At 52.0% G+C, this 144179-nt stretch overlaps 1 protein-coding gene across 1 annotated transcript; it reads right to left on the reverse strand.

Moving 5' to 3' along the window:
• Window positions 1-38802: 38802 nt before the first annotated feature.
• On the reverse strand, window positions 38803-114172 carry LOC133353028 (transcription factor AP-2-epsilon-like). The gene is made up of 7 exons (XM_061569101.1): window positions 113574-114172; window positions 108640-109425; window positions 73382-73433; window positions 62201-62423; window positions 58690-58808; window positions 49647-49788; window positions 38803-41050 (listed from the first exon to the last, which is right to left on the reverse strand). The coding sequence occupies exons 1-7, from the start codon at window positions 113598-113600 to the stop codon at window positions 40747-40749; spliced, it is 1653 nt and encodes a 550-aa protein (XP_061425085.1). The 5' UTR covers window positions 113601-114172; the 3' UTR covers window positions 38803-40746.
• Window positions 114173-144179: the final 30007 nt, after the last annotated feature.

A 144179-nucleotide genomic window follows, 5' to 3' on the forward strand; every position in this document is an offset into this window, starting at 1 on the left:
AAAATGTGTGTGTTTCAATATTTACGTTTGTTTTTTTATTTAGGGCCCCTTTATAACATTTGCTATAGGCCCCGCACTAACTTAATCCGGCACTGGTCTCGTCAGCACAGGAAGTGTCGGGGCGGATGAGGGAAGATCTTTGGTGATGTGTTGGGGTGAGGAGGGGTGGTGAGGGAGGGGGAAGGAGTGAGGAGGAGTGAGTGTGGAGCCCAGGGCGTTTGTTTGACTCCAAACACAGCACTGTTTGGGGTCAACACCGCGCGCGCTCGTGAGCCGGCTGAATCAAAAACAAACCGGGAACAACCGCAGAGGAGTCCGCGCAGCCTCGCACAGGCAAAGGCGCCCCGTGTAGCCTCAGCACACTGCTGGGGCAAGTGCTGTTAGCGAGCGCCTACGAAGGGCCGCCAGCACGGCGCACGGCAATTAAAAAAGACATGTCGCATGAAATAATCGTGGTTCGATTGAAATAAAAAATTGTTCAACCAATCAGCGATCAAATTTCGATTTAAAGCTTTCGTGACTGCAGGGATTCATCTTCTTGGTTCTTTCGATAAAATCACGTAGAAGGGAAATAATAAAATAATAAATATAAAACATAATAAAATAATTCTCACGACGTTTCGGCCACAACGCAAGCAGCCGTCCTCAGGTGAAGACCAGGTCTGTCAGACTCTGTCTCCCCGACAGACCTGGTCTTCACCTGAGGACGGCTGCTTGCGTTGTGGCCGAAACGTCCTGAGAATTGTTTTATTATGTTTTATTTTATTATTTCCCTTCTACGTGACTTTACCGAAAGAACCAAGAAGATCAATCAGCGATCGTTTGTACGAGTGGGGAGAAACGGGATGCGTCCCTGAGAGAACCCACGCGTGCGATGGGGCAACGCTCTATATCATGCAGAAAGGGACAGGGTGACATTGCAAGCACAACCATCATGCGAGCTCCGGTCATACTCGCAGCGGCTTTTGGCTGTTCCATCGAACAAAGTCGGTCACTGCATCGCGCGCTTTCAGATGCGCTCCTGCGGCCGTCTGGAACGCTCTCGCTTCCGATATAAGAACGCCACTGGGAGCTGCGCCCTTTTAAAATCGTCCAGATCGAAAACTCATTTCATAAGAAACTGATTCTTGCGTTTAGTTTGTTGTCCTTCCACCGCACATCCAATTAGCGCGGTTTGCTACGTACGCTGCGAAAGAGGTCCCACGTACACGCGTGGAATCTCCTCCACAAACGCAGTAGGGCAAGAAAGTTTCGCAACGTGGTGTTGCGGTGGTCCACCAACGCTCGCTGCTGCCTCCACAGGGCTGGACTCCAGGGAGCCGCTGGCGGAAGCGTAGTGGCACAGCAGCCACCGTCACCCAGCTATGCACGTGGGGTGAGTGTCCGTGCTTGGGTCCCTACGACTGATGAATTTCACAAAACGCACTGAAACGTGTACAAAAATAAAAAAAGCCACTCATTACGCAATAGCCACCTACAGTTCCTGAGGAACTACACCGTGGCTCTCTCTCTCTTGTTTTAGGTGACCGTCGAGTTGAGCAATACATGTGACCGATTGGGAGGCGGGTAGGAGTGCATGCATGTAGACACGTGTGGGCCGGCTTTGTCCTCACCAGGACTCACCAGCACTCCAAAGAGACGTGATGATTGGTGGTGGTATTCGCCAGGCTGGCGGGGCCCATGGTGTAGAAGTACTGCAGAGCACTGATGAGTACTAGCCGCTCACCCAATGCTCACTGGTGAAAAGTCTGCACCTGGGACTCACACGTATTTATTCTAGATTTGAAGCTTTCGTGACTGCAAGGATTCATACTCTTAGGTTTTTTCGGTAAAGTCACGTAGGTAAACATTTAATTAAAATTAATAAAAGTAATAAAAGAAATGAAATAAAAGAATTACTTTATTTTCTTTCTATTATTACTTTTATTAATAAAATATTTTTTTTGTATATTATTACTTTTAGTAATTTTAATTGTATTTTTTATCTGCGTGACTTTACCGAATAAACCTAAGAGTACTCACACATATATATAAAACTTTGTACTCGAAGTGGAAATGTTGCGGGTTGACTCTCCAACACACCTGAAGTAGAAACTAATGGGCACGTGACATGCCTGACTAATCGGTTGGGTCGGGTGGTGGCGGGTTTAACGACACATTGATATTTACGCGATCTAACCCAGCAAACCTTTATTGTGAACATACAGTATATACATGTGTGTGTGCGTGAGTGGCACACTTACGTGTTGTGTGCCACATTTGCTTGGCTAATTCCATCGATTATGAAGTCTACACAAGACGAGAACGTCCCAACGTTGCGATGGGATGGATAATGGGATTGATCATGGGATTGGAAATGGGATTGATAATGGAATTGATGATGGGATTGATAATGGGATTGATAATGGGATTGATGATGGGATTGGTAATGGGATTGATAATAGGATTGATAATGGAATTGATAATGTGATTGGCAATGGGATTGATAATGGGATTGATAATTTGTTTGGTAATGGGATTGATGATGGGATCGATTATGTGATTGATAATGGGATTGATAATGGGATTAATAATGGGATTCATAGTGGGATTGATAATGGCCCAATGGGGAGAGTGGAGAAGCTTCGAACTTCCACTCCCATCGGCCTCGTCTCGGCTCTGGTTCGCGGCGGTGATGAATTAGCGGCCGCGTGCGTTGTAGGGGAAGGGACCTGGGGGCTGAGGGGGGGTGGGGGGGGGATGAGTGATGGGGGAGAGAGAGATGAGGTGAGGACTTTTAGGGGAGTGGTTGGTGGGGAGCGAAGGTAGAAAAGCTTTCCATCCTCTCGCGGTGATGGCATTAAACTGCCCAGGGATGCGAAGCGGTTTGTGGAATCGGGATTGAGCTGAGATTGTATGATGATGGTAATTATGATCAATTAAATCATTAATAGAATGATGATTAGTAGGAATACTGATGCGATGATTGATAGATTATTGGATGATGATATTCATAAGATTATGCACTGTTTGAATGATGATGATAATAATTATAAAAATAACTGACAGGAATGATGGTCATCATTTTTTGGATGGTGACAATGATGACGTTTAATAGGATAACGTAAAATATATGATGACAGGATCATGAATAATATAATGACGATGTTTTTCATTTTACTAAATACAATAATAGAGGTATTGAAAGGAGCATTGATTGATGGTTTTGATGATAATGATTATGAATGTAATGCATTAGATCATGATGACTTTCAATAATTTGGATGATGGTGATGATGACGAAGATTTAATTAATTGAAGTGGCTGATGATTGATGAACAGTACAAATTGGATGGCGATTGTGTTAATTGTGAATGATGATGATGATCAAGCAAGTCAATACATTCACAAAGACAAACCCCCCCCTCCATATAGTCTGCATAGGTATTAGCGAGCACCTATGAAGGCCGGCACGGCACACGAGGGGGTAGGTGGCCAGCAACACGCCGGGCCGCCTTTGTCTCCCTCGTGGTGATGTATACAAGTACCAGGTACTCATTTGAGGCTGAGTCGATCTAGTGGAGGCCAAAGTCCAGTTCATAAAACGATCACCGATGCTGGCCGTGAGCGGGTTCGCTACGCAGCGTAGCGCTAACCGCCACCCACAAGAAATAAAGATCACAAAGACAAAGATCCTCCGTACAGTCTGTAACAGACTGTCGGGGCAAGTGCTGTTAGCGAGCACCTATAAAGGCCGGCACGACACACGAGGGGGTGGGTGGCCAACACAATGCCCCGGGCCGCTTTTGTCTCCCTAGTGGAAATGTTTACACACCGCACCAGGTACTCATTTGAGGCTGAGTCGACCTAGGGGAGGCCCAGGGTTCGAACCCGGGTCAGCCGGGTTCGTAGCGCATTGTGCTAACCGCTACACTACCGCTCAGACACGTAAGCACACAGGGGAGTGAAAATACAGCAGTGGAATCGCAAAGGGCTATGAAGACATCTAATTATGGAAGATCATGATACTTCTTCTTGGTTCTTTCGGTAATAAAATAATACAAATAAATCCCTGCAGTCACGAAAACTTTAAATCGAGATGATGATGCTGTTGGTGATTTTGGGTGCGGAGAGTGGGAGCGTCGTGCTTAGCGCACTGCGCTACGAACCCCACTGAGACCCAAGTTTGATTCTCGCTCACCGCTACCAACACCGGTAAGGATTATCTGCACCAGTCCTGGACCTCTCCGAGGTCAACTCAGCATGAAATTAGTACCTGGTGCGATATGTAAACATTAGTGCTGGGGAGACAAAGGCGGTCGGACGTGGTGCTGACCAACCACCCCCTCGTGAAACCGTGCCGGCCTTCACAGGTGCTCGCTGATAGGACTTGCCCCTAGAGTCTGGTTAAGGCTACACGGGGGATCTTTATCTTGGTGATGTGGAGTGGTGTTGTTTATAGCGCGAGAAGCGTTAGAACGAGCGCGGTGCGCGCGAGTTTTTGTGTGCAGGGGCGCAGATGTTTGAATTTCACTGCGTAACAAAAAAAAAATTATAATAAAAATAAATAATTTAAAACATCTTCTGTCCATCTGGAAATATCGCAACACCCCCTCCCGCTCCTCCCCCCTCGCATCTACGAAACACACGAAAGACAAAGCTCCCCCGTGTAGACTTTACCAGGCTGTTGAGGCAAGTGCCGTTAGCGAGCACCTACGAAGGCCGACACGGCGCACGAGGTGGCCAGCACCACGCGCGGCCGCCTTTGTCTCCCCAGTGGCGATGTCCACACATCGCACCAGGTACTCATTTTAGGCTGAGTCGACCTAGGGGACGCCCAGGACCGGTTCAGATAATCGTCAATTGCGTTGGTGGACGTGAGCGGGAATCGAACTCGTGTCGCCGGGGCTCACAGCGTGGTGCGCTAATCGCTCCATTACCGCTCCCCAAAGCCTCAGACAAAGATCCCCCATGTAGGCTTGACAGGCGTGTTTGGGCAAGTGCTCTTAGCGAGCACCAACAAAGACAAAGATCCCCCGTGTAGCCTTGACAGGCGTGTTGGGGCAAGTGCTCTTAGCGAGCACCAACAAAGACAAAGACCCCCCGTGTAGCCTTGACAGGCGTGTTGGGGCAAGTGCTGTTAGCGAGCACCTACACACGCGCGCGCGTACTCAAGCGCTCCACTGCAAGCATTACCCTACACGTCCCGCACCCCTCCCTTCCTCCCCACTATGACCCCCCCCACCCCATCACATCTCCCCCCCACCAACCCCTACTCTTGGCCACCCCCCACACCCCCCACGTCCCTCCTCTATTATGCAGACGCCGCCGCTCCACGTAGAGGAGGCGATCACTTGTTCAGAATTCTGTCAATTTTCCGGCGCATATGTCCACTCGCCGCGCCGTTTGTTCTAAGAAGCCGATTCATAACCCCCCTCCCCCTCTCACCCCCCCCCGCCCCTTAGAGCTGTGGATCGACTATTGGGAGGGGGGGTTAAGGGTTGTTAGCGAGCACCTATGAAGGGTAACACGGCGCAACTTTATATGGGTATGGACTGCACGACGCCGGGTCGGCTGAGTCGCCCTAGAGGAGCTTTGAGACCGGTTCAGATATTCGCTGCGGAACGGACGGGGGCGTCCACCCCGAGCGGGAATCGAACTCGGGTTCGTAGCGCGGTGCGCTAGCCACCAACAAAGGCGAAGGTCTTCTTGGTTCTTTCGGTAAAGTCACGTAGAATTGAAATAATAAAATAATAAAAATAAAACATAATAAAATAATTCTCACGACGTTTCGGCCACAACGTAAGTAGCCGTCCTCAGGTGGAGAACAGGTCTGTCGAGGAGACAGAGTCTGTGTAGTCTTAGCCGACTGTTGGGGCAAGTGCTGTTAGCGAGTAGCGACTGTGAAGGCCGGCACGGCACACGAGGGGGTGGGTGGCCAGCACCACGCCCGTCCCCTTTTCTCTCCCCAGTTGCGATGTTCACACATCGCACCAGGTACTCATTTGAGGCTTAGTCGACCTAGGTGAGGCCCAGGACACACAAGACCTTCACCTCTCCACAGCCCATAACATAGCCACTCAAGAATATATACACACTTGGGTCGCAGCGATATGGCGGTCATCTTCACTGGTGTTGGCCGTGAGCAGGAATCGAACTCGGGTATCTATCCGTGAATCTTTGTCTGTGTGTGTTCCTCTGTCCCAGTATCTATAGCCACCACCACTCACCAAATCCACCACCATTCACCACAACCTCCACAACTACCACTCATCACAACTACCACTCATCACAGCCACCAACACCACCCATCACAACCACCACCGCTCACCAAATCCACCACCATTCATCACAAGCTCCACAACTACCACTCATCACAACCACCGCTCATCACAGCCACCACCACCCATCACAACCACCACCACTACTCATCACAGCCACCACCATCACCACCACCCATCACCACCACCACCACTCATCACCACCACCACCACTCATCACCACCACCTCCACCACTCACGTTGAGTCGGTACCGGCGCGGGTGCGACAGAGATGATGTCCGTTTTGTGTTTATGACCGGAGCACAACACCGTGAAGAGGAGGAACAGGAGGAAGAGGAAGATGAGGAGGATGAGGATAAGAACTAAGAACTAAGGAGAAGAAGAAGCGAGCGGAACAAAGGGGGTGGGACCCCGCGTCCAGCCCGTCCCGCATTGAAAGCGGCGGCGTAGCTCGATGTGCACAACGAGTTTCTGTGTTTTATTGTGCGGCGCTTTATCAGCCTGACACAAGGCGCGCCCGAGGCGGGCGGGAGGTGGGGGGGGGGGTAGAGGGTGGGAGGAGGAGAGGGAGGTGGAGGGGGTGGGGGATGAGAGGGTGGGGGTGAGGGGAGGAGAAGTAGGTGGAGGGGGTGGAGGGAAGGAGATGGTGGGGGTGGGGAGGAGGAGAGGGAGGTGGAGGGGGTGGCGGGAGGAGAGGGAGGGGGTGGGGGGAGGAGAGGAGAAGGAGGTGGGGGGGGTGGGGGGGAGGAGTGGGTGGGAGGGTGGGGGGAGGAGGAGGTGGAGGGGTGGGGAGGAGAGGGAGGTGGAGGGGGGGAGTGGGAGGAGAGGGAGGTGGAGGGGGTGGGGTGAGGAGAGGGAGGTGGAGGGGGTGGGGGGAGGAGAGGGAGGTGGAGGGGGTGGGGGGAGGAGAGGGAGGTGGAGGGGGTGGGGGGGAGGAGAGGGAGGTGGAGGGGGTGGGGGGGAGGAGAGGGAGGTGGAGGGGGTGGGGGGGAGGAGAGGGAGGTGAGGTGGGTAGGGGAGGAGAGGTGGGTGGAGGGGGTGGGGGGGAGGAGAGGGGGGTGGGGGGGGGAGGAGAGGGGGGTGTGGGGAGGAGAGGGAGGTGGAGGGGGTGGGGGGGAGGAGAGGGAGGTGAGGTGGGTAGGGGTAGAAGAGGGAGGTGGAGGGGGTGGGGGGAGGAGATGGAGGTGGAGGTTTCGTGCTGCTGACTTTTTGTGACGCCGCGTGACGACAGTGGGGGGGGGGGGGGGGTCAAAAATCGTCCAAAATCGCGTGACGTCATTTATGGTCGCGAGGAAAGTGCCGTGAGCGATGAGCTATGAAGGACAGCACGGGGAGTGCCGTGGCCAGCACCTGGACACCTTTGTCTCCCCAGTGCTGATATTTATAGACCGCACCAGGTGCTCGTTTAAGGCTGAGTCGACCTAAAGGAGGTCCACAACCGGTTCAGGTATCACTCGCCGCTGGTGTGAACCGTCGCCAGGAATCGAACTCGGGTGGCCAAGTCCGTAGCGCAGTCAAGTCAAGGCGACAGGATGGGTACACCCACCAACACAATTTGACACAAAGACAAATATCCCCCGGGTAGCCTTAACAGACTGATGGGGCAAGTGCTGTTAGCGAGCACCTATGAAGGCCGGCACGGCACACGAGGGGGTGGGTGGCCAGCAACCGCGCCCGGCCGCCTTTGCCTCCCCCAGTGGCGATGTTTACACACCGCACCAGGTACTCATTTGAGGCTGAGTCGACCTAGGGGAGGCCCAGGACCGGGTCAGATAATCGTCACCGGTGTTGGCCGCTGGGTATGTAGCGCAGCGAAGTGCTAACCGCTACACTACCGCTCCCCACAATTTGACACACACACTCACACACAATCACACACATTCACACAATCACACACATACACACATACACACAATCACACACATACACACACACTCACACACAATCACACACATCCACACAATCACACACATACACACAATAACACACACACACAATCACACACAATCACACACACCCACACAATCATACAATCACACACATACACACATCACACACATACACACAATCACACACAATCACACATACATACACACAATCACACACATACACACAATCACACACACCCACACAATCACACAATCACACACATACACACAATCACACACAATCACACACACACACGTACACACAATCACACAATCACACACAAACACACAATCGCACACATATACATAATAACACACACACACAATCACACACAATCGCACACAAACACACACAAACACAAAATCAGAATGTTTATTGACACTGGAGGAATCCAGTGAGCTGTAAAGCTCTTTTCACAGATGTTCCAGTAGGTCATGAAGTTACAACGAATCACACAGTCACACGCACACACAAAGACGCACACGATCACAAGCACACAGACACACACAATCACACTTAATCGCAAATACACAATCACGCACGCGCACACGGATGCACACACAATGACACAAACACCCAAACGCTGGGGTGGGAGGGGGTGAGGGGGGGGGGTGACACTGCCCCCCCCCAACCGCCGCCCCGCCCCCCTCCCGCAGGTGTTCGCTTCCGAAATCTCCGCGTGACGTCACAAACGTCGCCACGCGTTTCCCGTGACGGATCGACGCTTGAGTTCGTCACGGGGTCTGCGTGTGATGAGTAGAGGGAGGGGAGGGAGGCGAGGGGAGGGAGGGGAGGGGTGGGTGGGTGCCCCTGGGTGGGTGGGTGCCCTGCGTTGGCTGAGGGGAGGGAGGCGAGGGAGGCGAGGGAGGGGGGGGAGGCGAGGGGAGGGAGGGGAGGGGTGGGTGGTGGGTGTGTGCCCTGTATGAGACAGACAGACAGAGGTTAAGTCAGTGTGGTAAGGGGGGCGTCTCCAGAACGAGCGTGGGTGTGGACATGGTGAGTGAAGTGATGAGAGGTGGGAGATGTTGTGGGGGAGTGGGTGGGGGCTGGTGGGTGGGTGGGTGGGGGGAGATGAGAGGGGAGGGTGGGGGGGCTATGACTGTGAGCTCGGCTGCATGCGCTGCGCTTGATTATGTTGTGAGGGTAGGAGCGGTGGCATATGTTCGCCCGGGGCTTCGTTTGTCGGAGTGAAGATGAAATGGGGGGGTGGGTAGCTGAGCGGTGGGGCTATAGCAGGAGGAGGAGGGGGAGAGGGGGGAGGGGGCACACGGGTGGGTGAGGGGGGGAGAGAGACGGTGGGCGATGTTTTGGGTGGTGAGATGCGAGTAGCTTCTTTGTCTGTGTCTAGAACCGCAGAGCTGTCTGTCCGGCCGATTCGAACCGGTTCGATCCCGGGTACGAGACTCTTTGAAGCGGTATGGGTTGGGCATGTGGGCGGGTAGGTGAGTATGTGGTTCTAGGCTGGGTAGGTAGCTTGCTGTGTGGGTGAATGGGTTGGCGAGTAGGTTTGTAAGCGGGTCTGGTTTGCGTGTGGGTAGGTGGTTTGGTAGGCAGGCGAAGTGAATGAATAGGCGAGTAGGTGGGTAGATGGGTCGGTAGGTGTTTGCGTTGGTGGATAGGTGGTTGGGTAGGTTCGGTGTATAGGCACGGAGATCGGTAGGTGAGGAAGTAGGTCGCTGGAAATGAACAGATGGCTGGATATGTGGGTAAGTAGATCGGCAATATGGTAGGTAGATTGGGATGTGAATGAACAGATCGAAAGGGTGGGTCATCTAGATTTGAAGTTTTCGTGGCTGCAGGAATCCATACTCTTTGGTTCTTTCGGTAAAGTCACGTGGGTATAAAATAAATTAAATCACCACGTTTCGGGTGCAACACAAGTGCCCGTCATCAGGTGTAAACAACCCAGCAATAAACAGATCTCTCCTCCCTGGCTACCCCCCCCCCCCCCTCTTACGTATATATAGCCTCGTGTCACAAGCAGCCTCCTTTTGCCCATTTCAGCAATCTGTCTATTGCTGGGGTTGTTTCCCCCTGATGACGGGCACTTGTGTTGCGCCCGAAACGTCGTGATTTAATTTATTTTATACCTACGTCACTTTAGCGAAAGAACTAAAGTGTGTATAAAGGTGGGTACGAAAGGGGGTAGGTTTAGATATATGAATGAGTAGGTAATGTGGTGGGTAGGTAAGTTGGGTAAATTTGCGGGTTGGTATATAAGTGGGAAATTATATATCGATAGGTAGGTAAGTCTAGTAGTTAAGTGTATGGGTATATCGGTAAGTCAGTGTGTATAAGTAGTGATTTGGATGCGTAGTTAAGTGGGTGGGTAGGTAAGTTGGGTAGTTAAGTGGGTACGTATGTAAGTGGGTGGGTAGGTAAGTGGGTAGGTGAGTTAGGTAGTTGAGTGGATGTATGGGGAGGTAGGTGTGTGGGTATTTAGTAGGCGTGTAACAATTCACAATCATCGCCATCCCGTGCTACGATTTTTTGACGAATGATCTCGATTCAGTCACAAAGGTCACCACATCTACGCCTCTATGTAAGGAACGAAACAGGTGGACTTCTCCATAAGTCTGGCTATCGTCTGATGAAGCTGGTTGTAATTACTGGCGAAACGTCGTACTCAGATTGTAAATGTTCTGGCTTGGCTCTCCAACACACCGGTGTGCTGTACTCGTGACGAATTGGCCACGGTCTGTTTACGTGACAACCCTTACTCGTTGGCTGTGTAGGGTGGTGGCGGGTTTCACGACACATTTATATATTTACTCGATCTAACCCAAAGAAACCTCTATAATGGACGAATGTTACATCTGAAATCTCGTTTTTTTTATTCATGATGATGATGATGCCAATGCTGTCGTGAATTTTGCGCATCTTGTGGCTGCCGAGATCGCTGTAAGGAATTAAACAACAGCGTCGATCCTCACGCTCCATGCAAACCCCCAATCCGATGCCACACATCCTGAGCGTAATCATCGAGTTCCCCCATCGAGGAATCGATGGGGGAACGTCCCTCGCTGTGAATGAGCTCAGTCCATCGTGCAGAACGGAGCGCGTGGACTCATGGGCGGATTTGTAGCCACGATTGGCAGGAATGAAATGGTGGATTTAACTTGGCGCCTTTATTATTTGTTATTATTAGAGACTCGTTTTCCATGTCTCTACTTTGAACTCGAATCGCTTTTGTTGCTGTCTTGTTTGGTGTTGTAACTTGCTGACCGCGTATCTTCTACTGGACATCTGCGAGAAAAAAACAGAGCTTCGTAGCTCATCGGATTTCTCCCCCTGCAGTCTAAATAAAGATTCTGATTCGATAATTATTGATTTATGTTCGCGGACTCTTTTCGATGTCGTCTCTTCACGCCGTCGCCGTTTGTTGCTCTGATTTCGATGCCGCTTCACTGTTTGTGTTTCGCGTGGTCGGCGATTGCCATGTCAAAGGTCCGAGTCGCTGTGGCAGACGAGACCCTACCCGGCCCTCCCGAGGGACTAGCCACAACATAAACCTACAACTTGGTGACAGCGGCCCGTTTGCAGGGATGGCGATGCCCCCGGGGAAGACCTTCGTCCAGCAGTGGATAGGTCCTGGTTGATGCCGACTGATGATGTATTAATGCTAGGATTGTATCTCGGTTTAATACAGTTCTTTTCGTCAACCCCTTTAATCAATCCACTGCTGGATGAGCCCCCCCCCCCCACCACACCACACCCCCACTCCTCACTCTAACCCCTCCACGCCGCATGGATCGTGGGGTATATGTGACCATACTTCACCACGCCAGTCAGTGCGGGTTGGTGAAGGGGAGGGTGCCCAGGAGGACCGGTTCCTCATATAACTCGCGCCACCCATGTGGGCCGTGGCCGGGAGTTGAACTTCACTGGGTGGGTTCATAGCGCAGTGTGCTAACCACTGCGCCACCGCTCTCCCCCCCCCCCCCCAACAATGCAATTATTTCATGAATGAAACCGTTCGTCTATGGAGCCGCGGACGACTGAGCGACGAGTTAAATTCGGGGTGAGAAACAGCGCAGAGTGAAGAACATCGGGGAGAGGGTGTTGGGGCGAACGAGCGGAAGGAGAGGTGGGGGGGTACAACTGAGGGTGCTGGAGAGACGGGTTAGAGTTCGCACCCCCATCGAGCCCCCCCCCCCCCCACACACACCCCCAAAAACTTCTCAATGAATTCATCATCATCGACTCCCGCTTAACACGTGGCGGCGCACGGCAGCGCCAAGCCTCAAGTGCTCAGGGCGACGAATCACGGGGGTCTTCTCTTGTGCGGGCACCCACCGAAGCGGAGACTCTCTTGCCGATCTCGTTCAAGGAGCAGGAACCATCATCACGTGATCTCCGGTCATCCTTGCGCCGGTCATCCTTGCATCTTGAATCCTTGCCTCACTTGATGCAGCAAATCTGGCTGTGACGGTCCCACCTGATGACGGAGACTTGTGTTGCCTCCGAAACGTCGTGATTTTATTGTTTTATTTTATTAATTTTAATTAAATTTTTTACCTACGTGACTTTACCGAAAGAACTAAGAGTATGAATCCTTGCAGTCACGAAAGCTTCAAATCTAGAACTTGCGGCAGCTTTTGGCTGACCGTCGGACAAATACGATCACCGCATCGCGCGCTTTGAAATGCGCTTCTGCGGCCGTCTGGAACGCGCTTCCTTCCCAGATTGTGATGCCACTGGAGTTATGCACTTCTAAATCGAGATTGAAAACTCATTTCTTCAGAACAGTTTTGTGTGTGTGTGTTTAGTTTGCTGTCCTTCCCCCGCATCTCCGATCAACGCGGATGGCAACGTACGGTGCTAAACATACAGTAGCTATATATCGCTACCTGACCACAAATGATAGCCCAATGAAGTGGCTTTATGGTGCAGAGAAATTGTAAACCAGCCAAATACTCTAAACGCATGATTCTAAACGTGGAGGGGAAAACCGGAAGAGCCGTAGAAAAATTCACGCGACCACGGAGAGAGAGACACGCAAACTCCAAATATACAGCAGGCGCCAGGGTAGGTGATCGAACCGATGACCTCCCGTATACAAGGCTACCATCTCGCCACCAAAGATCCCCCGTATAGCCTTAACAGACTGTTGGGGCAAGTGCTGTTAGCGAGCACCTATGAAGGTCGGAACGACACACGACGGGGTGGGTGGCCAACACCACGCCCGGCCGCCTTTGTCTCCCTAGTGGCGATGTTTACACACCGCACCAGGTACTCATTTGAGGTTGAGGCCCAGGAACGGACCGGTTCAGATAATCGTCACTGGTGTTGGCCGTGAGCGAGAATCGAACTCGGGTTCGCCGGGTTCGTAGCGCAGCGTAGCTCTAACCGCTACACTACCGCTTCCCACCTATCTCGCCACCGAGGACACACACACACACACAGAGACGATGTCCATCTCAGTTGAGAAGTGCGATGCGGCGAAGGCAGATGGCCAGACATCCCAACGCCGTTGGGGGCGGTCGACCAAACCAGGATCCTTTGTGACGAGGCTCCAACGAGGCGATCTTCAGCGTCCCTTCAATGTCCTCGTTCGGTCGCCGTGCGGCACTCCTTGAGGTCTCTGCTCTGCTCGTTCGCCGCGATATCGACTTCTTAGGCCCTTTTTTTCTTTCTTGGTCGCTGTTTGTTGCTGGCCGGTGCTGCTGTTGCCTCCGTGAACGCGGCGTCACGGATCTGCCGTGGAAGACAGTCGGGAAAATTGCACCTATGCATGACACTCGCACGTGTCACAAATAACAAAAAAAAACTCAACTCGCGAAACTTCATCATGGGGCCTCCTTTGCCAGTACCAAAATATACTAATAGGGGGTTTTTCCCCCCCTTTTTTCTGGCAACAAAACTGACACCTTTTGCAAGGAATCATGTTTACATTAACCACAATACTTGCAGTCAAATGCAATAAAAAAAGGACAAGGACAATGCATAAATTATCAGAGTATTGTTTTTTGTTTGCATTTGACTGCAAGTATTGTGGTTAATGTAAATGATTCCTTGCAAAAGGTGTCAGTTTTGTTGCCAGAAAAAAGGGGGGGGGGGAAAACCCTATTAGCGAAACTTCCTTAAATTCCCGTGCAAATAATTCAAAGATATATTTTGCATGAAAAAAATATTAAAATATATTTCCAACTCACGTTCCGTCGTTTTCTTATTTCGGAACGCGCGTTCGCAAGTCACTGGGGCTTTGAGTTAATTATTTTCGGTCTCATCTGGAGTCTTTATCCAATTCGCATTATCTACGCGCTACACACGCGCGCACACACACAACCTCATGGCCCAGTTAGTGCCCTACGGCGATGATCGCCAACAGGAGGAGGAGCCAGTGTCCCGTCACTAATTCCGCACAGATTTTTCCTTCACAACCGAGCGGAGCAACCACCCACAGAAGCCCGTCCCCGCGATGCTGGAATACGTTGCAGATACTTTGCAGATACGGGTGTTCCGGATTATCCTGCTTACAAGACGCTCCCAGACAGACGCATTAACGTATCCTTCATATATCGGTCTGGTTTGTTTTTTTCTCCTGTCGATCCACAGATATATGTATATATCAAGGCCGTAATTATTATATATATTGGGGGGGACACATTAATCACACATCTTCCCCCAATTTCAAATATGCTCAAAATGTCCCCCCCCCCCCAATATATTGCTATAAAAATATTTGCTATGCTATGTAAATAAAAACAACAATTTGCTAAACCTTGGCCACAATATCTGGACTTGTATTCATATAAATCAATGCGTAGATTTTTTTTATATGATTGTGGTTATGGTTGTACTTTATTCATCCTTAATCTCTGCCATTACATACAATAAAACAAGAAATGGTAAAAAAGTAAAAACAGAGCAATGTAATACAATACACTATTAGATATTATTGTAGAAAAATGAATGAAAAGTCCATCCCATGTGTTAGTGAATTTTTTCACATTTTAGGCAGAAAATTAGTTTTCAAATTTAAAATATTTTTCTGGGTTGGGACCCCCCAGACACCCTGGAAGATTTGGTCCCCCCCAATGTTGACTCCATGGCTACGGCCTTGGTATATATAGATGACCAAGCTGCAGCGTGTACAATATTATCTGGTAAGTGTCGCGACGGGTACTACGAGATCCGACCGTGTCCGTCCACTGCTCGCTCAGCCGCCTTGGCTTCCGGTTGCTGAACGATTTACATTATAACGAGGTCGCAAGTCATTACACACGCACACGCACAAAGTTACTTGCTACAGATGAACCACAATACCTCGCCGATCTCGTCAAGGAACGTAAACCATCATCACCATCACGCGAATGCCGGTCATCCTCGAAACAACAGCAGCGGCTTTTGGCTGAGCCATCGAACAAAGGCAACGGTGGTCACCGCATGGCGCGTGCTTTGCGACGCGCTTCTGTGGCCGTCTGGAACGTTCTTTCCTATCCGATATTGGGAAGCCACTGGGAGCTGTGGCACTTTTAAATTAAGATAAAACATCTATTTCGTTAGAACTGATTTTTGTGTTTAGTTTGCTGCCCTTCCCACGCACCTCCGATTAGCGCAATTATCTACGTACGGTGCAAAAGAAGTTTAACACACATTCCCAGACAGACACATGCATAGTGTATCCTTCATATATATTTGTTATGCTACACGACAGATATAAATATATATATAATATATGTGTATGCTCGGTCCCCCACGGATCTTCGGAGAGCGCGTAATTCCAGTCGCGTTGATTCGATTCAAGCAAAACTCTGGACCGGTTCCGATATATTAGGGTTCATTTTTGACGAATAAATACATTGCAAAGTGTTTTTTTTTTTATAATGGTGTGCTACCTAGTTTGTTATCTGTGTAATATTCCTTAAGGATCCTGCTGTACCCGTTTTTTGCAATATAAATTTCTTAACCCTATGAAGGCCGGCACGGTACACGAGAGGGTCGGTGGCCAGCACCACGCCCGGCCGCCTTTGTCTCCCCAGTGGTGATAATTTCACACACCGCACCAGGTACTCATTTGAGGCTGAGTCGACCTAGGGAAAGCACAGGTCCGTCACTGTTGTTGGCCGGGAGCGGGAATTGAACTCGGGTCCGTGGGGTTCGTAGCGCAGTGCGCTAACCGTTACACCACCGCTCCCCACACAAAGACAAAGATCCCCCGTATAGCCTTAACAGACTGTAGGGGCAAGTGCTGTTAGCGAGCACCTACGAAGGCCAGAACGGTACACGAGGAAATGGGTGGCCAGCACCACGCCCGACCGTCTTTGTCTCCCCAGTGGCGATGTTTACACACCGCACCAGGTACTCATTTCAGGCTGAGTCACTGGTTCTAGATTTGAAGCTTTCGTGACTGCAAGGATTCATATTCTTAGGTTTTTTCGGTAAAGTCACGTGACTTTACCAAAAAAACCTAAGAATATGAGTCACTGGTGTTGGCCGTGAGCGGGAATCGAACCCGGGTCGCCAGCTTCATAGCGCAGCGTAGCGCTAACCGCTCCACCACCGCTCCCCACAACACACACACACGTACAGGTGTTCGACTTACAATCGCTTTGAGGCTGAGAGGTTATCCCACCACCACCACCACCACCTCCTCCCCAAAGTATCTCTCCCCGCCATCCCCCCACCCCACCCCACCGCCAATCCCTTCCCCCGCAATTCGCGTAAACCATTAACCCCACGGGCCTTCCAGAGGGACCCCCTTGACCGAATCAATGACCTCTGGAGTTGAGCTCATTCACTCCACACCCACGTCTTGTGTTTCTCTTACCTGCGCTGGGCCACTGTATGAGCCTGGATCGGTGCCGTGGCGGCGAGCTGTTAGCTACCTCGCCCGGTAGGCAGGAGGTCGTGGGTTCGATCACCGACCATGACGCCTGCTGCTGCTGTATATTTGGAGTTTGCGCGTCTCTCTCTCTCTCTCTCTCCCCGTGGTCGCGTGGATTTTTGTCTTAGGGGCCTTCCATAAATGACGTCACGCGGTTTTGGACGATTTTTGACCCCACACGGCGTCACAAAAATTCAGACCCCCCCTCAAATATGACGTCACAAAGCTCTGCCCCCCCCCCCCAAATAAAAACATTCTTTAAACGTATTGTCATTGTAATGCGTATTTAATGTCTGATTTATTAAAAAGTATATTTCATTAAGTAGAACGTGTTGTCTATATTTATTGAAAGTTGCGCATTTTGATGTGACGTCACATTTCTCAAACCCCCCCTCCCCCTCGTCACACATCGTCACAAATGTCAACCCCCCCCTCCCCCCAGGTGCGTGGCGTCATTTATGGACGGCCCCTTAGGTCCTCCGAGGTGTTCCCCTCCACATTTAGAATCAACGCGCGTTTCGAGCACTTGGGCTGCCGTCAATTTGCACGCGGTAAGCCGTTTCGCTGGGGCTGTGGCCTAAACCTGTTCAAAAATTAAAAAAAGTGTTGGAGTGGGTTCTTGTATGGTGGTCGTGTCGTATCGTATCGGCTGCAACGGGGGTAGCTGGTGGTCGTGGTGGGGCAGTCGGGGGGGTGAGGACGTGGTGGGGGGGGGGGGGGGTTCTACATTTATCAGCAGAGGGCACTGCTGCAACAATCAATTGTTGCACTGTACTGTTGCATGTCACTCAATATCATCACGAAGCGCCGTCGCGGATGGAGCACGTGGATCAGAGGTACGATGTTTGCTTGACGCGTGCACTGGAATGCCCCCCCCCCCATCATCCTCCTCCCGCATCATAAGGGAAGCGTGTCCGTCTGCCAAGGTGCTGGCACAACACCAGCATTGATCCGAGCAAGGAACACGACTCTGACGATGAGACCGCTGAACGTCGAAACCGGTGCAGAGTTTGATTGACTCGTCTGATTGACCTTCTGACTTGACCATTCGTCTTCACGAACCCCTTCTCTGCATGGCTGTCTCGCTGTATATCTGTCTGTCTGTCTGACGCTCTGTCCGTCTGTTCCTCCGTCCGACTGATCTTCTGTCGACCGTCTCTTCGTCTGCCTGTCTGTTTGACGAATCGCTTGTCTGCCTGTTTGACCTCTGTCCGATTTACCCGCATGTCCATCTGGTTGACCCCGTCCGCCGGTCTATTCAGCCACCAAAGATGCGTCTTGCACGAGCCGCTCAGGGCCGATTCAGGGTAAGATGGAGATCTCAGTGCGCGTGTGCCACGTGGTACACACGCGTGACGCGGACACCGTCGATGGCTCGGCGCGTCACGTGGTGACGTGTTTAACAATCATCGGGCTCGTGCAGCGGGCAACGAGTTCGTGTCTATTTGAACGTGGGAGGAGTAAGTTGGGTACACGCGGGAAGACGGAGAGTGGTGGTGGTGGTGGTAGTGTTTTGTTAGAGTAAGGTTTATTTACAACAGAAATTGTGCCAAGGGAAAAATAAATGTTAGGGGTCAATTAATTGAGGGTGGGGGGGGGGGTTACAAGACATCTGGGCCACCCTTATTATAAAAAAGACGCACGCAAATATATGACTTTAATAAATATGTTACCTATTTACATGAATACTAATGAGCTGTGTTCTGCAATATAATTTCAGCACCCCCCCCCCCCGTTGCCCCCCCATTTCCCCCCCCCCCACAGCCATGCCCCAATGCCCCCGGTACCCCCCCCCCCCTCGAGTCCCTGCCCTCACGCATCCCTTACCCCCCCCCCCCCACCGTGGCGTTTCCCAACGTTTCCAGAACGTTAAATGCCCTGCGACCTGCTCGCTCGCTCGCTCTCTCTCTCTCTCTCTAATCGTTTTCGGATGTCTCTCATCCCCACCGGTAATTACACGCGGGGGGGGGGCGGGGGGGTTGCAGGAAAACGTTTTTTGGGGAACAAAAATGCCCATTATGGGTAGCGGAGAGACACGGAGAGAGTGGGGGGGGGGGTAAGGGAGAGTCGTGGAGTATTGGGGATGGGAGGTTACAGAGTGGAGAGCGAGGAGAGAGATCAAGAGAGTGGTAGGGGTGAGGAGAGCACAAGGGAGAGTCGGGGCGAGTCAAGGAGTATTGGGGATGAGAGGTTACAGAGTGGAGAGCGAGGAGAGAGATCAAGAGAGTGGTAGGGGTGAGGAGAGCGCAAGAGAGAGTGAGGGAGAGGCAGGGAGAGTCGGGGAGTATTTGAGATGAGAGGTTATAGAGTGGAGAGCGAGGAGAGAGATCAAGAGAGTGGTAGGGGTGAGGAGAGTGCAAGGGAGAGTGAGGGAGAGGCAGGGAGAGTCGGGGAGTATTTGAGATGAGAGGTTATAGAGTGGAGAGCGAGGAGAGAGATCAAGAGAGTGGTAGGGGTGAGGAGAGTGCAAGGGAGAGTGAGGGAGAGGCAGGGAGAGTCGTGGAGTATTTGAGATGAGAGGTTATAGAGTGGAGAGCGAGGAGAGAGATCAAGAGAGTGGTAGGGGTGAGGAGAGCACAAGGGAGAGTCGGGGCGAGTCAAGGAGTATTGGGGATGAGAGGTTACAGAGTGGAGAGCGAGGAGAGAGATCAAGAGAGTGGTAGGGGTGAGGAGAGCGCAAGAGAGAGTGAGGGAGAGGCAGGGAGAGTCGGGGAGTATTTGAGATGAGAGGTTATAGAGTGGAGAGCGAGGAGAGAGATCAAGAGAGTGGTAGGGGTGAGGAGAGTACAAGGGAGAGTGAGGGAGAGGCAGGGAGAGTCGGGGAGTATTTGAGATGAGAGGTTATAAAGTGGAGAGCGAGGAGAGAGATCAAGAGAGTGGTAGGGGTGAGGAGAGTGCAAGGGAGAGTGAGGGAGAGGCAGGGAGAGTCGTGGAGTATTTGAGATGAGAGGTTATAGAGTGGAGAGCGAGGAGAGAGATCAAGAGAGTGGTAGGGGTGAGGAGAGCACAAGGGAGAGTCGGGGCGAGTCAAGGAGTATTGGGGATGAGAGGTTACAGAGTGGAGAGCGAGGAGAGAGATCAAGAGAGTGGTAGGGGTGTGGAGAGTGCAAGGGAGAGTGAGGGAGAGGCAGGGAGAGTCGGGGAGTATTGGGGATGAGAGGTTATAGAGTGGAGAGCGAGGAGAGAGATCAAGAGAGTGGTAGGGGTGAGGAGAGCACAAGGGAGAGTCGGGGCGAGTCAAGGAGTATTGGAGATGAGAGGTTATAGAGTGGAGAGCGAGGAGAGAGATCAAGAGAGTGGTAGGGGTGAGCAGAGTGCAATGCAGAGTCGGGTTTTTTGGGGGTGGGGGCTAGTAGTGATGATGGATCGTAAGGATTGACAGAGAAGGGGAAGAGGTCAGTAGAGTGCAAGGGAGGGTAACGGGGGCAGGGCCTGGGTTGTCGAGAGAGTGGAGAGTCAGGATGAGGAGGGGTGGGAGAGAAGTGACATCCAAAGTTTGAGTTGACCACGGGAGCGAGCCGGGCTCTCGACCTCTGTGAGGTCGGCAGCATCGGACAGCAGCGCCCGTGATTCTACACACGCGCACGCAAAGACAAAGGTCCCCCGCATAGTCTCTAACAGATCATGGGAGCAAGTGCTGCCAGCGAGCAGGACCCACGAAGGCCGGCACGGCACACGGGGAGGGTTGGGTGGCTAACACCGAGCCCGGCCGTCTTTGTCTCCCCCCCCCAAAGCTGACGCTCTTACACATCGCAAGGGCTGCTCGTTTGAGGTTGAGTCGACCAAGCGGAGACCCAGGACCGATTCGGATAATCGTCGCCGATGTTGGCCGTGAGCGGCAATCGAACTCGGGTTGGCCGGGATCGAGGGCGCACAGCGTAGCGCTAACCGCTGCGCCACCCATCCCCACCACACCAGCACACGTGACTCGTCTCAACGCTTCCACGTCCACTGTGGAGGTGCCCCTCGGACGCATTTAAGTCGTCGGCTGCCACTCTTGCCGCAATGTACCCTTAGCCATTGGCCGGAGTAACGTTAGCGCCAGACGGAGAGGCAGACTAACAGACAGATGGCCGGACATACAGGCAGAGAGACAGGCAGGGAGACAGGCAGAGAGACACGCAGAGAGACTAACACGCTAGAGAGTTAAAGGGACAAAGAAAAAGACAGCGACATGGTCAGATGCACGGGCACACGAGCAGACAAATGGACAAACGCACACACACACAGACAGACGGACACACGCACACACGCACACACAAAGACAGAGACAGACGGTTACGCGCACAGAGACAGACGGACACACACAGAGAGACGGACACACACACATAGACAGACAGACGGACACACACAGACGGACACAAAGACAAAGATAAAGATCCCCCGTATAGACTTAACAGACTGTAGGGGCAAGTGCTGTTAGCGAGCACCTATGAAGGCCGCAACGGTACACGGAGGGGATGGGTGGGCCAGCATCACACGCCCGACCGCTTTTGTCTCCCCAGCGGCGATGTTTACACATCGCACCAGCTACTCATTTGAGGCTGAGTCGACCTAGGGGAGGCTCAGTACCGGTTCAGATAATCGTCACTGGTGTTGGCCGTGAGCGGGAATCGAACGCGGGTCGCCAGGTTCATAGCGCAGCGCGATAAACGCTGCACCACCGCTCCCCAACAGACGGACACAAGCACACAGACGGACCCACACACACAGACCGACAGAGACAGACGGACACACAGGCAGACAGACGGACCCACGAGCACACGCGTGCGCGCATTTACAAACTTGTGCACAGAGATGCGCCGTGCCCCTGGGGACGCAGATGTTAGTGACCACAATAGCGTCCCCCCCCCCCACAGCGCCTTCACCCTCCACCCCTCTCCTCCCCTCCTCGCCTCCTTGTCACGGAGAAAATGAATGCGACGAGGAGGAGGTTAAGTGCCTTGTTAAGGGGGATTATGGGGGCTGCGTGTGTGTGTGTTAACAGAGCCGGGTGTGTGTGTGTTAACAGAGCTGTGTATATGTGTTAACATAGAGTGGGGTGTGTGTGTGTGTTAGCAGAGAGGAGTGTGTGTGTGTTAACAGAGAGGAGTGTGTGTGTGTGTGTTAACAGAGAGGAGTGTGTGTGTTAACAGAGAGGAGTGTGTGTGTGTTAACAGAGAGGAGTGTGTGTGTGTTAACAGAGAGGAGTGTGTGTGTGTGTGTTAACAGAGAGGAGTGTGTGTGTGTGTGTTAACAGAGAGGAGTGTGTGTGTGTGTTAACAGAGAGGAGTGTGTGTGTGTTAACAGAGAGGAGTGTGTGTGTTAACAGAGTGGAGTGTGTGTGTGTGTGTGTTAACAGAGAGGAGTGTGTGTGTTAACAGAGTGGAGTGTGTGTGTGTTAACAGAGAGGAGTGTGTGTGTGTTAACAGAGCGGTGTGTGTGTGTGTTAACAGAGAGGAGTGTGTGTGTGTGTTAACAGAGAGGAGTGTGTGTGTGTGTTAACAGAGAGGAGTGTGTGTGTTAACAGAGAGGAGTGTGTGTGTGTGTTAACAGAGTGGAGTGTGTGTGTGTGTTAACAGAGAGGAGTGTGTGTGTGTGTGTTAACAGAGAGGAGTGTGTGTGTGTGTTAACAGAGAGGTGTGTGTGTGTGTGTTAACAGAGAGGAGTGTGTGTGTGTGTGTTAACAGAGAGGAGTGTGTGTGTGTGTGTGTTAACAGAGAGGAGTGTGTGTGTGTGTGTTAACAGAGAGGAGTGTGTGTGTGTGTGTTAACAGAGAGGAGTGTTTGTGTGTGTGTTAACAGAGCGGGGTGTGTGTGTTAACAGAGCGGTGTGTGTGTGTGTGTTAACAGAGAGGAGTGTGTGTGTGTGTTAACAGAGCGGTGTGTGTGTGTTAACAGAGAGGAGTGTGTGTGTGTTAACAGAGAGGAGTGTGTGTGTTAACAGAGAGGAGTGTGTGTGTGTTAACAGAGCAGGGAGTGTGTGTGTGTGTGTTAACAGAGAGGAGTGTGTGTGTGTGTGTTAACAGAGCGGTGTGTGTGTGAGCTCACCAATCTGGGACTCCCCTAGGTCGACTCGGCCATAAATGTGTGAGCGTGTACTGGAGTTGCTGCTGCTGCTGAAGCATCGTGCAAGGCGTGGGTTCGGTGATAGACTGGTATGGGTCTCCCCTAGGTTAGCTTGGCATTAAGGTGGGAGAGCACACGTGGGTGTAAGTGTGGTAGGGGGTGGGGGCATTTTGGAGTTTACTTGTGTTTTGTTCAGGAAAAGTCTCGCAGAGTGTCAAGAGACACGTGCAACCCACACGCACACCACGCACAAAGACAAAGATCCCCCCCGTATAGCCTTAAACAGACTATTGGGGCAAGTGCTGTCAGCGGACACCTACTAAGGTCGACGTAGCACACGGAAAGGGGCGGGTGCTGATGTTCACACGACCGCAAAAGGCACTCATTTAAGGCTGAGTCGACCTAGGGGAGGTCCAGGACTGGATGAAACTCACACGCGCACACACACACACAAATACACACTGTGAAACACATACACACCGACTCCCCAACACGCGAACGTACTTACGCACGGACTGAGTCGCATGTACAAGTCCACCAAAGTACAAAGGCAAATACAAAGATCCCCCGTGTAGCCTGTAACAGACGGTTGGGACAAGTGCTGTGAGCGAGCACCTATGAAGGCCGGCACGACACACGAGGGGGGTGGGCGGCCAGCACCACGCCCGGCCGCCTTTGTCTCCCCTAGTGGCGCTGTTTACACACCGCACCAGGTACTCATTTGAGGCTGAGTCAACCTAGGGGATGACCGTCACCGGTGTTTGCCGCGAGCTGGAGTCGAACTCGGGTAGCCGCCGGGTTCGTAGCGACAGCGCAGCTCCAACCACTGCACTACCGCTTCTCACAACACAAACTTACACCCCCCCCACACACACACTCGCCACTATCTGGGTCTCTATCCATCGAACTCGCGCGCACGCGCACGCATTCAGCTCCCTCTGTCACCACTCGACCCCCCCCTCCTCCCCCTCCCCAACCTCTTTCCCCTCTTAAATCGCCGCGGGCACCCGCTTTGTCCTTCCCCAGAAGGCGACTGCGAGGCGATTAGGGACATTATGTTCGGTCATGAATAGAAGGCACTTCATTAAATCGCTAAGGTTGGGGAGAGGGGTGGGGGGTAGGGGGGGGGGCGAGGTGGGGGTATGTATGTTGAACTTCGTTCGCACCGTACGTAGTGCAGGATGATGATGGTGATGATGAGATGGGGAGATTTTGGTCGAGCTTAGTAGGGTTCAGTGTTGGCCAAAGTTTTCATTTCAACCGGAACGGCTGGGAACTTATTGCTGCAGTCCGGTTTCATCGTATTCCATAGTCCTATGCACGTGTTCACAACATTGTGTAGGGCGCGATACATATAGGGTACACCTGATATAGGGTACGCTAATATGACATCGTTATGGATAGGCGTGCCTCGTCCATGTACTCTAGTGGTAGTGCCTTGTGCCAAAAAAACGTACTCCAATATAAGTTATTAAATGTACTGTATAATGCGCAATGAGTGTTTACAAACTCTGCATCGTACAAACAAACATACAAACTCTACAACACAAAGGCCGTTAAGTCAAGTACTGTTAGCGAGCGCCTATGAAGTCGATCACCACGCCCGGCCGCCTTTGTCTCCCTTAATGGCGATGTTTACACACCACACCAGGTACTCCTTGGAAGTTGAGTCGACTAAGAGGAGGCCTTGGAACCGAATCCCCAATACAAAGACAATTAATTGAACCGATCCCGGGCCTCCTCTAGGTCTACTCGGCCTCAAATGTGTATCTGGCGCAAACATCGCCACTAGGGAGACAAAGGCGGCCGGGCGTGGCGCTGGCCACCCACCCCCTCGCGTGCCATGCCGGCCTTCATGGGTTGCTACTCGCTAACAGCACTTGCCCCAACACCGATCTGTTAAGGAGCAGAGAATAGAGACCTATACCCCCCCCCATCGCTCCCCCCCTGTTTTAGTGACTCCGATGCCTTTCAACTAAGCCCCCAGCCCCCCCCCCACACTTCCCCCGCTATAGAACTCCACCTTCTCTAGACACGCGCGTGTCTGTGTCCGAGGGCGCGCCCTTTATAATGGACGCGCGTGCGTGCGCGCGTGCGTGCGTGCGCACGTGCAGAGATCATCACTAACAGCACTTGCTCCCAACAGTCTGTTGAGGCTAGAAACGGGGGGGGGGGTGGAGGGGGATCTTCTTCCGTGTCTTTTGTATGCAGAAGAGCGACGCTCACAACAACGAGCAGAAGCGCCGGGCGATTAAAGCGCAAGACAGTTTGCGCAGTGGGGAGCACGGTGCATCTGCCAGTCATCTCAGTCAGTCAACCCACGGCACCTGCGTCTGTTCGGTGACCTCCTGCCAGCGAGCCTTCGATACTTCACGTGGCCTCAAAGTGCACCTGGCATGGTGAACGGCGATCATTGTTGTTGTCTGTATGTGTGTCTATGTGTGTGTGTATTGGGGAGCGGTAGTGTAGTGGTTAGAGCGCTGCACTACGAACCCCGCATCTTCCGACGTGCCAATACCACGAGGCTTGCAATGTTCTTATGTTGCACTTCTTTCGCACCGTACGTAGCCAAACCGCGCTCATCGGAGTTGCGTGGGGAAGGACAACAAACTAAACACGAAAAAAAGCCGTTCTAAGGAAATTAGTTTAAAAATCGAGATGATTTTAAAGTGCACATCTCCAGTGGCTGCCGTGTGGTGACCGTCTTTGTTCGATGGCTCAGCCAAAAGCCGCCGGTGCGAAGATGACCCGAAGTTCGCGTGATGGCTTGCAATGTTTTGCTGATGAGTCAATGATGATGGATGGGGAGGCGCGTGAGCTGTGGCCAACACTGATGATGACGCTGCTGCTGATGATGATGGTGATGATGCTGACATTGCTACCGCCGGTTGTCCATTGCTAAACTTTCATCCTTTCTTATATTAAACCGCTCCTTCTGTTGTTAAGCCAACACAAGACTCATCGATTAACCCTCGTAGAATAATCGTCATCATCATCATCAGCAGCAGCCATGGTCAATCCACTGCTGGATGAAAGCCTTCCCAATTCGCCGTCGCCACCACCGTAAATTGCCATCCTCCAAATGTGATGATCCACCTCCAAGATCCGCACACGCACCAGCTGATTTAATCGCTCCATCTCCTGCGTGCATGTGACCCTCGGACGCGTTTCCATCCCCCGCCCCCTCCTGTATTCACATTAATTATTATAATAACAACAATAATAGTACATTATAAACATGGACCCCTATAATTATTCAAGCGCATTAGCAGCGCGAGAAAGGCAGCATACTGTGAGGCGTGGCGTGTATAATGTGAGAGGGCCCGGTAGGGATGGGTGGGTGCGTGACAGGGTGGGTGGGTGGGTGAATGGGTGGGGGCGTGGCTGGGTGGGGGATTGTTTTGGTGTTTGAATGAGTGCGTGAGTGGAAGCGTCGTTGAGCAGATTGGTGAATGCGTGGATAGAAGTGTGAGTAGATGAGTGGGTGAATAGATGGGTAAGTGAGTAGATTGGTGGGTATGTGGATGGGTCGTCGAGTAGATTAGTGGATGGGGAGGATGGGTAAGTAGGTGAGTAGGTGAGTGTGTAGGCGGGTGGGTGAGTGAATGGGTGAGCCGATGGGTGGATGGGTGAGTGGATGGGTGAGTGGATGAGTGAGTGGATGAGTGGATAAGTGGGTGGCTGAGTGGATGGGTGAGTAAATGGGCGAGCGGATGGATGGGTGAGTGGATGGGTGAGTGGATGGGTGAGTCGGTGGATGGGTGAGCAGATGGGTGAGTGGATGGATGAGTGGACGGGTGGGTGGATGGCTGAGTGAATGGGTGTGTGGATGGGTCAGCGGATGGGTGGATGGGTGGGTGAGTGGATAGATGGGTGAGTAAGAGGATGAGTGGAGGAGGCCATTGCAGGCGGAGCACCCAGGTCGTGTGTGAATGGAGGCAGTTTTTCTTGCCATTGTGTTACAGCCACGGGGTGCTTTGGAAATGAGGGGATGGGGGGGGGGGTCCGTCTGTGTTAAAGAGATGGGAGGATAGGGAGGGGGGCTTGAATATTCTTAGGGACGTCGCTTACACGTGCAGGGTGTTGGTGACACATGGACGCGATTAGATATGCACACATGGTCAGAATATTTCTGCATCTCTCTGTGTGTGTCTGTTAAGCGTTTTGTGATCAATAGATTATTGTATTTGTGGGGGGGGGGGGGGCAAAATCTATTGTTATGCTCACGACACAAGCGTCGAATGGGGGCGAGTAATAATCAATTATAAGTTACGTTTTGTGGGGTTATTGTTGTTGTTGTTGGGGGTTTGTGTTTTTGTTACTTTGCCTGGAACAATCGAGGCAGAACCGATGAGGCCGAAAGAGACGGACAGAAAAACCTTGACAAAGAGAAACTCAGAAAAAGCGCGGAGGCGCAGATGTTGTGCACCATGGACACGAGGACGTGTGCGTGTCGGACTTCTTTCGCACCGTACGTAACCAACGGTGCTCATTGGAGTTGCGGCGATGAAGAGACATGACACGAGGATTGGATCAAATTTCGATTTAAAGCTTTCGTGACTGCAGGGATTCATCTTCTTGGTTCTTTCGGTGAAGTCACGTAGAAGGGAAATAATAAAATAATAAAAATGAAACATAATACAATACAATTCTCACGACGTTTCGGCCACAATGCAAGCAGCCGTCCTCAGGTGAAGAACAGGGCTGTAGGAAAGACAGCGTCTTTTCTTCACCTGAGGACGGCTGCTTGCATTGTGGCCGAAACGTCGTGAGAATTGTATTGTATTATGTTAAATTTTTATTATTTTATTATGTTTTATTTTTATTATTTTATTATTTCCCTTCTACGTGACTTTACCGAAAGAACCAAGACGATGAATCCCTGCAGTCACGAAAGCCTTAAAGGGGAATATTTATTACACAAACGGCTCACAATTTATTTTGTGGGTGTAAGCCACGGAACGATCTGACCCAAGTTGTGTCGTTAATATCCACGACCACCCTACACAGCCAACCAGATGGTGATAAGAAATGATGAGAAATTAAAAATGGGACGAAACAAACCGGACGAAACTCAGACGCCAATACAGACGAACCAGCGAGTACAAAGCGACAGAGGAGACACGAGCGCAGCAGAGGAATAGACAACCAGGCTACACACGATATGAACTTCACAAAGGGGAGAGTATAAACGAAACCAAAGAAAAAGATCCCCCGTGTAGCCTTAACAGACTGTTGGGGCAAGTGCTGTTAAGCGAGTAGCACCTATGAAGGCCGGCACGGCACACGAGGGGGTGGGTGGCCAGCACCACGCCCGGCCGCTTTTTTCTCCCCAATGCCGATGTTTACACACCGCACCAGATACTTATTTTAGGTTGAGTCGACCTAGGGAAGGCCCAGGACGAGTTCAGATATTCGCCACACCGATGTTGACGGTGAGCGAGAATCGAACTCGGGTCACCGGGTTCTTAGCGCAGCGCGCTAACCGCTGCACAACCGCTACCCCCCCACACACACACAGAGGGGGGACGCGACGGGGCAGTGAGTAATTCAGGGTGAGACGGGACAGAGGAGACACGCAGTGCACACGAAACAATACGGACGAGACGCAACGACCATCTGTTGTCTGCGCGCAGAGAGGCAGCATAGACGACACGTGCCCTGAGTCGAGGCTCGTGCACGAGACAGATCCGCGCCGCGGATTGGGACGGAGCCAACGCCGCTGAGAAGAAGCTGCTGAACATTGGGACTCAAACTACGCAATCGTCGGAGTTGTTTGGGCACAAGCTGGACGGTGTATCATCGATGATCCGAGCGTGTGTGTGCATGCCGACACTCAGGACTCGTTGACTGATCACGTTGTGGTTGTTGTGTTAGTTTGTAGATGGCAGTTCATGCAAAGGCGAGGTCCTGAAATCGTTTGCCTAAATGTTATTGGCAAGTACTCTTAGGTTTTTTCGGTAAAGTCACGTAGGTAAAAATAAATAATCAATAATCAATAATAAAAATAAATAAAAATAAAAATAGAAATAATAAAAGAAATAAAATAATAAATCACGACGTTTCGGAGGCAACACAAGTCTCAGTCATCAGGTGGGACCGTCACAGCAAAAATTTACTGATGACGGAGACTTGTGTTGCCTCCGAAACGTCGTGATTTATTATTTTATTTCTATTATTATTTCTATTTTACCTACGTAATAACTCTGCCTCTGATTCCGATGCTGGTTCTGATGACGGTTTGCTACCTCTGTTGTCTGCTGGCCGAATCGCCCTTGAAGATTAACAGAACTGTATCGTACATTTTGATTTAAAGCTTTCGTGACTGCATGGATTCATATTCTTTGTTCTTTCGGTAAAGTCACGTAGAATGGAAATAATAAAATAATACAATTATAAAACAATAAAAATTCTCACGACGTTTCGACTGCAACACAAGCAAACATCATCAGGTGTGAATTTTTATTGTTTTATATATTTTTTATTTTATTATTTCCCTTCTACGTGACTTTACCGAAAGAACCAAGAATATGATTGTATCGCTCAAAGTGATTTGCTCGCACACATTTACTTTGAATTCTGATTCTTCTGCTTATATACATGTAAATAAAACCCTCACGGAGCGTAGAGTGGCAAGTAATTCTTGGGGGAATATCTACAAATCTCATCCACATCATGCCTCCCGCAAATCACGTGACTTCTCCGTGACCCCCCACCCCCAACTCTGAATCCCTCCCCTCTCTCCGCCGCCCACTGTGAAAACAGACACCCTCCCGTGCAGCCTCTTCCTCCTCCCTCTCCTCATCTCTCCCGACCCCCTTGGCTCCCGATTCTCCGTTCCTTTTTTTTGTCTTTCCCGCAAATGTCTTCTTATTTCCCATTCCATCTCTCCTCCTCTCTTCCCTCTCCAGTTCCCGTCTCGTTCCTCCACCCTCGAACTCGCCACCGAATTGACGCGATTGCTTTTCTTTTTACGCGAACTTGAGCGCCGGCGGAGGCGCGCGGGTCAAGCGCAAGAACGGAGATTATCGAGGTGGCGGCTTTAAAATAAAATAATGAAAACCACAAACCTGCGGAATGTTTTGTTAAACTAATATAAGCGTGAGAGACGGAGGACGGCGAGTGAGGAGGGGGCTCTGTCTAAGATTGAAAAGTAAATTGCGAAGCGGGGATGTTTTGCATTTAAATTGCGACTCGGAGCATTTGATATTTTCCACCTGATAAGGAGGAGGAGGGGGGGAGACGTGGCAAGTGCAGTGCACGAGTAAATGTGAGCTGTGTGTGCGTGCGTGTCTTCGTGGGGAGCGGTGGTGCAGCGGTTAGGGCGCTGCGCAGCGAACCCGGCGACCCGGGTTCGATTCACGTGCACGACCAACAACACCAGTAACGATTAGCTGAACCGGTCGCGTTCCTCCCCTACGTCGACTCAGCCTAAAATAACGACCTTTAGCCACCCCTACAGGACATCTATGAAAAAGAGCTTCATAGCTCATCGGATTTCTCGAGGATAAATAAATATTCTGATTCTGACATGATACGATGTGTGAAACATCTCCACTGGGGAGGCAAAGGCGGCCGGGCATGGTGCTGGCCACCCGCCCCCTCGTGTGCCGTGTCATCCTTCATAGGTCCATAACAGAGGTTTGGTTTGGGTTCATATGTGCTATTCGCGAACAGCACTTGCTCCAAACATTCTGTTAATGGCTATACAGGGGATCTTTGTCTTTGTATTAGCGTCTTTGTGGGGAGCGGTGGCTACGAAACCCGACGACCCGAGTTCGATTCCGGCTCAGGGCCAACGCCCAGTGATATTGATCTAAACCGGTCTTGTACCTGGTGCAATGTGCGTCAACATCGCCACTGCGGAGACAAAGGCGTGGGGTTGGCCACCCACCCCCTCGTGTGCTGTACCGGCGTTCATAGGCGCTCGCTAACAGCACTTGCCTCAACAGTCTGTTCAGGCTATACGGGGGATCTTTGCCTTTGTCTTTGTTGTCGAAACGGGTGGTTGCAGTGGTTCGATTCCCGCTCACGAACAAACCCCTGGACGAATATATTTTCACCAGTCTCTTGGGTCTCTCCCAGGTCGACTCAGCCTTGAATAAGCAGCCGAGGCGATGTGTAAAATAATCATAAGCCTCCTTACCACGGCTCAACACCGGTGTCCAGTGATACCAACCGCACAACACACTGACCAGCATGGTGAAGTATGGTCAAACATGTGCGGTGGATTGTAAAAGGGGCCGTATAATATTGCTATTTTGCCTGCACGTGATGTCGGGGTTACATTGCCGCTTGTGCTGATTGCGAAATCTTCATTTGTATTCGCGAATCGCGAGAGAACAGCATCACAACAGCCTACAGCGGTTCGTCTCTCGCCCGTTATCTCTCGCATTAGGGACTAAAACAAAGACACAAAGACCCCCCGTCTGGCCTCAACAGACTGTTGGGGCAAGTGCTGTTGTTAGCGAGCAGCACCTGTTATGAAGGCCGGAAAACGGCACACGAGGGGGCTGGTGTTTGCCTGAACGCCTCGGTCACCTTTGTCTCCCCAGTGCTGATGGTCACCCGCACCGCATCAAGGTGCACAATTTGAGGCTGAGTCAACCTTGGGGAAGTCCAGGAGCGGTTCAGTTATTCGTCAGTGGTGGATGATCGTGAGTGTCAATCGAACGGACACCAATACGCACGAACACGCGTCATACGGATACACACATGCACAGTTCAACATGCACGCACACATATGTATCACGTGTCGGCTCTGCACAAAAGATAAAAATCCATATTCTTAGCTTTTTTCGGTAAAGTCACGTAGGTAAAAAATTTAAATTAATAAAAGTAAAAAAAAAAATCACGACGTTTCGGAGGCAACACAAGCTTCCGTCTTCAGGTGGAACCGTCACAGCACGATAGCTGTTTCAAGTGAGAGATCTGAATAGAGGTGGAGTGTGCGAACAGCACTTGCCCCAAAAGTGCCTTACTTGATACAGCAATCGTGCTGTGACGGTTCCACCTGAAGACGGAAGCTTGTGTTGCCTCCGAAACGTCGTGATTTTTATTTTATTTTTATTTTACTTTTACTAATTTAATTTTTTTACCTACGTGACTTTAGCGAAAAAACCTAAGAATATGAATCCTTGCAGTCACGAAAGCTTCAAATCTAGATAAAGATCCCCCGTATAACCAACGTAGATTTTTTTTAGGGCAAGTGCCACGTGCGATCATTTATTAAGGCGTTCCAAAACAGTGGTGTGGTCAACACCTCGCCCGATCGCCTTTGTCTCCCCAGTGCTGATATTCACCCCCCCCCCCCCACACACACACACACTGAGTGAGAGACAGGTCCTCATTCTGAGACTGCGATTGAAGTCATAAAAGAGTTCAACAATGAAGAGACGAAAACTCCACCACGGTGTAGCAATCATTCGCCGCGTGCGGCTCAGTTTCGTTTTTTTTATTCAACAGTGCAACACGACAAAGGGTTTTTTTTGGGGGGTTATTTTCAATGTACAATATATGCAACGAAAGTTTTGTATATTATTTATCGATTTTTTTTCGCTTGTATTTTGTACGGGTTTTGTTGTTGTTGTTAGTTTTTCACGTACGAATGTCACTCAAGTTTTTTGCCCCCCCCCACCCCATCGCCGATTAGAAACAATTTATTTAAAAAATACTTTTAGCGTACAATTAAATGAGCAGGCGATAGGATTTCTTTTTTTGTGTCTGGGTTTTCTCAGTGGCGGCGAGCGGTCGAAAGAGTTCGACTCAAACGCAGTCGGTCCACGCGGCGTCGCGAAATGAAGCCAATCGGAAATCTAACACGGCAAAAAGCAACGACACAACATTCCCAACATATATTGTATATGTGCACCTATCAACAATGACGTTAAATGATATTCATAATAGCAACAGCGACGAACTGAGGTATAGAATAAATCGCGTTAAATACACACAGTGATAAGCGAAAATGCAGCCTATGTACACTTTGATTAAATTACTCATAAATAAGTGTGTGTTTATATACAGCTAACATACCTCGCTTCCAGTAGTACCGTACATCATCATCATTAACAAAGTTCCCCCCACCCCCCGATACCCCCACCCCTCTCCCCTATCCCCCCCCTCCCCCCCCGGACCTCACTTTTCCAAGTCGCCACGAACGCGCCGGGGATGAACCCATGCTACTTATTCGTGTCGCTCTCTCATCTCGTAGCGAGCAGAAAGTTGACGGCACCGACTCCGCTCGTGACCGAGGAGATTCGTGAAAGGGTCCTCGAGTGATGACGTCACAAGTCGTTTACCGGGGCCTTGCAAGCGCCCCAGTGACGTCACCGCGGCGCGAACTTCAGTACCAGGGACCTCCTCTACTTGCGAACACTCGACTTACGAACTTTCAGAGATACGAACAAAGCTCCTCGTCCGTGTGTCCAATTGCCTGTTCGGACCGAGAGTCGTAAGTTTAACCGCCGCGCAAGAGATGGCGGTGGTGGTGGCATCTACATCTGCAGAACTGAAGAACGAGGGGCATCTACATCTGCAGAACATAAAGAACCAGTGTCATCTACATCTGCAGAACATGAGGAACCAGTGGCATCTACATCTGCAGAACATGAAGCACCAGTGGCATCTATAGAACATGAATAACCAGTGGCATCTATAGAACATGAAGGACCAGTGGCATCTACAGAACATGAAGAACCAGTGGCATCTACATCTGCAGAACATGAAGCACCAGTGGCATCTACATCTATAGAACATGAAGAACCAGTGGCGTCTACATCTATAGAACATGAAGCACCAGTGGCATCAACATCTATAGAACATGAAGAAACAGTGGCATCTAATCTGCAGAACATGAAGAACCAGTGGCATCTCCATCTATAGAACATGAAGAACCAGTGGCATCAACATCTATAGAACATGAAGAAACAGTGACATCTAATCTGCAGAACATGAAGAACCAGTGGCATCTATATGCCACATGTTTAGTGTACACGCCGTACAACACGTTTGGAATTGACAGGAGTAAAGTTGGACTTGCGAAAAAATCTACTTACGAATAGTCATCGGGAACCTAACTGGTTCGTAAGTAGAGGAGTCCCTGTACCATGAGCTGCTCATAGCTAATGCAGCGCACGTTAAAGTCACGCACGTGAGCGTCTGTGATATGGATCTCCGTGGGGTTCTATGATGGGTCTCTGTGTAAGTCTATGGGTCTCTGTGTGAGTCTATGGTGGGTCTCTGTGTGAGTCTATGGGTCTCTGTGTGAGTCTATGGGTCTCTGTGTGAGTCTATGGGTCTCTGTGTGAATATATGGGTCTCTGTGTGTGTCTATGGGTGTCTGTGTGAGTATATGGGTCTCTGTGTGAGTCTATGGGTCTCTGTGTGAGTCTATGGGTCTCTGTGTGATGAGTCTATGGGTCTCTGTGTGAGTCTATGGGTCTCTGCGTAAGTCTATGGTGGGTCTCTGTGTGAGTCTATGGATCTCTGTGTGAGTCTATGGGTCTCTGTGTGAGTATATGGGTCTCTGTGTGTGTCTATGGGTCTCTCTGTGAGTCTATGGGTCTCTGTGTGTGTATATGGGTCTTTCTGTGAGTCTATGGGTCTCTGTGTGTATCTATGGGTCTCTGTCTGAGTCTATGGGTACTGTGTGAGTCTATGGGTCTCTGTGTGTGTCTATGGGTCTCTGTGTGTGTCTATAATGGGTATCTGTGTGTGTCTCTGATGGGACCTCCGTGTGAGTCTCGATTCACCGAGTACCATCCATGAGCCCGGAAGTTTCACAACGAGCTGCTTTTGTTCAAACGTTTCCTGTTGTCGACGCGGTCGATAATATTCCCGTGACGATTTGCCTACCCCCCCCCCCCCCCCCCCCCACTTATCGATTCAAATAACCGCCTCGATAATCGACCGTTCTTTAATTATTTATTAATTAGAAGGGCCACCGCTTTTTTTTGTTTTGCTGCGAATATTTTCGGTGTGTCAAGTGGCGACGCAGATTTTTTTTTTAGTTTGTTTGTTTGTTTGCTCCGATTTCGAATTGGCTTTCGTTGCTTCGCCTCATTGCGGTGCTCATACCCCGTCCGCTTTGTCCGGCCCCTTAGAAGGTCGCCTCTAACAAATGAGACTTCGATCCTTCAGGTATCCTGAGCTGTCAGCTGGTTGAACGAATAAACTTTGCACGTATCTACGGGTCCACTTTTTCATTGCAACAATAACTGGTGGTGGGTTTTTTTTTACATCTTAACACCGGATGTATTATAACGCCATTTCGAATGGTTTCTTTTCGTTATCTTAAACTGGCAAAAACTGGCAGCACAAAAAAAAGAGGCCCCGTAGATGAAACTGCTGAAACGCGAGCTGTGAACGCTTTGGAGTTTGCATTGTCCTTGTACTGTCCACCCTTTGGTGTCCTTTGGTCTGTGGCACCAGTGAGACAAGGCCATGAATGGAGCTGCAGTGCCGGACTATCCTAGTAGCAAACGCAGCATAATGCTACGGGCCCCGCACTGTCAAGGGCCCCGCGCTAAATGCTTTCAAGTTATCAATTCCGCTTCAGTGATTCTGCACTTGCTCTATTACCATAGTACTATACCGCCTTCAACTTTTATGAACGACTGGGTGTTTAAGGTTAGCGATTTGTCGTATCATAGCAAATGAAAAGATACAATTACTTTACTATGCAAGTTAAAAAAACGTTGTGTTTTAATATTTACGTGTTGTTTTAACATTTAGGGCCCCTTTATAACAGAAGCTACAGGTCCCGCACTAGCTTCATCCGGCACTGGGAAGCTGTAGCTCGGGTATAGGCCAATCAGTATCAAGGACAATGCATCCATCATCGAAGGGCATTTGTTTGCACGTTTTACCACAGACGTGGTGTGTGGCCAATGCAGACTTGACGGTGCCCTGCAATGGGCGTGTCTATTTGGTGTGTGGACATCTTAACACTTCCTGCATTAAATTTCGATTTAAAGCTTTCGTGACTGCAGGGATTTCAGACTCTGTCTTCTCGACAGACCTGTTCTCCACCTGAGGACGGCTTCTTGCGTTGTGGCCGAAACGTCGTGAGAATTATTTAATTATGTTTTATTTTTATTATTTTATTATTTCCATTCTACGTGACTTTACCGAAAGAACCTAGAAGATGAACCTCCTGCATTATTTCTATTCGTTTTTTTTTCTCGAATCAAACATGAAACTTGAACGTGTAGCCTCGCGTGATCCACAAGGTCCAATATTCGCAACGTATAACTGATCGCAAATGATCGATTCCGAAATGCACGACACTGACCGCGTGACTTTTCGATTTAAAGCTTTCGTGACTGCAGGGATTCATCTTCTTGGTTTTTTCGGTAAAGTCACGTAGAAGGGAAGTAATAAAATAATAAAAATAAAACATAATAAAATAAAATTATTTTATATTATTATATTATTTTATTGTGTTTTATTTTTATTATTTTATTACTTCCCTTCTACGTGACTTTACCGAAATTGCCAAGAAGATGACCGCGTGACGGTAGCCAAATCGGTTGTGAACTGACGCAGATTACTGTTTGAGCCACGGCGAGGAGAGAAATGTCAACGGCCGGGTTGGGTGAGCATCGTTCGAGTTGATTTCGTTGAACCGAGGTGAGACCAGGACGCGTCCCCATTGCGAGAGAGACCCCGTGCCTCTTAGTGTGTCAGTAAGCGGGGAGGCGGTGCTTGCATCTGTGTAATCCCAGTTGAGTAAATCTGCGGCATCGTCACGAAACCTACATCGGCGAGAGGGCCGCCACACATTAGAAACCATTGCGGTTTGACATCACGATGGGGGATGGTGTTTGAACGAGTTCTGTATCGTCGGGGGCAGCACTAAAGCACCACCATGGGCCTTGCAATCAACGACCCTTGCTCTGCAGGGAATGAAACTTGTTGGTATCGTGACTGCCACCGTTGCCGTGGTCGCCGCTTCTATCTACGCGCGTTGAACTTCGTTCGCGCCGTACGTGGCCAACCGTGCCAATCGGAGGCGCTGCGGGGAACCGATCACGTTGACGCCTTCCGAATGCAACCACGTGGCACTTCACGAAGTCCGCGCAATTAGTCGAGGCGGGGCGGGGGGAGCGAGTCACACGAATTGAAGGCGAACCGTCGATAACGGAGCGCCGACACAGGGACGTGATGTGTTGCCAGCGACCCGCGTCGCATCTCGCATCACGTCCGCACCACCTCTGAATGAACAAACCGCACAGCAATCAATTGGCTCAATTAATACCCCCCCCCCACGCACCCCCCCCCCCTTCCACGCACCTCCCTTCCCTACGCACCCCCCCCCCCCCCAGCAACTACATGATCCCCACATCTCAACCCCTAATTTCTTGCCAAGTTCCCAATGCGTGGTGGACATCACCACATCACCACACAGGTTGGCACAAAGGTTGGCAGGTCGTCCACAGCTCCACCCCCCTCCTCTCCCCCCACTCACCCCTCCCCCCGCGCCCCGCCCCGCTCCCCATTGTGCAAATAAAAAAATAGTGTCGTCGTGTTGCTGTGTGGGTGTTTACGCTTTCTGCCCAGTCGCACATCTCCACCACTCACGCCGATTCCAAAGACAAAAGATCCCGCCCCCCGGTGTAGCCTTAACAGACTGTCGGGGCAAGTGCTGTTAGCGAGTGCCGGCACGGCACGCGAGCGGGTTGGGTGGCCAGAACCACGCGCCCCCGACCGACCGCCTTTGTCTCACCCGCACCACGTGCTCACTTGGGGCTGTGTAGACGTGGGAGGGGGGACGCAGGACCGTTTCAGACAATCATCGCTGCCGGAGTTGGTGGCGGCCGTGATGCGAGAATCGAATTCGGATCGCCGGGGGTTCGTAGCGCAACGCGCTAACCGCTGCGCCACCGCTCCCCACCACCGCCGCCGCCTCCACCACCAACCCACCGCTCAGTCTTGCGACATCAGTGGGGGGAGGAGGAGGGAGGGACTCGCAGCGTGGTGAGTGGCGTTGTGTGGGGGTCGTTCCAGGAGTGCTGGTTGCTGCTGGTTGGTGGCTTTTGCTAAACGTCGAGCCGCTCTCATGCTGGAACCTATTCTTTACTTGTAGAGCGCATTCGCTTAAGGCGCTTAACGTCGTTTTTAAAGTGGGGGGGGGGGGGGGGAACGGTATCAAACGAGGATGATTTAGATGGCGGGAGGCGTGCAGCAGTAGGTAGAACGAGGGGTGGGTCGCCGCGCTCGAGGGGTCGGTGAGGGGTAGGGGAGGGACGGGAAAGAAGTGGAGGGGAGAGGGGAGGGGAGAGGGGAGGGGAGAGGGAGCTGAAAGAGAGGAACGGAAGGAGGTTAAGGAGGGGGGGGGGCGCTCAATGTACAGGAGAAGTGTTGAGTCTATGGGCAGTGTTGAGTCTATGGTGCAGTGTTGAGTCTATGGGTAGTGTTGAGTCTATGGTGCAGCGTTGAGTCTATAGTGCAGTGTTGAGTCTATGGTGCAGTGTTGAGTCTATGGGTAGTGTTGAGTCTATGGTGCAGTGTTGAGTCTATGATGCAGTGTTGAGTCTATGATGCAGTGTTGAGTCTATAGTGCAGTGTTGAGTCTATGGGTAGTGTTGAGTCTATGGGTAGTGTTGAGTCTATGATGCAGTGTTGAGTCTATGGTGCAGCGTTGAGTCTATAGTGCAGTGTTGAGTCTATGGGTAGTGTTGAGTCTATGGGTAGTGTTGAGTCTATAGTGCAGTGTTGAGTCTATGGTGCAGTGTTGAGTCTATGATGCAGTGTTGAGTCTATGGGGCAGTGTTGAGTCTATGGGCAGTATTGAGTCTATGGGCAGTGTTGAGTCTATGGTGCAGTGTTGAGTCTATGGTGCAGTGTTGAGTCTATGGGCAGTGTTGAGTCTATGGGCAGTATTGAGTCTATGGGCAGTGTTGAGTCTATGGTGCAGTGTTGAGTCTATGGTGCAGTGTTGAGTCTATGGTGCAGTGTTGAGTCTATGGGCAGTGTTGAGTCTATGGGCAGTGTTGAGTCTATGGGCAGTGTTGAGTCTACGGGCAGTGTTGAGTCTATGGTGCAGTGTTGAGTCTATGGTGCAGTGTTGAGTCTATGGGCAGTGTTGAGTCTATGGGTAGTGTTGAGTCTATGGTGCAGCGTTGAGTCTATAGTGCAGTGTTGAGTCTATGGTGCAGTGTTGAGTCTATGGGTAGTGTTGAGTCTATGGTGCAGTGTTGAGTCTATGGTGCAGTGTTGAGTCTATAGTGCAGTGTTGAGTCTATGGTGCAGTGTTGAGTCTATGGGTAGTGTTGAGTCTATGGTGCAGTGTTGAGTCTATGGTGCAGTGTTGAGTCTATGATGCAGTGTTGAGTCTATGGGCAGTATTGAGTCTATGGGCAGTGTTGAGTCTATGGTGCAGTGTTGAGTCTATGGTGCAGTGTTGAGTCTATGGGCAGTGTTGAGTCTATGGGCAGTGTTGAGTCTATGGTGCAGTGTTGAGTCTATGGGTAGTGTTGAGTCTATGGTGCAGTGTTGAGTCGATAGGCAGTGTTGAGTCTATGGTGCAGTGTTGAGTCTATGGTGCAGTGTTGAGTCTATGGGCAGTGTTGAGTCTATGGGCAGTGCTGAGTCTATGGGTAGTGTTGAGTCTATGGTGCAGTGTTGAGTCTACGGGCAGTGTTGAGTCTACAGCCAGTGTTGAGTCTATGGTGCAGTGGTAAGTCTATGGGCAGTGTTGAGTCTATGGGCAGTGTTGAGTCTATTATGGGCAGTGTTGAGTCTATTATGGGTAGTGTTGGGTCTATAGGTAGTGTTGAGTCTATGGTGCAGTGTGATTCTGTCGTGCACTGCTGCTTAATGTACAGATGCAAGTTGATTCCAGTGGAGGGGTGCAAGAGGGGGGGGGGGGGTGGGCGAGAAGGGCAGCATCGAAATTGGCTCAAGAGAGAGAGAGATCTTGGCGAGGCAAGGCTGAGAATCGCGCGGGCAAGGCTGGCGGAGGGACGCGCGCCTGGCCGCCAAAAACTCCACACGCAGAACGCCGGAAGCGTCGTGCCGCCGGTGATGGGGGTGGGGGGACGTTAGCGAGGGGGCCCTGGCGCGGACGAAGTGATGCGGACACCAAGGAATCGCCGGTCTCGTCGAGGAGCAGGAACCATCATCACGCGAACTCCGGTCGCCCCTGCAGCAACAGCAGCCGCGGCGGCGGCTTTTGGCTGACCATCGAACGAAAACTGCGGTCACCGCGTGGCGCGCTTTAGGATGCGCTTCTGATGGCCGTCTGGAACGCTCTTCCTTCCTGGAGCAGTGCACTTTTCAGGAAAGCTTCTTTTTTGCGTGTTAGTTTGTTGTCCCTCCCCCTTTCCCCCGCCCCTCTCACCCATCCCCCCCCCCCCCCCGAGAGACGACAGCCGTCACCGCCGCACAAAGACGGGAGGAGCGGTGAGACTCCTCTCACGAGCGCGAACGCCGCCTGGGTTTGCAGGTCCACGAGAGATGGCGGCGGTTGTGGTGATGGCACGGTCAGGTAGGGGAGGGGGGGGGTGGGGAGGCTTTCATCCAGCAGTAGGTAGAACGTGACTCTCACTAACAACAACAACGTCAGAGGAGGAGGAGACGAGGACGAGGATGATTTTAACAATGAGAGAAAATTTTGACAATAAAATGAAGGTGAATGTTCGCGAAAACCAGCGAACGAATTCGCACCGAGATGCAGTCACTTCCGCCGCTTCTCCTCCTTGTCTCCGTTCCCGATCTTGCTCTGCGGGCTCCCTCCACCCTGCTGCTGCTGCTGCGGGCTGTTCAGGTACAGCTTGTCCGTGGCTTTGAGGGCCTCCGTGAGGTAGTTCTGGAAGGCCGTGAGCGCCGCACAGATGGCGGGTCCGCCGAAGCCGTGCGTGATGAGGCTGAAGTGGGACAGGGCGGCTTGCACGCCGGGCTCCAGGATCGGCGGGGGCCTCGCGTTGCCCAGCGGCGTCCGGTCCTGGGACATCAGCTCCGTAAACTCCTTGCAGATTTGTCTAGGGGGTTAAGGGTGGAGGGTGCGGGTGGCAGGGTCACGGTTAAAAGAAGGATTTCCCAAGCGAAAGTATTCAGAATCAGAAGTTTGTTTTGCAGGTAAATAATAACACTGGTCAACAACAAATTTTTTTTTTCTGGCCTGGACTTTTGCAGCTGTTTTAGACTAATTTCAGGGTGCTGAATCCAAATCTGATCTCAGATTTGCTCTATCACATCTCATTTTTATGCTATCGGCATACCCCATTTTCATTGATTTTACCCGAAATTAACTCTGTCACTTATGATTGCAAGTTGTTGCGAGTCAGTGACTGCTTTAGTGTTAAAATATGGTGCTGTATTTTTAGGATAGTGTGTTTATAATATAATTTTATGTAGATATCCACATTTATTTAATATTTTTCTTCCGCAGTTTTTATTGAAAATGCAATATTTGATATCTCAAAAACCTGATGTGATGGACAAAAACTGATGCCAGATTTGGAATCAGCACCCCAAAATTACCTTAAAACCGTTGGAATACCTTCTGCCAGAAAAAGTGTGTTGACCAGTGTAATAGATGATGTTGATGATTGATAGCAAATATTGTTAATCCGCTGCTTGGATGAAATGTCTTTGGAGACTTATCTCGGCTGTGGGGGGTTGTTTGACCAACCCGTGGGGACGGCCACGGTGGTGAGATGTTAACCACCTCGCCTGGTATACAGGAGGTCGTGGGTTAAATCCCGACCCTGACGCCTGCTGCTGTATATTTAGAGTTTGCGCGCCTCTCTCCCCGTGGTCACGTGGATTTTTCTCCGGGTCCTCCGGTTTTTTTCCCTCCACATTTAGAATCAACGTCACCGTGTGTTTAGAGTATTGGGCTGGGATAAACTTCCACGTGGTAATCCACTTCCTTGAGCTATCATTAATAATAGCCAGGTCGCTTCTAGAATAGAGCTACATATCTTCTTGGTTCTTTCGGTAAAGTCACGTAATAATAAAATATATATTTTTTTATTTCCCTTCTACGTGACTTTACCGAAAGAACCAAGAAGATGAATCCCTGCAGTCACGAAAGCTTTAAATCGAAAAATAGAGCTACATAGTTCAGTGGGCTTCACCTGATAAAATAAAATACAAATTTTATTAGTTAGTTACACCATACTGTACTGATATAATTTAATATGTTTATATATTTATAGAGCACCTATTTCACGTAGTTAAAATACGATGACATAATGGGATGATTTAGATGGCAGGGGAGTGCAAGGGTTGAGGAATGAGTGACCGTGGGCTAATGTGGGATTATGAAAGAGCTGTCGGGGAGGGATGGGAGGGAGTGGAGGGGCGGGAAGAGAATGGCGACATGGGGCGATCGCTGTTAGCGAGCACCTATTAAGGGCTGCTCGCTAACAACGGAGTGGAGAGGCCAGTATGCTAAGCCCGGCCGCCTTTGTCTCCCCAGTGCTGATGCTCATACACTAGCAACAGGCACTCGTGTAAGGCGGTCTAGTGGGGGTTGTGGACTGGTTCAGGCATCACTCGCTACAGATGTTGGCCGTGGCCGGGATTCGAACTCAGATATTCGGATGCATAGGAGGGTTTGCTAACCACTGTGCCCCCGCTCGACCCAATACACACGTACTGTGTACACAGAGGCACGTGCATACATACGCACACATAAACACCACAATTACATGTACACACATAGAGTAGACACAAATTACAGAGACAAAGATTCCCAATATAGCCTCAAATCGTCCACACACTCAGTCCGACACTCACTCAACCTATTTAACTATTATATTTTGTAACTGTTTTTTTTTTACCAGGTAAGGCTCACTGAGTGATACAGCTCTTTTTCAGAAGCGACCTGGCCACAGATGAAAGCTCAGGAAAGTGGCTTAAGTGGAAATTTATAGCAGCCAAACACTCTAAAGGCATGTTTCTAAATACTTCTAAATATGTCTATAAACTACAAGGTCATTCACTCAACCACCCACTCACTCATCCACCCACCGACTCACTCAACCACCACTCACTCACTAAACCACCCAGTCACTTAACAACCCACCGACTCACTCACTCATCCGCCCACCCACTCACTCAACCACCCACTCACTCAGTCATCCACCCACTCACTCATCCACCCACTCACTCACTCATCCACCCACCCACCCACTCACTCAACCACCCACTCATTCACTCATCCACCCAACCACTCACTCAACCACCCACTCACTCACTCACTCAACCACCCACTCACTCACTCAACCACCGACTCACTCACTCATCCACCCACCCACTCACTCATCCACCCACTCACTCACTCATCCACCCACCCATCCACTCACACAACCACCCACCCACTCACTCACTCAACCACCCACCCACTCACTCAACCACCGACTCACTCACTCATCCACCCATCCACCCACTCACTCAACCACCCACTCACTCATCCACCCATCCACCCACTCAGTCAACCACCCACTCACTCACTCAACCACCCACTCACTCCCTCAACCACCCAATCACCACGTTGCAAATCACACCGCGTCTCTTTCTACTTCTTCACGAATCAAGTTTACATTTCCTCTTATTATCGTCTCTCTCCCACCCCCCAATCTCTCACGAAAAATATGCGGCCCCAATTCAGGACACGCGTATTAACCCTTACCCATTACGAACGCTGATAATACGGCTAGTGCTGGTTGTTGCTGGCTGTTTGACAATGCTGGGCCACTGGGACCTGCGTTTAGTAACTGTGCTTTAAACAACAACAACAACATAATAAGGAAACAAACACATTCAACAGATAAATAAGTAAATGAATCATTGTTAATTGCATAACACAAAAGAAGTGATGACAAGAGAAGCGAGGATGGTGTTAATCGTACAGATCCCAAGAACGTGACCCCTGGGATGGGAGGGGGGGGGGGGCAAGAGGTGTGGGTCTGGTGCAGACATTTTTATACACTCATTTGAAAACAAATCCATTCACACGTACAGCATAGAATCATAATAATACATCAACAATACATTACCCAAAAGACGAGGCAGGCTGAGACACAATGACACAGATCCCCCGTATAACCAGGACAGGCCGTTGGGGCAAGTGCCGTTAGCGAGTAGCACCTCGGGTGTGGACCAATCAACTTCAAGGACAGTGCATACATTATCAGAGTTATGTTTTTTGTTTGCATTATGACTGCAGGTATTGTGGTCTATGCAAACATGACTCCTTGTAAAAAAAGGTGTCAGTTTTGTTGCCAGATAGAAGGGTAAAAAAACAATTATCATATTTTTTACTGCCAAATGAGGTTCCAATGATGAGGTTCCAATGGAGTAGCGCCTATTAAGGCCGGCACGGCACACGAGAGGGTGGGTGGGTTTCCAGCACCACGCCCAGCCACATTTGTCTCCAATAGTAACGCTGTTTATACACACTACACCAGGTACTCATTTGTGGCTGAGCCAACCTAGGGGAGGCCCAGGACCTGTTCAGATAATCGTCGCCGGCGTTGGTGGTGGCCGTGAGCGGGAATTTAACTCGAGATGCAGCACTCGCCGCTACGCTACCGCTCCCCAACATACTCTGAAGCAGACAAAACCAAAGACAAAGATCCCCCGTATAGCTCTGCCAGACTTTCGGGGCAAGTGATGTTCGGGAAGAGCACCTATGAAGGCACGCACGTCACGCAAGAGGGTGGGTGGTCAGCACCACGCTCGCCCGACCATCTTCTGTGTGACGATATTTCCACATCGCACCAGGTATTCATTTTAGGCTGAGTCGACCTAGGACTGGAGGCCCAGGAACGGTTCAGATAATCGTCACTGCTGGTGTTGGTGGTGGCCGTGAGCGGGAATTGAACTCGGGTTGCCGCACTCGCCACTACGCTACCGCTCCCCAAGACACACCGAGGCAGACACACACAAACAACAACAACAGCCATTCGCCACTAAGTGGCGGTGACCTCGCCACGGCGCTTGTACCAGGCTAGGTGCACGTTGAGGCCACGTGAAGTGTCGAACGCCCGCCGGTGGCAGGAGGTCACGGGGCAGACCAGGCAGGTGCCACGGGTCGACTGACCGAGATGACTGACCCGATGCACCACCTGTGCCCCCCCCTACTGTGCCAACTTGCTGTGCTTTAGCCACCCGGCGCTCCGCGCACACACGCAATGGCATTCTCGTCTCGAGCCGCCCACGGCAAGCAATACGTTTGAGGGGCTAAATGCCAAACACACTGAAATTAAATAATTCAATTCGCAGTTTGTCTAAATCAGGCTAAATTGTAGACTCAATGCCACCCGGAGTGAGAGCGAGAGGGCGAGAGAGCGAGAGAAGAGTGGGTGGTGGGATGGAGAGATATGGCGGGGGAGTATTTCCACACACAAAAAAAGCAGCAGCAGCATCATCATCATCGCAGTTTTTTTGGCACGAACAACAAGTCAGGCAAGGTGCCGCTGTCAGCGATAATATATGCGGCGATAGCTCACAAGCATGCAGCCAGCAATGGCATGAGACGGGTGTGCGTTTGCGTGTTTGTTGAGCCGGGGGGAGCGGTGGTGCAGCGGTTAGCGTGCTGCGCTACGAAACCTGCCCACCCGAGTTCGACTCACGCTCACGGGCCACCAACCCGTGACGATTATCTGAACCGGTCCTCGGCCACCCCCCCACCTCCCCACCGCTTCTAGGTCGACTCAGCCTCAAATGAGTACCTGTTGCGGTGTGTAAACCTCACCACAGGGCGTGGTGCTGGCCACCCACACTTCCATGTGCCGTGCCAGGCCTCCATAGGCGCTCGCTAATAGTACTTGTCCCAAGAGTCTGTTAAGGCTATACGTGGGATCTCAGTCTTGTGTTGAGCGTGCCACGCGGGAGACAAAGACGGCCGGGCATGATGATGGCCACTCACGCCCTTGGGGTGCCATGGCGGTCCTCATACTTGCTGCTCGCTAACAGCTGTCTGTTCAGGCTATTCGGGGGATCGTTGCTGCTCGCTAACAGCTGTCTGTTCAGGCTATTCGGGGGAACTTTGCCTCTGTCTTGGTGGATACAAACACGCCACGTTACTGCGACTGCGCTGCTCTTTAAGAAACTCATTCACAGCCCCCCCCCCCCCCATCCAGCCAATTTGCAAGGCCATTAGCTCTACCGGCGATATGTGCGAGTTTGAGTGCACTGCAGGAGGGGGGGGGGCGGTAGTGTCGAGGTTAGCGCGATGCGCTATGAACCCGGCCACCCGAGTTCGATTCCCGCTCACGGTCAACACCGGTGACGAGCATCTGAACCGCTTCTGTGTCTCGCCTAGATCGACTCGGCCTCAAATGAGTACCTGGTGGCGGTGTGTAAAACATCGCCACTGGAGAGACAAAGGCGGCCGGGCGTGGTTGCTGGCCACCCACCCCCTCGTGTGCCGTGCCGGCCTTCATAGGTCCTCGCTAACACCACTTGCCCCAAAAGTCTGTTAAGGCTACACGGAGGATCTTTGTTTTAATGTTTTATTGTGGGGGGGGGGGGGGGGGCGGTAGAGTAGTGGTTAGCTTTGAACTGCCCCACGAACGCGGCGACGCAAGTTCGATTCCAGTCTACGAATCAATAAACAGTGGCGCATATTGTAACCGCTCCCGGGGGCAGGTGATGGGTTCGGTGGCTCCCCTAGGTCCACTCAGCCTCAAATGTCGCGGTGTGTTATAACACATCAGCGTTGTGGAGACAGAGGCGGTCGGGCATTGTTCGAGCCACACCACACCATCGTGTGCCGAATCTGCCCTAACAGCACTTGCCCCAACAGTATGTCAAAGGCTGTACGGGGGATCTTTGTCTTTGGAGTTGGGGGACGAGGGGGGGGGTATCTGGGAGAGAGAGGGGGAGGGTTAAATGGGAGCACTGGATGGCGGTTGTGGTTGATCGCAAGAAACGTCGCGGGATGTCAGATTAAACTAGATACACGCAACGCGTTCAAACCTACACACACGTGGGTTTGAAACGCTACACGAGGGGGTGGGTGGCCAACACCACACCCAGCCGCCTTTGTCTCCCTAGTGGCGACGTTTATACACCGCAGCAGCTACTCAATTGAGAACGAGTCGATCTATGGGGGAACCCTTTTCAAGTTGATTAGACCCAGCGGAGGTCCAAGACCGGTTCAGATAACCGTCACTGGTGGTGACCATGAACGGGAATCGAACTCAGGTTCGCCGGGTTCCTAGCGAAGCGCGCTAACCGATGCGCCACCGCTCCCGCTATTAACACACAACACGCACACGCACACACACGCGCGCAGGCGTACGAAATGGCGTGCCCTTTAAGAAACACTCACAGGCTCCCTCCCAGCCAATTTGCAAGGTCATTAACTTAGCGCTTACTTGGGAGTTTGACTGCCTGTGGGTGGTGGGGGGGGTTGGGTTTAAAAAGAGAGGTGGTGGGGCTATAGGTGGTGGGGGGAGGGGAGGTGATGGGAGCGGAATGGGGTGGCTGTTGTGGCCCTGGTGGTTGTGGGAGTGGTGGCCGGCGAGAGTCGATCGCGAGCGATGCTGAGGTCAACAGAGGGCGAACAATGGGGAGTGGTGTCACCAGGAGGGTACACAAAGACAAAGATCCCCCGCGTAGCCTTTAACAGGCGGCTGAGGGCAAGTGCAGCACCACCGCCGGCCACCTTTTGTCTCCCGAGTGGCGGTGGTTTGGCATCGCACCAGGCACTCATTTGAGGCTGAGTCGACGTAGGGGAGGCCCAGGATCGGTTCAGTCAGATAAACCTCACTGGTGCTGTTGGTAGTGAGCGGGAATCGAACTCGGGGCGACCCGATTCGGTGCGCGGTGCGCTAACCACTGCTCCACCGCTACCCACACAAACACACACAAACGACAAAGATCCCCCGTATAGCCTGAACAGACTGTTAGGGCAAGTGCTGTCTGCGAGCATCTATAAAGGCCAGCACGGCACACGAGGGGGTGGGTGGCCAACACCACGCCCGGCCGCCTTTGTCTCCCCAGTGGCGATGTTTACACACCGCACCGGGTACTCATTTGAAGCTGAGTCGACCTAGGGGAGGCCCAGGACCGGTTGAGATAATCGTCAATGGTGTTGTCCGTGAGCGGGAATCAAACTCGGGTCGCCAGTTTCGTAGCGCAGCGCAGCGCTAACCGCTACACATAAACACATACACACACAAACACACATACACACACAAACACACATACACACCTACACACACAAACACACATACACACATACACATACATACACACACAAACACACATACACACATACACACACATACACACATACACACACATACACACACAAACACACATACACACCTACACACACAAACACACATACACACATACACACACAAACACACATACACACATACACATACATACACACACAAACACACATACACACATACACACACAACACACATACACACATACACACACAAACACACATACACACATACACACACAAACACACAAACACACATACACACACATACACAAACACACATACACACATACACACACAAACACACAAACACACACGTACACAAACATACACACACATACACACACACACGTACACTAACCACGCGTCCCGATGTGACGAGCCCGCTGTGTAATCTAATGGGACCCTCCTAACGCCGCCTGTTAATGAGGGCTTTGCGTTAACATCACGTGCATTTAAAAAACACACACAACGACGTGACGACGTGTTAGATTTGTAAACAAATCATTCCCAGGTCTTTCACCCACACCCCCTCTCCCCCCGTATTTGCAGCGTGTTTGCTTATTTACTTATTTATCCACAAATGTGTTAATTTACTTACTTGCGCACATGCTAATTAGGCGGGGGTCGGGGGGGTTAGCGTGTGGATGGGTTAAGGCATTCGGGTTATAGTGCCGGATTAAGCTGAGTACGGGGCCTGCAGCATATGTTATAAGGGGGCCCTAAATTTATAACAACACTTAAATATTAAAACACCATTTTTTTTACTGGCATAGTAAAGTAATTGTATTTTTGCATTTGCTATACAGCCAGATAATACGACAAATCGTTAACCTTAAACACCCAGTCGTTCGTAAAAGTTGAAGGCGGTATAGTACTATAGTAATAAAGCGAGTGCAGAATCACTGAACCGTAATTGATAGCTTGACAGCATTTAGCGCGGGGCCCTTGAAAGTGCGGAGCCCGTAGCTACTACATATGTGTAGTAGCTACTACACATATGTAGTAGCTACTACACACATGTAGTAGCAAGGTGGGGGGGGAGTCCAGATGGGGTAGGGGGGGGTCCGGGGGGGGTGGAGGGGTCCGGGGGGGTAAAGGGAGAGTCCGGGGGGGGTAAGGGGGGAGTCCGGGTGGGGTGGGGGGGTCTGGGGGGGAGTCCGGGTGAGGTTGGGGGGGGGGTCCGGGGGGGGAGTCCGGGTGAAGTTGGGGGGGGGGTCCGGGGGGGGGTAAGGGGGGAGTCCGGGTGGGGTGGGGGGGGTCCGGGGGGGGAGTCCGGGTGGGGTGGGGGGGGGTCCGGGGGGGGAGTCCGGGTGGGGTTGGGGGGGTCCGGGGTGGTGGGGGGGGGTCCGGGTGGGGGTGGGGGCCTCAGCACCCACTTGGTGGCGAGCAGCATGCTCTTCCGCCCGTGGAGGTCTCCGGGGTCCGTGTTCTGCCGCGTGAGATACTCGGCGGCCGCCTTGGCGGGGAACTCCGTCTCGCTCACGTAGCCGAAGTCTCGCGCCAGGTGGATCGCCTCGCCTGCCGCGCCACACGCGGACGACGATGACGACGATGATGATGATGGTGACAATGATGATGACGACGATGATGATGACGACAATGATGATGACGACGATGATGATGACGATGATGATGACGATTATGATGATGATGATGATGACGATGGTGATGACGACCATGATAATGATGATGATGACGATGGTGATGACGACCATGATAATGATGATGACGACGATGATGATGATTATGACGATGATGACGATGATGACGACGACAATGATGATGACGATGATGATGACGATGATGACGACGACGCGTATTTGTGTGCGTGTAACAAAATTCGGGGGGGAGGGGGTGGGAGAGACAAAGATGGTCCGGGGGTCAGGTCCAGCAGCTTCGGCAAATTGGGGAGACGGAGGTGGCCGTGATGGTAACATCACCACCACCATCACCACCACCATCAACAACAACAACAACAACCGCCATTCGCTACTAAGTGGCGGTGACGTCACCACGATGCTTGTGCCAGGCCAAGTGCACCTTGAGGCCACGTGAAGTGTCGAAAGCCCGCTGGCAGGAGGTCACGGGGCAGACCCAGGTGCCACTGGTCGACTGACCGAGATGACCGAGATGACTGGCTGATGCACCACCTGTGCCCCCTACTGTGCCAACTTGCTGTGCTTTAGCCACCCGGCGCTCCGCTCGTTGTTGTGAGCGTCGCTCCTCCGCCCTCCGTTGTTGTTGGAGGGCGACTGCCTCCAACTGCCCAGTAGCGTCCTTCACGAGCCTCCTCCACTGAGGCCGATCTTGACACCGCTGGTACCAGTCATCGGCAAGTCCACTCAGCTCCACGTCCTCCTGTACCACATCACTCCATCTCTTCTCCAGCCCGTGCCGCGCCCGTCTAGCCCCCTCGATCCGGCCGAACAAAAGCTGTTTAGGCATGCGGTGGCTGGGCATGCGGGCTACATGACCCAGCCAACGCAGCCTTGCCTGCCGGAGGAGCTCACTGATGGGACTTTGCCCAGATCTTTCAAGGATTTGTGAGCTCCTCACACAATCCAGCCTGGTTAAACCCAGGATGGATCGTAGGCAGGCCAGCCTAAATGTTTCCAACCGGCGAAGATGCTCCACCAGGGGGGTCCACGTCTCGCAAGCGTAGAGAAGGGAGGGAATGACCGTGGCCGAGAAGACCTGAAGCTTCGTGCGGAGCGACAGACCAGGTAGCTTCCACACAGCGTTACGCAACCGATGAAAAGATATTGCCGCTCGACTGATTCGGAGTGAGACCTCTGCTGATAGACTGGAGCCGGTCATAAGCATACTGCCCAGGTATGGGAAACTCTCCACTCTCTCCACAACTGCCCCATCACCAATTGGGAGTTGTGGGGGTGGAGTGTCCGATGGTACAAAATACCCAGGCAGGTGCTTGGTTTTGGTGGGGCTGATGGTAAGGCCCCACCTCTTAGTGGCACGCTCCAGTCTCAGCAGCAGCGCCTCCAACTCCTCTTCTGAATGAGCAGCTATTACCAAATCATCGGCATACATAACGTGGTTGACCAATAGGGAGCCACCCCTTGATCGCACCCGGGCGTCGATCAGCCTCCCATTATATCTGTACCAAACCACCATCACCACCACCATCACCACCAACACCACCATCACCACCAACACCACCATCACTACCACCATCACCACCAACACCACCATCACCACTACCATCACCACCACCAACACCACCATCACCACCACCATCACCACCACCATCATCACCACCATCACCACCATCACGACCACAGTGTTTGACGATGTGGCCCACAGTTCGTGTCGCGTGGCTACAGTCGCATTACTGTGGCTCGCCTTGAATGCATCTCCCGGTGTCTCCTCGTGCGCCTACGGGTCTCAGTGTCACTCTGCGGGCCTCTCTCTCTCTCTCTGCGTCTCCAGGGGGGGTTTAGCATACGGTCCACAGTGCTGGCTTGCGTGGCCTCAATCGCGACACGTACTGCGGCTTGTGCATTTGACTCACTAACCTACCACACGCACCCTCACTCCCAGGTACACTCACCTACCACACACACCGAGCGCGATCACCAACCACACCAAAACTCGTTTGTTCTTGTAACGTTCTGAGCCGTTCCTACTGGGACGTCTGTGATTTAAAAACCAAAAAGCTTCATAGCTCATCGGATTCCTCCAGGATTAATAGATATTCTGATTTTGAACTTATAACGGAGGCAGCAGCAGCAGCAATATCAGTAGCAGCAACAGCAGCAGCAACAGCAGCAGCAGCATCATCAGCAGCAGCAACATCAGCAGCAGCAACAGCAGCAGCAACATCAGCATCAGCAGCATCAACAGCAGCATCATCATCAGCAGCATCGTCATCAGCAGCAGAAGCAACATCAGCAGCAGCAACATCAGCAGCATCATCATCATCTGCAGCAGCAGCAACATCATCATCAGCAACATCAGCAGCAGCATCATCATCATCAGCAGCAACAGCGAAGGTCGTAAGCGACTGTAGACCCAGGCACGGCATCATCGTGCGCTTGATGCGTCAGGGAAAGCAACGGGGAGAGAGGGAGAGAGGGAGAGATGTTGCAGAAGTAGGGAAGGAGAATGATGTGAAACGGTGGCTGGAGCTCGGAGGCAAGGGAGGGGGGGGATAGGAGGGGAGAGGGGCTAGGGGGATATGGGGGGGGGGGGTGTTGGAGAGTGGTGGTGGTGGGGGTGTTGGCGGCGGCGGCGGTGGTGGTGGTGGTGATCAAAATCGTTGCCCAAACACATTCGGTAAACGGCTCGCCCGAGACTCGTTCGCTCCTCCAAAACTCCTTTAATATTTAAACTGGATCCGTCCGCTCGTGGCTTCTCCCACTCGCGCCCGGCGCAGCCACTTAAGGACGCATCTGTTGCTGGGCACAGATCCAAAGAACACGCGCGCGCGCCACACACCACACGCCACACAAAGACAAAGATTCCCCGTGTAGCCTCAACGGAGCGTTGAAACAAGTGCTGGCGACGAGAAGCGCGTGTGAAGGTTGCGGCGCTGCACGGGCGGCACACGACGCCCGCATTTTGTATCCCCGTGGCTGGTTTTGTTTTAATCGACGCCACAGCAGGTATTGCATCTTTTTTAAGGCTGAGTCGACCCAGAGGAGATTCCGGCACCGGTTAATATTCGTCACTAGCGCGGGCCGTGAGCGGGAAGCGAACTGGGATCGTTGCCGGGTTCGTAGCGGAATGCGTTAACCATTAACACAACAAAACAAAGATCTTCCGTATAGCCTGCCAGGAGGTTTGGGGCAAGTGCTGGGAAGGCCGGCACAAAACACGAGGGGGTTGGTGGCCAGCACCATCCCTGTGTCCACACTGCACCGGGTACTCAATAAAGGCTGAGTCGACCTAGGGGAGGCCCAAGACTCGGTCAGATAATTATATGATCGTCGCTGGTGTGGGTGGCCGTGAGCCGGAATCGACCACGGGTTAGTAGCGCAGCGCGCTAACCACTGCGCCACCGCTCCCCCACACACACGCGCACTGACACACACACAGGCGCGCGCGTGCGTGTCTGCGATGTTAATACGCAAATGCGGGTCCCACGCGACTCGCAGACAAACAAAAACCCCCCAAACAAGTAAACAAAACACGCGCACCAACCTAAACAACACAATCACAAAGACCCCCCGTATAGCCTTAACCGACTGTAGGGGCAAGTGCTGTTAGCAAACATCTATAAAGGTCGGCACGCCACACGAAGAGGTGGCTGGCCAACACCACGCCCGGCCGTCTTTGTCTCCCCAGCCGCGATGTTTACATATCGCACCAGCTACTCATTTGAGACTGTGTCGACCTAGGGGAGGCCCAAGTACCGGTTCAGGTAATCGTCACCGGTGTTGGCCGCGAGCGGAAATCGAACTCGGGTCGCCGGGTTCGTAGCGCAGCGTTTAACCGTTACTACACTACCGCTCCCCACACACCCACGCGTACAGACACACACACAAACACGTGCGTGTGTCTGTGTTTGCGAGCGGTGGCGCAAGTGGTTAGCGCAGGAGGATAGGCAAGCGGCGGCTCTTCAACGACTGCCTCGTGGCGTGATTAGCCACGAGGCATTGCGGCTCTTGAAATGCGGTGTGTTATTATACTTATTTTTAAAATCACCAAATTAGAAAAACAAGTTGGCATCTGCTTGTTCTCTTGGGTTCTGCCGAACCGCTGGGTTGTAACGCAGTGCGCCACGAACCCGGCGACTCGAATTCGATTCTCGGTGACGGGTTTAACACGTGGCAGGCTTTCGCGACCCTATATAACCCATAATAGAAGGTTTTTTTTGGGGGTTAGATCGCGTAAATATATGAATGTGTCGTTCAAACCCGCCACCACCCGACACAGCCAACTGGTAAGGGTTGTCACGTGAACAGAACGCGTCGAATTGCGAATTGTATCGAGCGGGTGTCTTTCGTTCCGTGACGAATTGGCCACGTTCTGTTGACGTGACAACCCCTTACTAGTTGGGCCGTGTCGGGTGGTGGCGGGTTTGAACGACACACTTATACATTGACACGATCTAACCCTATAGAAAACCTTTATTATGGATCGGCGACGTTTTATTATTATTTTGTATTATCTAAACTCGGCCCGGGAACCTCTCTGTAGATCGACTCGGCCTTAAAACGGGCAACTTCCACGCGGTCGTTACCGACGGAACGCAACTGGCACCCGCTCGTGCCGCCAGTTCGCAGAACGAGGTCTCTGCTGCCAAACCGGAGCTGGCCACGTGCGTAATGTCCCCCGAGGGTTTTGGGGCACAAACTTCACTCTCTACACGACTGCCACATTACATCCGTGGGGGTGGTAGTTGAGGGGGTGGAGTGTTTGACGACGTAGAATATCCACCTCACCCCCCCAGGCAGGTGCGATGTTTAAATGGGGACGGTGAAATGGCAACACACGCGAACACAAACACCACCTGTGTCGTCTAGAGGAGCGTTTGGAGGCAAGTACTGTTAGCGATCACCTATGAAGGCCGGTACGGCACGCAGGGGGTGGGTGGCCAGCACCACGCCCGACGGCCTTTGGCTCCCCAGTGGCGATGTTTACACATCGCACCAGGTACTCATTTCAGACTGAATCCACCTAGGGGAGGCCCAGGACCGGTTCAGATAATCGTCACTGGTGTTGGCCGTGAGCGTGAATCGAACCCGGTTAGCCGGGTTCATAGCGCAGCGCGCTAACCGCGACACTACTGCTCCCCACAACTCTCCCACACGCACTCACTCTCCCACTCCCCACTCACTCCCCCACACACACTCTCCCCCACACACACACCCCCACACACTCACTCCCCCACACACTCACTCCCCCACACACACACTCTCCCACTCCCCACTCACTCTCCCACTCCACACACACTCACTCCCCCACACACTCTCCCACATACACACTCTCCCACTCCCTACTCACTCTCCCACACACTCACTCTCCCACTCTCCCACACACTCACTCTCCCACTCCACACACACACACTCTCCCACTCCCCACACACACACTCCCACACTCTCCCACTCCCCACACACACCTCCCCACTCACTCGCACCGACCCGGCAGCGCGCGCCGCAGTAATCGTCTCGAACGGAGTCGCTGTTCCCCTCGCTCGCCTCATTATTACCGCATGCAAATTGCACGACTCTCCCTCCCCTCTGTCCCCCCTCTCTCTCTACCGTCACCCCCCTTCTAAGCCCCCCCCCCACCCACATCTCGCACCCCCCCCCCCTCATCTTCCACCCGACTCTTCTCGGTTGTAATATTAACGTACATTTCATTTTCGGGGCGTTTGAAATGTTCGTTCAAAGACCGCGCAGCGATGGAAATGGCCATGCGTCGTTTCACAGCGGCATCTAATTAAGTGCGGCTGATGCCGGTTCGTGCGGTGGACGGGGGGGGTACCCTCCCCCAACTTATAGCCTCCCCCCCACCACAGCCAGCCTCCCTCCTACGCCTCGGCAAGGTAAGGTAAAAGTGTAAAAACAACGAGCCTACCTTTACCTTACCACAATACAATCACTCTACCCTACCCTTTACCCTTTAGCAGGTAAGGTAAAAAGCAACGAGCCTACCTTTTACCCTACCCTTTACCCTTACCCCTTGGCATGTCGACATCTTTACCCTTTAGCTTTACCATTTTACCCGGTAAAAAGGGTACAATTACCTTACCTTGCCGAGGCCTACTCCCTCCCATCCATCCCCAGCACCCTGCCCGCGTCTGGCGCGCCCTACCTGAACTCGCGGTTTCATTCCTTCGCTTCACGCGGCCCGCGACTTCACTTCACAATAAACCCGCTCGCACGAAGCCCCGTAACATATTTATCCATCACTGCAATAATCTTAGCCGCACTAATCGGGCACTATTTTCGACCTGGTCAACAACATTGTGCTGTGTACGTTTAGGACTCGCCTAGTGTGGGCACAAGACCGGTGCAGATTAGTTGGCACCTATGCTACACGGTGGCTCTTCCCCCACCACGCTACGTACAGATGATAGACGTAGACCCCCCTTACAGCCTTAACATACTTTTTGAGCAAGTGCTGTTAGCGAGCACCTATGAAGGTCAGCACTGCACACGAGGGGGTGGGTGGCCAACGAGCCAACACCACTCCCGGCCGCTTTTGTCTCTCCCCAATGCCGACGTTTACAGCTTGGCACCAGTAACTCATTTGAGGCTGAGTCGATCTAGGGGCGACCCAGGACCGGTTCAGATAATCGTCGAACTCTGGTCGCTGGGTCCGTTGCGGAACGCGCTAACCGCTACACTACCGCTCACCCACGGATGCACACACACACACACACAGACAATAACACACACAGACACACACACTCGCGAGCAGACACACACACACAGTCACACACCTGGTGACACCACAATCGCTTAACGCTGCACGCCTCTCCGTGCTGCGTGAACCCCGTCTAGGTTTGCTCGCCGCTTCATTTGCTAATTGGGGCGCTTGCGATCGCTTCTCGAAGTGTATGTGGCTCTATGTGTGTGGCTGTGTGTGTGTAGGTGGCTGTGTGTGTCTGTGTGTGTGTATGTGGATGTGTGTGTGTGGCTGTGTGTGTGTAGGTGGCTGTGTGTGTAGGTGGCTGTGTGTGTATGTGTGTGGCTGTGTGTGTGTGGCAATGTGTGTTTGGCTGTGTGTGTGGCTGTGTGTGTGGCTGTGTGTGTGTGTGGCTGTGTGTGTGGCTGTGTGTGTGGCTGTGCGTGTGTGCGGCTGTGTGTGTGGCTGTGTGTGTGTGTGTGGCTGTGTGTACGTGTGTGTGTGTGTGTCTGTGTGTGTGTGGGAGGTGTAGTGGATCTTTGTCTTTGTTAAGTCGGCTGCGCTCCCCGCTGTGGCCGTGTGGAAGCGATAATCAGTGCCAACTTTCACTCCTCGTCGCCAAACGCCTTCGCGCCTCGGTCAGCCAGGGCGACACGCACAGACACACAAACAATACCATCCACTTCGCTTCTTTATCGCAGCGGTATTTATATAATTACGAAAGCTCCAAGTCGAGATTCATTGCCTCGTAGTCGTCGTCGTGAGCAGCTGCGGCGTCCGTGGCCCTTGCGAGTGTCAAACACACGGGGCCCTGCGTGTCACAAGTTGTGCCAAGCTGTGTCAGTGTGTCAGTGTGTCAGTGTGTCAAGCTGTGTCAGTGTGTGTCAGTGTGTGTCAGTGTGTCAAGTTGTGTCAAGTTGTGTCAGTGGCACTTGCCCCAACAGTCTGTTGCAGGCTACGCGGGGTGATCTTTGCGCGTCTCAGAATGTGTGTTTAGAATGTGCAAGCGTGTGTTTGTATCGACGTGTGTATTGCTTCAAGGTGCACCTAGTCTGGCACGCGCGCCGCGGTGACGTAGGATAGGGGCACGGTGCGGCTTCGCCATCACATCTGCGGACGTGGTGTGATCAGCGCAGAAGCTTGGGTGATGTTTTGATGAGGGAGATCATACAAGGCAGATGATACGATGGAGTGATGGGACGATGTGTTCATGGTGGTGTTTGGGTGATGTGTTGATGGGATGATGGGTTCATTAGATGATAAGGTTATGGGATGATGGAGTGATGATGATGATGGTATGATGATGGGTTAATGAGATGGTCAGGTCATGTGTTGATGGGATGATGGGTCCACGGAATGATGAGATGGTGAGGTGATGTGTTGATGATGCAGCGATGTGTCGATGCTGTGGTGGTGATGTCGTGATCGGATGATGTGATGATAATGTGGAGATGAGACGATGGGGGTGATGTGGAGATGAGGTGATGATGTGGTGATGATAATGTGGAGATAATTGATGATGATGTGGAAGCGCTGATGATGATGATGTGGATATTGATGATGATGCGGAGGCGATGATAATGATGGTGTGGAGGCGATGATGATGATGATGATGGTGTGGAGGCGATGATGGTGATGATGGTGTGAAGGCGATGATGGTGATGATAGTGTGGAGGCGATGATGATGTTGATGATGATGATGGTGATGATGATGGTGATGATGGTGTGGAGGCGATGATGATGAAGGTGATGATGATGATGGTGATGATGATGGTGTGGAGGCGATGATGGTGATGATGATGGTGTGGAGGCGATGATAATGATGGTGATGATGGTGATGATGGTGGTGATGATGGTGTGGAGGCGATGATAGATGATGATGATGATGGTGATGATGTGGAAGCGAAGATGATGATGTGGAGGCGATGGTGGTGATGATGATGATGGTGGTATCGTGGTGAGACGATGGTGATGATGGTGATGATGGTGATGATGATGGTGATGATGTGGAGGCGATGATGACGATGATGATGATGGTGATGATGATGATGGTGATGACGATGTTGGTATCGTGGTGAGACGATGTAGCTGCTGGGCTCTCACCCTCCACAAGTGACGTCAGCAGCGTCACGTTGGCCGCCTTGCGCCGCCCGGCCGGGAGGTTCAGGCCGATCTTGTCGAGTTTCTCTCGCAGGGAGCGGCCCCCGTTTTTTGACTTGGCTCTGCGAGCGTAACAATCGTCATCAACAACAACACATCGATAACATCATCATTGTCAGCATCACCATCGTTAATATCATTATCAGCATCATCATTATCAGCATCATCATTATCAGCACGTCATTGTCAGCATCATCGTTGTCAGCATCACCGTCAGTATCAGAATCGTAAGCACCGTCATCATTATCAGCATCATTATCAGCGTCATCATTATCAGTATAATCGTTATCAGCATTATCAGTAACATCGTCAGTATCAGCATCATCGTTATCAGCATCATCGTTATCAGCATCATAATCATCAGCATTATCAGCATCATGGTCAGCATCATCATCGTCAGCATCATCATCGTCAGCATCAGCATCAACCGTCAGCATCAGACTCATCAGCATCAACAGCATCACTCTCAGCGGCAGCGTTAAAATGATCAGCATCGGCAATGCGTAAACATCACCGCTGTCCATCCCACAATGCACCAGGTACTGATTTATGGCTGAGTCGACCTCGGGGGAGGCCCGGGACAGATTCACTCCCCTCAGGTTCATCCCCCCCCCCCGCTTGCTCCATCCCTCACCACTCGCTCCACCCCTCACCACTCGCTCAATCCCTCACCACTCGCTCCATCTCTCACCACTCGCTCCATCCCTCACCACTCGCTCCATCTCTCACCACTCGCTCCATCTCTCACCACTCGCTCTACTCCTCACCACTCGCTCCACCCCTCACCACTCGTTCCACCCCTCACCACTCGCTCCACCCCTCACCACTCGCTCCATCACTCACCACTCGCTCCACCCCTCACCACTCGCTCCACCCCTCACCACTCGCTCCACCCCTCATCACTCGCTCCACCCCTCACCACTCGCTCCATCCCTCACCACTCGCTCCATCTCTCACCACTCGCTCCCTCACCACTCGCTCCACCCCTCACCACTCGCTCCACCACTCACCACTCGCTCCACCCCTCACCACTCGCTCCACCACTCACCACTCGCTCCACCCCTCACCACTCGCTCCACCACTCACCACTCGCTCCACCCCTCACCACTCGCTCCACCCCTCACCACTCGCTCCACCCCTCACCACTCGCTCCACCCCTCACCACTCGCTCAATCCCTCACAACTCGCTCCACCCCTCACCACTCGCTCCACCCCTCACCACTCGCTCCACCCCTCACCACTCGCTCCATCCCTCACCACTCGCTCCATCTCTCACCACTCGCTCCACCCCTCACCACTCGCTCCCTCACCACTCGCTCCACCCCTCACCACTCGCTCCATCCCTCACCACTCGCTCCACCCCTCACGACTCGCTCCACCCCTCACCACTCGCTCCCTCCCTCACCACTCGCTCCACCCCTCACCACTCGCTCCGTCCCTCACCACTCGCTCCGTCCCGCACCACTCGCTCCGTCCCTCACCACTCGCTCCATCCCGCACCACTCGCTCCACCCCTCACCACTCGCTCCGTCCCTCACCACTCGCTCCATCCCGCACCACTCGCTCCGTCCCTCACCACTCGCTCCATCCCGCACCACTCGCTCCACCCCTCACCACTCGCTCCACCCCTCACCACTCGCTCCATCCCTCACCACTCGCTCCATCTCTCACCACTCGCTCCACCCCTCACCACTCGCTCCCTCACCACTCGCTCCACCCCTCACCACTCGCTCCCTCCCTCACCACTCGCTCCACCCCTCACCACTCGCTCCACCCCTCACCACTCGCTCCATCTCTCACCACTCGCTCCATCCCTCACCACTCGCTCCATCTCTCACCACTCGCTCCATCCCTCACCACTCGCTCCATCTCTCACCACTCGCTCCACCCCTCACCACTCGCTCCATCTCTCACCACTCGCTCCACCCCTCACCACTCGCTCCCTCCCTCACCACTCGCTCCCTCCCTCACAACTCGCTCCATCTCTCACCACTCGCTCCACCCCTCACCACTCGCTCCATCTCTCACCACTCGCTCCATCCCTCACCACTCGCTCCATCTCTCACCACTCGCTCCATCCCTCACCACTCGCTACCACTGCTCCATCTCACCACTCGCTCCACCCCTCACCACTCGCTCCATCTCTCACCACTCGCTCCACCCCTCACCACTCGCTCCCTCCCTCACCACTCGCTCCCTCCCTCACCACTCGCTCCATCTCTCACCACTCGCTCCATCCCTCACCACTCGCTCCATCCCTCACCACTCGCTCCACCCCTCACCACTCGCTCCATCTCTCACCACTCGCTCCACCCCTCACCACTCGCTCCCTCCCTCACCACTCGCTCCATCCCTCACCACTCGCTCCACCCCTCACCACTCGCTCCATTCCTCACCACTCGCTCCCTCCCTCACCACTCGCTCCACCCCTCACCACTCGCTCCATTCCTCACCACTCGCTCCCTCCCTCACCACTCGTTCCATCCCTCACCACTCGCTCCACCCCTCACCACTCGCTCCATTCCTCACCACTCGCTCCACCCCTCACCACTCGCTCCATCCCTCACCACTCGCTCCACCCCTCACCACTCGCTCCACCCCTCACCACTCGCTCCACCCCTCACCACTCACTCCACCCCTCACCACTCGCTCCATCACTCATCACTCGCTCCATCTCTCACCACTTGCTCCACCCCTCACCACTCGCTCCATCCCTCACCACTCGCTCCACCCCTCACCACTCGCTCCACCCTCACCACTCGCTCTCACCACTCGCTCCATCCCTCACCACTCGCTCCCTCCCTCATCACTCGCTCCACCCCTCACCACTCGCTCCATTCCTCACCACTCGCTCCACCCCTCACCACTCGCTCCACCCCTCACCACTCGCTCAATCCCTCACCACTCGCTCCATCACTCACCACTCGCTCCACCCCTCACCACTCGCTCCACCCCTCACCACTCGCTCCACCCCTCACCACTCGCTCCACCCCTCACCACTCACTCCACCCCTCACCACTCGCTCCATCACTCATCACTCGCTCCATCTCTCACCACTTCGCTCCACCCCTCACCACTCGCTCCACCCCTCACCACTCGCTCCACCCCTCACCACTTGCTCCAACCATCACCACTCGCTCCACCCCTCACCACTCGCTCCATCCCTCACCACTCGCTCCACCCCTCACCACTCGCTCCATCTCTAACTCCCTATCGCCTTTTGCATTTCGTTTCTTGATGACGACACTGGCTGACCCCGTGCGCCCCACTCCTGGACACGTGCGTGCACGATAAGAAAAAGAGCTTCACAGCTCATCGGATTTCTCCTCCTCCTGTCAACGTCCCCCCCTCCTCCCATTTGCATCGTTAACGTGAGCCCACGGCGAGGAGAGAGAGGGATGGGGGGTAGGGATGGAGAAGGGGGGTCGGTGGCGGTGACGACCTCCAAACTCACCGGCGCAGCACGCCGCCCAGCAACGAGGCGTTGAGACACTCCGGCGGCGAGAGGCGCCTCTGCACCTCGCCCACGGTCACCTTGTACTTGGACGTCGAGCTGAGCAGCGAGAGGCGGCCCGGCACGGAGCAGAACACCTCCGACGGGTTCCCGTGCATGGCGCTCATCAGGCCGTCTTTGCCCAGGGACAGCGCTCCGGCCGACTTGCCGCCTGACAGCGCCGCTGCAACGGACACACCGCGGTGGCCAAATGTCACGTCGGTTGGCACGAGTGGCAGAGTCGTCTCTGTGACGCGACACGCGCGCGGCTTCTTCTTCCGTCGGAGGAAAGCTCTTGGCGCGACGCGGAACGCGCGCCGTTGGAACGCGCTTAGTTAGAACGCGCGGAATGTGCGCCGTTGGAACGCGCGCCGTTGAAAAATGGAAAACGCGCCCCATTATAACGCGGAACGCTTATCCTGTTATAACGCGGAACGCTCGCACCGTTATAACGTGGAACGTGCACACCGTTATAACGCGGAACGCTTATCCTGTTATAACGCGGAACGCTCGCACCGTTATAACGCGGAATGCTCGCACCGTTAAACGGAATTACACAGCGACCTGGAATGATACAGGAACGCGGCGGCCGCAGCTCAGTTATGTGTCCCGTCATCTCGCGGTGTGTGCGTAGGAGCACAGGAAAACCGCGTCTCGCCAAACTTCATCGTCACATTAGTTACCGGGTAAATCGCTTTCGCTCGACTCTTTTGTCGCTTGACGCAGAACTCTTTTTTAGAAACACACCTGCTCCAGCAACAGCAACAACAACAAAAAGGTTACCTAGGTTCGATTCCCGATACAGGCGCCCCTCTCTGTCGACTTTGTACGTTCTCCCCGCCTTCCCTGAACTCAGTGGTTTCTTCACCTGGGGTGCACCCACCCCCTGGCAGTGCGAGAGGCCCGTTCTGCGTTTTGCGAGACGCGGACAGATTTTGCTTTAGAAGGTAAATCAACGTCGTGAGACTTATTTTATTATGTTTATTTTTATTATTTTATTATTTCCCTTCTACGTGACTTTACAGAAAGAACCAAGAAGAAAAGGTAAATCATCGATATACAAATTAAGCACGAGTACGTAAAGTCCAACTGTTTTGTTGTTTCATTAAACCCCACGTGCTTGTTAACATTGTACATCGTTTCTTTTGTTTACAATTGAGAATGCTGCAGTAAGCGTTAAGAACCACCGCCTTCACGAGACGGCAACAGATCAAGACGCAGGTCATCCACTAGAGGCCGCTGTAGCGAGCCCCTCTGGAGGGAAAGTTGGCCTCGTATTCAGACGTCTTGGTGGTGGGGGGGAGCAGTACCCACCACACTTTACCTCGCCCCACGCGAATGTTTTTTGTTGCAGTTTGAGCGAACAAAACTTGCTTGATAGAAATGTACAAGTTGGGTTTACGTGTGGACAATGTTGAACTTCTTTCGCGCCGTGCGTAGCCAACCGTGGTGATTGGAGGTTCGGGGAATATTGACTTATTTAATCATTATCATCATTATAATCATCATCATCAATCAGCTGGTGACGGCTTATGGAAGTCTCCATCCAGCAGTGGATTGAACACGGTTGATGATGATGATTGTTGTTATTTTTGTTGTCGTGCTGTGAGAAGTTGATGCAACGCCAATAGACGCCGATTGAACCCTACAACCCGTTCAGTGGCCCTGTCACTAATAATTCACTGTGTCACAATAAAATACAAGAAAATTTGTTCCCGGGTAGTAAGTGTAATTTTCAAATTGCTTATGTCTCAAAAGAATAGACGACGTCTATTATTCCCCACAAACTTTGCTTTTGTGACCAGGACATTGATATTCTTGGTTCTTTCCAGATAGAAAAAATGAAAAAGAAGAAAAAAAACAAGTAAAAAAAAACAATTATTGAAAATAATAAAAAGCAAAATAACACTATAAAAAAATAAGTCAAAATCTAGGACAGTGATATTTTGAAATGTATCTATTTTCAATGAGAAAACGAGCAAATTTGTGTCATTCCTTCACGTAAAGTCCTGGTCACAAAAGCAACATTTGTGAGGCATAATAGCCATTTTCTGGACTTTGAAGGCATAAGAAATAAGAAAATAACACTTACTAGCCAGGTACAAAAATCGTGTTACATCGTGATATACAATTCCTCCACGCCGCCCTTCCTCTCTCCTCCTCCTCCTTCTTCCACATGACCCCCCCCCCCCACGTCACACCACCACCCCCCACGTCACACCACCACCCCCCACGTCACACCACCACCCCCCACGTCACACCACCACCCCCCCACGGCAGTGAGTGGCCGGCTAATCGACCCTGAGCGATAAACGGACGGGCAATGCGCGGCGGAGATTATTCCGGGATTACGCGGAGTGTGTTTTTTTTCTCTCTCTCCTGGTTTAAGATTAAACACGGGGGCCCGCTCAAACAAAGCGGCCCTTTCATAATTCCCGGCGAACCCCTCTCGCTCGCTCACTGTGTGTGCGCGCGTGTCTTTGTTAAGTGAGCGAGGTGTGCAGAGGGGGGTTCGCTAACACGGCTGGCCCCAACAGTTGTTTGAGAGCAATAACGCACGCGGGTCATTGTGTGCTTCGTTATCGAGGGGAGCGGTAGCGTCGCCGGTTAGCGCAGCGGCGAAACCGGGTTCGATTCCCGCTCCACGGCACACCAACGCCGGTGACGATTATCCGAACCAGTCCAGGGCCCTCCCCTAGGTCGACTCAGCCTCGTACGAGTACCCGGTGCGGTGTGCTAACATCGCCACTGGGGAGACAAAGGCGGCCGGGGAGAGGCGCTGATCACCCGCCCCCTCGTGCGCCGTGCCGGCCATCGTAGTAGCACTTGCCCCGACAGTCTGTTAAGGCTATATGGGGGGTCTTTGTCTTTGTTGTCATCGTGCGGAGCGGTGGCGCGGTGGTTGGCTTTTCGCAACTTGCGCCACGAACCCGGAGACGCCGAGTAAAATTCGAACCGGTTTCTGGGCCTTACCTAGGTCGACTCGGCCTCAAACGAGTACCTCGTGCGATATGTAGATAGAGTGGCGTGGTTTTATTGTGCCCGGCCACACCACTCCGTCGCGAGCAGCACTCGGCGCGACAGTCTGATGCAGGCGATGCGCGCGCGGGGATTTTTTTGTCGTCGCATGAACGCATCTTTGCGTGTGCGTCCAGACTCCACATCCCCCCCCCCCCTACAACAAGGAACGCACCCACCCCCCTCGCCATAGCCTCCGGGTGCTGGGGCAATTCCTGTTCGCAGCGCAGCAACACGCCCGACCGCCTTCGTTTCCCGAGTGGCGAGGGATGTTTTTCCACATTTAAGGCTGAGTCGACCTCGCGGAGACCCAGGTCGACTCAGCCGGTTGAGATAATCGTCGGTGGGGTTGACCGGAATCGAACTCGGGTCGCCGTGTTCCTAGCGCGGCGCGCTAACCACTGCGCTACCGCTTCCTAACACACACACACAAAAGACAAAGAACCCCCGTGTAGCCTTAACAGACTCTAGGGGCAAGTGCTGTTAGCGAGCACCTATGAAGGCCAGAACGGCACACGAGGGGGTGGGTGGCCAGCAACCACGCCCGGCCGCCTTTATCTCCCTAGTGGCGATGTTTTTACGCACGGCACCAGGTACACATTCGAGGCTGAGTCGAGCTAGGGGAGACCCAGAACCGGTTCAGATAATCGTCACCGGCATTGTCCGTGAGCGCGAATCGAACCCCGGGTCGCCAGGTTCGTAGCGCTAACCGCTGCACCACCGCTCCCCAGCGCAGACGCACACAGGCGGCAGGGACAAAGCGTGACTGACGCGAGTGTACACATACTTGCGGGAGTCTTTGAGAGTCAGATTACAGCACCCCCGAGGCTCCATTGAGCCGAAACTAAGCCAACCCCAAAACATAAATAACCACGGCGGCGGAGCAGATGTGTACCGTTTTGAGACGCCGCTGCGCTTGGCGAATGATGCGCGATTGACACCGATTCGAGGCACGGAGGAGCCGCATTCGAACTCTGAATATCAATGTCCGCGCGCGCGGGCACATGTCACACATCGGGCGACGCTTAAACTCGGGGGGGTCTCCCCCCCCCCAACTGCAACGCCGGGTAGGACTCCTTGCCTCGGGCACGGAGTTTTCCGAGCCGTGCCGGATCGGCACGGTTTCCCATTGGTCGTGGACACGCGCTGTACACAGTGATGGGTCTTCGAGACCGCGAACACGCGGTGGTCTCAGCGGCACCGCACGCGCTGTCGACCGTGCGACGAGCCGAGTTCGATTCACGGACAACATCGGTGGCAAGCGATCATCTGATTCGAGCCTCGCTAACGCTACCCCGCCACCACCACCACCGCCACTGCCACCCCGTCGTTGCCCCAAAACGTCGCCTTATATACACAGTACTCGTACGCCACAGCGCCTCGCCAGGTGAGAACTTGAAGAGGTGAGAGTCTGAACCAGGTGAGGGCCTGGCCAGGTGAGAGCCTTGACAAATGAGAGACTGACCAGGTGACAGCTTGAAGAGGTGAGAGCCTGAACCAGGTGAGAGTGCGACCAGGTGAGAGATGGAACAGTGGGTTTACTGTGCGTAGTCCGGATTTGCAAGGCCATATTTGCACGACTGTGGTTTGCCTTTAATATCTCTCTCGGGTTTCGATGTATCTCTAGGGGTCTCTGTGTATCTCCATGCGCCTCTATGGGTTGAGTAGACGCTCCGTAGTTTGGGTTGCATGGACACAATCGCACCGCTGCGGCTCGCGTCTTTCATGTTCCACTCACGAAGGCGCTGCGGTGCCCATCGGCCTGGTGTTGATGTTCCGACGTTGCGGTTGATGGTTCCAGGAGGAGGAGGAAAGTTCAAGGCATGGAGGAGGTGCGGTGATGTTTGGGTCTTGCACGAGGTGTTCATCTTGGACGTACGCGTCGTTCCACTCTGTCCGCCGTGATGGCGACGATATCGTTCAATTTTATGGTTCTCGTTACCCCTCCCTCCCTCCCTGCCTCCCTCCCCGCCTCCATCTCTCCCTCGCTGTGGCACGAGCCACTGCTAACCGTCGAGTGTCGCGACCCGTTCGCGACTCCCCGTCGCGAACACGCTGTAGGTTGTGTACACGAGCAGTAAGTAAGCGCGCCCGGTCTCCGATCAGTCGCTAATGTCCACAGCGTCGCGCCTCTCACGGATTTGCATAATTGTTGCCTACGTTTGCCTGCGCAGAATGTTTCCAGTGGCGTGTGTTTGTGTGTGTGTGACTGTGCGTGTGACTGTGTGTGTCTGTGTGTGTGTAACTGTGGGTGTGTAACTTTGTGTGTCTGTGTGTGTGCGTGTGTCTGTGTGTGTCTAACTGTGTGTCTGTGTGTGGGGAGCGGTAGTGTAGCGGTTAGCGCGCCGCGCTATGAACCTGGCGACCCGGGTTCGATTCTCGCTCACGGCTAACACCAGTGACGAATATCTGAACCGGTCCTGGGCCTCCCCTAGGTCGACTCAGCCTTAAATGAGTACCTGGTGCGGTGTGTAAACATCGCCACTAGGGAGACAAAGGCGGTCGGGCATGGTACTGGCCACCCACCCCCTCGTGTGCCGTTCTGGCCTTCATAGGTGCTCGCTAACAGCACTTGCCCCTACAGTCTGTTAAGGCTATACGGGGGATCTTTATCTATGTTTGTGTGTTTATGTTTGTGTGTGTGTCTATGTTTGTGTGTGTGTCTGTATGTGTGTAACTGTGTGTAGCTGTGTGTGTGTGTGTGCCTATGTTTGTGTGTGTGCGTGTGTCTGTGTGTGTGTCTATGTTTGTGTGTGTCTATATGTGTCTCTGTGTGTGTCTATGTTTGTGTGTCTAAGTTTGTGTGTGTGTGTGTGGTGGCGTAGCGGTTAGCGCGCTGCGCTACGAACCTGGTGACCCAGGGACGAACCGGTCCCGGGCCTCCCGTAGGTCGACTCAGCCTCAACTGAGTACCTGGTGCGGTGTGTATAAAATATCAGCTTTAGGGAAACAAAGACGGCCAGGCATGGAGTGGCGACCACCCATCCCGTCGTGTGCCGTGCCTGCCTTCATTAGGTGCCACTCGCGAACAGCACTTGCCCCAACAGTCTGTTAAAGGCTACACGGGGGATCTTCATCTTTATGGCTGTAGGCCTATGCAATTCATCTTACCAAGCGGCCCAGTATGCACGCATGGATAATGTTTTCTAAACACGTACGAACGTAGTTTATTCGTAATACAATCGCAGCCCCTTTGTCAATCGATCCACTGCTGGACCGTGTCGGTCATGGGATTCGTTTGACCATACTTCACCAGGCAGGTCAGTGCGGGTTGGCGAAGAGCGTTGCCTAGGTCCATGTTGAGATATTGCTTCGCCAATTCTTCTTAAATTTCGATTTAAAGCTTTCGTGACTGCAGGGATTCATCTTGTTGGTGAGAATTATATTATATTATTTTATTATGTTTTGTTTTTATTATTTTATTACTTCCCTTTTACGTGACTTTACCGAAAGAACCAAGAAGATCTTCTTCTTCTCCATCTTCTTGTTTCGCACGGCTGCTGATGTAGACGCAGATCAACGACTCTCACCTTCACATTGGGGTTGGTCGGCGCGACCAGTGGCGGAGTTGTGATCGCTACTGCGATGTCTCCTTTTTTTATTTTACGATCAGTGGAAACAAGAAGATGCTCGGTTTAGTCGGCACTTTGCTTCGTTCATCATTTCGTAATTTTTTTTTTGTTATTTTACATTTTTAAACTTAGCTTTTTTTGGTAAAGTCACGTAGGTAAAAAATAGATAACAAAAATAAAATTTATAGAAATAATAATAGAAGTAAAATTATAAATCACGACGTTTCGGAGGCAACACAAGCTTCAAATCTAGAATGTCTCCTTCCTGTCTGTACGGGGGTCCGGGGCATCGCGCCGTGCGTCGGACGTCGAGCACCGTCTCCGTTCAGGATGACCACCACAGTTGTACACCGCCGGAGAGTTTCTGTTTTTATTTCACATTTGTGCATCGGGCTGTCATCCGCAATCTGCTGCCACGGCTCGTGCAGTGCAGGCGGTTTGGGGTGGACCACGAGCAGATTCGCGGGAGATCAAACATTGGGTTCTTTCACTGAAGTCACTGAAGTGACGTCAACACTGAAGTCACTGAAGTGACGTCACTTCACTGAAGTCGCTGAAGTGACGTCACCACTGAAGTGACTTCACCACTAAAGTCAATGAAGTGACGTCACCACTGAAGTCAATGAAGTGACGTCACCACTGAAGTCACTGAAGTGACGTCACCACTGAAGTTAATGAAGTGACGTCACCACTGACGTCACTGAAGTAACGTCACCACTGAAGTCAATGAAGTGATGTCACCACTGAAATCGCTGAAGTGACCTGTATCTGTACGTCAAGTGACGCGTTTACTTTCCCAATGCTTTGCACTGCTGTCATGTTGTGTTGCGTTGTTTGTTGTTGTAGCGTTCTGACCTGGTCATCTGCAAAAATAAAAATAGATTCATAGCTCATCGGATTCCTCCACTCTCAATAAATATTCTGATTCTGACGTTTAACTGGACAGCGGTCAAAGGTCGAGGCGCATGCCCTGGAGACGGCGTCCACGCACCTGCACACACCTCCACGCACCTCCACGCCCCTCCACACACCTCCACGCACCTCCACACACCTCCACTCCCCTCCACACCCCCCACGCACCTCCACGTACCTCCACACACCTCCACTCCCCTCCACACACCTTCACTCCTCTTCACACCCCCCACGCACCCCCACGCACCTCCACACACCTCCACACACCTCCACACCCCCCACACACCTCCACGCACCTCCACACACCTACACTCCCCTCCACACACCTACACTCCCCTCCACACCCCCCACGCACCTCCACGAACCTCCACACACCTCCACGCACCTCCACACCCCTCCACACACCTCCACTCCCCTCAACGCACCTCCACACACCTCCACTCCCCCCCACACCCCTACACTCCCCTCCACGCCCCTCCACTCACCTGCACACACATCCACTCACCTGCACACACATCCACTCCCCTCCACACACCTACACTCCCCTCCACGCCCCTCCACTCACCTCCACACACCTCCACTCACCTCCACACACCTCCACTCCCCTCCACACACCTCCACTCCCCTCCACGCCCCTCCACTCACCTCCACACCCCTCCACGCACCTCCACACCCCTCCACACACCTCCACTCCCCTCCACACCCCTCCACACACCTACACACCCCTCCACACCCCTCCACACACCTCCACTCCCCTCCACACACCTACACTCCCCTCCACGCCCCTCCACTCACCTCCACACCCCTCCACACCCCTCCACACACCTCCACTCCCCTCCACACACCTCCACTCCCCTCCACACACCTACACTCCCCTCCACGCCCCTCCACTCACCTCCACACCCCTCCACGCACCTCCACACCCCTCCACACCCCTCCACACACCTCCACTCCCCTCCACACACCTACACTCCCCTCCACGCCCCTCCACTCACCTCCACACCCCTCCACGCACCTCCACACCCCTCCACACACCTCCACACACCTCCACGCACCTACACACACCTCCACACACCTCCACGCACCTCCACACACCTCCACACACCTCCACTCCCCTCCACACACCTCGTCGGATTTTAAAGCCGAACGCAACTGCATGGGCAGGCAGATGGAGAGTAGGAGGAAGGGGTTTGTTGGGGGTTGGGTGGGTGGAGGTAGGGGGGGAGTAAGTGGGTGGGGGATACTTAGAAGGAACGAGGGGCAATTGTAAGCAGGAAGGAAGGAAATGCGGCGGTTAGTCAGAGCCCTCTCTCCGGCTCCCTCTCTCTCGCCTCATCCTCCATTCCTCCAGCCCCCCTCACTCCCCTCCCTCCCCACCCCACCCCTCCCACTCCACTCCCTCCCCACCCCTCCCACTCTCCTCCCCTCCCCACCTCTCCCCTCCCTCCCCATCCCTCCCCTCCCTACCCTTCCCTCTCCCCTCCCTCACCACCCCTCCCCTCCCCCCACCCCTCCCCACCCCTCCCACTCCCCCTGCCTCCCCACCCCTCCCACCCCTCCCCACCCCTCCCACTCCCCCTGCCTTCCCACCCCTCCCACTCATTCATCTCGCGTCTCCGCGGGTCACGGCCTGCCGATTGGCTGTGAAGGCGCCGCCACGCGCTGCTCTTAAAGGGACACGAGGCACTGGCGGTCGACGCGTGGCTCATTTAAAGCGGGAGTCCTCATCCCAGCAACTTGTCACTACCCGAGCGATCGATTGCGTTGCACGAGCTGGTTGCATGCAATCTAATGGCTTAAGTCGATTCCACAAAATGTCGATTTAAAGCTTTCGTGACTTGCAGGGATTCATCTTCTTGGTTCTTTCGGTAAAGTCACGTAGAAGGGAAATAATAAAATAATAAAAATTTAACATAATAAAATACATCTTCTTGGTTCTTTCGGTAAAGTCACGTAGGAGGGAAATAATAAAATAATCAAAATGAAACATAATAAAATACAATTCTCACGACGTTTCGGCCACAACGCAAGCAGCCGTCCTCAGGTGAAGAACAGGTCTGTCGGAAAGACAGCGTCTACTACCCGAGTGATCGATTGCGTTGGACGAGTTTGTTGTCTGCAACTTAATGGCTTAAGCCGATTTAATTACCCGAGCGATCGGTTGTATTGCAACTTGGTTGCATGCAACTGAATGGCTTAAGTCGACTGTACTCCCGGAGACATCAGTTGTGAGGCAACTCCGCTGCGTGCAATTGAAAGGTGTCTTTGTGGACGTCTCTGCAAAACGAGTTGCGAGCAGTTGCGCAATCGGTGGCTCAACGCAGTCGAGGCGGACCTGGCTGTCTAGAATGAAGGGTCAACGAAAGTGGCTTGTCACGTGGACATTCGTGGCAGCCAAATAGTCTAAATGCGTGATTCTCAACACAGGGAGAGAGAGAGACGCGCAGACTCCAAATATACAGCAGCAGGCGTCAGGGTCGCGGATCGAACCCACGACCTCCCGTGCCCCAGGCGATGTAGTTAACATCTCGCCACTGTGATGGCCCCCTTTATTATTCCGGACGACCGCGTTGTCCCACTCGGTTGTTAGAGAACAGCAGCATCAGCAGCGTTCCTCCGAATCTGTGTTGACACTCTACGATGGGTGCCAATAACAGCAGCCGGATCCCAGCATGGAGGAGGAGGAGGGGGGTCGGAACGACGACCACGTGAATCGCGAGACGCACCGGTCGACTGGCGAAGGGGGCGCTTGCAAGCAGCCGTCACGTTCATGGAAGCAAGTGGCATTGAGAGCGAACGAGTGAAACGGGGGAGAGACATTTCACCGGGTCGATTTGATGAGCCTGCGATTGGGCGTGAACCCCCCCCCCCCCCCCCGCTAATCGCGTGCAATTTTAGGTGGACGCTGGAGAGAAAAACTAAATAAACTCCACCCCGCAAGCTATGACGGTTCGGGTACAACCATCAATGAGGTTGCGGCGTGACTGACGCACACAAAGACAGAGACCCCACGCGTACCCCCCCCCCCCCTCTCGCCGTCCTACAGCCTACGCAGGTTGTTGGGGCAAGTGCTGTTAGCGAACAGCTGTAGAAGTCCACAAAGACAAAGATCTCCCGGATAGCCTTAACAGACGGGTGCGGCAAGTGCTGTCAGAGAGCAGCTATTAAAATAATCGACGGGGCACACGAGGGAGTGAGCGGCCAATACCACGTCCGGTTGTGCTGGCCGCCTTTCCGCAATGCTTACGTTAGCACACCGCTCCGGGTACTCGTTTAAGGCTAAGTCAACCTAGGAGAGGCCCAGCACCCGTACTTAGATATTCGTCACTGATATTATCCGTCAGCGGAATTGGAACTTTCTCTCGCCCGGGTCCGTAGCGCAGTGCGCTAACCACTGCGCCACCGCTCGACACACACAACGACAAAGATCTCCCAGAGAGCATTGGCAGACTGTTGGGGCAAGTGCTGCTTGGGCGAGCACCTATGAAGGCCGGCACGGGTGGGTGGCCAGCACCACGCCCGACCGCCTTTGTCTCCCCCAGTAGCGATGTTTACTACACACCGCACCGGGCACTCATTTGAGGCTGAGTCGACCTAGAGAGCACACACACACACACACAAAACACAGCAGCGCCCTCACCTTTTTTGATGACCGATTGATCCACAAGATTCAAGTTGACGGCATCTTCCACCTAGAGAGAGAGAGAGGGGGGTGGAGGGAGGGAGAGAGACCGGTTGACACGTGAACACAACGAGAACGATTGCCTGTTGTGTTTAACGATACGCGCACACGCTCACACATTGAGACAAATACCACCACACCCCCCATATCCACCACCTATAAAGCCTTGAAGATTGCTGATCACACGCTCACCCATGCTGACACACACACACTACACATGCTGATCACACACACACTCACCCATGCTGATCACACACACACACTCACCCATGCTGACACGCACACACACACACATGCTGATCACACACACACACTGACCCATGCTGACACACACACACACTCACCCATGCTGATCACACACACACTTACCCATGCTGATCACACACACACACTCACCCATGCTGATCACACACACCCATGCTGATCACACACACACACTAACCCATGCTAACACACACACACACTCACCCATGCTGACACACACACACACACATGCTGACACACACACACACCCATGCTGACACACACACACAAAACATAATCTCCGTATACAGCCTTCGCAGACTTTTTGGAGGCGGGTGGTCAATACCACGCCCGGCCGCCTTTGTCTCCCCTAGTGACCATGTTTACTCATTTTGAGGCCGAATTGACCTAGGAGGAGGCCCTGGACCACACAAAGACAATAGAACAGACTGTCGGCAAGTGTTGTTGGCTAGCAGCACCTGCGAAGGCCGTCACGGCACACGAGGGAGTGGGGTTGGCTGTGCCGGCCTTCGTAGGTGCTGCTCGCCAACAGCACTTGCCCCAGCAGTCTGTCAAAGGCTTTACGGGGGGGGAAGGGGGCCTTTGTCTTTGTCTCGTTGTATCCTCTGCCGCCAACACGAAGGCGGTGGTGTCGCATGAGTCCCAACCCCGCGATCAGACGACGACGAATATTAAACATTTAACAAAGGTGGAGTTGTCTGTCAAGAGGTCTGTCCGTCTCATGCGTGTCTCCGTCTGCTGTCATCATGATCACCCTCCACCTCAATGTGTAGCTGCTTGAAAATACGTACACCACTTGAACCGGTCCTGGGTCTCCCCTAGGTCGGCTCAGCCTCAAGCGGTTACTTGATGCAAAGTGTAAAACAGAGCCACTGGGAGGGGGGAGACAAAGGCGGCCGGGCGTGGTTGCTGGCCACTCACCCCCTCGTGTGCCGTGCCGACGTTCATAGGTGCTACTCGCTAACAGCACTTGCCCCAGCAGCATGTTAAGGCTATACGGAGGGACCTTTATCTTTGTACACCACTGGTCATTGCGGTCATGGGGACTGTTTGACCATACTTCACCGCGCCGGTCAGTAGTTGGTTGGTGAAAGGGTTGACCGCGCCCGGCTAAGATTAAATGACTCGCCAGCTGACGTTATCCGTCTCCGGGAATTGAACTCGGACAGCCAAATCCACAGCCCGGTGCGCTCACCGCTGCGCCACCGCTCCTCAACAAAAAATCAACACGTGCGTTGTAAATACGTTGACGTACTGATCCGCTACGGCTCCTGGTACTCGCTTTGTGTGTGTGTGTGTACTAGGGATCGAACTCAGCTCAACGCGGGTGGGTTTCCGTGGCGCAGTGCGCTCACCGCTGCGCCACCGCTCCCCCTGCCCATATGAAACACGTTTTTATTTTATACCGCTCCCATTTTCCACTTACCCCCTCCATCTCCCTGCCCCCCACCCACCCCTTCCACCCACCCCCACCAGCCCCCCCACATTCCCACGCTAGCGAGGGTTACGAAGCAACCTCCCCAATGCACTATTAATAAAAACGATCACCCACCACGGGTGTATATCGTGAGCGCGAAATCGTCCATCACACTCGTGGGGTAATAGGCCCGACAGCCTTTATATATATACACACACACACACGTGCACGCGCGCACACGTGTGTGTGTGTAGAAGGGTAGGGTAGATAGGTACACTGTATAGGTGTGTGTGTGTGTGCGCGCCTGCCAATGTGTGTGGCCGATATAGTGGGAAGCGGTGGTGCAGCGGTTAGCGCTACACTGCGCTACGAACCCGGCGGCCCGAGTTCGATTCCCGCTCACGGCCAGCAATCAGTGACGATTATCTGAACCGGATCTGGGCCTCGCATAGGTCGACTCAGCCTCAAATGAGTCCCTGGTGCGGTGTGTAAACATCGCCACTAGGGAGACAAAGGCGGTCGGGCGTTGTGCTGGCCACCTACCCCTTCGTGTGCCGTTCCGGTCTTCGTAGGTGCTCGCTAACAGCACTTGCCCCAACAGTCTGTTAAGGCTATACGGGGGATCTTTGTCTTTTTTGGTCCATATAGTGGGGAGCGGTAGCGTAGCGATTAGCGCTACGCTGCGCTACGAACCCGGCGACTCGAGTTGGATTCCGGCTAACGGCCAGCAACACCCAGTGGCGATTATCTGAACCGGTTCTGGGCCTCACCAAGGTCGACTCAGCCTGAAATGAGTACCTGGTGTGGAGAGACAAAGGCGGTCGCGCCTGATGTTAACCGTGGCCGTGAATCGAAATCTAACCGCGGGGATACCGCTCAACCCCGTATAATCATTTCAGCATAATCAGACAACAGGCAGAGATGACATGCTTCAAAATGTCATCAGCCACGGGTCAATTCACTGCTGGATGAAGTCCGCCCCAAGCCTCCACCATCATCATGATCACCAAGGTCAATTCAGGCGTGACGCACGCGACAAGATTCGCGTGTCTGTGTGTGTTTAAGTCCTCTCTCGCTTTGGTCTCGGTCAACACTAACACAGACAAAGATCCCCCGTATAGCATTTAACAGACTGTTGAGAAGAGTGCTGTTATCGAGCACCGATGAAGACCGACACGGTACGCGAGGAGGGATGGGTAGCCTGCACCACGCCCGGCCGCCTTTGTCTTCCCAATGGCGATGTTTACGCATCGCACGAGGTGCTCATTTGATGGCTGACGAACTATCACCTTCATTTGGCCTTCATTCCGCCGCTTGCGGGTGAGCTTAATCCAGCAGTGGATAGATCATGGCTTGTGATTATGAAGATGATGATGATGATCAAATGTGTGTGTGTGTTTGGAGGGTTTCTCCACCACCGGCTCTTGCAAGGGCAGACAACCAGGAGGGTTGAGACGACTCTGACCCCCAGAAGCAACGACGGCCCTTTGGCTCCGTGTCCCATCGGCTTTGGCGTCACGCTCCACCAGCGGCGAATTACTCGGTTCACCGACGATAAGGAGGAGAGCGTTGGGTCATTTGTACGTCATCGTGTTGCGGGAGATCCTGAAAGCAATCTGGAACGTCGGGCTGTAGGTTTATTTTTGTTTTGCCCGCTTGAGGTTTCGAGGCCCGAAATATTGAAAATTAAAAGGGTGTTTTTTTGTTGTTGTGTGTATTTGTTTTCGCTCTCGAAGCAAAGACGCCACGGTGTTTTTTTGCGCGACGTGTCCTCTCTCCAGCCCTGCTGGGACGCCGCGACTACGAGTTGCTAACCGAGGCGAGTGCGCCCGTCGCGATGAGATCGATGCGCAGCACGTCGCCCGCGCGTCCGTTTGATTTCGATGATTGCGATCGAAGCAAGATAATTGATCAAAGTGATTTGGCGACGCTTGCTACTGCTGTGGCGTTGGCAGTGGCTCACAAACAGAAATAACAACAATACTCAACAGACAGCCCTTCTTCATATGAAAAAGGACCATTGCCCAAAACGTCGAAGGTTTTATATGTATTTCAATGTCACAGTGTCCTTGACGAATGTGTTGAATTGCGATAAATAGTCGAATCGTCGGGCGGGTAGAAGGATGGTATCAACGTGACATTTCACCCAACTCGTCACTCAACCCGTCCATTAGCACTCCCTTCCACCCCCACCTACCTCCTCCCCACCCCCTCCACCTACCCTCCGTCCACCTACCCCCGCCCCACAACCCCCACCTACCACTCCCCACCACCCCCACCTACCCCTCCCCACCAATCCCACCTACCCCTCCCCACATCCCCATGTACCCCCGCGCCTCCACCTATCCTCCGTCCACCCCCCCACCACCTCCACCTACCCCCTCCCCCACCACCCGCCCACTGCCCCACCGCCACCACCTCTACCTACCCTCCTTCCAACTACCTCCCACCACCACCTACCTCACCCCCATCACCAAAAGTCTCCCCCCCTCCCCGCATCATACCCCATTGACCACCCCCTCCCCCACACCCACACAGCCACCCGATCACGCCCGCCCCCACCCCCCCCCCCCTCGGCAGCAGCAGCCATAGATTACCGCTAATCTCCGCCTCGACCTCCGAGAGAGGGAGAGAGGGAGGGAGAGGAAAAACAGCGACGGAGAGGAAATTGACGTGGAATTAAAAGTGTGGAACGCAATCTGTTAGCGGGCGACGGGGGCAGCGGCGATGTTGATGCAATGCGGGGCTCTGGAGAGCGGATGCCTCCATCTCGGAAACACGCTTCCGATTGCGGGCTCCTCGTGATGGGAACCCCCGAAACTATAAAACTCAACAACATTTTTGTTCGTTAGTAAACTTTTACCAGGTGGATAGCTCTTTCTCTTTTTTTTTGGTTGCAGAAGCGAAGCTGCCCGTCACAAATGACAGCTCAACCGAAGTGGATTATCGTAGCCTGGGAAAATAATCGCTGTCAAATACTCTGAACGCGTGACGTCGATTGTGAACGTGGAGGGGAGGGGGGGGATACCGGACGACCTGGAGAAAAATCCACGTGGCCGCGAGACTAGAGAGACACTCCAAATATACAGCAGGCGCCAGGGTTGGGATCGAACCCACGACCTATAAACGATACACGATTGATATTTTATCAGATAAACGCACTGCAGCTACATATCTTTTTTTAATTCAGAAGCGACCTGGCGATCACCAATGATAGCTCAACCGAAGTGGATCATCACCACGTGGAAATCCATATACTCGAAACGCGTGGTGACGTTGATTCTAAATGTGGAGAGGGGAACAAAAACCGGACGACACGGAGACAAATCCACGCGACCACGGAGAGAGAGAGACACGCAGACTCCAAATATACAGCAGCAGGCGTCAGCGTTGGGATCGAACCCACGACCTCCTGCATACCAGGCGAGGGAGTTAACATCTCGCCACCGCGGGATGTTGCCTTCCGAACTTGGAGGTTCAGAAGGCAACGAGACAATGTGCTATAAAGAAGGACCATTGCCTGAAACGTCGCATCTAATTAATATATATTCTTTACCCTTTTAAGGCCACGGTGTTGTTATTGACGAATGTTTTAAGCTGTTGTTAACTATGCTTGGACTCACGTTGCAAGCAAAGAGAAAGACAACGATCTCCATATACTCTGACGAGACATTTGCGACAAGTGCTGTTGGAGAGCACCTATGAAGGCCGGCACGGCACACGAGGGGGTGGTTGACAAGCACCACGCCCGGCCGCCTTTGTCTCCCTCGTGGCGATGTTTACACACCACACCAGGTACACCTTTTCAGATAATCGTCACTCGCGTTGGCGGTCGTGAGCGGGAAACAAACTCTGGTCGCCGGGTTCGTAGCGCACGCAGCTCGCTAACCACTGCACCACCGCTCCCACACGCACACGGGCGCACTGCCTGCTAGGACATTTGGTTCAGAGAACTCCGCGGCAAATTACGGAAAATAATTGAAATGAAACTGAAACGCGCGCAGAGAAGCGGGTTCCACTTTCCGTCTCACATCGATAGATGAAAAGAGGAACACGTGGTTTAAAAAGAGCACGCAGGACGAATGCATTGCTAAAATCATTCAATACGTGCTTGGGCAAGAGGCGTCACGGCTAGAAGGGATGATGGTGGTGGTGATGATGATGATGATGGGCGGCCAAGGAATGGCACACGTTTGAGAGGAACGTTCGGAGAGGAGATGGAGCGATGCAGTCAGCTCGCGTGTCAAGGTGCGAGGTGGAGTATGAATGAGATCGCCGGGATCGTTAGAGGTCGCGGCTGCTTGGGAGAGATGCCTTCATCCAGTTGTGGATCGAGCATAGCTGATGATGACGATGACGACTACACGGTAGACGAGCTTCAGTTGGTGACAAGTGCTCGTGTTGGAATGTGTGGGCCGATGGTCGTGTGTTTGGTTGAGGCGAATGCGCTGGACGACAACGACATTTTTCACGCGGGCGCACGAGTGATTACCGCGTGCGGGAAGAAATGAACAAAAATGAGCAAGTGTACAGATATTGCTGAGTGCGCGTGTTCGATTGAATTGTGTGTGCGCGCGTGTGCGTGGGGTGGGGGGTGTAACGTTTAGAACCCGGCGACACGAGTTCGATTCCCACTGACGGCCAACACCAGTGACGATTATCTTGGCCTCCCCTAGGTCGACTCAGCCTCAAATGAGTAACCTGGTGCGGTGTGAAGTAAACATCGCCACTGGAGGAGAGACAAAGGCGGCCGGGCGTGGTGTTGGCCACCCTTGGCCTAGTTTTCGGTGCTCGCTAACAGCACTTGCCCCAACAGTCTGTTAAGGCTACACGGGGGATCTTTGTCTTTATTCATCGTGGGGAGCAGTAGCGCAGTGGTTAGCGTGCTGCGATAGAAAGCCGGTGACCTGAGTTCGATTACCGCTCAGCAGCAATAAGGGAGGTTGATTATAATTAAACTGCTCCTGACTACCTGGTGCGGTGTGTAAACATCGCTCATTAACAGCACTTGCCCCAACAGTCTGTTAAAGACTATACGGGGGACCTTTGTCTTGTTCTTTGCGTCTGCGTGTCTCGGTGGATGTTCGTGTGATTAACCGGAGCACACTTCGACGGGACACCAACACTTATCTCGTAACACTTAGCTCATAAATAATAGAGAGAGATTAGGGTTAGCACGATTCACGGACAACTCGATTCCTGTGAATAATTAAACGCAACAGCGCTAAGTTAGAATTAAAGGGTTGAGTCGTTGTAAAAGTCCGTTTTTAAAATCGTAGACGGGACATTTGACTGTGTTATACTGCACCAGCGACTCGAATCGGTTCCCGCACACGGCCACCAGCACCATTGACGATTATCTGAACCAGTCCTGGGCCTCCCCTAAGTCGACTCAACCTCAAATGAGTGCCCGGTGCGGTGTGTAAACATCGCTGCTGGGGGAAAGACAAAGGCGGCCGGGCGTGGTGCTGACCACCCACCCCCTCGTGTGCTCTGCCTGTCTTCGTCAGTGCTTGCTAACAGCACTTGCCACATCTGCTCAGGCTATACGGGGGAACCTTTGTCTTTGTTTGATTCTGCAATGAAAGTGCACCTGGCCTGGCACGAGCGCCGCGTGGTGACGTCACCGTCACTGAGTGGGGAACGGCGGTTGTTGTTGTAGTTGTTGTGTTTGCTTATGGTGCTGGCTAACAACACTTGCAGTGACGGATTATCGTAGGGGCAAAAGTAGCTGCATATGTAGCTTCGGGCCCCGCACTTTCAAAGGCCCCGCGCTAAATGCTTTCAATCTATCAATTCCGCTTCAATGATTCTGCACTCGCTCTATTGCTATAGTACTATACCGCCTTCAACTTTTATTAACGACCGGGTGTTTAAGGTTAGCGATTTGTCGCATTATCTGGCTGTATAGCAAGTGAAAAAATACAATTACTTTACTATGCAAGTTAAAATGTTATTTTATTTACGTGTTTTTATTTTATTTACGGCCCCTTTATAACATATGCTAAAGGCCCAGCACTAGCCTCATCCGGCACTGCCCGACAGTCGATGTGGTCTACACGTAGGGGGGTATGTGTCGCCACTGGTGGCGAGATGTTTACTACCTCGCCCGGTACACAGCGGGTTCGTAAGTTCGAACCCGACTCTGACGCCTGCATATTTGGAGTTTGCATCTTCTCCCCATGGTCGCGTGGATTGTACATCCACATTTAGAATCAACGTCACGCGTTTAGAGTACGTGGCTGCCAGAACTCTCCACGTGATACGCCGTTTCACTGATCTATTATTAATATTATTTCGTGATCGCCAGGTGGCTTCTGAATATGAGCCCCATTGCTCAAGTGGGCCTTACCTGGCGAAATAATAATTAAATAGTTCCTCCTGGTACAATATAGCGCACACCACAACCAACACAATCTGCCGTCTTTATCAGCTTGCTTGGCGCATCAAACCTGGGGGTGGTTTGCGACCTTCATTTTCGAGCTCGTGTTTATCACGAGTCACACCCCCCCTCTGCCCCCCCCCCTCCCCCGTTACTCTCTGCAATTATTTACCCGGCTTCAATCCCCCCCCGCTCCCCAAACCCAAAACCGCTTTCGTCAAAGTATATATCGTGGGCGACGTTTCGGGCGAAGGCCCTTCTTCATGAAATAATCACACGCATGCCGTATTTATCCGAGAAATCCCCATTGCGTGAAGGTATTGGTGTCGTAATTTGCTGTGGATATTTCGTCTTTTTTTTTATTTCGCCTGGAGTCCGTGTCGAACTTATGCGGTCGTGATCAGCGGTCGTGGCTACCGTGACGCGCTATTGCCGAGCCGTAGTACGTGTTGATCCATTTATAGATACCCATATTGAAGTATGACTTTATTAAAGTATTTATTTGAAATAACAAATTATTCAGTGTTGTTGCTGCTGCGTTGGCAGTGGCGCACAAGTACAACTAACAACAACACTCAACTCGTCAGTCAATAACACTGTGGCATTAAAGGGACATGACATATATTTAAAACATGCGACGTTTCGAGCAATGGCTATTCTTCATAGCACACCGATTGTTTCTGAAGTTGTTTTAGTTTTGTTGACATGTGCCTGTGAACCACTGCCAATGCGACAGCGGCGGTATCACCACCGCCAAATAATGTGTTTCATTTTGAGGAATAAATAAACAAACGATTGCTCATTTAGAAGCCAGTGGGGTATCTACAAATGGATCGCCATGGACATTTCCCAAAACGTAACCCTCGCTTTACATTCCGCTGATTTCTTTTTTTCAATTTTAAGTTCTCGTTTTCCGAACGCCGAATGAACGAGTATGATGATGATCATGATAACAACAACAATATTAATTATAAGTATGATCGTCCAAGGATACCAGCGGCGAGCCAGAGTAAAATTACTCACATTCCAAGCAGAGTGTGACGCCAAAGCTGACAGAAAGCGACCACAGCCAGCGAGCGGGTTAATAGTGGGGGGCATCGCCTTGAGTTTAAAACATTTTTCGGGGGGGGGGGGGTGGAAAGGTAATGCAAATTGCCAAAATTTCCACTGCGCAACCACTCCCCAAATCAATACACACACAAAGACAAAGAGCCCCCCGTATAGCCTTAACAGACTGTCGGGGCAAGTGCTGTTAGCGAGCACCTATGAAGGAAAAAAAACGGCACACGAAACGGTGGGTGGCCAACACCACGCCCGGCCGCCTTTGTCTCCCCAGTGGCAGTGGCGATGTTTACACACCGCACCAGGTACTCATTTGAGGCTGAGTCGACCTAGATGAGGCCCAGGACCGGTTCAGATAATCGTCACTGGGTGTTGGCCGTGAGCGGGAATCGAACCCGGGTCGCCGGGTTCGTAGCGCACCGCGCTAACCGCTACACTACCGCTCCCCACAAAGATCCCCCGTATAGCCTGAACAGACTGTAGGGGCAAGTGCTGTTTAGCGAGTAGCACCTACGAAGGTCGGCACAGCACACGAGGGGGTGGGTGGCCAGCACCACGCCCGACCGCCTTTGTCTCCCTAGTGGCGATGTTTACACACCGCACCAGGTACTCATTTAAGGCTGAGTCGACCTCGGAGAGGCCCAAGACAGGCTCGTTGTAATCGTCGCTGACGTTGGCCTCGAGCAGGAATTGAACTCGGGTCGCCACCGCTCCCCAAACACACACTCACAGTCCCGTACAAATACAGACAAACATCACCCGTATCGCCTTGACAGACAGACACACACACACACATCCACACACGTGCGAACTCACAGTTCTGTACACAAGCGAACACATCTGCCCGGGGTAATTGGCAGTTAACCCGGATCAGTAACCCCCCCCCCCTTTCCCCACACCCCCGTTGGCTCAGTGCGTCTGCAAAACCTCAGCGCGCAGGCCAGCACACACCTCCGCTCGAGGTACTGCGACCGCGCGTTGCGTGGCTGTACATCGTGAATCCGATGGCGGGGGGGGGGGGGGTGGATCTGTCGCGTCCAAGAAAACCTCGCGACTTAAATCGCCTGCAACCCGCTTTGTCCCACGTCGGAGCTGAGCAGTTGCGCAGCAGTCCACGCTGCTGGTTAGCGTCTCCTCCCACACCCACACATTTCACCACTGGAACAACCAATGATGTCCAGGGACTCTTCTACTTACGAACATTCGACTAAGGCACTTTCAGAGATGCGAACAAACCTCTCCGTACGCCCAGTTTGGCCATTCGGATCGAGAGTCGTAAGTTCGACTACCGCGAAATAGATGGCGGTGGTAGCATCTACATCTGCAAAACGTGAAGAACCAGTGGCATCTACATCTGCAGAACATGAAGAACCAGTGGCATCTACATCTGCAGAAAGAGAGGAGCCAGTGGCATCTACATCTGCAGAACGTGAAGAACCAGTGGCATCTACATCTGCAGAAGATGAAAAACCAGTGGCATCTACATCTGCAGAACGTGAAGAACCAGTGGCATCTACATCTGCAGAATGTGAGGAACCAGTGGCATCTACTTTTACAGAACATGAAAAACCACTGGCATCTACGTCTGCAGAAGATGAAAAACCAGTGCCATCTACATCTTGCAGAACATGAAGAACCAGTGGCATCTACATATATAGAACGTGAAGAACCAGTGGCATCTACATCCACAGAACATGAAGAACCAGTGGCATCTACATCTGCAGAACATGAAGAACCAGTGGCCTCTACATCCACAAAACAGGAAGAACCAGTGGCATCTACATCTACATGAGATGATACAACTTTTAAAGCCATTCCCCGTGTTTAGTGTACATGCCGTACAACATGTTTGGAATCGACAGGAGTGAAGTTGGACTTACGCACAAATCGACTTACGAACAGACCTCTGGAACCAAACGCGTTCATAAGTAGAGGTGTCCCTGTAGTTTTCTGTTTACGTACTGCACTCATGAAGTAGGGGCACTGCCTGAAACGTCACCTACTGCAGTTGATATATATGTTTTCCCCTTGGTGAATGTGTTGAGTTTGCAATCAGGCTCAGCAGATGTGGCCACGTGATGGAACACGTCGCTATAAATTGCACTGCGCAACTGCTCGCAACCGGTTGGCAGGCACGTCCACCACATGTATTACACGCAATTGAGTTGCATGCAACCGGTTGGAACCCATATCCACTACGTACATTACAAGCGATTGAGTTGCACACAACCGTTTGGCAGGCACGTCCAACAAGTACATTGCACGCGATTGAGTTGCACGCAACCGGTTGCATGCAAATGATATCGACCCCCTCCTCCTGCTCCCTACGCGGTTGCATTCTTTAGTCATCCTCACCTGGTTAAACCAAAATAAACTTGAAAGTTAAACAAATAAACGTGAGCACTTAGGTGTGAACCCCTTCCTTTAAAAAAAAAACCCAAAACACATTCCGATACATCCACAGCGTCTGCTTTCATCATCAAGCGGTGGATCTATCCACCGCGAAGGCAGAAATGCGTCTCGATCACCCCAGCCACGATGGCGGTGATCTGTCCTCGCTCCATCTCCTGCGGTGGGTGTACCCAAATGATAACCAGCGCGTGAACGGGATTCCACTATTTCCGCAGTAAAAACAATGCGGAGTTCTAATTCCGTTCGCTCAATTGTCTCTCCTGCACAATATTCTCCCTCTCCCTATTCTCTCTTTTCTTTATTCTTTCCCTATTCTCTCGCTCTCCATATTTTCTCTATTCTCTATTCTCTCCCTATTCTCTCTCCCTATTCTCTCCCTATACTCTCTCCCGCACACGTGTGTTAAGTTTAACTATTGATAGCATCCAGCACGCCCATTGGACGGCACCGTCCGTCCATCCCTCTAGCCAGCCAGCCAGCCAGTGAGCAAAACTTTTTGTACGTTCTCATTTAGTATGCTATTTGAAGCCTTGAGTGCATTTGGTGGGAATACTTTTGATTATTGAAGGTTTTGCCCGGTACTCAATAGTCACTATTGGGTAACTAACTATTCATTTCACTAATAAAACGCAGACCCATAAAGGTGGTACTCGTACTGCTAGCCTCATCGAGCTGCATCCAAATATATGAGTGTTTAAGCTGCGCGAAGTGAAATCGACGAGCGACCACTTAGCACTATGTCCTATGGGGGGGAATGGCATTGTTAGTCGTAGCAAAAGTCATCCAGCAGTGGAATTGACACGGGGGCCGTGTATTGGCGGTGTCTATTTTGTTGTTGTTGTCGTTGTTGTTCAAACAATGTTCGAAGCTAATTGGTAAATTAAGTGCGTCGCTCTATTTAATTTACACGTTAATATTTCACCGGTAATCGCTAACACGTGCCGCACATTCTGACAGCGCTTTAGCGGCGGTGATGATGGTGGTGGTGATTACAGGGGTGTTAGGCTATGCTCCCACCCCTTGGCGAATTAATGAGTTATATAGTTCAAAATGCACACAGACACATTATATCGAGATGACACACTGCCGAATATAGCAGCCTCTAGTGTTTTCAGAGGCGAGTATGATGGCCCGCCCACCACACGTTAGAAGCCATTGGGGCAGTAGTTCTTAACCTGGGTTCGATCGAACCCCAGGGGTTCGGTGAGTCAGTCTCAGGGGTTCGGCGGAGGTTAAGACACACACCCGACTCGTATGATTGTGCACCAGTGAAACATATACCTATGTTTTAAATTTGAAAAAATCATATTTTATTTTTCCAATTAAGAAAGGTTCGGTGAATGCGCATTTGAAACTGGTGGGGTTCAGTACCTCCAACACGGTTAAGAACCACTACATTGGGGGGTTTGACAGCACGTCGACAGTTCGCACACTTACACGACCCGACGTGAGCTTAGAATCAATGACCACGAGCGATCAATAATCGTTAGCGCGGAAATAACGCACGCTTAATAGTCGCGATGACCGAATGTGTGTGTAGAAATGGGACCTTTTTTTGCCAGAATCAAAGTATAAAAGAAAATAAGAATATATATAGCACCATTTATGGCGAAATAAAACAGGTTATTAAGGTTTCGATTTAAAGCTTTCGTGACTGCAGGGATTCATCTTCTTGGTTCTTTCGGTAAAGTCACGTAGAAGGGAAATAATAAAATAACATAAATATATTTTTTATGTTTTATTTTTATTATTTTATTATTGCCCTTCTACGTGACTTTACCGAAAGAACCAAGAAGAGGTTATTAAGATGTTCAAACACCAAATAGAAACCTTTCGCAAGGAGTCAAGTCTGCATTAACCACACGTGTCTATGGTGAACATGCAAAACAAACATGCGCTCATAATCTATATGGGCATTGTATTTGAAACTGATTTTTCCTACACCAGACACAGCAACTTTATTTAGGGCCTAGTCTCAACCAGTGTTAGACCAGAGAACCCCCAAAGGCGAGCAGCACAAAGACAACGCACTATCGGGGCATTGCTAGCTCGCTTTTTGCCATCACTCGTATGCATATACGTTGAACTTCTTTCGCACCGTACGTCGCCAACCCGCTAATGGGAGGTGCTTGCGGGGGAGAAGACAACAAACTAAACACAAAAAGGCAGTTCTAATAGAAAATGCGTTTGTCAACGTAGATTTGAAAGCGCATTGCTCCTGTCGGAAGGAAGAGCGATCCAGACGGCCTCAGAAGCGCATCTGAAGGCGCATTCGACCGAATTACCGAATCACGCGGAGCTAAGCAGGATCGCGCCTGGACAGGAGCTCGGTTGGTGCGACCACAGTCGCAAAAATAAATAAAAATTGCCATCGGGATTTGGGGAGGGGGGGTAGGGGGGTACGGGTGGGGCTGTGGGAGGTAATAGGGGGGGGGTTGGACTCCGCCGCGAGAAACTGGAGTAAAATCCACAATCCACTCTTGTACCGCACTTCTATGCTCCCACATCTTACTGTATTCGAAAAAAAGTTTGGCCGGCTGGCTGGACGGCTGGAGGGAGGGAGAGACGGACGGTCACGGCCAAATGTGGACGAGCGTGTTGCTCGTATTTATAATAACCGACTGGATATACTCTCCGGCTAAACCACCTCGTGGTGATCAGCGTAACCGGCGAAGTTCGCTTCACGTAAGCCACGCGACCGGCACGACGCAGGAGGAGGCACCTCGCTCATCCAGCAGTGGAGCGATCAGATGTGCAGTGGGGTGCGGAGGCGAGGGTGAATGTTCATGTTCATCACATAAGCTTTTTATTTATTTAAAATATCTCTCGCTCTGTATGTGAGCGTGCGCGAGTGTGAATTCGCGTGAGCGTGTGTTTGACGCGCCACGTGTACGCACACCGTTTTTTAAAGAGCAATTATCACTCCGAGTGGAGCGCAGCTTGTGGTCTAATGTAGGTGTTCGTGCTGTACCAAACACTCGAAGGCCCTCGTGGGTACGAGGAGGCCACTTAGCCACTCAGCCAACGACACTCAGCCGAGAAATCCAGCCGGGACCACTCGGTCAGATCACTCACTCAGCCAGCCAGACAGACACCCAGCCAGATGTATGAATGTACGTTGAGCATCTTTCGCACCGTACGTAGCAAACCGTGCCAATGAGACGTTCAATTCAGTCAGCCAGTTAGCCAACCACTCAGCCAGCAACGCAGACATAAACAGCAACTCGGGTCGCGTTGCCAAACTCTCAGCCAGCCAGCAAGTCAGCCATTCAGTCAGCCAATCGATCAGATGTCTAATCAGACAGACACTCAGTCACTCAGCCACTCCAGCCAGCCATCCATTCAGTCAGCCACTCCTTCAATGATGGTTGCCATTCTAGATTTGAAGCTTCATTCATTGGCTACCGCATTCAGATAAGCCCCTCCCCCTTCCTCCCCCCCCCCCCCTTAACTTGTATTTAAGAGCTTGTCTCTTGGAATTTTGCCTCACTTGATACAGTCAATTTGGCTGTGACGGTCCCACCTGATGACGGAGACTTGTGCTGCCTCCGAAACGTCGTGATTTATAATTGTATTTCTATTATTATTAATATTATTTTTATTATTTATTTTTACCTACGTGACTTTACCGAAAAAAACTAAGAGGATGGTTGCAATGTCAATGTGTTTGTACAGCGAATACTGCCTTGTACACACACACACGCAATTGCACCGTTCCAAACTAACCATTGGTATTATTATTATTATTGCTGCGCTGTCTGACCCTGCTGATGAGTCTCAGCGACTCGATACGGTTACCGGTTTTTACCGGTTACCGTTGTTGTACGTACAACCCTAGCGGTGTGTGTCTGTGTGTGTTCGCCGGGGGACCGCGCGTTGCGTGTGTACGTGCGTACGTTGAACTTCTTTCGCGCCGTACGTAGCCAACCGTGCTTAGCGGAGGTGAGTGGAAAGTACATGAAGTTCGCTCTACAGTTTGGCATTGTGCATTGCCTCATAGTCCAATAATTATTCAGAGTTTGATAGTAACATACGGTATGCAATTTGGTTTAACACGTAGGCTTTCGCGACCAGTATCATCCATAATAGAGGGTTTTTTTTATGTTAGATTAGCGTGAATACAATTTCACGTCCAACTAGGACATAACATCGTAGGAGTTACATCATTGCCAGCAAGTATCTGGCAGTTCACCACCATTGATTCGAACCATCCTGACTCTGCTGCTGCTGCCGCGGTGTGTCGAAACCCCTCCAGAGTTGTGCTTGTCTTGACTCAATGCTGCTGGACTTCTGCACTCCCAGTAGGAAGGCCGTAGCGGCTGATTCGTTATTGTAATATATATGTGTGTGCATTTATATCTTTATTTATTCCGTAGAGAGATGGACGTGTGAAGGAGATATCTTGTCTGCTCATGTATATATATTTTTTCTTTCCTATTCACGGAACAGTGCGTTTGAGTTGCGCGCAAAGTTTATTATTTTTTTGAAAAAAAGTACACGAACATGTGCCGAAGACGTGAAAGCAGATGTTGATAAAAAAAAAAGATATCTGTGCACATGGCAAACTTAGGATCGTTGTACCCTTGGCACAACCACCACGGGAAGGAGGAGGAGGGGGGGGGGGTAGAGGCAAGGATGCAATGCGTAGGGGGGTGGGGAGGTGAAAGGAACGGGAGAGCGAAGAGAAAAAGAGGAACGGATGAGGAATGAAGAGGGAAAGAGTGGAGAAGGGGATGGAGAATCGGGAGCCCAGTGGTCAGGAGAGATGAGGAGAGGGACGGAGGAAGAGGCTGCGTCAGGGTCTCGAGGAGCGGGCGTCTGTTTCCACAGGGGGCGGGGCGAGGGGAGGTGGGGGTGGTGGCAAAGAAGTCACGTGATTTACAGGAGGCTTGAGCTGCTTGAGACGCGAGAGGTCTAACGATGGGTGAAGGCCTCCCCAAAGCCATCGCCAGCGTTGAGCTGCGATAGTAATGATCTCTGTAAATGTTACAGGCAAATTAAGGCTATTAGCTGTGCAACGACTCATTGATTAATCAATCAATCATTTAAGCTGACGATAAATGCCGCGAATTTTGCGTGAAAATCCATGCGGTTCGATTTCGTGGACGCTGTGTTATGCGTTCACGTGAGCCCCCTCCAGCCACTAGAGGCCGCTAATTTGCAACATTGTTGAAAATGATCGGCTCCTCCCCAGTTCAATGTATCGGTAGGATTCTTTATTGTTAACGGCTCGACTGAATCTGCGCATGAACGCACGCATGCACACGTCACACAACAAAGGCAAGTGTGCCCCATATAGCCTTGCTATATGGTTGGGGCAAGTTCTTCTCGCAAGCCCGCGACGGGAGTGGTGTGGCCAGCTCAGTGCCCTGCCGTCCGTTCAGGTAATCGCCACTGATGTTAGCCGTGAGCAGGAATCGAACTCGGGTTGATGAAGTTCGTGGCGCAGTGGGCTAACGACTCCACCACCGCTCCCTATAAGCACAAATACGTGCGTGCCCCTACTACTACACACACACACTTGATATCATAATCAAAGATAAAGATCCCCCTAAAGCCTTAAACAGGCCTGTTGGGGCAAGTGCCGTTAACGAGCACTTATGAAGACCGGAATGGCACACGACAGGATGGGTGGCCAACACCACGCCCGGCCGCCTTTGTCTCCCCAGTGGCGATGTTTACACACCGCACCAGGTAGTCAGGAGCAGTTTAATTCTAATTAGCCTCCCTTATTGCTACTGAGCGGTAATCGAACTCGGGTCACCGGCTTTCTATCGCAGCACGCTAACCACTGCGCTACTGCTCCCCACGATGAACAAAGACAAAGATCCCCCGTGTAGCCTTGACATGCTGTTGGGGCAAGTGCTGTTAGCGAGCACCTATGAAGGCCGGCAAGGCACACAAGGGGGTGGGTGGCCAGCACCACGCCCGGCCGCCTTTGTCTCCCCAGTGACGATGTTTACACACCGCACCAAGTACTCATTTGAGGATGAGTCGTAACTGATGTTGGCCGTGAGCGGGAATCGAACTCGGGTGGCCAGGTTCGTAGCGCAGCTCGCTAAGTGCTACACTACCGCTCCCCACATACGAACACACACACACGCGCACATGCACACACGGACACACATCAATGTAGGGCATGTGCAAATGGATTATATATATATAATATGTATACGCCTACAATGCAATCTACAATACTCTGCTTGATATACAAGAACATATTGTACGCTATTTATATATACACGCACATACACTGGAAGTCATATATAAAATATATACTCACAAAAATAAACGCGATAATTTTATACGCAATTTACTTTAAATGACATCATAATAATAATTTCCAGAACGTTGTTAATCCACTACTGTGTGTGTGTGTGTGGGGGGGTGTTTGACCATACTTCACCACGCTGGCTAAAGCGAGTTTGGGTTAAGGAAGGCGGGCGAGGCGCCAAAAACCAGTTCTGATGTCACTTAACAGTGCGCAAACCACTGCGCCACCGCTCCCAACAGACATGAACCGGTTATTTTATTATCGTGTCTTTATTAACCGTCTCGTTTGTATTATTTCTCGACGGTTTTTTTCTTTCTTGCCCGCGCTGTTAGCGTTTAAAGAAAAACAAAGATAAATATTTCCCGTATAGTCTCCACAGGCTGTCGGGGCAAGTGCTGTAAGCGAGCAACTATTAAAGCCGGCACAGCACACACGAAGGGGTGGGTGGCCAACGCCACGCCCGGCCGCCTTTGTCTCCCTCGTGATGATGTTAACACATCGCACCCAGGTAGCCATTTGAGGCTGAGTCGACCTAGGGGAGGCCCAGGGCCGGTTCAAATAATCGTCACCGGTGTAGGCCGTGAGCGGCAATCGAACCCGGGTCGCCAGGTTCGTAGCGCAGCGTAGCGCTAATCGCTACACCACCGCTCCCCACACCGCGGGCACACACACGCACACACACACACGCGCACACACACGCGCACACACTCACACACACTCAAACACACGCACGCGCGCAGAGACCAATGCACGCACCCGAACGCTGTAATGAATTGGCACAGTTGTCGTAATGCCTGGGCTGCAAGCCACGCGCATTATGTTTAATGCCTCTTGGAGCCGTTAATGCAGGGGGGCGAGATGAGCGGCTAGGTGCCTTGGTCATTTGCGGTCGTTTCGCAGGAAAGGATGGCGGTGCAGAGAGGAGTCGAAGTGCCAGAGTGGGGGGGTGGGGGGTGGGGGGGGGGGTGGGGGGGGTGGGGGTGGGGGGTGCAACGGTGAGCGCGCTGCGCTACGAAACCCGGCGATCCTGAGTTCGATTTCCGCTCACTGCCAAATATAACAGCGGTGACGAGTATCTGAATCTTTTACTGCACCTTCCCCTCGGTCGATTCAGCCTCAAATGAGTGCGATGCGGATATATCGCGACTGGGGAGACAAAGGCGGCCGGGCGTGGTGCGTGGCGACCCACCCGTATCGCGTACCGTGCCGGCCTTGATTGGTGTTCTGGCAAGTGCTGCTAGCAAGTGCACTTGCCCCCACAGTCTGTTAACGATGTGCAGGAAAATTTGGTATTTGGCGCAGAGAGAATGGGCGATCTTAAGCTATTCCAGTGAGGGAGTCGTTCACTCATTGACTTATTCACTCACTCATCCAGTCACTCATCCATTCACTTTATCGCAGGTTCTCTTCTGAAGCCCTCTCGTGGCTAGCAGCAGACCTCGACTTTGGCACTTAGCTGCTGAATTGAACACATTGATGATCTAGGAAAGACTAGAATCGCAAGCTCACATGAACACACACACATATATTCAATCGTGCGCACACAGACACACACTAACTCACTCACAGATTCGCACACACGCTGCTACTGACTGACTTCCGCCCACACAGTCACTCAGGCAATCTCATGTTCGTACACACAAGACAAAGATACTCCGCATAGCCTTAACAAACTTTTGTGGCAAGTGCTTAGCGAACACCTGTGAAGGCTGACACGGCACACGAGGGGGTGGGTGACCAGCACCACGCCCGGCCGCCTTTGTCTCCCCAGTTGCGATGTTTAGCCACCGCACCGGGCACTCATTTAAGGCTGAATCGACCGAGAAGAAACCCATTACCTGTTCACATATTTGTCACTGGCGTTGGCCGTGGGTGGGAATCTAACTCTGGTTGCCGGGTTCGTTGTGAATGTTTCTAACCACTGCGTAAAGTGCAGAGTCTGTCCACTGGATGAACGACCACAATGCCCCGTCCATTACGTATGACGGCGAGTTAAGTTACGTAATGATCGATGTGAAGACGTCAGCCTTTCGCGACCAAAATTATCCAGAATAAAGTTTGTTTTTTTGGGTCAGATCGCTTAGATATGAATGTGTCGTGAAGCCCGCCACCACCCAGCCAGTAAGGTTTGTCGCGCAAACAAAACGCGCCAATTCGTCTCGGCTTCATCACCCACGGCGTGTTGGAGAGTAAACCCACCACAACATTTACAATTCTTCGAGTACCGTGACGTCTCGCTGGAGATCGCCCGATGAAGCTACTTTTTTTTATCCTCCCCCCCCACATGAGCAAGTTGAACAGCTGGATGCAACCGGGAGGAGTATCTGAAGCGACGTTCTTGAGTAAAACGTATCATGGAGAGAGCTCGAAGGAAAGCACGGCCATGTTCGCCGACGTCATTGGTAGTACGATGAACACCCTGGGTTGCTTTGTGACGTCTTTGTGACGTCATTGGTAGTACGATGAACACCTCGGTTGCTTTGTGACATCTTTGTGACGTCATTGGTAGTACGATGAACACCTCGGTTGCTTTGTGACGTCTTTGTGACGTCATTGGTAGTACGATGAACACCCTGGGTTGCTTTGTGACGTCTTTGTGACGTCATTGGTAGTACGATGAACACCCTGGGTTGCTTTGTGACGTCTTTATGACGTCATTGGTAGTATGATGAACACCTGGGTTGCTTTGTGACGTCTTTGTGACGTCATTGGTAGTACGATGAACACCTCGGTTGCTTTGTGACATCTTTGTGACGTCATTGGTAGTACGATGAACACCTAGGTTGCTTTGTGACGTCTTTGTGACGTCATTGGTAGTACGATTATTATTACCACGTTGCTTTGTGACGTCTTTGTGACGTCATTGGTAGTACGATGAACACCTCGGTTGCTTTGTGACGTCTTTGTGACGTAATTGTTAGTACGATGAACACCTGGGTTGCTTTGTGACGTCTTTGTGACGTCATTGGTAGTACGATGAACACATCGGTTACAGATGTACATCGTCAAGGGTCTCCTGTTGCTATCGAATGGATTGCCGGACTCAACGTATGGCGACAGGGGATGAGGTGCCTCCAGCCTCCTGTTGGACTGTGATCAATGGATTTGAATCATCGGAAGGTTCATGATTCAGTCTTCTAAGACGTCACAAAGCTAGCGAGGTGTTCATTGTACTACCGATGACGTCACAAAGACGTCACAAAGCTACCGAGGTGTTCATCGTACTACCAATGACGTCACAAAGACGTCACAAAGCAACCCAGGGTGTTCATCGTACTACCAATGACGTCACAAAGACGTCACAAAGCTACCGAGGTGTTCATCGAACTTCCAATGACGTCACAAATTGTCACAAAGCAACCCAGGTGTTCATCGTACTAACAATGACGTCACAAAGCCGTCACAAAGCAACTGAGATGTTAATCGTACTACCAATTACGTCACTGAGACGTCACAAGACGTCACAAAGCAACCGAGGTGTTCATCGTACTACCAAATGACGACACAAAGACGTTACAAAGCAACTTAGGTGTTAATCATACTATCAATGACGTCACAAAGCCGTCACAAGACGTCACAAAGCAACCGAGGTGATCATCGTCCTAACAATGACGTCACAAAGATGTCACAAAGCAACCCAGGGTCTTCATCGTACTACCAATAACGTCGCAAAGACGTCACAAATCAACCCAGGGTGTTCATATTACTACCAATGACGTCACAAAGCCGTCATAAGACGGCACAAAGCAACCGATGTGTTCATCGTACTACCAATGACGTCACAAAGACGTCACAAAGCAACCCAGGGTGTTCATCGTACTACCAATGACGTCACAAAGACGTCACAAAGCAACCGAGGTTGTCACAGTACTACCAATGCAAATGATCCAAGCCTCGAGTTTCCTGGCTCGCTGCTGGCTGGGCTCCTCAGCACGCCGCTGTTAGCGACTGCCGCTGTTAGCGACTGCCGCTGTTAGCGACTGCCGCTGTTAGCGACTGCCGCTGTTAGCGACTGCCGCTGTTAGCGACTGCCGCTGTTAGCGACTGCCGCTGTTAGCGACTGCCGCTGTTAGCGACTGCCGCGGTTAGCGACTGCCGCGGTTAGCGACTGCCGCTGTTAGCGACTGCCGCTGTTAGCGACTGCCGCTGTTAGCGACTGCCGCGGTTAGCGACTGCCGCTGTTAGCGACTGCCGCTGTTAGCGACTGCCGTTGTTAGCGACTGCCGCGGTTAGCGACTGCCGCTGTTAGCGACTGCCGCTGTTAGCGACTGCCGCTGTTAGCGACTGCCGCGGTTAGCGACTGCCGCGGTTAGCGACTGCCGCTGTTAGCGACTGCCGCTGTTAGCGGCTGCCGCTGTTAGCGACCGCCGCTGTTAGCGACCTGCCGCTGTTAGCGACCGCCGCTGTTAGCGACCGCCGCTGTTAGCGACCGCCGCTGTTAGCGACCGCCGCGGTTAGCGACCGCCGCTGTTAGCGACTGCCGCTGTTAGCGACTGCCACGGGCCGTTCGAAACTAGCTGGGTAACTGGCTGCACGGGATTTTTCGTGCTTCTAAGTACAACGTAGAATTGAACTGAAACGGCGGAATAGAAAGTTCATAGCAACAGAACCCTGGCCACACGGTTCATCTAAAATAGCTCTAACGTTTGAATCTATGCTCATATTCATGCACTTATTCCGCTAGCATGTTATTTATAGCCTAGAGAATACAATTTGTTTAAACTTCCCCGTATATAAATTATCTTGGCATGTTATTATTGGTACTCAAAAACACACAAGTAAATTTTAGCACCCCGAGTACAGGAGGATTGTGAGAAGACTCCGAACATAACAGCTGTCTCTTAATTATCATTGCAGCCGCAACGGGTCCTATACACACACACACATCTACAAATATAAATCAAGACATTGAAATCGATGAAATAGCTACACCGAGTGGCATTATACGAATCCGTGAAGAGTCGGGCGAGGAGATATGCTCCCACCGCAGGCATCGACAGTGACATTAAAGTACAGTAGACACAATGGAACATTCGAGAGGAAGAAATGCGAATCGAGGTTTTTGTTGTGTTAGATCTCGTAAATATATAACTGTGTCGTTAAACCCGCCACCACCCGACACAGCCAACTAGTAAGGTTCGTCACGTGAACAGAACGTGGCCGGTTCGTTCCGAGTACAGCCACATCGGTGTGTTGGAGAGTAAACCCACGACATTTACAACAAACCCGCCCACATTTACAATACTCAAATTGTAAATGCTGTGGGTTTACTCTACAACACACTACCGGCGTGCTGTACGAGTAACGAATTGGCCACGTTCTGTTAACGTGACAAGCCCTACTAAATTGTTTGTGTCGGGTGGTGAAGGGTTTAACGACACATTCATATCTACGAGAGAAAACCCCCCAAAAAACCCTTTACTGTGGAAAACATTGGTCGCGAAAGCCCTACTGCTTGGTTCAACTGGAGGAAATGCTCTTGGAGAGAGGTTATGGCTGGATGCACGACGTTTCAGGGTGAGGTTCATTAACGGGTCTCAGATCAGCTGACGACGCTCACACGGCTAATCCGTCGTCTGCGTGGCCACGTTGCAAGAACGAAGGGAGAGGACGCCTCCCTGCTGTTGGCCCTGAGCGCGAAACGAACTCGGCTAGGCCATGTGTTATTACACGAGACAAAGACAAAGATTCCCCGTATAGCCTTTAACGGAGTGTTTGGGGCGAGTGCTGTTAGCGAGGAGCGATTATGTGAAGGCCGGTACGGCACACGATGGGGATGGGTGGTTAGCACCCCGCCCAACCGCCTTTGTCTCCCTCGTGGCGACGTTAAGACACCGCACCAAGGTACGCATTTTTAAGGCTGAGTCGACCTGGGGGAGGCCTAGGGCCGATTTCGATATTCGTCACTGTTACATTTGTCTTGAGCTCGAATGGAACTCGGGTGGCCGGGTTACCTGACGCTTTTCACACACAGACACGTGCACAATGAACGGAGATCTCCCCTATAGCCGTTAACAAACTGTTGGGGCAAGTGCGATTAGCGAGCGCACACGAACAAGCACTAACAACACACACACAGGCATAACCCCGTAAACACACGCAACAACAAACGGCACACACACACATCTCTGTATACAATGTTGTTCGTGCCCCGCTGGTTGAAGGCCTCCCTAAGTTTCGGGCCGTCACGGCTCCCCGGATCCACTGGGGCCGTCCAGAGGGCCTCGTGGTTGAGCTCACGACTTTGAAGGCGACGATGATGATGATGCCGCTGATACTTTAGCAGTCGTACACAAGCCCAATGGACAAATAAATAAAATAAATCAACACACTGCTCAGCAACACTGTGTGCGTGGCCTTAGATATATATAATCGGTGACGTTTCGGGCAATGACCCTTCTTAATAGCACCGTGGAATTCGTGTGTTCGTCCGAACTAGATTTGTGTGTGTGGGGAGCGGTAGTGTAGCGGTTAGCGCGCTGCGCTACGAACCTAGCGACCCGGGATCGATTCCCGCTCACGGCCAACATCAGTGACGATTATCTGAACCGGCCCTAGGTTGACTCAGCCACAAATGAGTACCTGGTGCGATGTGCAAACGTAGCTACTTGGGGGAGACAAAGGCGACCGGGCGTGGCGCTGTCCACCCACCCCCCTCGTGTGCCGTGCCGGCCTTTTTCGGTGCTCGCTAACAGCAATTGTCCCCACAGTCTGTTAAGGCTATATGGGGGATATTTGTCTTTGTAACGTATTGCGCAGAGTACGTAGCCAAATCGTATTAATCAGAGGTACGGGGGAAGGACAACGAACTAAACGCAAAAAAAAATCGATTTCAGATTTTATTTATTTCAGCAGCAATTGCGGGATGAAGCTGTTCTGCTCTCCGTCGCTACTGCACGGAACAGATCTCAGCTTCAGATCTGCCCAGTTATTGATTTTATAGACGCCGATCTGACCTTGCAACGCGAAGGAACGTGTACGGACACTGAGGTTGGCGCAGCATGGAAACTTCGTCAGCTATATGCGCGTCCCTGATGGCGATAGCGCTGGTGGTGTTGGTAGTGATGATGATGGTCATCATTTGCGGTAGAAATAAGCTTTGAACGTAATAATCCAGGTGGGCAAAGTTGGGACACAAAAGATGAACAGAAGCAAACACTAATCACAGCTCCTCTCAACAACAGAGAATCCTCGTTTGGATGCAGGGATGCAACTGGATAACAGACACATAAATTCAAATCTTATATATTTAGCGCGGACCGGGATCTAAATCAATGAAATGCAGATATGAGCAACCATTGATTTGTGTAGCGTACTTCCAGTTGTATAGGACACCACGGTAGCAAGATGTCATCTCCCTCGCCTGGTATACAGGAGGTCGTGGGTTCGATCCCGACCCTGGTGCCTGCTGTATATTTTGGAGTTTTCGTGTTTCCTCTCCCCGTGGTCGCGTGGATTTTTCTTCGGCTCCTCCGGTTTTTTCCCTCCACATTTAGAAACGTGCGTTTGGAGTATTTGGCTGCTATACATTTCCACGTGATAAGCCACTTCGTTGTGCTATCACGTGTGGATGAAAAGGAGCTCAATTGCTCAGTGGGTCTTGCCTCGTAAAATAAAATGGGAAAAAAGTTCCGCTAAACGGAACTCAAAATGAGAAATGCTAACGTGAGAATGGTCAGCACCGCGGGACACTGACAACGTTTAATGCTTCGGAACGAAGACCCGAAGATCGTACGGGAGGGACATTGGGAGGCAGACAGAGGGGCACGTGGTTCAGAGAACAACAACAACAAAAACAGACCGCGCCTAATGATAGACGGCGTCTAAATTCTTCAACGCAATCTTCAACCGTCGTTCCATTAAACTTCCTCAGTGCTCCCGTTAGTTCTTTGCCGCTAATTAAATGATAATCATCATCGCGGGCGGGATTTACACGGCGCTTTTAAACTTGCGAGGCGAAATACAAAGACAATAATTCCTCCCCCGCCCCGCCGCCGCCGCCCGTATAGACAAATCTATGTTTGGGGCAAGTGCTGCTCGCGAGCCACCTATGACGGGGGTCACGTGACAGAGCACCACGTGTCAGCCGCCTCTTGTCTCTCCGGGTGCACGTGTTTACTCGCCGCACCAGGTAGTGTGCTCGCTTAGGGCCCAGTCGACCTAACTGCAGTACTGTATACAGTACTACAGTACTGCAGTATGTACACGTATTACACGAAGCTATCTCGTTCAAGCCTCACGGTGCATAACCGGTGCAGATATTCGCCGCACTGATGCGAGCCGTGAGTCGGAGCACGAACGCGGGTCGCCAGGTTCGTAGCGCAGTGCGCTCACCACTTCGCCACCACCACCACCACCGCAATATTAAGGCCATGCACATATATACAACAACAAAGACACGTGTCCCCCCCCCCGTATAGCCGTGACAGACTGTTGGGGCAAGTGCTGTTTGCAAGTAGCACCTATGAAGGCCGGCACGGCACACGAGGGGGTGGGTGGTCAGCACCACGCACATGTATGCACACACTCGCACACATGTCACGTTCACATGTACGAGATACGTAGATGTAGTGTACATGCTCATGTATGGACATAAACACAGGCACACACACTCGCTAAAACAAATCAGACCGATGACCTGATCATACTTCAGTCAATTCGGGGACAATTTTTTGTTACCTCTGTTTGACTGCCTGGACATTGCGAACGACTTTCCGTTTGTCACGTAGACCGGATGGATAATCTGACAGCATCGATTCACTAATACGTGGGAATTCATGCAAGACGCCTTAATGAAATTACGTCATGGGCAGGAGGCCTTGGTCCATCCAGCAGTGGAGTAAAGAAGAGAGCTGTGGACATTATACGCACATAAGACATGAACTAATCGTGTTACCTATACTATACACATATATGTATGTATAACAGTTAGCCGATAGAATATGTGTGTATATATGGGGAACGGTGGTGCAGCAGTTAGCACGCTGCCCTACGAATCCGGCGACCCGAGTTCGATTCGGGCTCACTGCCCTAACAAAAGTGACGATTATCTGAACCAGTCTGGGCCTCCCCTCGGTCGACTCAGCCTCAAATGAGTACCTGGTGCGGTGCGTAAACATCGTCACTAGAGAGACAAAGCCGGCCGGGCGTGGTGTTGGCCATCCAAACCCTCTGTGTACCGTGCCGACCTTTATAGGTGCTCGCTAACAGCACTTGCCCCAACAGTCTGTTGAGGCTATACGGGGGATCTTTGTCTTTGCATATATATCTCAACACATTCGTCAATTTAATAGTCGACGTTTCGGGCAACGGACCCTCCTTTATATGGCAGTGTCATTGATGAATGTGAGTTGGTTGTTAATTGTAATCGTGCCAACGCAGCAGCACCACAATAACGCGTACACACACATATATATACACCGTCATACATTATATTAAGTATACTATATGATCAGCATGCAATGGACATGTACATACTCTATGCATATGAAGCCACGCATGCTGACTGCAGTATATAGTAAGTGCATCAGCAGCATGCAATGGACATGTACATATTCTATTCATATGAAGCCACCCATGCTGACTGCAGTATATAGTAAGTGCTTTATACATAGAGTGTACAACACACATCGCATGCGTGTATTCTTTTGCTGTCCAGAGCACATCGAGAAAACGTGCAGGCGATCGGGTCTCGAGAGATAGAGCGATGTATGTGCGTTGAACTTCTTTCGCACCATACGCAACCAACCGTGCTGATCGGAGATGCAAATTCTAGGACGATGCTCCAGAAGGGCTAGAGAGCTGAAATTTGGCACGGGTGTAGCCAAGACTCGGCCGAGCACGAGACACATTTCCAAACTCGGAGATTTTGTTGCACATTGCTCCACGTCCCGCTGGGAGAGCTTCCGCGTGTCGTGCGTACACAGGACGCGAGCCCCATCAACAGTGCGCCGATATGAAGAGGGAATAGTCCCGCTACTTTTCGATTTAAATATGCTAAATTCCTCTTGATATGCACATTCTTTTTGTTAAGGCGCTCTTTTTCCACCTCCAACCCAGCTTATATATAAGCTCCTAGCTTGGCAGTGTCTCATTCTTCACCTGAAGACGGCTGCTTGCGTTGTAGCCGAAACGTCGTGAGAATTATTTTATTTTATTATGTTCTATTTTTTTATTTTATTACTTCCCTTCTACGTGACTTTACCGAAAGAACCAAGAAGATGAGTCCCGCTACTGTTTACAAGTACAACGTGTGTACATGTATAAAAGAGAAAAGTTCCCCATATAGCATCAACAGAGTGTCGGGGCAAGTGCTGTTAGAGGTCATCTATGAATGCCGGCACGGCACACGAGGGAGTGGGTGGACAGCGCCACGCCCGGCCGCCTTTGTCTCCCCAAAATGGCTACGTTTACACATCGCACCAGGTGCTCATTTGGGGCTGAGTCGATCTAGGGGAGGCCCAGGAGAGGTTCAGATAATCGTCATCGGTGTTGGTGGCCGTGAGCGGGAATCGAACTCGGGTATAGGGGCTCTAAGCGCAGCGCGTTCACCACTGCATCACATGCACACTCAGACCACGTTAACCGCGTATCATATACAGAGGCAAGTGAATGCTATATGATAACAAATATAATATGATAGACGGGCACATGTAGGAGTATTGGCTATAAACAGTATATGTGTGCGTATATATATTCCGACATCAAATCGGATCTGTTAGTATATTTAGCATACAGGCGAACAGACACAAATGCGCGTACACAATATGTACGTTGAACTTTTTTCGCACCGCACAGAGCCAACCGTGCCAATCGGAGGTGCACACACACACACACAGATAGAGATACAGATCCCCCGTATAGCCTACAGAGGCCGGAGGGGTAAGTGAGCGATTGTGGTGTGGTCAGTGCGTCCTCTACAACGTCACCCACACACACTCACAAATGCACACCCGCGAACACAAGACAAAGACCCCCCCATGTAGCCTTCACGTCGTGTTAGCGAGCACCTATCAAGGCCACCACGGCACACACGCACACACACACAAAGACAACGATTCCCCGTATATCCTCAACAGACTGTTAGGGCAAGTGCTGTTAGCGAGCACCTATGAAGGTCAACACGGCACACACACACAGACACACAAAGACAACGATCCCCCGTATATCCTCAACAGACTGTTAGGGCAAGTGCTGTTAGCGAGCACATATGAAGGTCAACACGGCACAAAGACAAAGATCCCCCATGCAGCCTTTAACAGACTGTTAAGGCAAGTGCTGTGAGCGAGCACTTATATGAACGCCAACACGGCACACGCAGGCACACAAAGACAAAGATCCCCCGTATATTCTCAACAGACTATGTGCGGCAAGTGCTGTTAGCGTGCACCTATATGAATGCCAACAAGGCGCGCGCACACACACGCGCACGCGCGTACGTAATGCGGCGTGAAGGCAAACAGCGCGACACATCGAGCCGAGAGAGAGAGAGACACACAAATTTCAGGCTCCCAGATATCGCCGGGAGAAAGAAAGCGAGAGGAGAGAGAGGGGAGAGGCGATGTTGCCTGGCCCAGGCGGGAGGGGTGGGTGATGGTGGTTGGTTGGGACCACGTGCTCGGCCATTCGGGATGCACGGCGCGAGTAGACCACGAAGACCAATAAACCGGCGTCTGAGCCGAAACTCAACGCGGATTCAAGAACAGATGTCGGCGAGACCGCGGTTCTTCAGACTAAACAAGATCGAGAACAGGCGGGGAGCGGGGGGGGCTCGGAAACCAATATAACAAGGCGAGACGGGGTTTTTGTTCTTTTGCGAAATTCCGCAAAAAAATACAATAAACCTCCCCCCCAGCACCCTTCAATATTTCAAGGCACCGTGATGGTCGTGGTGGTGAATACGAGACGGTGGTGGGTGGGTGGGGGGGTTCCCTTAATAAATATCGGCCACGAAGCGGCAATCCCTTAAAGAGCCACCGCACGCGGCTACGCAGCCGCAGCTTGCCGAGCGGCTGATCTCGAACAACATCAATAATAATCAACAGACTATTGTTTGTATTTGCTGATAGCGTATGCATAACAACAACAACCACAGGAACAACAGCATACATTTTAACAGACGCGTAGAGAGTGAGTGACGGGCTGATGACCCCCCCTCAACCAGTATATATACGGAGTGGTATCTCTTGTAATCTCTCATTCACTTGATACAGCTGTCGTGCTGTGACGGTTCCACCTGAAGACGGAAGCTTGTGTTGCCTCCGAAACGTCGTGATTTTTATTTAATTTTTATTTTTTATTTTACTTTTATTAATTTTAATTTTTTACCTACGTGACTTTACCGGAAAAAACCTAAGAATATGAATCCTTGCAGTCACGAAAGCTTCAAATCTAGAAGTGACGAAAGAGGTTCGACATGGCACGCGCAGAGAGACCGAGAGACGGACAGAGGTTCGCGTGGAGATGAGAGAGAACGCACGCAGGGCGCAGGGTTTCTCATCTCACGTTCCAACAGCAGAGGAAAGCAAATTGGCCTAAGTAGCTCAAGGGGGCGACAGCTGGAGCAACAGTGATGTATGCATGCAGCGTCCCAGCCAATGGATCGGTAACACAGCAGCAGCAGCAACAATGTCAACGCATGCGCTTAGTAAATGTAACAACGCACACGGTTAAAACGCAAACGCACGAGCAACGTGAAATTATACAGCGTGAACATAAACAACAACAACAACAACCAACATCCCAAGACGCAACAGCAACAGCAAATATAAAAAAACACTTAGCAATTATAATTAGCATAATATGCAAATCAATATATCTATCAATACGCACCGCCAACCATCACAACACCAGCTGCTACGCTCTACGTTTAGGGTCTGAATGCAACAACTATGAATGCAACAACAGTTTCCATTGACGATCGTGGCAGCAGCAACAACCAAGGCAACAACAGCCGTATCACGTGCAGGGCCGAAGAGCTCTGTAGCGAATCGGGGGTCCTAAGGGGGTCGCGCTAAGCGAGACCTGCCAGTTGCGTTGCATCTACGGATGCGACAGTATATATAGACTGTCTACAGATGCACAACTCGAAGCGAGTTCTCGTTGTGCGAACAGCGACCGCGAGGCCACGGTCGCATCAACAGTCGCGGTGAGAGCTGAAGCGACACGACTAACTGAAAACACAATAACACGAGTAAACTGTGAGTTCGCCAGCATTTAATATATCGTCGCATTTACATTTTGACGAGTGCCTTAGCTTCGCTCAAGGCGCTCTATAACATAGCTTACAAAGCGGTAACGAAACTAGAGGAGAGTGATTTGGATGGCATTGGGCAGTGCTAAGTGGCCGAAGAACGCGTGACCGTCACAGAGGGCACGCGTTGAGGGATGGGCCACGCAAGGACCTCTACAGGGGAGGGACGGGACGGAGTGGAGGGGCGAGAGGGGAGGAATGGAGCAGAGGTGGAGCTCTTCCCGACCCGTGCGCGAATCGCCTCCGATTCAGCACGAATGACCAACATACGTACAGACGCCGTGTTTGTTTGATTGGCAGTCACCTCCGTCCAAATGAGGTTCACCATATTTGCGGACTTTGCAGCAGCGGCAGCAGCAGCAGCGCATTTGGCGACTGACTGTGCTCTGCTGAAGAGTCGCAATTGGAACAAAACCCACCCGCGGTGTTTATCCCCCCATCACTGTTTCCGATGTCAGTCGGTCACATTGGCTCCGATTAATTTTGACGGTGGGCTGAGAAGACGAGAGGAAGACCAAGACTGTTGATGGGTTATTTTTATATTACGATTGCATAACACACAGACGTATGCGTGATTCGTACACGTGTCTCAGTGGGTTTCTTTTTAACATGTAATTTTAACCGTACATTAATATTGCAGAGGTACAGCCGTTCTGCACGCTTAAAATGTATATTACATTCGTTGTTTATCGTGAATTATCTGGACATGTTGTTTATACGGAATTGTACAGCATTATCTGTGTACAGATGTAGGGTCATTGCCCGAAACGTCCCTTATTGCATATCTCTCTGCTGTAGATGTAATTGGCTGGTTCAGTAGATACCGTTGACACATATATATATATGTGTATTATTGCGTGTGTGTGCGTATACGCAAAAAAAAAAACCCACGTTGTAAATTGTAATTGTGATGATTATTGATGTCCCGATGTCAATCCACGGCTGGATAAAAGCCTTCAATCCCCACGCCGTCTTAAGGGGGAGGGGCGCAGTGGTTTAACTTGACCATACTTCACCACGCTGGTGAGTCTGTGGGTTGGCGAAGGGACAACGCCCGCTGCACATCACGACGTTAGGCCCTGGCTGGAAATCGACAGTCGGGTGTCCGCTCGCTAACCACTGCGCCACCGCTCGCTCTCCGTGTTCATGCACGACCACGTTGAGATGCTGATGTCGCATTATATGATTACGTTCGCTGTGCCTTTCCATACATCACGAACCGTTGGTGAACAACTATCTGGACAATCGTGCAATGTAAGTCGCGGGCCCGTGCGTGTGTGTGTATGTGTACACACGCGTGTGTACGCGTATACACACGCGTATGTACACGCGTGTGTGTGTGTGAATATGTATATGTGTGGGGAGCGGTTGTGTAGGAATTCGCGCGCTGCGCTACGAACCCGGCGACCCGGGTTCGATTCCCGCTCACGGCCAACACCAGCGACGATTATATAAACCGGTCCTGGGCCTCCCCCTAGATTGACTCAGCCTCAATTGAGTGCCTGGTGCGATGTGTAAACATCGTCACTCGGGAGACAAAGGCGGCCGGGCGTGGTGTTGCCCACCCACCCCCTCGTGTGCCGTGCCGTCCTTCATAGGTGCTATTCGCTTAAAGCGCTTGCTCCAAAAAGTACGTTCAGGTCTACAGGATACAACACACGTGCAACCTGCACGAGCGTTTGCGTCATACTCCACGCGAGGAACATCGCTTGGTCCACTGATTGTTGCGGATCGTATGTTCGTAACAAATCACGAGGTATATGCAGTGATGCCATGTTAAAACATAAATCTTATCAGTCTGTAGTCTCCAACTGGCATTACCCACCGTCTCTCTCTTTCTATGGCCTCTCTATGTGCTATGAAGAAGGGACCATTGCCCGAAACGTCGTCTACTATTATTATCACACATGTTGTTCCCTTTAAGGCCACGCACACACACAGTGTTGCTGAGAAGCGTGTTGGCCTAGCTGTCTATTCCTAAGCGTTGATTAGCACGAGACTTTGCGCGAGCGACGAGTTTCATCTTTGAGGCTCATCCTGCGTGCCGTGCCGTGTGAAACCTCTCAGGCGCCTCTCTGCAATTCATTTATTGGAGGGGGGGGCAGGGGCTGTGGCCCAGTTTGGAAAATTGTGGCATTTAGAATGTGTCCACGTTACAAGCGCAGCCTGGGCTATGCTTGTACCACATTTCAACTCTCTGGCCTCTCTGCAACGCCATTAGAGTTGACATGGCCCAGCGGCACGATCGTTTCCACGAATTAGGTAGAACGATACCGTGGAGTGCGCGCGTGTGTGTGGGGGGGGGAGCGGTGGCGCAGCGGTTAGCGCGCTGCGCTACGAACCTGGCCGACCTGAGTTCGATTCCCGCTCACGGACAACACCAGTGACGATTATCTGAACGCGTCCTGGGCCTCCGCCTAGATTGACTCGGCTTCAAATGAGTACCTGGTGCGGTGTGTAAACATCGCCACTGAGGAAGACAAAGGCGGGCGGGCGTGGTGCTGCCTACTCACCCCCTCGTGTGCCGTGCCGGCCTTCATAGGTGCTACTCGCTCACAGCACTTGCCCCAGCAGTCTGTTAAGGCTCTTTGTCCTAATGTAGATATATATACTGCAGGCGCGTGAAATTTGAATTAATTTCACGCTCCTTAAGGAATTGCATTTGCCCCAAAATATCAATGTGACAGGTCCCTCTGTAAAATTAGTCTTGAGACTCAGTGAGTCATATGACATCATCACGACTATCAGCTAACAACAACCAGCATCAACATAACCCTCGAGATGTGTACATATATACATACAAATACGATACAAACGAAAGACTCTTTGGTCTATCGACTGCTAGATGAATCGCAGATGTGTGACCGTAGATATCCCTAGGTCGACTTCGGTTTGGTGTGTAAGACATCAAGACTTGGGAGACAAAGGCGGTCGGGCGCGCGCGTGGTGCTGACCAGACCGCAACCACTCACCGTGCTTAATAGGTACGAATGTATGTATGGCGTAGGGATCTTTGTTAGCGTGAGTGGTGTGTAAACATCGCTGTTAAGGCCATAGGAAAGGGTCTTTGTCTTTGTGTGTGTGCGTGTGTGTATGCACGAAGCGAGTAAGTTGGTATATTAGTGAGTGTGTGAGTGGGGCTGTTTGTGTCTGCGTGCGAACGAGTGAATGAGCGGTCGACTGAGAGAGTGTGAGCGAGTGAGTGGAGATAAGTGATTAAGTTCGTGCCGAGTGAGTGAGTGCGTGAACGAGTGTGTATATATGTGAGTGTGTGACTAAGTGTGCGTGTGTTGAGGGGAGCGGTGGTGGAGCGGTTAGCGCGCTGCGCTACGAACCAACAACGGTGACGATTATCTGAACCGGTCCTGGGCCTCCCCTAGGTCGACTCAGCCTCAAATGAGTACCCGGTGCGATTCATAAACATCGCCACTAGGGAGACAAAGGCGACCGGGCGTGGTTTTGGCCACCCACCCAATCGTGTGCCGTACCGGCTTTTATAGGTGCTCGCAAACAGCACTTGCCCCTACACCCTGTTAAGGCTATACGGGGGATCTTTGTCTTCATGTTGTGTGAGTGAGTAACGCGGTTCTCTCACTCACTCACCATCTCTCTCACTCGCCGGCTCACTCACTCGCTCACTGACAAAGACCCCCGATAAAACCTCCATAGCAGACTGTTTGGGGCAAGTGTTGTTTGGGGCAAGTGTTGTTTGGGGCAAGTGTTGTTTAGCGAGCAGCACCTACGCCTTGAGCAGCTTCGTCTCCCCGGTTGCTGATCTTTACGAGGTACTCATTAAAGGCCGAGTCGCTCTAGGAGAGGCCCAGCTGTTGAGTCACTGATGTTGATGGTGAGCGGGTATCAAACTCGGTTCGCCCGGGTTCGTATCGCAGTGCGCTAACCACCACCACCACCGTCACAGCACTACCGCTTCGCACAACATCCCACTCACTGACTTATTCACCCACCCACTCACCTACTCACTCACATACTCATCCACTCACTCACCCACTCAACCACACTCTCACTCTTTCACCCACCCACCCACTCACTCACATACTCATCCACTGACTCACCCACTCACTCACATATTCATCCACTGACTCACCCACTCAACCACTCTTTCACCCACCCACCCACCCACCCTCTCACCCACCTGCATGTCGTCCATGTGCTGATGAACGAGTCCCGCGAGCGTGAGTCCGTCCGCGAGCGACGCGTCGAGCCCCCCCCCGGGCGGCCCCCCACCGGAGCCGTGCAGGAGAATGTCCGGGCGCCGCGGGGTGCCGTAGTCTCTCCTCGACTCCAGTCCGCCGCCCGACAGCTGCGTGACCAAGGCTCGGGTCGACGCCGCGGAGTGAGCGGGCAATATCGCGTGCTGCGCGCCCGCTCCGCCGCTCACCGCCCCGTGGTGGTGGTGGTGGTGCGATGGGCCCGTGTGGCCGTGTCCGTGGCCTCCTCCTCCTCCTCCACCACCGCCACCACCGCCGCCGCCACCACCTCCATGAGCGTGGCCGTGCGCATTGGCCGCCTCTGGTGTGGCCTGTCTCTGAGCCGCGCTCGATTGCTGCTGCTGCTGCCACGCCGCCTGTTGGCTCTGGTGCGCGTGGTGGTGGTGGTTGTTGTGGTGGTGGTGGTGATGGTGGTGCAAGGCGTTGTGCTGGTGCAGGGGATTTAACGCTCCGAACGGGTCGTGGGGGGTGGCGCCGTAGGGGTCCTGGGACTGCGCGTAGGCGAGCGGCTGGTACGGTGGGGGGAAGTACGGCGGCTGGAAGTCGGCGGCCGCGGCGGCGGCGGCAGCAGCGGCCGCGGCTGCCGCTGCCGCCGCCGCCGAGTGAGAGTGGGAGAGCGGTGGGGCCCCGCTCGAGTAGGGCCCACCGGCCTGACCCAGCTGAGCGGCCAGGCGGCCGGCTCCGTGGGACCCCACCATGTCGGCTCGCTCCTGCCCACGGCGGAGTGGAGAAGGATCGGGAGGATAAAGAGAGCGGGGAGAGAGAGAGAGGGGAGGGGGGGCAGAGAGGCAAAGGCGGTCGTGAGCGATTTGAGAGAGGTCCGATGAAGGTTTCGCGACGCAAGCCTCGCGCGTTGGCCAATTAGACGCGGCGCGTCGCTCGTGCCGACGCCGCGACTCTCATCCATCGGCGCGTGAGAGTCGCGCGGGGAGTGCGTAGCGGGGCACGGGGGGGGGGAGTCTCTCGGGCAGATGCCGGAGTCTCGGGAGGCGCGCGAGCGGGGTGGGGAGCACGCGCGGACACCCGGGCGCAGACACCGAGGAACGGACGCCGCGGACAGACGGGCAGACGGACACGCACGGGCGGCGGTCGAACGGCGAAGAATCGCGATTCGGAACTTGAAAGTTGAACGCGCGGACGGACGGACGCGCGGACCGATGGAGAGGCGATGTTCTCCTTAGCGGACAGGTCACGCGAGTAACGAGGCCGGACGTGACTCAGACGCGGGCGGAGAGGCGGACGAGACAATGCGTCGAGACGAACTCGGTGCGTAAAGGGCAGCGACGTGGCCCCAGTTTGTGGAGAGGGACACACGGAGACACGAGCATTGCCTTCACAGACGGCTGCTGCTGCCTTTGTATCCCCGTTGTTGATGTTTACACATCGCACGAGGTTGCCCGTTTGAGGCTGAGTCGACCTAGGGGGAGGCCCGGGACCGGTTCAGAAAATCGTCACCGGGTGTTGTTCCTGAGCGGGAATCGAACTCGGGTTCGCCGGGTTCGGAGCGCAGCGCGCTAGCAGCTACACCACCGCCCCCCCCCACCCCCCAATTCAGATACACACATACACACACACACGCAGATGCAGACACAAAGACACGCGGATACAAATGACAAAAAGATGCACCTACACACATACACACACACATATAGATACAGAAAAACGCAGATACACAGACAAACACAGAAGACCTATACAGATACAGAGACGCGTATATGCACAAAGACAAACAAAGGCACATACATATACACAATCATAATCTTTAGACTGGAGGAATCCGATGAGCTATGAAGCTTTTTTTTTACTTATGTCAAAAAAAGATATCCCCCATATAGCCTTAATGGACTGTTGGGGCAAGTTCTGCCAGCGAGCACATATGAAGGCCGGTACGGCACACGAGGGGGTGGGTGGCCAGCACCACGCCCGGCCGCCTTTGTCTCCCGTGTAGCGATGTTTTACACACCGCACCAGGTACTCTCTGGTGTTGGCCGTGAGCGAGCAATCGAACTCGGCTCGCCAGGTTCGTAGCGCAGCGCGCACACACACACACGAACACACACACACACACACGAACACACACACACGAACACACACACACGAACACACACACACGAACACAGGGACACACACACACACGAACACACACACACACACGAATACACACGAACACACACACGCGAACACATAGACACACACACACATACACACGAACACACACACACGAACACATAGACACACACACACGAACACAGACACACGAACACACACACACGGACACACACGAACACACACGAACACACGAACACAGACACACGAACGCACACACGAACACATACACACAAACACACACACACGAACACACACACACACAAAACACACACACACGAACACACAGTCACGGACACACACACACGGACACACACACACGAACACACACACGAACACACACACACGAACACACGAACACAGACACACGAACGCACACACGAACACATACACACGAACACACACACACACGAACACACACACACACACGAACACACACACACGGACACACACACACACGAACACACACACACGAACACATAGACACACACACACATACACACGAACACACACACACGAACACACACACACAAACACACGAACACACAAACACACGAACACACGCACACACGAACACACACACGGACACACACACACACGAACACACACAAACACGAACACACACACACGCAGCTGTGAGCGATGCAACAGCGCGCGTGATTCGCGGTGGGGCGACGGGCGTGCGAATGAAAGCGCGGAGCGCACTGGAGTCGGCCGAGATCTCCGTGCCCTGGGGGCAATTGTCGCTCCGAGATCCCCTAACCCCCCTGCCCCCCGAAACATGCCCTGCAGGCGTCTCGCTTTGCGCGAAGACACCCCCCCCCCGCCAGCCAGAACCCCACCCGCATCACTCACTCACTCGCACAGCGAGAGAGAGAGAGATAGGAAACAAGTTGCATTCGACACGTCGCTTGATGCTGCTGATGATGCGGCGGTGGTGGCGGTGGAAAGTCGCACGCGATATCTCAGTCGACAATGTGGAGTTGATTCACTTCGTACGCGCTTGTGTGTGTGTGTTTGTTGTCTCTCTGTATCGCTCGCAGTGGGTAGTGCAGCGGGTAGTGTAGTGGGTAGTGTAGTGGGTAGTGTAGTGGGTGGTGTAGTAGGTAGTGTAGTGAGTAGCGTAGTGGGTAGCGTAGTGGGTAGTGTAGTGGGTAGTGTAGTGGGTAGTGCAATGGGTAGCGTATTGGGTAGTGTAGTGAGTAGTGTAGTGGGTAGCGTAGTGGGTAGTGCAGTAGGTAGTGTAATGGGTAACGTAGTGGGTAGTGCAGTAGGTAGTGTAGAGGGTAGTGTAGTGGGTAGTGCAGTAGGTAGTGTAGTGGGTAGTGTAGTGGGTAGTGTAGTAGGTAGTGTAGTGGGTAGTGTAGTGGGTAGCGTAGTGGGTAGCGCAGTGGGTTGAGCGCGCGACACTGCCGAACTCGGCGAGCTGAGTTCGGTTCCCGCTCCAGTGACGATTATATGAACCCGGTCCTAGGTCCACTCAGCCTGAAATGAGTGTCTGGTTCGTTGCGTAAGCATCGCTACTCGGGAGACAAAGGCGGCCGGGCGTGGTGCTGGCCACCGATGCTCGCAAACAGAACTTGTGTCAGAAATCAGTGAAGGATGAACGGGAGATCTTTCATAATCAACGATTTTTGGGTTTAGATCGCGTTTATTTATAAATGTGTCGTAACCCTCCACCACCCGACACGGCCAATCAGTAAAAATGTGTCACGTTGACAAAGACAAATAGTTCACTGCTTTAGCCCACCGGTGTGTTGAAGCAACAACATTTACAATTTGAGTACGACGCAATTACCAGCGAAACGTCGTACTCAAATTGTAAATGTTGTTGCTTCAACACACCGGTGGGCTAAAGCAGTGAACTATTTGTCTTTGTCAACGTGACACATTTTTACTGATTGGCCGTGTCGGGTGGTGGAGGGTTACGACACATTTATAAATAAACGCGATCTAAACCCAAAAATCGTTGATTATGAATAACATTGGTCGCGAAAGCCTACGTGTTAAACGGGAGATCTTTGTCTGTCGCTTTCTAAACGTCAAATCGCATCACGATTAAAAGACTGAGAAATTGACATTCATAACTTGTAAAAAAAAAAACTACGAAGATCACACAAAGATCCCCCGTATAGCCTCAACAAACTGTCGGGTGCCCATTGCTGTTCGCGAGAATCTACGAAGGCCGACACAAACTGTCGTGTGATTGGTGTTGCCGGAAAAAAAACACGCCTTCACCCGCCTTTGTCTCCCCAGTGCTGATGTGTACACACCGCGCCAGGATCTCATTGGAGGCTGAGTTCGACCTAGGCGATTCCAAGGATCAGTTCAGATAATCGCTATCACTGCAGTTGGCCGTCGTGGCCGTGAGCGGGAATCGAACTCGGCTCTCTGTCGGATTTCGTAGTCGCAGCGCGCTAACCACTGCACTACAGCTCCCCCAATATATGTATACATACACCACATATATATACGTGTGTGTATATACTACAAAAGATCCCCCCGGGTAAAGCCTTTAACAGACTGTTGGGGCGAGTGCAGTCAGCGAGCCCCTGTGAAGGTTCGTCACAACACGACGAGCCGGTGTGTGTGGCCAGCACCACGTCCGGACCGCCTTTGTCTCCCTCGCGCTAACGTTTACACACATGCACGAGATTCTCAGCCGAGGCTGAGTCGACCCATATAATACAACACACACAGCGCGCGCAGAGAGAGATAAGAACGAGATAAGATCGCGACGCGGCAAACTCACCATGGCCGCGTACGTGTGGACCAGCATTTGGGACGAATGCAGTCAGATGCTCTCAGATTAAAAAAAAGCGATCAAATCCCCCCCCCCCCCGCCGTTGCCACTCTAAAAGAAATATCTTATATATATAAAATTACAAAAGTCACGGGGATATTGGCACGCGTTAGCTGTGCACCGCTACGAGACGACTCTTGTCATCGACAAGTTTGTATTTACGCACTCAGCTCCTCCGTACAATTGCAATAATAGTATTGCGGTTGTTGCTGCTACTGCTGTTGTTGTTGCTGCTGAGTTGCTGCTGGGTTGTTGTTGCTGCTGTTGCTGCTGAGTTGCTGCTGCTGAGTTGTTGCTGCTGCTGCTGCTGAATGGTTGTTGTTGCAGCTTGGTTGTTGCTGCTGAGTTGTTGTTACTGTTGAGTTTCTGCTGCTGAATTGTTGCTGCTGAGTTGCTGCTGCTGAATTGTTGCTGCTGAGTGGTTGTTGCTGCAGTTGTTGCTGCTTGACGCGAGCGAGGAGCGAGCTCCCGCTCGGAGCCACGGACGCGACTCGTCTGGGCAGAATCGGCTGAACGCGGGCGAAACGCCACGCCACCGCAACACACACACACACACGTACACACACACACGACTACCACCACCCATGTCACTCCCTCCGTCTGCCCCCCCCCCTCTCTCAATCGCTCACTCTTACGCCTCCCCCACTCCCCCCGCGAGCCCCCCCCCCCATCCACCCCGCCCACCCCCCCCTTGCCCCCACAACCAAACCCTTACTCCTTCCCCCACCCTCTCTCTCATCCACCCTCAATGCTCTCTCTCTCTCTCGCCGGATCCAAACATTACTTTCGTATACTCCTCCCACAACGCGACACACGCACACACGCAACACAGACAAAGATCACCCCGGTAGCCTCAACACACTTTTGGGGCAAGTGCTGTTCGCGAGCCGAGTGGCGATGTTTGTTTACTACACCGAACCAGGTACTCATTTGAGGCTGAGTCGACCTAGGGGAGGCCCAGTACCGGTTCAGATAACAATCGTCACTGGTGCTTGCCGTGAGCGGGGATCGAACTCCTCTCGATTTCTCGAGGATACAAAACAAAGATTCGGAACTTGGGTACGTGACACACAGAACAAAGATCCCCCGTGTAGCCTTAACAGACTGTTGGGGCAAGTGCTGTTAGCGGAGCACCTATGAAGGCCGGCACAGCACACGATGGGGTGGGAGGCCAACACCACGCCCGGCCGCCTTTGTATTCCTCGTGGTGATGTTTACACACCACACCAGGTACTTATTTGAGGCTGAGTCGACCTAGGGGAGGCCCAGAACCGGTTCAGATAATCGTCACCGCTGTTGTGCCGTGAGAGGGAATCGAACTGGGATCGCCGGGTTCGTAGGGCAGCGTATCGCTAACCACTACACTCGCCCCTGTGTGTATATATATAAAACACAAAGACAAAGATCCCCGTATAGCCTGCAATAGACTGCTAGGGCAAGTGCCGTAAGCGAGCACCTATGAAGGCCGGCACGGCTCACGAGGGGGTGGGTGGCCAACACAACGCCCGGCCGCCTTTGTCTCCCCAGTGGCGATGTTTACACACCGCACCAGGTACTCATTTGAGGCTGAGTCGACCTAGGGGAGGCCCTAGACCGGTTCAGATCATCGCCACTGGTGTTGGCCGTGAGCGGGAATCGAACCCGGGTCGCCGGGTTCATAGCGCAGCGCGCTAACCGCTCGACCACCGCTCCCCACACACATATATACACAAAGACACACACACACAAAGACGCACACACACACACACACAGGGTGTGTGTGTGTGCGTCTCTCCTTCAGCCCCCTCCTGTGCGGGTGTCTCTCTCCCTCTGTTACGACCCCCCCGCCCGCACCCCCCCCCCCCCGCATCCATCCCCTCCCCTGCCTCCCACCCATCACCCGCTCATGGTTATTCATTGAAGGCATGCGAGCAGAAAAATGCGCTCTCTCTCTCTGCACACGCGTCACAACGACAGACACACCGAGGAGGGGGGGGGTGGCACTGGGGGGGGGGGGCATCGGAGTGGGGGGTGGGGGAGTTGATGGGGGAGGGGGTAGGAGGAGGAGGAGGGGGGCTAAGATAGAAGCGAGCGAGCGATCGAGCGAGTTCTACGATTGTGTCGTTTAATTCCCGAGACGCCAGCCACATCATCATCGTCATGAACATCGCGCGAACACTTACGGGCAGTAGAATTTAAACTTTCATCGTTCCTCGTCCGGTCACCGAAGACAAATACCCCCCGGGTAGCCCGCTGGTGCAAAGGGCTCTCAGCCAGCGCCTACGTTAGCCAACATGGGTGGGTGCAGATCAACTCGCCCGCCCGCTTTTGTCTCCCTCGTGGCGACGTTATACACACCGCACCAGGTACTGACTGGAGGCTGAGTCGACCTAGGGGAGGCCCAGGGCCGGTGCAGATAATAATCGTCCCTGGGTGTTGGTGACCGCGAGCGGGAATCGAACTCGGGTCGCCGGGTTCGTAGCGCAGCGTAGCGCTAACCGCTGCACCACCGCTCCCCGCCATCATCACGAAAGACAAAGATCACCCGTGTAGCCTTCAGCAGACTGTTGGGGCAAGTGCTGTTCGCGGGCACCACCGTCGCAAATCAACGCCACCGCCTCGACCATGGATACATTAACTCGTCTTATTGACGATATAATCATCATCATCATCATCGCCACCACCGTCTCAACTCGATACCTTGAAACATGTAGTGGTATAGAATTTGATCACGTGTTTTGTACGTGTGAATATCATCGTGGTCACTGGGCACTCGTTGGTAACACAGACCCCCTCCTGCCGGCGATTCGTAAGCGATTGGCGAGAGATGCGGGATGCTGGAAAGACGACGCTTAATGTTAAATGTAAGCATTATTATTCATATTATAATTCATATTATCATCACCGACGCCGCCACTTGAGCTCAAGATCGTGCAAGGTTCCATCATGAACAACTATAGAATCATCAGCATCACCACTATCATAAAAATACAACAATATCATGAAGACCACCACCACCACCGAAACTCGATATCACTAAATATTTCATGTTATGGAAAATATAATCATAGAATCATCATCAGCGCCGCTGGTAAAGAAAATATATAATTTTTAAATATCCTCCGAATAAATCATCATCTTCGCACCAAATATGTCATATATATGCAACTTGTCACAGTATTTACGCGATATACAAACATTATTACTAATTAGTGTAATTTCTGGGACGAGCTAAGTCGAAGTAACGATTGAAAATTATAAAGGACGCCGATTTGTTATAATCAATTATTTAAATATCGCGATGTCCCTCCCCGCCCAGCGTCAAATTCATCGAAACGATCATCTACATCATAATAATAATCGATTCTTCTTATAATCGGATGGTCTGGTTCAAGTTGCTGTTGTACTATAATTGGGGACTCCCATTGGCCAGTGGTTCGTATTCATCATCATGAGCGTCATCATCAGCCATGCCCGATCCACTGCTGGATCAATGCTTCTTCCAGCCGACGCCACCTCTCACGATAGGCACAGCCAGCTGCTGACGAACCGATTCGTGCGATTCGTTTCGTGCGGGTTCGCTTTGTGCGGTTTTGTGTCCATGCGGCTAACCCTGGTTCTTAGCCTAAATCCGCTACGTGCGGTTTCAATTCACTCAAATGAGGCTATGCGGTCGAATGTGGGGAAACATTGTGTGTGTACTGTGTGTGTACTGTGTGTGTACTGTGTGTGTGTACTGTACGTGTGTACTGTGTGTGTGTACTGTGCGTGTGTACTGTGTGTGTATATACTGTGCGTGTGTACTGTGCGTGTGTACTGTGTGTGTACTGTCTGCGTACTGTGTGTGTACTGTGCGTGTGTACTGTGTGTGTACTGTCTGTGTACTGTGTATGTACTGTGCGTGTATTGTATGTGTACTGTGTGTGTACTGTGTGTGTGTAATGTGTGTACTGTGTGTGTACTGTCTGTGTACTGTGTGTGTACTGTGTGTGTACTGAGTGTGTACTGTATGTGTACTGTGTGTGTATGTACTGTCTGTGTACTGTGTGTGTACTGTGTGTACGGTGTGTGTGCTGTGTGTACTGTGTGTTCTGTGTGTATATTGTGTGTAATGTCTGTGTACTATGTGTATTGTCTGTGTACTGTGTGTATGTACTTTGTGTGTACTGTGTGTGTTTTGTGTGTGTATATTGTGTGTAATGTCTGTGTACTATGTGTGCTGTCTGTGTACTGTGTGTATGTACTTTGTGTGTATTGTGTGTGTACTGTCTGTGTAGTGTGTGTGTGTGTACTGTGTGTGTGTACTGTGTGTGTACTGGGTGTGTGTACTGGGTGTGTGTACTGGGTGTGTACTGTGTGTATGTACTGGGTGTGTACTGTGTCTCAGCAGGCAGCTGTCTCTCCTCGTGTGGTTTCGCATTGTGCGTCCCTTTTTTAGATCGCATCTACTACTACCGCATAGAACAGGGTGGGGAACGTCCGGCCCGCGGGACGTATACGGCCCGCAAAATCATTTGGTGTGGCCCTGCCAAGGCAACCGCAGGCGGAACTCGAAATTCAATAAATCTAGGAGCAAACCTGGCAAAGCAGTTGCGAGTAGCAACATCATCAATACCAGCTAACATCACACGCCTCACCAAAGAGAAGCAGTTCCAGCCATCGCATTAGGGGTGAGTTAATTAAATGTTTGACCAAATGTAACGGGCTAATTTTTAAGTTGATAATTTTGTATGGCCCGCGAATGATGTTATAAATATCCAAATGGCCCTTGGCAGGAAAAAAGGTTCCCCACCCCTGGCATAGAGCATGGGAAACCTGTGCACTAACGGTATTAAAATGCCATCGAAATTGAACGTAAATGCGTCGTCGATTCTTTTACATTTTTTTTCCGCGAAGAACTTGGTGCAAACGCGACGAATATCCGCTTTAGCAATAGCGGCACGTGACGCTCGCCTGTGACGCAGCGCTTGAGAAAGTCAGGAATTGGTGGGTCACGTAGAGATGTGTGAGTCATACTCCTAAGAATGCGAATCTTTATTTATCCTGGAAGAATCTGATGACCTATGAAGTTCTTTTTTTTCAAAGATGTCCAGAACAAGTTGGCCGTCTCTCTACATAGCGGACCGTTTGGAGCGATGTTCCATCGACCACCCTGTACAATATATAAACTATGTATATCTTCTGGTTATTTCGGTAAAGTCACGTAGAAGGGAAGTAATCTCAAATTTCTCCATGAAGATGTTGGCTACAACCGGAGATAGGGGGGAGCCCATTGGGGTGCCCTCAGTTAAATCGAAACTATGTATATATTTTTTTATTTTACCAAGTAAGGCCCACTGAGCTATATAGCTATTTTTCAGAAGCGACCTGGTTGCAAAATGATAGCTGAACGAAGTGGCTCACCACGTGGAAATTCATAACAGCCAAATACTCTAAACACGTGGTGATGTTAATTCTAAAAATGTGGAGGGAAAAACCGGAGGACCCGGAGAAAAATCTACGCGACCACGGGGAGATAGAGAGACACGCAAACTCCAAATATACAGCAAGCGTCAGGATCGGGATCGAACCCACGGACCTCCTGTGTACCAGGCGAGGTAGTTAACATCTCTCCACCGCGGCGCCCTCGCACACATTGCAGGATTATCGAAGCAAGAATTTCCAACCGGATAAAGGAATTGGCCAAACATCCTAACTGAGCGACACCATCCAGAAAAGTCGTGAGACTCGGCGACTCTCTCTCTCTCTCGAGTCGAACTTGGACTTACAGGACACCTGTGAAGACGAGCTTTCTAGCTCAGTGGAATTCCTCCAAGGATGAATAAATATTCCGACCTTGAGTCGAAGCGAAGTCGCTCTCGGATATCTCTCCGGGCGGTGGAGAGGGGAACGAGCCGGCCACAAAAACAACATGAACGCAATGCACTGTGGTGGTGGTGGTGAACGCGAGACGGCGGTTCGTCGTAAATTGCGTCTCGAAGGAGTCCTTAAAGAGCCACCGCATGCGGCTCCCGGAGCCGCAGCTTTGCCGACCCCTAGGGGGTCTTCGGCACGGAGGGAAGGAGCGAGCGAGCGAGCGAGGATGTGGACAGAGTCTGCCCCCTTGAGGCAATAACCGTAGCAGCCCAAGGGGTGCAGATGGGGGAGGGGAGAATTTGGGGGTAGGTGGGTGTGGGGGGAGGGTGAATGATTTGGGGGAGGGGGGTAGGTTAGGTGGGGGTTGGTTGTGAATTCTACCTTGCCTCCGGCTGCTGCTATCCGGTCTCTCTCTCAGCCCATGTTCCCCGAGTCTCACTGTCTGACTCCCTGTCTCGCTCTCTCTCGCCCCACCTCTCTCCTCGTGTGTCTCTCTGTGCGATCACCCCCCCCCCCCACCCCCCATGTTCCCCGAGTCTCCGTCTTGTGCTGCCTTACTCACATTCCCGCATGTTTGCTTCCCTGTCTGCCGCTCTCCGTGTCTTCGTCAGTTGCGTATCGTCCTCTCGGACAAATCCCGTCCGTCTCTTTATCCGTGTCCATCGCCCCGTCTCTCTACGCGTCTCCACCGCGGGCTCCGTTGTCGCTCGACATCGCGGCGGGGTTCGAGAAGCAGGTCTTGGTTCAGCGCCCGCGTGGTTCCACACCCGCGACTCGCATTCATTCGCAGAACGCCGCTTTGAGTTGAGGTTTTCCCCGACTTAAGACACTACGACTAGGTGGCATCACGAGGGCACAGCATCCAGTAAACATCCATTATAGTGTCTTGAGCGGTATAACCTCAGAGTTAGTCGTATTATTATTGAACCCTATATTCCTGTAATCCGACGAACAGGTTTTTTTTTTATGATGCAGGCAAAACAAGGCGATAACGCCGTTGCGTGGCAGCGTTATCCAGCCGGACTGTTCCGGCTGGAGTTGAGCGATGCTGAGACAAAGCATAGCCACAAACAGTACGTCTACAGTGATGTGGACGTCTTCCTATAGTCCGTGCCGGACATTCGATTAATACATTCGCTGTCGTACGACGAGGATGGAGCGGTGGCGCAGCAGTGAGCACGTTACGCAAACTGAACCTGGTCATCCCCTGAGTTTGGTGCCAGGCAAACGTTGTATCAACTCACGTCAGTTGCGAGTGATGTTTCAGCCATACGCCTGGGATAATTGTTTTGAACCTCTCCCTTCGTCAAAGCCACCTGGTGAAGCATGGGCATGTCGTGGTAAGAATAAGAATATTCCACAATACCAGAACAGGGAGTGTCTTGAGTGGTGTAACTTCAGAATGATTATTACATAACAGGGACAAAAAAAAACACTACCACTAGACGTAATGTGGCACAGCGGGCTGAATCACTCAACAAGGGCACGGTCCGCAGAAAACCAGGACAGGTGGCAACGCGACCGAGACGGCGTGGAGCGGATCATCATCCAGAAGTGTGTTGAGAAAAGGGTTGAAAATGAATGAGGATGACGATAACAATGGTGATGATGGAGATGATGATGACGATGACGATGGTGATGACGATGATGGCGATGATGATGATGGCTATGGAGATAATGATGATGATAATGACGATGGAGATGACAATGACGATGACAATGATCACGATGATCACGATAATGATGACGATGATCACGATGATGACGACGATGATCACGATGATGACGATGATGATGACGATGATCACGATGATGACGATGATGACGATGATGACGATGATGATCACGATGATGACGATGATGACGATGATGATGACGATGATGATGACGATGATCACGATGATGACGATGATGATCACGATGATGACGATGATGATGACGATGATCACGATGATGACGATGACGATGATCACGATGATGACGATGATGATCACGATGATGACGATGATGACGATGATGATCACGATGATGACGATGATGACGATGATGATGACGATGATCACGATGATGACGATGATGATCACGATGATGACGATGATGACGATGATGATGACGATGATCACGACGATGACGATGATGATCACGATGATGACGATGATCATGATGATGATGACGATGATGACGATGATGATGACGATGATCACGATGATGACGATGACGATGATCACAATGATGACGATGATGATGACGATGATGACGATGATGATGACGATGATCACGATGATCACGATGATGATCACGATGATGATGACGATGATGATCACGATGATGACGACGACGATTACGATGATGACGATGATGATCACGATGATGATGGTTCAACAGCTTCTCGCTCGCACGAAACCGCCCGCGAACGTCGCGTCCGAGCGTTGCGCACGACGCGGACACGTGCTCGCCTACCTGTACCTGCCTGCCTGTGTACCTGCTTACCTGCCTGCCTGTACCTGCCTTCCTGTGTACCTGTTTACCTGCCTGCCTGTACCTGCCTGCCTGTGTACCTGCTTACCTACCTGCCTGTGTACCTGCTTACCTACCTGCCTGTACCTGCCTGCCTGTGTACCTGTTTACCTGCCTGCCTGTACCTGCCTGCCTGTGTACCTGCTTACCTACCTACCTGTACCTGCCTGCCTGTGTACCTGCTTACCTACCTACCTGTACCTGCCTGCCTGTGTACCTGCTTACCTACCTGCCTGTGTACCTGCTTACCTACCTGCATGTACCTGCCTGCCTGTGTACCTGCTTACCTACCTACCTGTACCTACCTGCCTGTGTACCTGCTTACCTACCTGCCTGTGTACCTGCTTACCTACCTGCCTGTACCTGCCTGCCTGTGTACCTGCTTACCTACCTGCCTGTACCTACCTGCCTGTCTGTACCTACCTGCCTGTGTACCTGCTTACCTACCTACCTGTACCTCCCTGCCTGTGTGTACCTACCTGCCTGCCTGTGTACCTGCTTACCTACCTACCTGTACCTCCCTGCCTGTGTGTACCTACATGCATGCCTGTGTACCTGCTTATCTACCTACCTGCCTGCCCGTACCTACCTGCCTGCGTGTAATTGCCTACCTTCCCGTCAAGGCTATTCGGCAAAGTTCCCAAGGTTACTCATTCAGTCGCTTCGTTAATTGGTTCGGCGAAGGATACGGCCAAATGTAAGCACACTCATCATCATCATCATCAGTACCACCATCAGCACCGGCATCGATGATGACATACCGATGATTTACCTTTCTCCTCTCACGACGATGTGTAGACACACATCAAGATCATCCCCTGTGGCCTCCAAACAGAGACTGCCGGGGGGCGAGTTGCTGTTTGGCGAGCACCCAACAACGACACACACGCGTCGATGTTTTTCTTTTTATCGCACCGCACCGGGTACTCGGGTTAAGGCTGAGTCGACCCAGGGGAGGAACAGGACCTGGCTCAGATATTCCTTACTGCTATTTGGTCCTGAGCGAGATTCGAACTCGGGTCACCGTAACAACAACAACGCAACAACAACAACAACCACCACCATTCGCCACTATAGTGGCGGTGACGCCACCACGGCGCTTGTACCAGGCTAGGTGCACGTTACAGCCGCGTGAAGTGTCGAACGCCCAGACCCAGGATGCCACGGGTTGATTGACTGCGATGACTGGCCGATGCACACGCGTACAGTAACTCACGTGCACACAAACACAAATGTAGAGTACGTGCCGTGCACACTGAGACGCGCAAAACACTCAGACCACGAAGTACGGACAACTACACGCGCACAAACCACAAACACATCAAATACATACGCATCAGTCGTAATACATATCCAGGCACATACGTACATGTACACAGGTACACATCGATACACACTGAGATCCAGACTCGCACAGACCCACAGACATGCGTAGAGATGACATAGAGATCTCAACACCCACATCGAGATCCACAGACTATCTATGTATCTCTATGGGTCTGTATGGGTTTTACTCTGTGGTCCATAGTTTGGGTTGCATGGTCACCAGCACACGACTGTGGCGTGTCTTTAATCTATCTCTATATGATTATATGGGTCTGTATGAGTTTATATGGGTCTCTATGCATGTCTATTGGTCTCTATATATGAAAGGGCGCAGACTCCGGTAAGTACTCGCCTAACGCGTGTTCACACAACGCTTTTTCGCTTAACGCGGTTCTCCCATTAAGGAACACCTTCCACGCACCGCAGGACGCGCCCGTTATAACGCTGAACGCGCCAGTTATAACACACAGACCTTAAAGAGGCTCATAGAGACCCACATCGATGCATAGTCGACCCAAAGAGACACTCAGACATACACAGGGTCGCATAGCGATGCAGAGAAATACATTAGAGACAAACCACGGCAGTGCAACTGCGGCCATACAACCCACAGTGCGGGCCGCACCGTAACCCCACTGCGGCCTGCGCTCCTTCAGCCAAAGAGCACGTGGAGGGACAGCGGACACGACGCGAATTCTCTCTCTCTCTCTCTCTGTCGAAGCCCTCTTGTCGTAGCCAGTCACAGCATCGCATTCCTTAAAACACGATGTCCATGCGCGACGCAAAATCCGCGACACACGCGGATGACAACAACATTGGCGCTTTCGTCGGTGGCCACGGCAGCTGACGTGTCTTGCGTTGAACTTCTTTCGCACCGTATGTGGCCAACCGTGCCGAACCGGAGTTTATCCGACTCCGCGGCGATGATGGCGTCTGCCAACGACGCTGCACTGCAGGGGCACGCTGCATTCGAACGCCGCGGGCGATTCGATCGCCGCAATATGACTTGAAGGACAGGATGATCAATTGTTATCTCGTTGACACCGTCTCGTTCGTGTCGTCTATCGGTGTCTGCACCCCCCCCCCCCCCCGGCTCACCTCACCCCGGCTCCCTCCCGTTGTCTCGTGCGAGTGCATTTTGGTTCCCTCCATCGGTCTCATCGTTAACATTATCATCTCATTTGCATACCATTTGCATACGTTATAACACACGCACACACACACTAATCGGTGGGTGTGTCGTTAGCCATCATCAGCATCATCAGCAGCAGCGTGGGCCAGGCTCTATCCACTGCTTATACCAAAGCATTTAACACAACAACAACTCTGCACCGTCCGCTCCATCGCCGCGGTGTCGAGACGAGCGATGGAATGGGAGTCAAAGAAGGGATTACGCGCGAGAGGATCGTGAGCCGTGCCAATCGATGCTGTTGTATTGTCAATACCGATGCCGACACTAATGTTAATCCACTGCTGGGTGAACGCCTCCCCGCGCCGTGTCGATCGCGTGGCTTGTTTGACCATACTTCACCGCGATGGGCAGTGCGAGATGCTATCAAGGTGGCTCCGAGCATCCCGATCAGACGTACAGCGTCGTCACTCGCTGATGTTCAACCGCGGCCGGCCTGGGATGCGAACTCAGGTGTGGCCGCGTTGCGGTGTAAGCGCAGCGTGCTCACCGTTGCGCCACCGCTCCCCGTTTATAAAAAAAATTAGACTCATCGATTAATCGTCGGGCATTGAATCGACGCACACAATCCCGGAATGCCCTTTGTGTTGTTGGTGTTTTTTTATTTGTTGTTGTTGTGTTGTTGGTGGTGTTGGTGGTGTTGTGTTGTTGTTGTTGGTGTTGTTGTTTTCCGCACCTCCGATTAGCGCCGTTGGCTACGTACGGTGCGAAAGAAGTTCAACATACACAAGTGCGGTGCGAAATAAGTTCAACATGCGCACGTACACACACACATGCGTACATACACAAGCGTACACAACGAACATGCGTACACACAACGAACATGCGTACACACACATGCGGACACACATACATGCGTACACACACGTGTACGTACACACACATGCGTACACAAACATGCGTACACACAACGCACATACGTACACACACATGCATACACACATGCATACACACACACATGCGTACACACACATGCGTACACACACATGCGTACACACACACATGCGTACACACACATGCGTACATACACATGCGTACACACACATTCGTACACACATGCGTACACACACATGCATACACACACACATGCGTACACACACACATGCGTACACACACACACAAGCGTACACACACGCACATGCGTACACACACATGCGTACACACACGCACATGCGTACACACACATGCGTACACACACACACATGCGTACACACACACACAAGCGTACACACACGCACATTCGTACATACACATGCGTACACACACGCACATGCGTACACACACACACACATGCGTACACACACGTACCTGCAGAAGCTTTCTCGACTCCTCGGCGCTGTCTCCCTGAGTCGACGATGGTGACACTGACGATGGTGACACTGACGATGGTGGCGGTGATAGTGGTGGTGACGAAGGCGACAGTGGTGAGGTTGACGATGGTGGTGGTGGTTGTTGTTGTTGAGGAGGAGGTTTCTTGACGCGACCCACGCTCGTCTGTGGAAAATTTAGCGACTCGCGCATAATGAATCTCTTTATACAGAGAGTGCGTTCCACGTTTATCGGCGAAATTCTTTCAACGTGTCTCGCTGTTTAGTCCTTACAACTCGAGTCTCTGTCCGCGTAATTATAGATATTCCCTAATGTATTATGGGCTTAATGCGTTCACGGTGTATTGCTTCCAATTTGCTGTCTATATTATTATAACTATGTGTATAACGCGAGAGAAACGGTGCTTAAATTTGTTCTAATAATGTTTAACCCCGTTGGGTTATCTATCGCAACGCCGCTACCTCTACACGTGCTTGCAGTAAGTTAAACAAAATAAAAACACCGCCCCCCCCCCTTCTCCCCAATAATTGTCGAGTCAGCTTCTAACCCCTGGTCAGCTGCTAACTGCGATCGCCTTTGGCGAAGGGGCAGTGATAGAACGAGAGAACGAGAGAACGAAAGGTGGGGAGGAGGTCGGGGTGGGGGGGGTTGGAGAGAAATCTTGAACACACGAGACGCGATTTCCTCGAGCCAATGAAGAGAATCTACAAAGTTGACTGAGTCGCTGCGGGCACCCAGAGAGGAATGGGGAATATTTTGCCCCAAAGCTGTCACCTGACCACGTGGGATCGAACCACCTGTGGGTAGCAATTTGGCCAGTGGGGGTGGATTTTTTCTTTTAGTTTTGTCACTCGTAGCTTGAGACGAGAGAGAGAATGATGGGGGAGAGGGGGGTGGAGGGTGGGTAGGGAGGAGAGCGGTGGGGTGTCACTTGAGCAAGGGTGTGGCGGTTGTGTGAATGGCCTGTGTGTGTGTGTGTGTGCGGGGAGCGGTGGGTGCAGTGGTTAGCGACACTGCATGAGCTATGAACTCGGCCACATGAGTTGGATTCGCACTCGTGGCCAACGCCGGTGACCATTATCTGAAGCGATCGTAGGGTCGACTCAGCCTCAAATGAGTACCTGGTACGATGTGTAAACATCGACACTGGGGAGACAAAGGCGGCCGGGTGTGGTGTTGGCCACCCACCCCCTCGTGGGCCGTGCCGGCCTTTATAGATGCTCGCTATCAGCACTTGCCCCAACAGTCTGTTAATGCGACACGGGGGGATATTTGTGTCTGTTTCTAAGTGTGTGCTTTGTGTGTAACAAGACAAAGATCCCTGTATACTGCAGGTTTCTGGGTTTTTTTTGGGTTCTATCGCGTAACAATAAATGTGTCGTGAAACCCGCCGCCACCCGACACAACCAATTAGTAAGGTTTGTCACGTAAACAGAACATGCCAATTCGTCACTAGTGTTGGAGAACACATCCACAACATTTTACAATCTTGAGTTCGACGTTTCGCCAGTAGTTACAACCAGCATCATCAGGCGCTGTCCATGATTTGTTTACGTGACAAACCTTACCAATTGGCTGTGTCGGGTGGTGGAGGGTTTAACGACACATTCATATTCACGCGATCTCACCCCCCCCCCCAAAAAAAAAAAACACCATCTGTATTATTGATGATATTGGTCGCGAAAGCCTCCTCCTCCTACGTGTTAAATCACCTGTTTAGTCAACACTCGCTGCTGGGGCAAGCCGCAATTGTCCAGCGTACACGACACGACGGAGGTGGCGCGTGGACCTGTTTCCCCACTATCGATGTTTACACATCGCAACAGGCACATAGTTAAGGCTGAGCCGACCTCCCACTAGCACGGTTGGCTGCGTACGGTGCGAAAGAAGTTCGACACGCACACTCCATACACAAAGATCGCCCGTGTAGCCTTAACAGACTGTTGGGGCAAGTGCTGTTAGCGAGCACCTGTGAAGGCCGAAACGGCACACGAGGGGGTGGGTGGCCAGCACCACGTCCGGCTGCATTTATCTCCCTAGCGGCGATGTTTACACTTCGCACCAGGTACTCATTTGAGGCTGAGTCGACCTAGGGGAGGCCTAGACGACCATACGTGCCGATGATGCGCGCGTGCGTGTGGACTGTAGACTGTGTGTGTGTAGGCTGTGTGTAGGCTGTGTGTGTGTGTAGGCTGTGTGTGTGTAGGCTGTGTGTGTGTAGGCTGTGTGTGTGTGTAGGCTGTGTGTGTGTAGGCTGTGTGTGTGTGTGTAGGCTGTGTGTGTGTGTGTGTAGGCTGTGTGTGTGTGTAGGCTGTATGTGTGTGTGTGTGTAGGCTGTGTGTGTGTGTGTAGGCTGTGTGTGTGTAGGCTGTGTGTGTGTGTAGGCTGTGTGTGTGTGTAGGCTGTGTGTGTGTAGGCTGTGTGTGTGTGTGTGTAGGCTGTGTGTGTGTGGGGGCTGTGTGTGTGTGTAGGCTGTGTGTGTAGGCTCTGTGTATGTGTGGGGGGGGCTGTGTGTGTGTGTGTAGGCTGTGTGTGTGTGTGTAGGCTGTGTGTGTGTGTAGGCTGTGTGTGTGTGGAGGTTGTGTGTGTGTGTGTGTAGGCTGTGTGTGTAGGCTGTGTGTGTGTGTAGGCTGTGTATGTGTGTAGGCTGTGTGTGTGTAGGCTGTGTGTGTGTAGGCTGTTTGTGTGTGTAGGCTGTGTGTGTGTGTAGGCTGTGTGTGTGTAGGCTGTGTGTGTAGGCTGTGTGTGTAGGCTGTGTGTGTGTAGGCTGTGTATGTGTGTGTGTAGGCTGTGTGTGTAGGCTGTGGGTGTGTGTAGGCTGTGTGTGTATGTGTAGGCTGTGTGTGTATGTGTAGGCTGTGTGTGTGTAGGCTGTGTGTGTGTAGGCTGTGTGTGTGTAGGCTGTGTGTGTAGGCTGTGTGTGTGTGTGTAGGCTGTGTGTGTGTAGGCTGTGTGTGTAGGCTGTGTGTGTGTGGGTGTAGGCTGTGTGTGTATGTGTAGGCTGTGTGTGTGTGTAGGCTGTGTATGTGTGTGTGTAGGCTGTGTGTGTAGGCTGTGTGTGTGTGTGTAGGCTGTGTGTGTAGGCTGTGTGTGTAGGCTGTGTGTGTGTAGGCTGTGTGTGTGTGTGTAGGCTGTGTGTGTGTAGGCTGTGTGTGTGTGTAGGCTGTGTGTGTGTAGGCTGTGTGTGTAGGCTGTGTGTGTGTGTGTAGGCTGTGTAGGTGTGTGTGTAGGCTGTGTGTGTAGGCTGTGTGTGTGTGTAGGCTGTGTGTGTAGGCTGTGTGTGTAGGCTGTGTGTGTGTAGGCTGTGTGTGTGTGTAGGCTGTGTGTGTAGGCTGTGTGTGTAGGCTGTGTGTGTGTAGGCTGTGTGTGTGTAGGCTGTGTGTGTAGGCTGTGTGTGTAGGCTGTGTGTGTGTAGGCTGTGTGTGTAGGCTGTGTGTGTAGGCTGTGTGTGTAGGCTGTGTGTGTGTAGGCTGTGTGTGTGTGTAGGCTGTGTGTGTAGGCTGTGTGTGTAGGCTGTGTGTGTGTAGGCTGTGTGTGTGTAGGCTGTGTATGTGTGTGTGTAGGCTGTGTGTGTGTGTAGGCTGTGGGTGTGTGTAGGCTGTGTGTGTATGTGTAGGCTGTGTGTGTATGTGTAGGCTGTGTGTGTGTGTAGGGTGTGTGTGTAGGCTGTGTGTGTGTAGGCTGTGTGTGTGTAGGCTGTGTGTATGTGTGTGTAGGCTGTGTGTGTGTAGGCTGTGTGTGTGTGTAGGCTGTGTGTGTGTGGGTGTAGGCTGTGTGTGTATGTGTAGGCTGTGTGTGTGTGTGTAGGCTGTGTATGTGTGTGTGTAGGCTGTGTGTGTAGGCTGTGTGTGTGTGTAGGCTGTGTGTGTAGGCTGTGTGTGTAGGCTGTGTGTGTGTAGGCTGTGTGTGTGTGTGTAGGCTGTGTGTGTGTAGGTTGTGTGTGTAGGCTGTGTATGTGTGTAGGCTGTGTGTGTGTAGGCTGTGTGTGTAGGCTGTGTGTGTGTGGGTGTAGGCTGTGTGTGTATGTGTAGGCTGTGTGTGTGTGTAGGCTGTGTATGTGTGTGTGTAGGCTGTGTGTGTAGGCTGTGTGTGTGTGTGTAGGCTGTGTGTGTAGGCTGTGTGTGTAGGCTGTGTGTGTGTAGGCTGTGTGTGTGTGTGTGTGTAGGCTGTGTGTGTGTAGGCTGTGTGTGTGTGTAGGCTGTGTGTGTGTAGGCTGTGTGTGTAGGCTGTGTGTGTGTGTGTGTAGGCTGTGTAGGTGTGTGTGTAGGCTGTGTGTGTAGGCTGTGTGTGTGTGTAGGCTGTGTGTGTAGGCTGTGTGTGTAGGCTGTGTGTGTGTAGGCTGTGTGTGTGTGTAGGCTGTGTGTGTAGGCTGTGTGTGTAGGCTGTGTGTGTGTAGGCTGTGTGTGTGTAGGCTGTGTGTGTAGGCTGTGTGTGTGTAGGCTGTGTGTGTAGGCTGTGTGTGTAGGCTGTGTGTGTGTAGGCTGTGTGTGTGTGTGTAGGCTGTGTGTGTAGGCTGTGTGTGTAGGCTGTGTGTGTGTAGGCTGTGTGTGTGTAGGCTGTGTATGTGTGTGTGTAGGCTGTGTGTGTGTGTAGGCTGTGGGTGTGTGTAGGCTGTGTGTGTATGTGTAAGCTGTGTGTGTATGTGTATGCTGTGTGTGTGTGTAGGCTGTGTGTGTGTAGGCTGTGTGTGTGTAGGCTGTGTGTGTAGTCTGTGTGTGTGTGTGTGTAGGCTGTGTGTGTGTAGGCTGTGTGTGTGTGTACGCTGTGTGTGTGTGGGTGTAGGCTGTGTGTGTATGTGTAGGCTGTGTGTGTGTAGGCTGTGTATGTGTATGTGTAGGCTGTGTGTGTAGGCTGTGTGTGTGTGTGTAGGCTGTGTGTGTAGGCTGTGTGTGTAGGCTGTGTGTGTGTAGGCTGTGCGTGTGTGTGTAGGCTGTGTGTGTGTAGGCTGTGTGTGTGTAGGCTGTGTGTGTGTAGGCTGTGTGTGTAGGCTGTGTGTGTGTGTGTAGGCTGTGTAGGTGTGTGTGTAGGCTGTGTGTGTAGGCTGTGTGTGTGTGTAGGCTGTGTGTGTAGGCTGTGTGTGTAGGCTGTGTGTGTGTAGGCTGTGTGTGTGTGTAGGCTGTGTGTGTAGGCTGTGTGTGTGTAGGCTGTGTGTGTAGGCTGTGTGTGTAGGCTGTGTGTGTAGGCTGTGTGTGTGTAGGCTGTGTGTGTAGGCTGTGTGTGTAGGCTGTGTGTGTGTAGGCTGTGTGTGTGTGTAGGCTGTGTGTGTAGGCTGTGTGTGTAGGCTGTGTGTGTGTAGGCTGTGTGTGTGTGTAGGCTGTGTGTGTAGGCTGTGTGTGCATGCTGTGTGTGTGTAGGCTGTGTGTGTAGGCTGTGTGTGTGTGTAGGCTGTGTGTGTAGGCTGTGTGTTTGTGGGCTGTGTGTGTGTAGGTTGTGTGTGTAGGCTGTGTGTGTAGGCTGTGTGTGTAGGCTGTGTGTGTGTGTAGGCTGTGTATGTGTGTGTGTAGGCTGTGTGTGTAGGCTGTGTGTGTGTAGGCTGTGTGTGTGTGTGTAGGCTGTGTGTGTGTAGGATGTGTGTGTAGGCTGTGTGTGTAGGCTGTGTGTGTGTCGAGGCGACAGGACGCCTCCTGTCCACTCTAGTGCGGGACGCTCTCGAACCAGCCTGGGGCCAGTCCGTTCCGTCTCCCCATTCCTCTCCTGACCGACTCGCCCCCCACCCCTCCCCCACCACCCACACCACCCACCCCACCCACACCACCCCCGCCTCACCTACACCACCAACCCCACCTACACCACCCCCAACCCACACAACCCCCCACCCCATACCATCCACACCACACTAACCCCCCACACCATCCACTCCACACCACCCACACCCACTACACCCCCCACACCACCCACACCACCCCCCACCTCACACACACCACCAACCCCACCCACACCATCCCCCAACCCACCCAACCCCCCACCCCACACCATCCACACCACACCAACCACCCCAACCACACCACCCACACCACGCACCCTACCCCATCCACACCATCCACACCACCCCAACCACATCATCCACACCACCCCACACCACCCACACCACCCACGCCAGCCCCCACCCCACACCACCCCCAACCCCACACCAACCACACCATCCACGCCAGCCCCCACCCCACCCCCAACCCCACACCACCCACGCCAGCCCCCACACCACCCCCACACACCTTCACATCCTCCCTCCCTCCCTCTCCGCCCGCCCTCACTCGCGTCTCTCCAGCGGTGGCGGTACTCGAAGTAAAAACATTTCTTCTCTCGTTATTTTAATTCGCACCAGGTGAGGAGCCCCCCGCTGCCTTGCTTTAGCTCTGTTCCAGAAGCGACCTGGGCCATCGTTAATGATAGCTCAGCGAGGTGGCTTAGCGTCATCACGCGCAAATGTCGAGCAGCCTCATGCTCTGAGCGCACGTCGATTCTGAATGCGGAGAGGCCCGGAGAACAATCCACGCGACCACCACGGGTAGAGAGAGAGAGAGAATTTTGACTTTGAAACAACTTTTATTGCCGCCAGAAGCAACAGCACTGGAGGCGATTCCGATATGAAATACACAAAGTCACCAGCAACACAAATAAACGCTATAAATCCACGCGCTGTGGCGCTAAATGCACCTCGCACAACACGAAAGAAAAGTCACGTGGTGGTGGTGGTGGTGGTGTTCGCCACGGTGACGAGCGGGCGCTTCGCAAACTCCAAATAGACAGCAGGCGTTGAGGATCAGGATCGAACCCAAGACCTCCTGCATACCAGGCGAGGTAGTTAACATCTCGCTACCGTGGCGCGTCTCTACCCCACCTCCCCTACCCAGCCATCTAACGAGCGCCCCGCCTCTCCCACCGCTCTTCCTCCTCCTGCTGCTGCTGCTGCTCTCTTGATCTTTTTTTTTGTCGTCCCTGAGACTCAACAGAGGCCACGCCAGGTGACCACCTGCCCCGGATTATTGCAGCGGCCACGTGCGCGTGTGTGTTGTAGCGTGCGCGTGTGTGTTGTAGCGTGCGTGTGTGTAGGAGTGTGCGTGTGTGCGTGTGTGTGTGTGTGTTGGAGTGTGTGTGTGCGTGTGTATTGGAGTGTGTGTGTGCGTGTGTATTGGAGTGTGCGTGTGTGCGTGTGTGTTGGAGTGTGTGTTGTAGCGTGCGTGTGTGTGCGTGTATGTAGTGGGGAGCGATAGTGTAGCGGTTAGCGCGCTGCGCTATGAACCCGGTGACACGAGTTTGATTTCCGCTCACGGCCAACATCAGTGACGATTATCTGGACCGGTCCCGGGCCTCCCCTAGGTCGACTCAGCCTCAAATGAGTACCTGGTGCGGTTTGTAAACATCGCCGCTAGGGAGACAAAGGCGGCCGGGCGTGGTGTTGGCCACCCACCCCCTCGTGTACCGTGCCGGCCTTCATGTGTGTGTGGGCCGTGTGTGTGGGCCGTGTGTGTGGGCTGTGTGCTTGTGGAGTGTGGATTGGAGAGCGATAGCGCAGTGCTCCGACCCCAATAGCATTTGGGGGAGTCCTGGGTCTCCCCTAGATCGACTATGCCTTAACTGGGGAGACAAAGGCGGCCGGATGTGGTGTTAATCACACCACCCCCTCGCGTGTCGTCGTGGGGTACTCGCCAGCAGCACGACAAGCGATCCTCATCGGGAAGACGATCGCTTGTGTTGTGATCGAAACGTCGTAGTTTTTGTTAATTTTATTTGTATTAATTTGAACCTATCTACGTGACTTTACCGAAAGACCCAAAGGATAACAACAACAAAGTCAATACATCAATGGAACTCCCTTGCCCATGATCAAAATATAAAAATAGGTTTTACACTTGCTAGCAATAACACAGGTGTGTTAAGGTGTTAAAACATCAAAATGAAACCTTTTGCAAGGCATCGTGTCTGCATTGACCACAGATATACGTGGTTAATGCAGACACGATGCAGACACGATGCAGACACGATGCAGACACGATGCAGACACGATGCAGACACGATGCAGACACGAGCCATTGCAAAAGGTTTCAGTTTGGTGTTTTAACATCTTAACACCTTGAATTTTGATTTAAAGCTTCCGTGACTGCGAGGATTCATATTCTTGGTTCTTTCGGTAAAGTCACTTTACCGAACGAACCACGAATATCTGAACACCTGTGTCTATTCTTCTCTCTCCCACCTGAAGACGATTGCTGGTGTGGCGATCGAAACGTCGTGATCTATTGTTTTTCCTACCTACGTAACTTTACCGACAGAACCAAAGAATATTCTTATAAAGCCAATACATTTGTCAACATAAGCGACGTCTCGGGCAATTGCACTTCTATCCTGTTATCTGTTTTGTTGTTGTTGTTACGTTCTGACACGCTCCTACTGGACTTTGGTGAATAAAGATCTTTATTGCTCATCGAATTCCACCAGTATAAATCAATATTCTGATTGTGATCAGGGCACAGAGAGAGAGGCCAAGAGACGTCGGACACTTTACCTCGCTGGCCTCTCGATGTGCCGTGATAAAGGACGACTGCCCGAAACGTCGTCTGCTACACACATTTTCTTGTTACGACCACAAAATGTTATTCAGGAATGTGAGAAGTTGTTGTTGTTGTTGTTCGTGAGTCTGTATTTTATTTGTGGTCGGTAACAAGAGCAACTGGACACGACTTGGTGGCATACGAGTTGATAACAGCTCAACGCCCCCACACAAATGGACACAAGAATCTATGGCTGGACCACGAACTCGTGGTGACCGCGCGGCGTGCAGAGATGCAAAACTCGGCGTCACTCAGAGATACAGGAAGGGGAACAAAAATAACACTCAATGTAACACGTGACCAATATTATACATAAGAGGGTTTTTGGGTCGTCAAACCCGCCACCACCCGACACAGCTAATTAGTAAGGTTTGCCACGTAAACAAAGCACTGAATTGGTTACAAGTACAGCCCACCGGTGTGTTGGAGAGTAAATCCACAACATTTCCAATTCGAGCGCCGTGACGTGTCGCCGGTAATTACAACCAGCATCATCAGGCGGCGGCCAGAATTGTGGAGAAATCCTCAAGTTTCGGTCTCTCCACATCGTAAAGCGTCCAGGAGAGCCACGCTGACTCGTATGACTCTTTGTCAGGAGGGTCCTGCCGCTGCCAAATTGGCGTTTGATTTTAAGATTATTTCAACCATGAGTTGTGTTTATTATTATTATTATACAACATGGGAGCACCTGGAGAAAACCCCATGCCTTGCACGAGGGGGCAATGCTATCTCCCCCGTACAGATGGAAAAAGATGGCAATTAGTCCGCTCGCTGTACCGCCTTCTCCTGGCGAGCCAGGAATATGACACATTCTCGACGCTCACGGGGAGTGAGTCCACACGTGTTTGCGTCATTTCAACAGCTTCGACCTTCGGTGTTCTCATCAGCAGCACACAGTGAGACTCGCTTGCTTGAATCAATGCTGGTGGACTGCCCATCTCACGGGTCAATGACCTCCCACCCCCTCTTGCGATATGGGGGTCACGGTCAGCCGCGGATTCGCACAGGGAGGCCCAAAGCAAGTCAGGGCACATGGGGTTACTTCATTTATGTTAACATAACACTTTAATTGTTTATTTTTGCAAGTTAATATTTGACCTGTTATAGTTATTAACATGTTTTTTCGTATTACTGTGGGGTCACCTCAAGTCCGGCATTTACGAAACTCGACCAAGAACCCCCGAATGAACGAATTGAGACGACGAGACGTAATTGATGAACGTTCAATGTTTACACAGCTGTAATCTTACGAGAAAAAAAATCCTAAATTCATTTCAAAACATAATCCATGCGTCACGATTAAGAATGGAAGTCAGATTGGACATCTGTTAAATTGAATGAAATAACCCGGACGTGACTTGTTAAAAAAAGAAATATATAATAACCAAATGTGATTTGTTGAAAAATCAAACGATAAACTACATGGGTAAGGCCCACTTAGCTCGCTAGCTATTTTTCAGAAGCGGCCTTACCAACACAAATGCGAGCTCATCGGTGTGGCTTATCGCGTGGAAATGTATAGCAGCCATATACTCTAAACTATATGAAACATAATAACCCTATGTGTCCATCTTCTTGGTTCTTTCGGTAAAGTCACGTAGAAGGGAAGTAATCAAATAATAAAAATTAAACATAATAAAATTATTCTCACGACGTTTCGGCCACAACGCAAGCAGCCGTCCTCAGGTGAAAACCAGGTCCGTCGAGGCGACAGAGTCTGAATGAAACAGCACACGAGCTTGGAGCATATATATATATAAGCTGGGCGCCTTTACAAAGAATTTGCATATCAAGAGGAATTTAGCATATTTATGGGAAATGCAGGAATGTGATTAGTACTACATATGCATGTGCATTATGCAGGATTAACAGCATCAAAGGGAGCTGCAGTTGCTGCTGCTGCAGTTGTCCAGACTTTTGGGCCAGCCTGTATAAAACATTGTTTTAAAAATCAGAAACTCAACAGGTAAAGGAGCGGTCTTCGGGGCAGGGTTAGGGGAAGATCGGGGAGGGAGTGGGGGGGTCGACAACCTGCCGTTCCTGAGCCCCACGCGTCTCTTCAAGGATTGCTTCGTGACATCGCGCATTCAAGGACCACGATCCTCGTCTTCACATCGCATTGCGGCTCTTGGAATATTGAGGGAGGGTCTTTTTTAGGGCGGGGGATGGGGGTTTCGGGGGGGGGGGTGGTTACCTGCATTTTTTTGTAGCGCGTAGTCACTTTAATATCTTCTTGGTTCTTTCGGCAAAGTCACGTAGAAGGGAAATAATAGGTCTGTTATTCACCTGAGGACGGCTACTTGCGTTATGGCCGAAACGTCGTGAGAATTGTATTTTATTATGTTTAATTTTTATTATTTTATTATTTCCCTTCTACGTGACTTTACCGAAAGAACCAAAAAGATGAATCCCTGCAGTCACGAAAGATTTAAATCACTTTAAGATGTTCCTTGTTCATATTTTAGTTTGTTGCGGTTGCACCCGAGTCAAGAGCCGAATGGCCCACAGGGCTACACCTAATAGATGAACCGAACTGAATTCGAACAAGAAATGTCTCCCGTCGCTATTTCGGTTTCCGAACCCCCTCCAACTGGTAGAATGTGTCCCGCAGTGAGGGCGAGCCTTGGGAAAGATCAGCGACGGAATGTCGGGCAAAGGAGGGCGATCGTGGCGATGGTGGCGATCGTGGCGATGGCTGTGACCACTGCTAAGGACGGCGTGTCCAGACCTTCATCCAGCGGCAGAGAGACCATGGCTGGTGGATGACATGGGGACGAGGTTGAGAGACAGCGACTCTAATGAGGGTTGTGTTTGGGAGCGAGACGAGGGTGAGGTATGTCAACATCGTCAGTGGGCGAGACAAAGGCGGCCGGGCGTGGTTCTCAACACACAGCTCCATAAAAAAAAAACAGAGATCCCCCGTATAGCCTTAACAGACGGTAGGGGCAAGTGCTGTTAGCGAGCACCTATTAAGGCCGGAACGGTACACGAGGGGGTGGGTGGCCAGCACCACTCCCGACCGCCTTTGTCTCCCCAGTGGCAACGTTTACATACCGCAACAAATACTCATTTGAGGCTGAGTCGACCTACACACACAAACTCTAAACACATTACACGTACACAATACGCCGTGTCTTTGTGTGCACTGTGTGCGTGAGTGCAAAGCGAGTACGCATTGAATTAAATTCGCAAGTGCCCACATTCTTTGCCGGTGTATATAAGGGCACTTAGATACTTGTGAAAAGTTACAGCCCATAACAACAATTATACAACGTGGATGGAAGAGCATTGGCTTTTTTATATTCGCTGCGTGTGTTGATGAGTTCACTGTTGAGTCTCTCCCTCCCTCCCTCTCTCCCTCTCTCATTCACAGCCGGTCCGACCGGCTTACTTAAGCCAGGACTGGCTCGCCCTGTTAATAATAATAATAGTATTGTGGTAAATACATATTTTTAAAAAAATATATACACATCAGCCAGACAGGTTGACAGCCACTGGTACAGTCGCGTTAATAAAGTTCACATCCAGCACCATGGTACTGATTTCAGTCTGAGTCGACCGAGCGGAGGGCCACCACACGAACGATACACGCACGCATAGACGTACGGAGACAAAGACAAAGCTCCCCCGTATAGCCTACTGACAGTCTGATAGGGCAAGTGCTGCGATGGAGCGCCTATGAAGCCCCGGCACACGAGAGAGTGGGTGGCCAACACCACGCCCGGCCGCCTTTGTCTCCCATAGTTGGGATGTTTACACACCGCACCAGGTACTCATTTAAGGTTGAGTCAACCTAGGGGAGGCCCGGAACCGGTTCCGATAATCGTCTCCGGTGTTGGGAACCGTGAGCTGGAATCGAACTCGGGTAACCGCCGGGTTCGTAGCATAGCGCGCTAACCACTGCGCCACCGCTCCTCCACAACGTAGACAAAGACATACACATTCTCTGTCTCTCTCTAGCACGCACACACAAATCTTCTTCTTTTTTTTAAAGCCAAGGCTCCACCTCTTTTGAGACCAGGCCATCATTATCCGCGGTGCGTACACACCCACACGCACGCCACTCAACACTGGCGGATAAAGTTACGCACGCAATTTTGCAGTTTTGGCGCCGGTCATTATTTCATCTGAGCGATGTTACAAGCCCAGGTATTTCTTGGGTGCTTGTGCGTGCGCGTGTGTGTGTGTGGAGTCGGGCGTGGTGTTGGCCACCCACCCCCCTCGTGTACCGTTCCGGCTTTCACAGGTGCTCATTAACAGCACTTGCCTCACCATCTATTAAGGCTACACGGGCGATCTTTGTCTTTGGGGAGCGGCCTTGACGTGCACATAGCTTGGCACAAGCCCCGTGGTGACGTCACCGCCACTTGGTGGCGAATGGCAGTTGTTGTTGTGGGGAGCGGTAGTCCAGTGGTTAGCGCGCTGCGTTACGAACCCGGCGACCCGAGTTCGATTCCCGCTCACTGCCAACACCATCGACGATAATCTGAACCGGTCCTGGGAATCCCCCTCGGTCGCCTCGGCCTCAAATGAGTACCTGGTGTGGTGCGTAAACATCGCCACTGGGGAGACAAAGGTGGCCGGGCGTTAGTGTTGGCCACCCACCCCTCGTGTGCCGTGCCGGCCTTCATAGGTGCTCGCTAACAGCACTTGCCCCAAAAAGTCTGTTACAGGCTATACTGGGGATCTTTGTCTTTGTGTGGGGAGCGGTAGTCCCGTGGTTAGCACGCTGCGCTACGAACCCACGGCCACCAACAGCAGCGACGATTAAATCATCTGAACAGGTCCTGGGAATTCCCCCCCCCCCCCCCCCTCGGTGTGGAAGCATTGTTAGCCATGGCAATGCGTTTAAAGCGTTTCGAGTGTTTGGCTGCTAAACATTTGCGCATGATCAGCCACTTCGTTGAGCTATCATTTGTGACCAGGTAACTCAGTGGGCCTTACCTGGTAAAAACAAAAATCAAGTTAGTAGCAGTTACTCCCAACTAATTACACACAACACAAGCGCAGCCCTGCAATGCTTTTCTTTTTTTTTGCTGGACCCACTGCTTGACGGATCGGACATCCACTACAGAGGTAACGCTATAGTGCCCCTCTAGAGTCTACTAAAGAGAGGAAGACTCTTGCACATTTGGCCAGACGTCTTGGAAAACTAAATTATTATTTTTGTTACCAGCTAAGACCCACTAAGCTATGTAGGTCTTTTTTTTCAGAAGCGACCTGGCCACAAATGATATCTAAACAAGGTGGCTTATCGCGTGGAAATGTGTAGCTGCCAAATACCCTAAAAGCGTGATGTTGATTCTAAAATGTGGAGGGAAAACCCGAAGGTCCCCGGACAAAAACATCCACGCGACCACGGAGAGAGAGACAGAGAGGCACGCAAACTCCAAATAAACAACAGGCGTCAGGGTCGGGTTCTAACCCACGACCTCCTGTATACCTGACGAGGTAGTTAACATTGTGGGAGTATATAGTCTTAGTTCTTTCGGTAAAGTCACGTAGGTAAAAAATTAAAATTAATACAAATAAAATAAAAATCACGACGTTTCGGAGGCAACACAAGTCTCCGTCATCAGGTGGGACCGTCACAGCCAGATCTTGATGCAGCAAATCTGTCTGTGACGGTCCCACCTGATGACGGAGACTTGTGTTGCCTCCGAAACGTCGTGATTTTTATTTTATTTTTATTAATTTTAATTTCATTTTTTATCCACGTGACTTTACCGAAAGAACTACGAGTATGAATCATTGCAGTCACGAAAGCTTCAAATCTAGAATTGTGGGAGTACCCACACTTTACCCCACCAATCGAATGTCGTTGTGGCGTGACCCATTCAAACTTCCGCGTGGACAGAGGCAGTGGTGCGGATTTCGGAGCCCTTACCACCATCGTTTCAACCCCCGTGGGAGAGAAAATCCACCCCCTCCCTCCACCTCTCCCCAAAGCTTCCAAGCTTTCTCTCCACTCCCTGAGCAGAGTCAATCCCACCTAAATCCTCCCTCATTCTCGTAACTCATTTTGCTGCCAGAATGATTTGACGACTGTGTGGTTCAGGTAGACGTGGGGGTAGGGGTGGGGTTGGTGGAGGCGTGGATTCCGCAGCGCTGTGTTGAAACAGCGAACCGAGCGGTGCGTTCGTGGCTGTCGTCTGTCCGTGTGTCAAGGAGGGGAGCGGTGGCGCAGTGGTTAGCGCGCTGCACGGCATAACCCGGTAGCGACGGTTCGATTCCCGCTCATGGCCACCACCAGTGACGATTGTCTGAACCGGTCATGGGCCTTCCCAAGGCCGACTCGGCCTCAAAATGAGTAGCTGGTGCGATGTGTAAACATCACCACCGGGGGAGACAAAGGCGGCCGGGCGTGGTACTAGCCACACACAATCCCCTTTGTGTGCCTTATCGGCATTTCACGTGCTCGCTAACAGCACTTGCCCACCGCCCCACCACATTCCCTATGTCTATACCGGGAATCTTTGTCTTTAGCTTTGTTGCGTGAGTGTAGATGCGGTAGTGTCGTGGTTAGCGCGCTGCGCGACGAACCTGCTGACCTGCGTTCGATTCCCGCTCACGGCCAACATCGGTGACGATTATCTGAACCGGTCATGGGCCTCCCCTATGTCGACTCAGCCTTAAATGAGTACCTGGTGCGGTGTGCAAAACCATCGCCACTGGAGAGACAAAGGCGGTCGGGCGTGGTGCTGGCCACCCACCCCTTCGTGCACAGTTCCGCCCATCATAGGTGCTCGCTAACAGCACTTGCCCCATAAGTCGACGAAGGCTACACGGGTGAGCTTTGTCTCTATCTTTGCTGCGTGTGTGTATAGATGTGCGTGCGTGTCATGAGAGACTGGGAGGATGACGGGTTGGGTGATGGGTGTGGTCGTTATAAGACTTCTTTAGAAGTGACACTCAGATTTGTGTTCATAAACATCAGACCACAAACACGAGGGCATTCGAGATTCTGAGCATGCGTTTATTGGCAGCCACGGACGAGTGTGTACGTATCACGCGCCCGCGTGCGTGTCTCATCTGTGTGTGCGCGTGTGTGTGCGTGGCGGGGAGCGGTAGTCTAGCGGTTAGCGCACTGCGCTTAGAACCCGACGGAACCGAGTTCGATTCCCCGCTCACGAACAATACCAGTGGCGAATGTTTGAACCGGTCCCGGGCCTCTCCTAGGTCGACTCGGCCTCTAATGAGTATAAATATCGTCACTATGGATACAAAGGCGGTCGGACGTGGTGCTGGCCACCCACCCCCTCGTGTGCCGTGCCGGCCTTCACAGCTGCTCGCTAACAGCACTTGCCCCAACAGTCTGTCACAGGCTACACGGGGGATCTTTGTATTCGCTATTCGGCAGGCAGCCGTCTCCTCGTGCGGTGCATTGTGGGGTCGGGCGACTGCACTCTGCGCTACCCCATTCGTCTTTGCGTTGCCGTTTTTTTGGGGGAGGACGCATCTACTACCGCACAAAGCGAGGCAAACCTGCACTTGTGGGTGGACATAAACAGGGGGGTGGCAAGGGGAGAAGCGGGAGGCCGGGTGGGAGGGAATTTATGAAACCTTCCCCCCATTCTCTTTGGGGTCTTTCGGTAAAGTCACGTCGATGGAAAAATAACAAAAAATCACGACTTTTCGATCGCAGCACAAGCAATCGTCATCAGGCGAAAAACATATAGCAAGAGAGCTACTGAAGCAGGGTGTTGTATTTGTTATTTTTCTATCGACGTGACTTTACCGAAAGACCCCAAAGAGTATGAATTCCTGCGGTCACGAAAGCTTTAAGTCGAGATCTCCCCCCCCCCCTCCCCATTGTTTCAAGCTGCCGCGCCAGGAGATGGAGTGTAACCGGCGCGCTCTGGACCCACCGGCACGCCACAATGGAAGCTCCTCCATCAAAACAAACACCGTGGCGCCGCAGTAGCGAGATGTTGACTACCTCGCCTGGGATGCAGGAGATCTTGGGTTTGGGTCCCGAGCACGACGCCTGCTGCTGTATATTTGGAGTTTGCGTGCCGCTCTCCCCGTGGTGGTGACGTGGGGATTGTTTTCTTTCTCTCTCCGGGTCCTCCGGTTGTCGCCTGTCCACATTTAGAATCAACGTTTAGAGAATGTGGCGGCTTCTTCTTGGTTCTTTCGGTAAAGTCACGTGGAAGGGAAATAATAAAATAATAAAATACAACATAATAAAATAATATTATAATATAACAATTTTTTTATTTTATTTATTCTCTTATTATTTCCCTTCTACGTGACTTTACCGAAAGAACCAAGAAGATGAATCCCTGCAGTCACGAAAGCTTTAAATCGAAAATGTGGCTGCTGTGAATGTGCACGTGATGATGATGATGATCGGCGACTTCTCGCCGAGCTCTCATTGGTGATGGCCAGGCCGCTTCTGACAAAGAGCTATGCAGCTCAGTGGACCTCGCCTGTTAAAAAAAAATAAAAAAAACATTGTTTAGTTTAAAACACGCGCGTGCCTTGCAACCAACTCGGCATAACTCGGTTGCTAATCTGTGGCCAATTTGGTTCGTACCTGGATGGTTGAGCATCGCCCAGGGCTTTGCGAGGTGTTGTCGGAACGAGGCAGCGAGGGTGTGGCCAGAATTGTCAGTCTCTGGCTTGCTCCCGCGTGACGCGAAACAACTCGTCGATGGAAATGGGAATCTTCATCTTAATTACATTTGTAAAGCGCTGAACAGTGAATTAACGATGGTACAAAACAAAAACATACCGTGTGGGGCATGGGACGAGATGGAATGGGCGCGGTAAATGTTGTGAATATGAGGAGGGTGATGATGATGGTGGTGATACCTGAAAGGAAACGGAGGTGAAGAGGACATGGATGAGTGTGAGTCGGTGGAGGGTATCGGCGATGACGCTGGGTAGGGATAGAGAATAGGTGGGTAGGCGAGTGAGCATAGGTGGGTAGGCGAGTGAGAATAGGTGGGTAGGCGAGTGGTAGGCGAGTGAGCATAGAAGGGTATTCAAGGAGGAGCGGAAGATAGAGAGAGCGGGGTCGATGTCTTAGAGGGAGTCAATTTCCGTGAAGAGGCGCTAGGAGCGAGACGGAACGAAACCGTGGATCGAGTGGAACTCGGAGCGCTCCGCTACGGCTCCCCGCGCAACAAAGTGAGGCCGTCACAGCAGCCGTCGTGCGTGGATGACCAGCGCAACGACACAGCACGGTACAAAGACAAAGATCCCCAGTATAGCCTTAATAGACTGTTGGGGAAAGTGCTGTTAGCGAGCATCTATAAAACCCGGCACGGCACACGAGAGGGTGAGTGGCCAACGCCACGCCCGGCTGCCTTTGTCTCCCCAGTGGCGATGTTTACACATCGTACCAGGTATATATTTTTGAGGCTGAGTTGACCTAGGGGAGACCCAGGACCGGTTCAGATAATCGTCACCGGTGTTGGCCGTGAGCGAGAATCGAACTCGGCTCGCCACTGTCTACCACTCCGCACACATACGCGCACACACACGCAATGTTGTCCTACGTTCGAGCGCATAGGCGCGTCTGAGCGAATTCAGAAAACGCGCACGGATACGGCGAATTTTTTTGGCTCGAAACGGGTTGTCCGAGTACAGGGCGCGACGTCGAGGGGAGCGAAGGCCCTGCGACTTGGCCACGCGGTCGATCGCCTGGTCGCGTGCGGTGGGGGAGAGTGTTGCTACTCCCACCGCTTCCGTGTCTTAGCAGTGTGGAAGAGCGGGGGGGGGGGGGGGGCAGGCAATTGCAGGGTTGCGCCCGCACCTTTCTATTGTACTGTACATTTGCCTATTTTTTTTGCTCCTAAAAAC

Source organism: Lethenteron reissneri, chromosome 42, assembly GCF_015708825.2.
Source record: "Lethenteron reissneri isolate LAM-NWPU_2019-01 chromosome 42, ASM1570882v1, whole genome shotgun sequence".
In the NCBI taxonomy this organism is placed as follows: domain Eukaryota; kingdom Metazoa; phylum Chordata; class Hyperoartia; order Petromyzontiformes; family Petromyzontidae; genus Lethenteron; species Lethenteron reissneri.

What these genes read in the sequence shown, in the direction of transcription:
- LOC133353028 (XM_061569101.1), bottom strand. Translation starts at nt 113,600, where the DNA reads ATGCTGGTCCACACGTACGCGGCCATG. An exon ending in CTGGGCGGCGTGCTGCGCCG is followed by an intron (nt 58,809 to 62,200) that starts GTGAGTTTGGAG and finishes TTACGCTCGCAG; the next exon opens with AGCCAAGTCAAAAAACGGGG. An exon ending in GCTGACGTCACTTGTGGAGG is followed by an intron (nt 49,789 to 58,689) that starts GTGAGAGCCCAG and finishes GTGGCGCGGCAG; the next exon opens with GCGAGGCGATCCACCTGGCG.